The sequence below is a fragment of the Ovis aries genome, chromosome 13 (genome assembly GCF_016772045.2).
Source record: "Ovis aries strain OAR_USU_Benz2616 breed Rambouillet chromosome 13, ARS-UI_Ramb_v3.0, whole genome shotgun sequence".
In the NCBI taxonomy this organism is placed as follows: Eukaryota; Metazoa; Chordata; class Mammalia; order Artiodactyla; family Bovidae; genus Ovis; species Ovis aries.
The window spans coordinates 30,270,742-30,414,920 of record NC_056066.1 but is presented as its reverse complement, the minus strand read 5'-3'; the positions used below and the strand labels follow the sequence as shown (position 1 = coordinate 30,414,920).

The following is a 144,179-nucleotide window of genomic DNA, read 5'->3' as shown; positions in this document are numbered from 1 at the left end:
TTAATAGAAGAAAAATACAGAAATGTTGTAGGAGAGCTTGCCCTCCTCTATTCTGTTGGGTTTGAAAGGAAGGAAGCTGTGATACACACGTAACCTTCACCCACGGTGTATGGTGAGGGAGGTGCTTTTCTAAATCCTTATGTGCCGTCACTATGAAATTAACCAAATATGTACCTGTAAGAAATAACCTACCATCTGGCTCCCAATGGGACTAGCTACTTCTCTAGCTTGTGCATATCCAGGACTTCAGCTGTGGCTCTGTCCAGAGTCGGTGGTTCCTATGCTTTTTTTTTTTAATCCTGCAGGCTCTAAGCAGAAGCCAAAGCCAGAGCACTGTAGCCCTGTCACTGCTAAGAGGAGCTGTATTAATTTGCCACGATTAAAAGATCTTTGAAGGTCTTTGCCAGTTTTTATCAAGGCATAAAAAGCAATTATTACAATTAATGCAATTTACCATGTGTTACTCTTCCAGAAAAGCTATTTCAGGGTAGGTCTGCCATCTGTCCCTTCCAGAGTTATAAATGTTGGAATTAAACTCTGTCCAGAATCTCAGGTTTTGCATGCAAAACTTCAAGGAGCATCCTCAGAGAAATCAGCTCGATGATTTGCCTGTTGAGCTATCCGAGGTCTCAGGTTCACGGACCCTCCTTAGCTCCATTGTAAGAAAGAGTTTCCTGGCAGGGCTGGGACCTGAAAGAATTAATCGAGCCTCTAAATGGATGAGATGTTTATTTCTGCAGAGAGCGGACAGCCAGCAGAGGGCGCTTCTCTTTTTTTTTTCGCCAGTCAACAACCCTGTCCCTTAACACAATACAGAAGCTTAAAGGTGCAGTCCATCAACAAGGCTTCTGACAACCAGGAAATAGAAAGGAAGCCGGGTAGTTGGCATATGCTGTCACCCAAGCCAAGGGAAATAGAAAAATGCTTGCCGGCAGAAAAGGAGACAAAAATGTGACTCCTAGTTTATATCACGTGTTTTAAAAAATTTTTAAGATGGACATCTAAGATCAAAGTTCAGCTATCAAAGATCAAGATTAAAATGTAAAACAACTACTTGTTATCCTTTGGGGAGGAAAAAAAAACCACTTTAGCTCTACCTTGATCTTCCTTTTGGAATGATTTGGGGTTCTTGGGAAATACAAAGTGATATGACCCATTTTAAACTGCATCGTGCCAGCCAAGTGGCTGGAAAACTCGTACAGTGCTTCTCACCAGCCTTCCTCCTTCCTCAGAAAGAAATCTGGCTGCAGAGCTGCTAAGTATATAGTGAAAAGAAAAACGGGGCAGTCTTTTCCCAGTGAAAACAGGATTCCCAAAGACAGTGAGAAATAAACCGACTTTCCTCCCTGTTCACGCATTTTGGGGGAAGCTGCCATTTCTCAGGTTTGGCACCTCTTTCTTTTCCAATAAACGAGAAGATTTTATGTAAGATGTTTGTACATCTAAGAAGCACTATAGTGTATGGGTTTTTTAAATGGCTAAATGTTCTTGTCATTTTTTATTCCTATGCTTTGGCTTGTACATCTTTTTTTTTTTTTTTTTTTCCCACTGAGGTCCACATAGCCCTTGGATTTTTAAGAAGTTGTTAGAAAACAAATTAAGTTCTTTGAGATGACCAGTAGAACCTTCAGAATTTGTTTTTGAGGAGACAGACTCTTTACTCTTTGTCTACCTTCAGATGAAGCCAGGAAGCTGCATGGAGGACGTTTGTCTGAGGTGTAGTAATAAATGTGTCCTTCTTCAGTCAAAAGGGCTGGGAGGGCAGAGAGTTACACATAGTGTTGCTGAAAACTTTTCATTTTCCTCAGATCACGTGGGCCAACTTCATGGTCTCACCCGCGTAGCAAGGGAAAGAGGAAATTCTCATCTAGACCGAAATTCTTTCTGTTTTTTTGCTGGAGTATAACTGCTTTGCAGTGTTGTGTTCGTTTCCGCTGTACAACAAAGTGAATCATCTCTATGTATCCATATATCCCCTCCCTCTTGTGCCTCCTTCCCACCCTGAGACATCAGTTTTCAGTGTCAGCATCTTAAAATCTCATTTACTTGACAATTTTTAACCATCTATTCACTATCATATTTTATATTTGTTATTAGGCTTTCTGTTTACAAGTTAGGATAAATATTGAGAAATTGCTATCAAGATAATTGCACTCAAGGTACATCTGACGGTTTTTTAAACAAGGTTGGGTTTTACATATACTAGCTCATGGGCAAAGAAAATATAATTTGCAAAGAAATACAATTAGTAGATATGAAAATAACCAATAAAGAGATCATCATTGTTATATTAAGCTTTCAGGGCCAAGCTCTACTATACCATTTCAGACGGTGAGCCTTAAAGCAGAACTTAGGTGGCAACTGAGATTCAAGTGAATGTCATGGTCACAGGCCCTCCAGTTACTCCTTCTGGGAGCCTGGGCTCCGACTGGACCAGTGATGTGGCCCACAGGCAGCCCCAGGGTCTCTGTCGCTGTAGAGCCAGCGACCTGTAAGGCCCTGAGAAATGGTCCTGGGCAGCCTGTCCACTGACCTGTGATTTCTTCATATGAAGGACTCTGCCCAAAGTTACTATAGTAATGAACTAAACAAAGATGACTGGGTCCATCCAGAATCTGAGAATACACAGAAGAAAGATTGATTAGGACCTAGAGAACTGAGCCCGCATGCACAGAATCAGGAAAACAAGAAGCGAGACTTCAGAGAGAACATGGACACTAGAAAATTGAAGCCAGGCATAAACAACAGCTTATTTTCTGATGGGCTTTGCTCTAGTGCATGCGTCTTTTGCGTCGGTCACTGGAGTGAACCTCTGTTCCTTCTTTCAGAATAATCCCAATACCAGAGGTGCTACTATAGATAGTACTACCATGTGTGTGCTTAGTTGCTCAGTCGTGTCCGACTCTTTGTGACCTCATGAACTGTTGCCATCAGGCTTCTCTGTCCATGGGGATTCTCTAGGCAAGAATACTGGAGTGTATTGCCATGCCTTCCTCCAGGGGAATCTTCCCAACCCAGGAATCAAACCCAGGTCTCCTGCATTGTAGGCAGATTCTTTTTCATCTGAGCTACCAGGGAAGCCCAAGAATACTGGGATGGGTAGCCTGTCTCTTCTCCAGGGATCTTTCCAACCCAGGGATCAAACTGAGATCTCCTGCGTTGCAGGAAGATTCTTCACCAGCTGAGCTACCAGGGAAGCCCTACTACTATTGTCTGTTCAGTCACTCAGTCGTGTCTGTCTCTTTGCAACCCCATGGACTGCAGCACACCAGGCTTCCCTGTCCATCACCAGCTCCTGGAGCTTACTCAAACTCACGTACATCGAGTTGGTGATGCCGTCCAACCATCTCATCTTCTGCCATCCCCTTTTCCTCCTGGCTTCAGTCTTTCCCAGCATCAGAGTCTTTTCCAATGTGTCAATGAGTCTACTACCATAGACTATTACAAATAGTTTAGTTTAATTCCTAGAACAGATATTGCTGTTATTGTCAAACATCTTATAAAGGTACTCTTAAACGTATGTAGAACAAAGATGACCACTTTTCACTTTCACATGGTACTATGTAGTCTTGATTTCTGTCTTGAATATTTATTTTTCATTTATTTATTTGGCTGTACCAGGTCTTTAACTGCTTCCTGAGAATTCTTAGTTGCAACATGTGGGATCTAGTTCTCTGATCAGGGATCAAACCCGGGCCCCCTGTATTGGGAGCACAGAGTCTTAACCAGTAGACCACCAGGGAAGGAAGTCCCATGTAGACTCAGTGACTATTTGGAGAATCTCACTGCATACCAGCCCTCTGTGGACAAGTAAACAGTTCTCCAGAGAATGTAGGTTCCTGGTGCACTCTACCTAGTGAACCAGCTGCTCCTAGAGACTTCCCTGGTTAGAATGATGAGGGAAAACAGTGAATATCTGTTTCCTTATGGCTGTTCCTTTTGCTTAGGTGCTTTAAAAATAACATCAGAGAAAATACAAATAGGAAAATTGTAAAATTTCGATGAGAAGGAAACATCAGGGAGCGTGTGGCATTTTTCCAAACTGTGGAAGATATGGGCTTGTAGATAGGACTGTTTCTGGATGGTGTTGACCCCCATTCCCTGTGAATTGTTCATAGAAAATAAAGGAAGGCTGTGAGGCAGTTGTTCCCTTTACCTGAGCAAAAGTGGTACTGAGATTTGTAAAGGGACTGGGAACAGACAGACAAATGGACAAGAAGTTGGTGTACATGGAGCAGCATAAAGCCATGTGTGTAGTTCACTTATTCAACAAATATTTAATGAATTCCAAACATTATTTCAGGGGTTGGGGACATAGCAGTGACCAGAACCATGCCCCCTCCCTCACGGAGCTTATATTCTAGTTCAGGGCTTCCCAGGGCATCGTCTACAAACTGCTAGTCTGTGGAGTGTCAATAGTCTATAGTGGAAAGGGGGTCCTCTGATTTTAAATGTTGGAAAATACTTGGTTGAATGAAATCAAGTCGATTTTCTCATAGCAGATCCTCACAGCCGTATTGGTTTTTAGGGAAAGTTGCACAGACTGGGAAGCTTAAATGACAGAAATTTATGGTCTCTCAGGTCAGGAGGCTGGAAGTTCTTCAGTCTTTTTCCTTGGCTTGTAGAGGGCCGTCTTCTCCCCCATCTTCACGTGGCTTTCCCTTTTTGTCAGTGTCATCATCTCCTCTTCTTATAAGGACACTGATTGTCGTTGGTTAGTCACTAAGTCATGTCCAACTTGCAGTTTCATGACTGTAGCGCTACAGGCTTCTCTGTCCGTGGGATTCTCCTGGCAAGAATGTGGGAGTAGGTTGCCATTTCCTTCACCAGGGGATCTCCCCAACACAGGGGCCGGATGTGCATCTCCCGCACTGGCAAGCAGCTCCTTTACCACTGAGCCACCGGAGAGCCCAAGGACACTAGTTATATTGCACTGAAACCCACTCCAGTGACCTCATGTTACCTTTATTATCTCTGAAGGGCCAATTTCCAAGTATAGTCACATTCTAATGGACTGGGGCTTAGAAATTTGGGGGAGAAACAGTACAACCAGTATCAACAATTTTGTGAACCACATTCTTTCAAAATTGTAAGTCAGACCATGCCAATCCCATCCCCCTGCCTATGCTAAGACCCCTTTAATGAAACAGTGAATCCTAATATAAACCTCAGACTTCTGTTAATAATAGTGTATCAGTATTGGTTCACCAATTATAACAAATGCGTCACACAAATGCAAAGATATTAATAAGAGGGAAAACCATGCAAGGAGGGCAGATGTGGGATATAGGAACCCTGTACTTTCTGCTCTGTTTTTCTGCACAACTAAAACTTCTCTTTAAAATACCGATTTTTTAAAAAAGAGAAATCCTCTATAGACCACAACCAAAAACAGACTTTTTAAATTATCAGAGATCTTGGGGTGCTGTCCTCCCCGCCCCACCTCTTCATCCCCTCATTTTACTCTGTTGCAGCCACACTGACCTTTCTTGTGGTTTTCAAGTCGGTCAGTCTTATTCACAAGAGAGGGTGTTTTGCTAGTGGGTTTCTTAACCTGGGTTATATTTTTCCTTCCCATATATTCCAGGGCTCAGTTTACCTATTAATTCCTCAGAGGCATCCTAGGTGACTACTACTAAGGTTGCCCACAGGGCACTGTCCCATCGCCCTGCTTTTATTTTCTTTACACAATTTATCCTTGCTTGGTTCATTATATTCTTGTGTCTATGAACTATCTCTTCCTTTTCTGCCCCACTGGGTTCTTGTTCTCACTGAGCCCTCACTGACTACTTATCACCATCTCCTGGGATATGTGAGACCTCCTGGTCCACGCCTCCCTCTGACCTGCTCTATTATAGCAACCTCCTAACTGGCAATCAATAAGATGCAAATGAAGATGGGTGGGAGTCCTTGGAGGTGATTCCAACAATTGTGTCCTTTCAGTCCAATCTGGATTTAATTTCATACAAGGATTCCCCCCACCCCCTTTCTCACTTGAACAGTATAGCTGTAAACATGAAGAAAAAAACGAACACCCTTTTTCCCATAAAAGATCTTTGTTTAGCATTTCAAATTTAACATCTTGGAACTCTTCAGGTAACCATCTGAGTTGATCTCAGCTGGCAGAGTTGAGAAAGGTGATCCTGAGACCAGCCAGAATTTATGAGGCAATTTAGCAAAAGATAGATTTAAAAACATTGAGTGTTCCTGGTAGACTTCGGAGCACAGGTGTACTTTCTTCTATTTGGAAAGAATTGCAAAGAAATACTGTCCAACACTGTACAATAACTGATGCATGGCAGCGGCTTCTCAATTACCTGAAAGTAAATGGGCTTTAATGGATGATTTGAGAGGTTCAGGAGGGGCTCAGGGATTTTTATTCCTCATTCTCTGAAGGGAATTACACCTATACCTCAAAAAACCATCATGGGGTGAATGCGTTAATGGTTTTGGTTGCTTTTGTTTAATCCTTGTGTGTTTTGCTTTGTTCTGCATACAACAGAAACAAACCACTTTAAGTAAAGATGGGACAAGAGAGGGAGAAATTGGTAACAAAGATACAAGGGTGTCTCCTGGAAAGGATGGGCAGAAGTGGAAGTTGGCTCCAGGTGGCTCCCAGGCTCCCTTCCCCTCTCTGCCTGGCTGCCTGCACCTTCAGTTTCTCTGTGGACTACCTTTCCTCAGTGGCCCTCTTTCTATCACCTAAGTGGGCAGAAATAAATCTGGCAGCTGCGAGAGGCCAGCATGAGTCTCTCTGTCTCAGTCCAAGAAGTTACCCTGGTGGGACAGCATCCATCTCCGGCCCAGTGTCTGTGGCCATGAGAAACTCATGGTACACACTCACCTCTATCCATCTCTACGCCATGTACATTGATTGTGGAGGAGAGCTGAGAGGTGAGAAGAAAGGAAATCTTCTGAGAAGGAGAGTCGTTGGCACAAGACTAATAACTCCCCTGGGGTTCCACACCGCATGTGTGTTAGTTGTTCAGTCATTAGTGGTTTACTGAGCTGCTCCGGTAATAAAAGGACACATGCAGGTACTGAGAACAATCTCTGCCTTCTCAAAGCCGGTAATTCAGCCAGAAATAAAAATATGCATGTGGAAGTTGTCGGGAACCATGTAAAGGGGACATAGGGATAAAAATTCACGAAGTACCTGCCTTTATAAGATGCTACAGAATGTTAGGGAGCAAGGATACTGAAACCTAGCACCTTGTCCTCCCTGCTCAGGTTTAAGACCAATTGAGAAATAGTATAAAGCAAACAGAGACCAAAGTACTACCTTTATTACCAATAAAAGCTATGTTTTGAGGAGGGATAGTTGGTATCTGCTGGCCAATGGAGTTCCCCAGAATTAGGCAGAGATGCCTGGAGCTGGGCATATAGAACGGGCTCCAAATTTCATTTCTTTGAATACCTACTATCCACCAGGGTCTAAGGTCTAGAAAATGAAGATACAGCAGTGAATAAAATTCAGTTTCTGCACTTTTGAACTTGACTTTCTAGTAGAGGATATGCTAAGTCACTTCAGTTGTGTCCGACTCCTTGCAAACCAGCCTGCCAGGCTCCTCTGTCCATGGGATTCTCCAGGCAAGAATACTGGAGTGGGTTGCCTTGCCCTCCTTCAAGGGATCTTCCTGACCCAGGGATCAAACCCGCATCTCTTAACGTTTCCTGCACTGGCAGGTAGGTTCTTTACCTTTACCACTAGCACTAGCTGGAAAGCCCCTAATAGAGGGAAACAGATTAAGAACAATAGGTAGTAATGTCCACACCTGTACTGTGCCACCATTTTGAAGGATTGCAGACTGGATGACTGCAACAACAGAAACAAACTTTCTCGCAGTTGTGGAGGCTGGAAGTCTGAGATGAAGGTGTCTGCAGGGGGAGTTTCTTCTGAGAGCCACGAAGGGAGGATTTGTTCCCAGCTTCTCCCCTTGGCTTATAAATGACCGTCTTCTACTTGTATCTTCATTGGCTCTTCCTTCTGTGTCTGTCCTGATTTCCTCTTATAAGGACATCAGTCACGTTGGATTAGGGCCCACCCTAGTGACCTCATTTTAACGTTATCACTCCTCTAATGTCCATATCCCCAAATACAGCTGCATCTGGAGGTACTGGAGGTTAAGACTTCAACACAGGAATTTTTGAGGGAAACATAATTCAGCCAATAATAACACCATAAAGAAAAACAAAGCAGGGTGATAGGATGTCAGTGGATGGGGTATTGTTGTAGACAAAATGGTCAGGGAAAACATGTCTGAGGAAGTAAAATTTGAATGCAGGTTTTCTTTTTTAAAATTTGTATTGCAGTATACTTGATTTCCAATGTTGTGTTTCAGGTATACAGCAAAGTGAATCAGTTATATGTACCCATGCATGTGTGTGTGCATGCTGGGTCGCTTTAGTCGTGTCCAACTCTTCGTAACCCTATGGACTGTAGACCACCAGGCTCCTCTGTTCATGGAATTCTCCAGGCAAGAATACTGGAGTGGGTTGTCATGCCCTTTTCCAGTTATATATACATATATCCTCTGTTTTTTGGATTCTTTTCCCATATAGCTCATTACAGAGTATTGAATAGAGTTGCCTGCGCTACAGTAGGTTCATATTAGTTGTCTGTTTTATATATAATAATGTGTATATGTTAATCCCAGTCTCCTAATTTATCCCTTCCCCCATTCCCCACTGGTAACCATAAGTTTATTTTCTACATCTGTGACTCTGTTTCTGTTTCATGAAAAAAAGTTCACTTGTACCATCTTTAAAATTTTGCATATAAACAATGTCTTATGATATTTGTCTTTCTCTGCCAAGTTTTCTTTTAAAGAATGGTAAGTCTCCTAAGAGCTGAGACCTTTTGAGATATTCCAGATGGAGTGATATAAGCAAGGACTTGGGCTTGGAAATGTGTACGAAATGTGTGAGAAGAAAGTTGAGGAACTTGATCTAGAGGGATTCAGAAGGGAGGCTTTCGGGGTATTTTTGGTAGTAATAGAAATTAAAGTCCTAAGCATGCACTTAGCATGGCATTAGGAATGTAGGATTAATCTGAGAGAACCTCCTTTGAAGGTTACAAGAAATGGAAAGAACAATGGACAATGTCTCTTGGGAAGAAAAGTCTAAGCTTAGTATGTACAGCAAGCAAGAACTGAGCCAACTGGAGGCCAGGGGTGGAACAGGAAGCTATTATGAGGGTCCTGATGTTGGTCATAAAGGTCTGCTTTTGAAAGCAGTTGGAGGAAGAAAAATTCAAAATTAGAGATGATTTCAAAAGAAGACTCGACTGAGTCACAATTGACATTCGAACCTCATAGTTATATGAAAGAAGTCACACTCATTAAACTCCCAGGAAATGGTAACCTAGCGTCAAGCGATGCCCATGTCTGTAATTCATCTGTTGCCACAATTAAAATGCAGAAAATGCAGCCACACTTGGATTGGAAATGCTTAATAGGTCTCCAGTCTCAAGGGAGACCAGTTTCCCAGCCATGCTAATGATTGGAATTTTCAGTGTTGCTTTGTCTCTCGGGCATATCCACACTAGACATTGGTTATGGACTGAATTGTGTCCCCTCTGCAGAATCCACATGTCCAAGTCCTAACCTCCAATATCTCAGAATATGACTATATTTGGAGATAAAGCCTTTAAAGGGGTCACGAAGATAAAATAAGGCTGCAGTTGGGGCCTGGTCCAATGGGATTGGTGTCCTGTAGAGGAGATCAGGGCACAGACACACACAGAGGAAGACCACATGGAGACACAGGGAGGAGACAGCCGTCTACAAGCCAAGGAGAGAGGCCTCAGAAGAAACCAACCCTGCTGACACCTCAGTCTTGGACTTCCAGCCTCTAGAACTGGGAGACAATAAATGTCTATTGTTTAAGCCACCCAGAAAGGATGGTCGGCTTCTTTGGAAGATATAAAATACCCCACAGGATTAGAAGAACAGACAAAAGAGCCAGGGACAGCTCAAACAACTTGTCATTGTTCTCAATATTTAGGTATTTATTTATTTGGCCGCGACTGGTCTTTGTTATGGCATGTGGGCTCTTAGTTGTGGCATGTGAGATCTAGTTCCCTGACGAGAGATCAAACTTAAGCCCTATGCATCAGTAGTGGGGAGTCTCAGCCACTGGATCACCAGGGAAGTCCCTAACGAGTTTTGCAATTGGCATTTGTGAGCCTTTCTTCCATGGAACTGTCAATGTCCACGTCTTTCTATTCCACATCTCAAAAATCAGGAAGGAGAAGAATCTGAATGGCCCATTCTGAGCTGAAGGTCTACTCAGCCAAACATGGGTGGTCAAGAGATGGCCCCTTAAGGACAAAATGGTCATGTGATGTCCATCCACGTTTCTTCCTCGTTATTTCAGGGATCCAGGAGTCAGTGTAAGTGGAGCCACCACCTCAGTTAGGGTTCAGTGCTCTGGATAAAGGTATCTCTTTAGTGGTTGATCTAGAACCATCCATCACATAGTTAGCATTGTATATGTTTTGCTCTTTTTGTAAGTCACAAGCAGCAAATAGAATGGTTCTTTTTATGGACTTGTGGACACAGCTGGGGCAAGAGAGGGTGGGATGAATTGAGATAGTAGCATTGAAATATATATATAGTACTGTATGTAAAATAGTAGTAGAAACCTGCTGTGAGGGACAGGGAGCTCTGCTCGGTACTCTGTGGTGACACAGAGGGCTAGGATATGGGGTGGGTGGGACGGAGGGTGAAGGGAGAGGGAATATATGAATACACATAGCTGATTCACACTGTCGTATGTTGTTGTTGGCCAAAACCAACACAACATTGTAAAGCAATTATCCTCTGATTAAAAAAAAAATAAGATGGTTCTCTTTACCCATTTTGACAAACAATTATTGAAGACTCACTTGGTGCCCAGGTGCTGGTATGGATGCTCTGGGAGATATAAAAGGGAATAGAATATATTGTGTTAAAAATACATCTAGTTCCTTCATACAACTCATTCTGTACAAAACCGAATCATCTAAGAACTGAAAAGAGGCTGGTTTCTCTGGCTTCTTTGGTCCCTTTCTTTAACAACCTGAAGAAGTACTTTGATGCTTTTGTGGCTTCATCAGTATGAAACATTACACAAAACAAATAGCCTTCAAACCAGAGGCCCTCCTTTCCAAAGCAGCCACCTCGTTTACTTTCACTAGCTTTTATTGCCAAGATCAGCTGTAGTGACATCTTGCCAGAGCCCAACATTTCATGTGAGTGAGAAAAATCCTATAATTTTCCATTTTCATGAATAGTTCACTCAAAAAGAGTTTTTTGACTCGAATCCTGTACGTTTTATTTAAGTCGGCGTATATATAGCCCCCAATCATCCTGCAACACTGAGCTTTATCACGGCAGCTAAATTCCACACAAAGACTTCAAACCCCTTCAAAATATGCTCTCTACCATCAAGAGGCCACTTCGTTTCAGAGAACTCAGTAGAGATTGAACTCTCTCCTACTTTAAATTGAAAAACGTTCCATGAATGAATCATTAAAAATGATTGCATTTGGAGTTGAAAAATTAAATCACTAATGAGTCCAAAATTAATAATCAGCAAACAAAGGGAGGAGTATGTGGAGTGGGTGACAGCAAAAATGAATCTCCAGGCCAGCAAAACAGGGGAGATTTTAATTTGGAATTGCCCACTCCCAGCTATCAAGCCCCTGATGAATATGAGGGATCATAGTTTATCATGAGACCAGAGGGCTAAGCACTTCATCAGATTTGGGGTTGATCAAGGGAAATGGCAGCACTTGTGTGGCAAATCTTCCCTTTCCCTGTGATTCTTTCCTATTCCTTATTTCCAATTTCACTGATAAATACTGTAATTGCATTCCCAAGGGGCTCCATTCTTTAGAAATGCTCGCACTGCTTCAAAGCTCTCCATAACCATGACAAGAGGTAAACGCAGAACTTAATGTGCGGCCATATTTGAAACTTGAGTTATTCTAAGAAAGCTCGGTTTGTAAAGTCCTCCAGGAAGGAAAACCAGCAAGTCATTTTTCTCCCTCATTCAGATTCTCCTTACTAGTTTAAACCACCTGTATTTATTCTCGCATTTTTATCTCCCTGGCTCTGTTCCCTTTTGTGTTCTGAAAGAGTATTTATTTCCCCCCCTTTGTGTTATACGCTGTTTATCGGTTTGTAAGAGCAGTTTGCCTTTTATCTTTTGCTGATGCGGAGAGTGTTACCTTCTGAGTAATTTCTGAACCCCGGGTATTAAAACACTCAGCACAGAGATGGCTTTACCATCCACTGAACCCATTTCAATTTCATTTGCATCAGCCAATACATATTTCTATATTTGTGTGTGGATCTAAGAGGAGCTGAAAAATCATTAACATTCACACAATGCTGCATGCTCAAAAATCTTCAGAAAATTCATTGGCTGTCTCAGGAGTACTGGGATGCTTTTAGTTTGCATACACTTGTCCATATTTTAGAGATTGCGAGTAAATATCCAATAAGTTACTACAGGCTAAAGTAAAGAGTTGTTGGGGTTGAAATCAATATACTTACTTAAAACTGACCAGTTGAATGTGAAGGGAGAAAAGTTGATTTTTTTTTTATTTGCAGTAAGTAGATCAGTGCTTGTAATTCACAGGGGCACATACAGTTATTAATTTTTTATATGGATAGTTCCCAGTGTTTATGAATATCCTTGTCAAATAGTATATGCTTCATTTCCTATTTACAAACTTGGAGATTTAGGTGGGATTCAGTTAACTTCCTATTAGCTCAAAGTTGTTTTTATAATACAAGTAACATTTATATCTCAGTCATAATTCACAGGTCAAAATATGGTAGTCATGACTTGGGAACAAATCTGCCAAATAGTTAAAATTTTTTTTTTTTTCCTGTAGCTAATCACATTTGACTGATCTTTTCAAATTACACACAAGAAGGAAACAGAAATACGGAATTTATTTGCATTTGTTTTCACTGAGTTTTGTCACTCCAGGGATATCATTTACTGCCCTTTTGATTTTTATTTAAAAATAAGTTATCACCTCTTTTGCTTTGAACTCCACTCTTATTTTTACCCCCCATCATTCTGTTCTTGCTAATTATGTATTTTCTGAGGGCTGTATTTGCCTGTTATTCAATATGTCAGCTTTCTTTGAATGAATTTCAAGATATTCTAGGGTTAGTAAGCTGAATTAGACTTGGGCTACTTTAGTTCCTCTGTGGGGAATATATTTTTATTTCCTGCAGACCATCTTTGACTGTTATCCATAATATTGGTTCATAACCCCTCACTTGATAAACTCTTCTTACAATTCTGTGTGAGGAAAAATTCTCTTTCTCCTGAAAGTCGGATATGTTTCTTTCAATGAGTCATGAGCTAGAGTTCACTCATGATGTTTCCTTTTTGCCTTGGCTCCTGGGGAGCTCAGGAGTATTTGATTTTCCATAGAGCAGCTACCATGTTTGCTATAATACTTCTGATGCAATTTTTTCTCCCTTGTCCAGCCTTTCTTTCAATCACATAGCTCAAGTTCTCATATTTTTATTTTAAAGAAACTATTTTTAAGATAATTTTATTAATTTATTTATTTTGGGCTGTGCTGGATCTTTGCTGCTGCGTGTGGGCTTTTTCTAGTTGCGGTGACTGGAGGCTATTCTCTAGTTGTGGTGCACCACCTTCTCATTGCAGTGGTGTCTCTTGTTGCAGAGCATGGGCTTTAGGGCATGAGGGCTCGGTATCTGTGGTTCTTGGGCTCTAGAGCACAGGCTCAGTAGTTGTGGCACACGGGCTTAGTTGCTCCACAACATGTGGGATCTTCCTGGACCAGGAATTTAACCCATGTCCTGGTATTGGCAGGCAGATTCTTAACCGCTGGACCACCAGGGAAGTCCTTGGGCAGTTTAAAGAGTTTTCAGTCCTTGGAAATGGGCTTCCCAGGTGGCTCAGTGGTAAAGAATCCACCTGCCTATGCAGGAGACACAGAAGATTCGGGTTTGATCCCTGGGTTGGAAAGATCCCCTGGAGTAGGAAATGGCAACCCATTCCAGTATTCTTGCCTGGAAAATTCCATGGACAGAGAAGCCTGGCAGGCTGCAGTCCATGGGGTCACAAAGAGTCGGACATGACTGAGTGAATGAGCAGTCCTTGGAAATGTCTCATTTCCAGTCCAGCTTTGTTCAGTACATCTGGATTTCTTCAGTCTTTTTTTTAAGATTCTTTTGAAAATGCTGCTGCTGATTCCCAGTTCAGCGATTCACATCCACAAACACATATTTAGTCCCTAGTAAATGTGTCTCTAGTGCATGTGGGTGGGGGAGGGAGTAAGTGGGGGGCTAAAGATGAAAGACTTGGGATTCTTCTCTGTCACAGGAGAAAGGACATGAGCCTTTAGGAAAGCAGAATGAGGTTAGTGCTATAAAGTGAAAGTGTTATTCGCTCAGCCATGTCCAACTCTTTTGCGACCCCATGGACTGTAACCTGCCAAGCTCCTCTGTCCATGGAATTCTCCAGGCAAGAATACTAGATGCGGGTAGTCATTCTCTTCTCCAGGGGATCTTCCCATACCAGGGATTGAACCCGAGGCTCCTGCATTGCTGGCAAATTCTTTACCATCTGAGCCACCAGGGTTGCCAGTGCTGTAAGACAAAGGGAACTCACCAGAGCTTGGGAGGCCCAGAGAAGACAGAGGCAGTGAGGTGGGAGGTAGGGGAGGGGAGCTGTTGAGAAACAGGATGACAGAGGTGGCTTCCACAGGCGAAGGAAGGTGCCTGCAAATGCTGTGTGAGACAGTTTGCAGAAGGGAGAGACTGGAGGCAGAGGAAAAGACAGCCAAGTCCAGCTCTCTTCTTGCCTGTTTTCAATTAAATTAAATTGAATTAAATTGAACACGTTAATGAGAAGATAATAGAAGTGACTTATCCAGAGAATTCATTCTAACTAGTGCCGTCAAACACCAGATAAAACATTAGATTAGGGCCTTCTGAGCTTGTTCTGAATTTCTGAGGAAAAAGTTAATTATGTAGTTTAGGTCTAATGCATGCTTTTTCCTCTGAAAGCCACACTTCTCTTAAAATTTCTTCTGATTAGCTCCTATTTTTTTTCCTTCTCTTTTCTGTCCAAGGCCTTTATAGGAAAGGGACTGTGTGGAGGCCTCCCTCAAGCCTGAGGGACATGGGCAAAGAGCACCAAGCAGTGGTCTGTGTATGCAAGGACTAATGCTCACATGTCCTGGGGTGTCAAGGTCATGGTCCAGGGCTTTTGAGAAAGAGAAAGCACCATGGGTGGTCCATAGCTGGCTTTCATTATCTGACCATTAAGACTTTCTGCCCACCCACAAAAACAATCCTTACAAGTTTATGTAAAAGAAATTATATATAAATAATCACATATATATATAATCTATGTGTATATATATGTAAAAGAACAACAAATTGTGGGAAATTCTTAAAGAGATGGGAATACCAGACCACCTAACCTGCCTCTTGAGAAATCTGTATGCAGGTCAGGAAGAAACAGTTAGAACTGGACATGGAACAACAGACTGGTTCCAAAAAGGTAAAGGAGTACGTCAAGGCTGTATATTGTTGCCCTGCTTATATGCAGAGTACATCATGAGAAACTCTGGGCTGGATGAAGCACAAGCTGGAATCAAGATTGCCAGGAGAAATATCAATAACCTCAGATATGCAGATGATACCACCCTCATGGCAGAAAGCAAAGAAGAACTAAAGAGCCTGTTGATGAAAGTGAAGAGGAAAGTGAAAAAGTTGGCTTAAAGACTCAACATTCAGAAAACTAAGATCATGGCATCCTATCCCATCACTTCATGGCAAATAGATGGGGAAACAGTGGAAACAATGACAGACTTTATTTTGGGGGGCTCCAAAATCACTGCAGATGGTGACTGCACCCATGAAATTAAAAGATGCTTGCTCCTTAGAAGAAAAGTTATGACGAACCTAGACAGCATATTAAAAAGCAGAGACATTACTTTGCCAACAAAGGTCTGTCTAGTCAAGGCTATGGTTTTTCCAGTGGTCATGTATGGATGTGAGAGTTGAACTATAAAGAAAGCTGAGTACCAAAGAATTGATACTTTTGAACTGTGGTGTTGGAGAAGACTCTTGAGAGTCCCTTAGACTGTAAGGAGATCCAGCCAGTCCATCCTAAAGGAAGTCAGTCCTGAATATTCATTGGAAGGACTGATGCTGAAGCTGAAACTGCAATACTTTGGCCACCTGATGTGAAGAACTCACTCATTTGAAAAAACCCTGATGCTGGGAAAGATTGAAGGCAGGAGGAGAAGGGGATGACAGAGGATGAAATGATTCGATGGCATCACCGACTCAATGGACATGAGTTTGAGTATACTCTGGGAGTTAGTCATGGCTAGAGAAGGAAATGGCAACCCACTCCAGTACTCTTGCCTGGAAAATCCCATGGATGGAGGAGCCTGGTAGGCAGCAGTCCATGAGGTCGCTAGGAGTTGGACATGACTGAGTGACTTCACTTTCACTTTTCATTTCATGCGTTGGAGAAGGAAATGGCAACCCACTCCAGTGTTCTTGCCTGGAGAATTGAAGGGACGGAGGGGCCTGGTGGGCTGCCGTCTATGGGGTCGCACAGAGTCGGACATGACTGAAGTGACTTAGCATCAGCAGCAGCAGCAGCAGTGAGGCCTGGTGTGCTGCAGTCTACAGGGTCGCAAAGAATTGGACATGACTGAGCGACTGAACTGAACTGATGTAAAAGCGATCATATATATGATATATACATATCAATATAGCGATCATATATAATATACATACATGTGTTATGACATACAGTATGGCCATATTTGATATATATAATTGGGATTATATGTATATATACAAGTACAAATACATGATGACAGGTACTGGATAATAGACATGTTCAGTTAATTCTTCTAAGTTAGCCAATAATTTAAAATTTTTATGTCATGAAAATTTACTGCAAATTCACAACAGCAGCCATTGGTAATAAAATGAACAGTCTTGTCTCTGTTCCCGCCTCTGTGAAGTTGCCGGCTTGCTGGAATGGTCCCAGCCAGGCAGCAGCAATAAAAGGCTAAAACACCCAGAATGATTAACATCACACTCAGACTCTTCCTGCCTGCTGATGTGTGTCAGAAGAGCCCCGAGTGAAACCCGAGAACCTTTGTGGATACTGACAAGTGGAAGGATGATGACTTCTGTCTTGAACTATCTAGGAAAAAGAAAATCACAAAACCCTGGTCTATATGGGATCAAGTTTGACCGACCTTTTCTACTTTCCAGAGCCAAAGATAAAGTAATTCACTGAATTATGAATCGTGACAAGTTCTTTCAATGGGAAGTATTGGCATATACTGCCACTCGTATTGAATATACTACTACCCCTGATAGGTTTATTTTGGATTTTCTTCCTTTGAGCTTATTACAAATCTAAACTACCTTCAGAATTTATTTTGGTTTCAAATTAAATCTATTTTTACACTGTTTAAGACTATTCCCAGGAGATTGCCTGCATCAGGGAAAAGCTGATATGTCTGTTGATGTACAAATACCCAAGGGACACAATAGTTCTTCATAGCACATACATATTGTTCCCTTTTGAAGGTCAGTTACTCTGGGAGGAGTGGGAGTGGAGAGTGGGACCATGTTCACCTCACTTGATGCTCATGCCTCCTGCAGCCTAATTACTCTCTGAGTTAGTTTCTAGAATATTGGCTGCTCTTGCCTGGGTCTGGTTCCCTTGGGAGCTCTCTGTAACCTCTCTTCTCAGAATGCCTAATGGTTTAGATTTTTTATAACAAAACATCAAGACCACCCCGGTTCTTATTGCTGCCTGTCAGTTCATCTGTCTGTTGCACAGCTTCTCAGCTGTGTCCCCAGGATACATCTTCTGCTAGAAGTTTCCCGCTTTTAGTTTCTTTCTTTATTTCAAATATTTTAGCATATAGTTGGTTTACAGTGTTTTGTTAGTTTCAGGTGTGTAGAAGAGTGACTCAGTTGTGCATATGTATCTATTCATTCTTTCCTAGATTCTTTCCTCGTATAGGTTATCCCAGAATATTGAGGAGAGTTCTCGGTGCTACACAGTAGGTCCTGGTTAGTTATCTATATATATAGTGGGGTGTGTATGTTCATCCCAAGTTCCTGATTTATGTCCCCCCATGTTTCCCTTTGGGTAACCATAAGTCTGTTTTCAATATCTATAAGTCTGTTTCTGTTTTGTAAATAAGTGCCTTTAGTTTCTTGAATTCATCCATCTACCCTGCATGACTGAGTTATCCTGGGCACAGCTTAGGAGGACTTGCCAGTTTCTTAGATCTCAGTCTTTGTAATATTTCCCTTCATTTCTACCTTAAGTAGAGTCGTAGGGACCAAAAATTTGACCCAAGGCAAGCAAGTAGGAAATATCATATCCATACTAGAGATTTCATCCTTCTCTGGATGGACAGAGCAAGAATTCAAGGCCAACTTGAAACCATGTATTGTAACAGAGTCTTACATAATGTGTTAGTTACGGTCTCCATCTGGCTATTCGATCATTTTCTGACAGTAGATCTGCCAAGCTAGCTGTTCCACTCACTATCTTCTATGGAGGGTGAGTGTTGGAAATCCTCTCCTGCATGTGGTTCTGATTTAGGTCTGCAGCAGAGGGATGGCTCTTTTGGCTGTCTGTTCAAAGCCACCCTCTCTAATTTGTCTGCATTGTTGAGAATCACCATCCAGAGGCTCAGGTCCTAAATAACTACCTCAGTGATTTTTAAATACACTTGCTACTTCAGATTTGGAGAACTTTCAAAAAAAAAAAAAAGGGGACAAAAAGCATATTCTGATGCTTCCTTGCTGTGTTGTGCTGGGCTAAGTCCCTTCAGTCATGCCTGACTCTTTTGCAACTCTATAGACCATAGCCCGCCAGGCTCCTCTGTCCATGGTATTCTCCAGGCAAGAATACTGGAATGGATTGCCATGCCCTCCTCCAGGGAATCTTCCTGACCCAGAGATCTAACCTGCATCTCTTAGGTCTCCTGCAGTGGCAGGCAGGTTCTTTACCACTAGAGCCACCTTGGCAAGTCCTAGGTTTTAAATGTAAAAACTTGGCCTGGCAAACTGCAGTGAATTCAAACTGCTATAAGGTTTTTTCTTCCTTTGAAGAGTAAAGTGATGCTTGTTTTGAGTTTTGTCTTGCTTTGTTTTATATTATAGAAGGCTGCCCTCCTGGACAACTTCTATATTCTTTCTCGTTTTATCTAAGTCTGTATTACTCATTGCTCATTTGATAGTTTTTCTGAAGTCTGGTTCTTTAGCTTTAACTCCCTTGAGAGCCTTGTATTCTACATCCAATTCATAGACATACACACACTCCTCAGTAGGCTTACAATATATTGGGTTGGCCAAAATGTTCATTTGGGTTTTTCCCTAAGATGAAACAGAAAAACCCAGATGAACTTTCTGGCCAATCCAGTACTAAGATAAAAATTGACATTTACTGGCTTCTCACTGGGCATTGAGTATCATTGTAATTAGATACATTAACTCTATCTTCACCACAATCTTGATTTAGGTATTTCATAGAAAAGGAAATTAAGCCTCAGGAAGATTACAAGTAACTTCCCTAGCTACTAAATGAGGAAGCTAGGATTCAAATTGGGCTTCCCAGGTGGCTCAGTGGTAAAGAATCTGCCTGCCAGTGCAGAAGACGTGAGTTCAATCCCTGGGTCGGGAAGATCCCCTGGAGTAAGAAATGGCAGCCTGCTCCAGTATTCTTACCTGGAAAATTCCATGGACAAAGGAGCCTGATGGGCTACAGTCCACAGGGTTGCAGAGTGGGACACAACTGAAGTGACTGAACACAGCACAAGAGTCAAGTTAAGACCCTTCTGTTTCCAGAGCTTCCCTGTATAACTTGAAGCAGACTCTGTCTGGCTGGAAACCTCCAATTCTTCAATCAGAGGAGTGTGTGTCCTAAAATACAATATGAAGACCCAGAAATTAAAGATCAATAGCTGATCCAGCCCCAATTATTATTATTATTATTATTTGCATTTTTAATATCTATTTCTTTAGCCCTTGGGTTCGTGAATTCATTATTTTTTTTCCCCACTGTTATAAGAAATGCTATTTCTGCTGAAGTGCTGCTGGATTTGAAAATTATTCTCATGACTAAATATTTATCTGCCTCAGATGAGCCTGGTGCAGGGCTATGCTGGCAGTGAGCACTCAATAAAGATTAATGGATGGCCACACACATCCGTGTGGGAGTTGTGGGTTGAGGATCTGCTCAGTTCTGCAAAAGAGACAGAAATGATGTGGGGAAGGTGAAAATCACAGGATTATCACAAGTCCAGATCATGGGCATTTGACTTTATTATTTAATGGCTCCAAAGACCCAGGTGCCATAGGAATGGGGAGATGGAACCTAGTGTTTTCTTGAGAAATGACTGGGAAGTCCTGTGAAAATGAGATTCTAGGGCCTGCTTCCAAAACTAGTATCAATTATGAGATACAACTTGATTCTCTGATGAGGACTGAAAAGAAGCAAATATTTTTTTTTCAATTGACACATTTTCTATTATTATAAACATATAAAGATGATGAGTAATATGCCATATCAGATGGTTTATTCAAACTGTCAGAATAAGGGCTGAAGCGTGAGTAACTTTCCAGAGAACCTTCTGAAAAATTGAAGCAGTGGTAAGTGGCAGAAATCAGCCATGAGTTCATCTACCACACAGGTATCCCTGAAAATCTTGAGAAAAGAAGCTTCTCCCTAAGTATTGATATATGATTTATAGAGGAAAGGAAAGAGAAGGAGCATTTAAACTTCCTTCATTAAAAAGCAAATGTCCATGCACTGCCCAGGTGTGTGCACTCAAGGGAAAGACTAGGGTCAGCCGTGTGAACTCAGAGAAGGTGCACTTCTTATGAAGGATGACATGACAATTGAGCACCAGTCCACATCTCAGCAGAACTTTGAGATATTAAAGCCCTCATTTGCAAAAATCAAGCTCTGCCTTGGCATTAGAGAAAGTAGGAGGAAAGCCTGAATTACTAGGAACAGTACCGCAGGTCTTGGGCTGGGCCAGAATGTGTCCATACTACCATGCAGAGGGAAGTGTACCAGCAAACACTGGATGGATTTCTATGGGTCAGTCTCACCATCTGCCAAGTGAGCAAGTAGAAAACAGCTTTCCAGGGTCCCTTTTAACTCTACTGTTTCATCCTTGATGGGTTCCTCTATGGGACAAGTATTCAGCCATGTATTGGATTGGCCAAAAAGTTCGTTCCGGTCCATAAGGTATTACAGAAAAACCCACACAAATTTTTTGACCAAACCCAATATATTCATGTTTTTGATGAGAATTTATTTATACAATTCTCCCTTAAAAAAAAAAAACTTTGCTTTTATTCCCCTACTCAACTCTTCTTCGCAATAAAGAACTCCGATGACATCTGATAATTTGGTGTATTAGGGAAGAACTTATTTCATTAATACATTACCTGCTACTGCTGACACCACATTTTGTCCCTCACTCCTCTCCACCCCACAAAGAAAGGTAACTTTGAGAAGCAACCCAGAAGAGATGTTAGGAAAATATTTACTGTTGCCTGGAGAGAACTATGTGTTTGTTGCTCAAACATATGAAAAAATAAGGCAGCTCGTGTGAACAAAAACAGTGTGAAATGTACGTGTAACTATGTCCAGTGTAAAGACAGATGTTTATAAAATCAACCCCTTCAAATAAAAGTGAAAGGTTTGAGAAATGAGAAGGACTGTGTCCCACTAGCAGGAGGAGGGGCCATGTCAGCAGCCAGAAAGCGTGATCCTGGGGAGTAGGGAGACCTGGGCTAGGATGCCCCCCACTGCCCAATGCCTTAATGTTGATTCTCCCAGGAAAGACCTGACGAGCCGCTGACATTTCTCTTAGAAGAATCAATGAATCTTTGTTTCCTTCTGCCTCCTCATTTGACCTTATTTTGTTCTGAAATAGAGGAGGAGGAGAGAAAGAACTGAACTGGTGGGGTGGGATGAGGGTAGGCAGAAAGCAGAGAGGAGAGGATGTCCATCCATGCTGTGGAACCCACAGACCAGATCACAGGGCCCTGATGGTCACCTGGGAGGCTATTGTTTGCTGGTTGTGCAATCTTACTTGTTTCTGCTTCTCATTTCAATTCTCGCCCCGATGTAATAAGTCACCGTCTTCCCAGCCATCATCCCCGTATTGACAAGCAAATGTCACCCACGTTTGATTGACATCCGTTGCTCCTGAATGCAGAAGTATGATTTACGAATCAATTCTACTTGTTTATTTAAAGTCGTTCTTGTGTGTCTTATGTATTTGTCGGTGGGATAACTTGCTTAATATCTACTGTGGAGGGGCTTTCCATTAATATTATAAATTCAGGTTGGTCCTTCTGCTTGCCATCACAAATGGGAGCTCTTCTTTCTCATATTTTGCCCATTTTTCCCCTCCCCCAAGACACATGCAGGAAATGTGCTTGACTTGCAGGGCTCTTTCTGTGTCTTAGGAAAAGATCTTGTCCAGTACTTTTGTGAACGCTGCCTGCTTTCTCTCAAGACTTCTGAAGGCATCCTGATGAGTGATTATTTCTCATGCATGTACTACCTTTAAGTAAATGCAACTTAGGTCCATGGCTGAATCTCCTGAAAGGTTGCTAGAATTGTAGGCCTATACTCAGAGTGCCTGTCTGTACTCACCATTTGCAGCATTTGTCAAAAGAGCCCCCCTGCCCCCTTTTATGTGGTGGGCATGTTCATTTAAAATCCTTGAGAAAGGTCCTTTGGCTTTTCAACACACCTTACTGTTTTTTGGGTAACGTCTTATTTCACTTTGGAAGGCTGGTGAGGAAAATCATAAGGTTAAAAAAAAATCACATCTGCCATCTGGAAAATTCTAAAGGGCCCTCCTTATGTTAAAAGTGGCATTTTGAGAAAGGAAAAAAAAAACCAAAACACCTGAAGCGCCGATTGTGGGTGAGCCATTAGAGAAATACTGTCAACCCAGCCACCCTCCATTCAACCTTCAACTGCACCTTCCAACTGGGGCTGCAGGCAGTGGGGAAATAGAGGACTTAGGTGTGACCCTTGAGTTCTGAAGGCTCCTCCTGTACATCTGTCTCACCTCCCCCCACCCCATATGTCCAGGGAGAGCGCTGCCATCGCCTGAGTTCAGCAAGGGAGTATTCAGGATCTCACTGTTCATCCATGTGCAGAGAAGGAAAAAAAAAAAGAGAGAGAGAGAGAGAGAGAGAGAGACTGAGGGGGGGAAAAATCCCACATTGTCAGAGTAATGCCAAACTCTCTTTGAGTGGGATGAGCAGAGCAGATGCCGCAATGAGATGCCAAAGCGGCTCCCCTTCCTCTGCGCCTTGGGTGCCTATAAATTGCTCCGGCGCGCGTTTGTCAGCCTCCTCTTCTCCTGGCAGGTGGTACCCAGGCAGAATTCTGCGTTCAGTCTCTCTCTCGCTCCGCTCCCGGCCGTGAGGCGCTCGCCACTGCTCGCCAGCTCCTCCGATCCAGCCTGGAGCCTCTCCGAGCCGCCACTGGTGCCCAGCGCCACCGCTCCACTCATCCGGGGGGCACCGGGCCCTAGCTCGTGCGGCCGGTGCGCGGGGTTTTGGGGATGCGCATCTATTAGAGTTCTGGTGGTTGCCGAGGAGGGGGAAAAAAAAAAAAGAAAGAAAAGGCAGGAGAAGGGCGATCCCAGCGAGCGAAAGAAGAGAAGGAGGCAGAAAAAGGCAACTTCAGACGGAAAGTTGGTGCGAACTGGCGCAGTCGGCAAAAACGGAAAAGTCGATCGCAGGCGGCGGCATAAAAGTGTGAGCGGGCCCGGGCGAGCGCGAGAGGCGGCGGCTGCTCTGCACTCAGGGCGGCCGCGCCGGCGCCCCGGCAGCCACAGGTGCGAGGGGCTCGCGGGAGGCGAGAGGGCGCCCTGCGCACCCCTCCCCCGGCCCCCACCCCCACCCGCACCCCCAGCTCGGGACTTCAGCTCAAGTCACTTGGCGTCCGAGCTCCCTCCCCAGCCGCAGCCTCAGCTGGGGGGAGAGCCAGAGCCCGCGAGGAGCGGCCGGCTCGCGCCCGCCCAGGGGACTTGGGGTTCGCAGGGGGTTGTTTTCGGCTCTGAGGAGGTCCCCGCCCAACCTTCAAAATTTTGTCCAAAAGCAGACAAGAGGATCGCCCCGCGCTGAGCCGGCTGGTGGGCAGCAGGAGGCGCCTGATTGCAGCCGGGGCGCTGGGGGTGGTGATGGTGCTGCTGCTGGTGATCCTCATCCCGGTGCTGGTGAGCTCGGCCGGCACGTCGGCGCACTACGAGATGCTGGGCACCTGCCGCATGGTCTGCGACCCCTATGGGGGCACCAAGGCGCCCAGCACGGCCGCCACGCCCGACCGCGGCCTCATGCAGTCCCTGCCCACCTTCATCCAGGGCCCCAAAGGCGAGGCCGGCAGGCCGGGGAAGGCGGGCCCGCGGGGACCCCCGGGTGAGCCCGGGCCGCCGGGCCCCGTGGGCCCCCCGGGCGAGAAGGGCGAGCCCGGCCGCCAAGGCCTGCCGGGCCCGCCGGGGGCGCCGGGCCTGAACGCAGCCGGGGCCATCAGCGCCGCCACCTACAGCACGGTGCCCAAGATCGCCTTCTACGCCGGCCTCAAGCGGCAGCACGAAGGCTACGAGGTGCTCAAGTTCGACGACGTGGTCACCAACCTCGGGAACCACTACGATCCCACCACGGGCAAGTTCACCTGCTCCATCCCGGGTATCTACTTCTTTACCTACCACGTTCTGATGCGAGGAGGGGATGGCACCAGCATGTGGGCTGATCTCTGCAAAAACAACCAGGTGAGAGCAGGCGTAGGGCGGGGAGGGCGCGCGGGAAGGTGCAGGCAAGAGGGAGGAGACCCCGGAAATGGGGGGTGGGAGCCCTCGGAGGAAGGGCGCGGCAGCTCCCGCTCCCGGGAGCTTCGAGCGAGGGAGAATGCGGTCTCCACCCTGGGGAGGCGGGGGTCGTACGCCGAAGAGCGCCCGGAGGCCGGGCGAGGGTGGCTCCCGAGCCCGGGCACCTGCGCTCGGTGCGCGGGACCCTAAGAAGCGGGAAGCAGGATTCGGTCCGGGACAGTTCGTGCACCTCGGGCAGTCCCGGAGGAGAAAGCGACACGCCCCCCTCCCCCCACCGCGCGCCCCGGCTGTGGGATGCTCAACAGCGTGGGGTCACTGTCAGGTTTTGCCGGGAATTGGGAGGGCTAGGGGAGCCAGAAGTGGGCGTGCCAGCGTGACAAACCCGAGGGAGAAAGACCTGGGCCCAAAGGAAAAAATAGAAGGGGCGCAGAGGACTGAGTCCGAGCCAGGGCGCACCCCGGGCCAAGGCAGGACCACGGGATCCGCGGTCGCCAGGCCCAGATAAACTCACAAGTAGTCAAATTCGAGATGCAAAACTCTGGTTTAGATTTCAGCTGAAGAAAGGGGAGAGGCAATAAGTGCTGCTAACAAAAGGAAAAGTTGAGAATCCTGGGTTTGTGCCATAAAACACGCTCCCAAACACACAGCCCAAACTCCACTGGCTGGAGCCGGAGGAGGCACATGCGGGTGGTCAGGAAGCTGGTGGCCCAACCCAACCCCGGGGCGATGAGCCTCCCTGCCAGCGAGCCCCAGGGCGCCTTCGTGAGGGTCTCTCCAACCCAACCTTTCCCTCACGAGCAGCGGTGGCCTTGGCCTGGACTGTGAAATAGCCTCAGGTTAGCCCTCGGCCGGACAACTTGCTCCCCTGAGCCAAGCCGTTGCCCGCTGCTCCAAGGGCCACCGGTCTGCGGTGTTAGGCTGGGGCCACTTTCCCGATGCCTTGAGAAATTCGCAGTCATTGCAAAACCGAAGTGTGTCTGATCTCTTAGTCAGGGGAAGAAAATCATATTTGTATCTACCTCAGGGTGTAATCAGACCCTCAGCACACGGTAAATCAGCAGCCGCTGAGGGAGGCCTTGTAGCCTGCAGTCTGGGCTGAGTTCTTGGGTTGAACTTTGCTTCTCGGGTGGCACAGAGTCCCCCCTCCACCCGGCTCCCCATGACCCTGCGAGGGCCAACTGGGATATAACAAGGATTCTCAGGCTTCAGGTCGCTTGGCCCTTGAATTGAGACCTTTCTAGCTGTAACCCTGGTTTCTATTAAGCCATATTAAACCAGAATTTATTCCAAACACAATTCACAGTGTCAGAATTCTTCCAAAGTGAACCACAAATGCTCTAAATAAATAAGAGAAAGGGCGGAATATCCTTTCATTCTCATTCCTATCACCCCTCACTTCTAAAGGAATTCAGAAGTAAATGGCTTAAGGGACCCTAAGGTCGGATAGAACAAAAAAGAGGAAAAATGGCCACCAGGAGGCACTGACAGGGTTGTTTATTATAGTTATTATGCATGAAAATAATATTAAGATAAATAAAAATTATTCACAGAGCAGTGGCTTCGTTATAGGTAAATGGCTAAAAATGGCATGACTCATTGTAACCAAAATAGAGCTATTGTGTCACCCTAACAAAATGATTTGTGAACAGCCCCTCAGTAGGCAGTGATGAGGCACCCATTTATTTACATTTTGGCTGCCTTCTGACTCAAAGATTAAGTCTAGCAAATACTGTCAGGCTGAAGAGATTGTTTTTAGAGGTATTAATTCAAATTAAAAAAAAGATTCAAGTTGTTTCAGCCAGAGTATAAAAGCACACATCTTTAAGTCTCTGGAAATTGCAATTGCATGAAAAGCTGGGGAGCAGTACATTTAAATTAGGTTAAATGTTGACGCTGAGGCCAGATTTAGATTCCAGGAAAACCATGCCGTATATGTGTTCCATGTGCAGTTTGTCTTTTAAAATTATTTCATTGTTTGGAGTGTAGAAGGTTTCTTTGTATCATCCTAGGATGTGCATTCTGTGAGGATCAGAAAAAAAAAAAAAGGCAAAACAGCTGACCTGATAATGTATAATGCTTTTCATTGGCATTATTAAGCTGCTGCTTCTATAAAAGGTGAGCAACAAGTTATTCAGAAAAACAAACACCGTAGCAAACAATATATTTTGAGTTCAGCAAGGACTGTTTTGCAAAATGGTTATTACAATATTAGTGTTAAGAAATTCTATCTCCAGAATAGAACTATTTTGTAAAGTCTGGTCTGCAGGCATTACAAATGACAAATCTTTCAAAATCTTTTTAAAATTAATATTAAAGAAAGAGTTGATCCTTGATTTTCAATTTTATTCTTGTCTGATCACTTCTTAGACAGCAGTACCCTCTTCTGAGCTGACCTAATTTGTTTTCATAAAACAGAAACTCAAGAGATCCATGTCAGTGTAATGTTCTATGGATTAAGCAGATTTGAGAAGCACAAAAAATTAAACTAAAAAAGCAGTTCACTCTAGGATAGAGGAATGCCTCTGGACCGTAACCATATGAGAGCCATTTTATTTATGCTTTGTGTTTGAATGCAGAATCACAGATGGAAACATCAAAGGCCAGTAAATTAACCTGATACACCACTTAACCTTTTGTTTATGATTCCACAGAAGTACAATGAAAATGAAATTATGAGAGCATCAGTAGCAATTAATTAAATTAGCAAATGTTACCATAAATATTGTCTCTAATGATAAACCCTCACTAATAAGATAATGCTAAGGCAACATAACCTATTATATCCTCACAAACAGAGAACTAAAAGGACCATGATTCTCATATTCCCCATGAAACCATCAACCTAAATTTAATCTTACATGTGTTAAAAGCCCATGACAGTGCATATTAAAGGCAAAAGTTGGACTCAAATAGCTTTAACAGAGACAGGAATTTTTTTTTTTAAGTTTGTATCCTGAATAAAAAATGTAGCTATTTGAATCCAGTCACTATAATACCACTATAATAAGCTACTCTAATTTTCTGGAAAGAAAAAAAAATAATAAGCTACTGTAATAAAAAATAAAACTGGCTTAAGATAAGAACTATAAAATAATTAAAGATCCATTTTTACTCTAAGAATTTATTAGTCGTGACACCAGTAAATATGAGATATATTGGAAATAATGGACAGTTTGTGGACTGGTATTAATTTATTAGCAAGATTCATGAAGTATCAAATTAATTATCTTTTTAGAGGCTGTGAAACATGCACTGAAGATCAGCAGAATCTAAATAGTTAACTTATAAGATGAAAAGATATTAGAGTACATTTAGGTAGAAATGGGTATATGGGGCAAAGAAAAGAATGGATCAAACTCTCAGAGAAAATGCTGAAATCAGTATACATTTTGGAACCTGAAAATAGTCTCCAGGGTAGATACATCACTTTCCTCAATAGTTTGATGGCTTAAAGGAAGAATTGTTGGAAGTTACTGGGCTGGATACTAGAGCTTGAAATTTCAAGTTCCATTATACCTTCATAGTATGATCAGGTGAGCAGGCATACAAAAATCCAGCAAAGTACACTAGAATATGGCATGTATTTAATTGGGAGAGTATTATGGTACAGTACAGGTTAAAATCTTAGAGAATCACTTTCATTAAAAAGCAATCACACTGGCTTTATCCAACAAAGGAAGTGAAAACTGTAAGGGTAACCTGGGTAACCTTCCAGTCTGTGGGATCACCCTAATGCATTTGCAGATTTTCATGGTAACACCTGCTGAATAAAAATGGTAACATTTACATGGGTTTGTGGTTAGACCCCATAATGCAATAGAACAAAATTGCCTTATTTATGTGTTTAAGACTGTTATCTCTAAATCAACTGATTTTGATCATCCCAATTCTCAAATGCCCTCATGAAGAAAACAGTGTTAAAGCACAATACCCATAGAATTTCATACTAAATACCTAAAGTGCTAAATAAAAATGTGTGGCTGGTTATTAGGAGAGAAACCTATTATAGATTGATAATTCATATATTACTAATATGGCTAGCTATTATTTTGTATTTTAATTTTTCTCATTAAAAATCCACACATTAAAAAAAAAAAAATCAAGTCCTAAGAATGCTCTCCTCCTTGTAGATTATTTTCTCCTGGGAATGTAATGACTAGATGAAATTAGTGAATCAAAGCATCTAACTCCTATAATCTAATGGATTAATTTCTAAGAAATATTATGACATTAAGTTGTATTTTTATTAATGTTCAAAACAGATGACTTCACTAAAGTGGTGTATACATTTGAATCAGTGCTTCTCAGCATAATTATATATTGCTTTCACTATATTAGTGTCAATTAGCACAGTGTTAAATGATTCTAAATCTTTAAGCCCTTTTCTCCTTTTGCCATATGATATCCAGAAAGAAATGCTTAAAATACTACTCGAATTACAAGTTCAGCAGTGTCAAAGAGCCTTCTCCTTTTTTAACATTTCAGCATTACTGTGAGAACATACCACATGAAAATTTAATTTGAAAACCTATCATTTAAATTTTGAAAGAAAGGAATGGAAATGCTTGACTTATGTCTCATTTCTCTCATTTTGCCAAGTGATAAAATCCCACATACTGCACCCCAAGTCATGCATTATTACATAGTACAGGTTTACAAAACCACTAAATCACTCGCTGTGTTATTTGGGGAAATATCATTACAGTGGAATAGAAACAAGCCACAAAGTAGATGTTTTACTGAAATAAATCAAGTACAAGTCTGCCTATTGAAAAATTTTTTTTCCAAGGTAGACTCAAAATACAACTAAATGAATGTGAAGCCTAATTGGAGTTGAGAATGTGACAGAATGTCCATATTACTTGATATGATGGGGAATTGGACTGTTTGCAAGTGTCTGTCAGCTCTCTAATGAGATCACAGGCTCAACCTGAGTGGAATATAAGCAAACCTCCATCCTCAGAGCAAACCACACATTTAGAATCACCTAAATATAAAAGGGTATTCCATGAGATCATTCAAAAATTCTAGAAATTTTAGAGACATCAAATCATGGGAATGTTGTTCCTTCGGTAAGTTTTAGATGTATTGAAAGTAAATAGTTTAAGTGTACACAAGTAAGTGATAAAAAGGCACACATAGAAATAAGAGCTACGAGAACTTTTAAACCAATAATGTTTGATTCAGGTACAGAGGCTTTTCCTTGAATTAGATTTTGAAAGCCCCAAATCAAAAAGATTTCTTCTTTTCTTCTTTCTGGATAGTAGAGTTAGAAGAGTCAGATTTCTCTGAGTCTGTACATACCATGAATCTCAGTTTTCTAATCATCAGAGGGACCAACTGAAGTTTGGTTTGAACTTCTGTACTCAAGACAACTGGTTAGAATACTGCTGCTTGGTTTAAATTAAAATGCAAAAAACAACTGCCATTTCAGGAAGTGATTGGGTATAGAGATACAAGGAATTAGAAAAGTCCTGATTTAGGAAGAGAAGAGATTGGTATGCATTGTTTACCACATATAGTTGAAAAAAAAAAAAAAAGACTGCTACAATGACCATCAGAAAAGCAATATTTTCTGTTTTCTAATAGCGTAGTTGAAATTGTTGCAAAGATATCCTCATAAAGCCCCAAGGCCAAGGTGGACTTGGCTGTGCTAAATTCAGGGCCCTGATGGCCAGTCTATTTATGGTGCTGTGTGAATGGCAAAAAAAAAAAAAAAAAAAGAAAATCTCTTTTGCAGATTCTAATTCTTGTCTGTTTCACACAGGTGCGCGCCAGCGCAATTGCCCAAGATGCGGATCAGAATTACGACTACGCGAGTAACAGTGTGGTCCTTCATCTGGAGCCAGGAGATGAAGTCTACATCAAGTTAGATGGCGGGAAAGCCCACGGAGGCAACAACAACAAATACAGCACATTTTCTGGATTTATTATCTATGCTGACTGATTGTGCAAAAACTAAGCTTTTTGCTCTGAGTTCAGACCTTGGATTCATGTGGCTAACGTCAGTGAACCGAGGACCCCGGGGGATGCTGGATGCGGGGCACCTCAGCTGTGTATATGATGTGGGGGATTCAAATGCTACCTGACTCACATCTGTGTACTCAGAACATGATGTAAAAAAAATATATTAAAATCAAGATAAGCAGATGTGTGATCCACTACCGCCAAAGCAAATACTCCTTATTGTTAGTGTCCATGTGAATGAAGTCCTATATATAGATCACAAATTTTTATAGAAAAATCTAAGACACTGAATTATTTCTTCGATATATATGATACTTTGGTGTACTGTGATCTCACTGCTTTTATCCATATGTCAGCTTTGGTTCCTGTGAGTTTATCTGCTAATTATGAAACTCGGGGTCCATTTACAGTGTGGAGAAGAATGACTTTTACCCTGCAGGAGAGGGTCTCATTGACACAATGCTGCTTTGTCCCCAAAGAAATTGTTTGCCTTGTATTCTTGTTAACTTTAGCTTAGACCTGGGAATGATTCAACTTCAAGCCTTAACCTGGAATTTTCTGGATTTGAGGGAATTCCCAAGCCTATGGTCATTTTCCACATTTCCTTTGACTTAGGAATCTTCTTTTCTTTTTGGGTGATAGTCCTTAAAAATAGAGATTGAACGTGTATCATAGGATTACCCTCTAAGTGTGTAAACGTGTAATTATGTATGGTATTTAGAAAAATCCCCTGTGTCCGGTTTGTCAATAGAATGTGTTTAGGTTTACTTGGACAAGTCAGAGAAATTTATTCTTTGGTGTTAAATCAGACAGAGGCTTTTGCCTTCTTTGAAACAAAAGATTATTCATAACCCGATGCACATAGGTTTAATTTGCACTGCTGCATGCATCACCGAGGGAACACTAAATAAGGCCTTCAAATAGTTACAACAGGTCGTGGCCTGAGGTTATTTCAAAACAAACCATTTCACATATAACTAATATGACAACAAAGTGTATATATTTTATACAAATACCTGCTACATATATATATGTGTATGTGTATATATATATATGTTAGATGAAATATATATATGGCTTCAGACCGTAGGTACAGTGGCTATATAGACCCAAAAATTTAATTTAAAAATATGTACATGTAGGCACAAACACAAACTTGCATAAATTACTTCACTTATTTTGGATTGAAATATATTTTGGAAGACAAAAATATATGCCGTAGCAAAATCAGACTTCTAAGAGTGATCCAGAAAATTAAATTTTATCAGGTTAAAATGCCCCAGAAATCACATGTCTGTAAGTTAAGCCTATGGCTTCTTTATTACCATATGCCAATCAATACTTTCACTACATTCTGTGACTGTTACTGTTAGGACTGCAGAGATGAAGTAGCTGTCCTTTGCAGTGTTTATGAATCATATGCATTTGAGTGATCAATTTTTTTTTTTCTCAAGTGGCCTGAAGCTGACAGTAAGGTAGATTTTGAGAGCAGTGCAAATCCTCTCTGTTTAAAATACACTGCCAAAAGCCATTTCTTTATTCTAAGAAAGATTTGAAATGCATGTTGATATATCCTAAATCTCAGACCACTTCCACTATTACAATGAAAAATCTATTCCACTCTCAGTTGCCTTTGAAGACTCTTTGACAACTAGATTTCAAAAACAGAGACTGAAAAATCTGTCTCTTTTACTGGTGAAGGGCATTTGCATTTGTTCATTTAAAGGAATTAGTTTGCTCTCCTGGCTCCTTCCTCTTGGGTGCTTTCTGTTCTAATACACAGAAAGCTTGATCATCCTTGATCCACAGAAATACCTTTTATTTCACGAACCTCAACTTTCTGAATGAGTTACGCCTGGTGTTCCCATCTGTAAGTGCTGTTTGCTTGGTTTAAATGCCTTGGTCTGAGTAACTCTCGTGGTTTACATGATTAGCAACACTTAGCCCCTTTATCAACACTAATGACTAACTCTATTTGGCCTTTCTAATATGTAAGATAAATTATAAAGGAGTTGCAGTGGATTTTATTTCCATTTAACAATATGTATTTATCGAAGAGGAATTAGCAGTAAGGGTTTGGAGACTTTTCTTTTTTAGGTAGCAAATAGTAGAGTGAAGGATTCAACCAAAAGATTAGTTTATAAACAGCAGTATGTATCAACTAAGAGTTTCAAAAAATGTTTTATTTACACTAAACATCAGGTCTGGGTACCTTTTAAAAATTTGGCTCTAGAATCAGACTGTCATTTCTAATAGATCTGACCTTTACTTCAGATAAATAAGCATTATTTCCTGTTCAGGCTCAAGGAAAGACAAATGAAAGGTAAAGAAAATAAAGGGAATATATATATATAAGGCAAACATTTCTCTTTTTTTTTGCATTCTATATTATTAATTAAATTGTGGCCTTTGTTATTATAAATGTAATGATTCATTAAACTATATTATGTAATATATTTTGACTTTTATGATTGAATTTTTATAACAGAATACTATGCTGTGTGTTCATATCCCCCTATATAAATTTTTCAAATCACAAGAAAATATAGGAAAACTGGATACCAGAAAGGCACAGGCAACAAAACTGATTTATTTTAAGTATATGAAGATAGGTGAACAGATATAATTAACCTTCCACAATATTTTTACTGTTGTGAATTGGTTATTGTATTACAGTATTGTTAAAATAAATGTCTCAAAATTTAGCTTCCTTTTCTGCAGAAGCTATTTTAAAGTGGGATATTATTCATTAAGCATTAATTAAAGAACAGCAGGATAATTAGTGGAATCATCAATTTTACAAGAAACATTAGATTCCTCCAGATGGGGGTAATTTAACTAAAAACAGTTTAAATTTTCTCAAGGAGTGCTGCTGATGGATTAAGAAAACAAAACAAAAGGAAGCAAAACTCTACTCAGGGGATCTAAACTGTAAATCATCATTTGGAAATGGCTACTTTTGTATTTATTTTGTGAAGGAAAAACAATAGGGCTTAATTAGGCTCCGCAACTCCCTAAAGGTACAGATGGAATAACCAGTTTCTGAGAAGGCAAAAGTCTCCTACTTCTCATAAAAAGGAAATATTCTGTCATTAGTCCTTTGTGGATCTGATTAATATCTCACAGTGGGTTTGAAATCACTCTGTTCCCGGGCAAGCTTTACATTCAAGGTGTGAATTCGTAACAACCATCCTATTTGAAAGTTAGCCATTGCTTGGGGTTCTCGATCAGTATCTTATCAAGTGCACCCTCAGTTATCCCCCTCAGCAACATTTTAGGAACAATGTTGGTAAGGATATGGGAATAGCCGTGACCTCCATATTTCGTCAGCCGATTCTTCGTATGTATGTCATGTGCCATCAGAATTCGGTCCTCGTAGCCCTCATCCACCAGAAGTCGCACCCTGTGAAAAAATGGTAATTCATTATATGGCACTGGTTTCACGTTTACAACATTCAGAATGCTTTAAACTTTTTCCTACTCATAAACCTATTGTGTTGTCGTAAAGATACCATCTTCCATTGCGAAAACACCCTTAATAAATATTGCGTGGTGATGCTAAAGATATTATCCTGTCGTACTAGGAAGAGGATTTTTATTCCATGCACACAGAAATTCCTAGCCTGTGATATTTATGATGATGCCTGGCAAGCCTGCATTAAAGATAGCTTCTAATCAGATGTGCCAGTTTGAATAAATGGCCATTTTAGCATTTCATTAAATAACTTTATCCTGAATTTGTATCCAGCTCTCCATTCTAAAATACCTCACTTAGTGAACCCATTCTTCAGATCTCAGTCTCTCTGTCTCTCCTATTTTTGTTTTCTAGCAAGTAAAATCAATGACTATTTGGGATTAAAATAGTAAAACGATAGGAATCTTCGTACAAGTAAAATGTTCTGAAACTAAAATTGGTTGGTTTTAAAATGAAGGGCATGTGATGCAGTAGACATCTTTAAAAAAATATTTATTTATTTTATTGTTTATTTGGCTGCACTGGGTCTTAATTGTAACATGTAGGATCTTTAGTAGTGGCATGGGGGATCTAGTTTCCTGACCAGGGATCAAACGTGGGCCTCCCGCACTGGGAGCATGGAGTCTTAGCCACTGGGCAAGGGAAATCCCTTGGTTGTCATTTTTCTAAATTAATTTTATTGAAGTAGAGTTGCTTTACAATTTGTGTTCATTTCTGCTGTATAGCAAAATGACTCCATTATACATATATATTCTTTTTCACATTCTTTTCCATGATGCTTTATCACAGGATATTGAGTATTGCTCCCTGTGTTACACAGCAGACCTTGTTTACCCATCCTGTTTCTAGGAGTTTGCACATCTGCTAATCCAAAACTCCCGGTCCTCCCCGGCCCCCGCTCCCCTTCCTTGGCCACCATCAGTCTGTTCTCTATGTCTGTGAGCCTGTTTCTGTTTTGTAGCTATAGTTCATACGTGTCATATTTTAGATCAATCATCATTTTTAAAAGGTCAGTTTCAGTCCCTCTGCGTTAGTCCTTTTGAAGCTGATGGGTCTTTTGACTTAGTAGTAGTGTGGGAGCGTTGGATTAAATTGACCAATAAAAATTTGCTCTATCTTCCTTCTATGTCAATAAGATTGCTATAAATAATGAACTGTTCCTTTAAATTTATAGTCAGTGAACTATAGAACCACTTTCTGCCTATTGTCTAAACATCTAATCCTGTTTGCTTTGTTAAGTGCTGTAATCCATAGTGTGAGTCAGTCCCCTCGTGACAGCCACCATCTGTGGATGTCTGGATGCTGGGCAGTGTCTGACGTGACTTCTATGGGTCTCTGAGGGCAGGACATGCAGCTTGGAGACCCTGGCTGTTCTCTGACCTTTTCTATATTACCTTGTTGGCCCCTAAATTCCCCAGTGGATCTAGATAGATGGGCAGCACTTTCCTCCAAGGGCTAATTATTTGAAAGGTATCCTTTTTGCTTCGATAGTGCTTCTTGGCATTCTAGTGCATGTCATATTTAATAAATACTACAGTAAGCAAAGGGCTTCCCTGGTGGCTCAGTGGTAAAGAATCTGCCTGCTAGTACAGGAGATGGGGGTTTGATCCCTGGTCTCAGAAGATCCCCTGGAGAAGGAGATGGCAACCCACTTTAGTTTTCTTGCTTGGAAAATCCCATGGCTTCATGCCAGGAGCCTGGCAGGCTAGAGTCCATTGGGTCTCAAAAGAGTCAGACATGACTTAACAACCAAACAACAACAACAACAGTAAGCAAAATTTGGGTCGCCACAACAACACACTTGAACACAAAGCTTTGCCTTCTGAGAATGTGCATTTTATTTTATTCTTATGAATTTTTATTGGAGTATAGCAGCTTTACAATGCTGTGTTAGTTTCTGCTGTTCAGCAAAGTGAATCAGCCACGTGTATACATATATCCCCTCTTTTCTGGATTTCCTTCCCATTTAGGTCACCACAGAGCTTTCAGTGTGGTTCTCTGAGCCAAACTGTAGGTTCTCATTAGTTACCTTTTCTGTATGAGAATATACATTTTAAAACAAATTACACTTAAAGGGATGCCAGAAAAAAGCCAACCTGGCTGTTTCATCTAGAAATCTTCAGTCCTACCACATGTACCCCAAGTGTGTCCTAAAAATACTTGGAGTGTTATCTGTGCCACCATCATTATTTGCTTCTTTTTTTTTTAATTGAAGGATAGTTGATGTACAATGGTATGTAAGTTACAGGTATATAGTACAGTGATTCAGAAGTTTTAAAGATTATACTCTGTGTATAGTTACTATAAAATATTGACCATATTCCTTGCAGCTTATTTTATAGTTAATATTTGTACCTTTTAATCCCCCACCTCTGTATTCCGTGTACCCTTACCTCCCCCTATATAGGGGTAGGGCATTGGTTTGTTGGTCTTTAAAATTTGTATAATGTACAAAAGTTCTGATCTAAAGTTGCTTTTGGAACAACCTCTCTTTAAGGGAATTATCTAAGACAGCTCTATCATCATTTATGAAGGAAGAGAAATATTTCACAGATGCATGCATAATGCTGAAACTTAGGGTGACAAACCCGGATCCACAATTTAAAGGGAATTTCCCATTACAGGAAATTTTAAGGTATACTTTCCCCCATGTATTTTCTGAGCATTTCAGAACATTTTTGTCTCTTTTCCTTGTCTGTGAAAAAATGATATCTTATTACTACAGAGGCATATCGTATAGATAAACAGATACCTGTAAGAGGCCTGAGTCATATCCTGGAACACAAAGTCACTAAATTTCACAGTAGCAAGGAAAGATACTCATTTGAAAATGGGAACCGTTAGAACTCAGTAAGTCAAGAAACTGAAGACTAGTTATCTTATGAGAAAGAGAATGTTCTGGTTCTAGAAACATAATTTTATCTTGACTATCAAGAAAGCTGCCTGGTTGCTCCTAAAATAAGGGATCATCTCACATGCTGTGCCATTGTGTAGCAGAACAGTAGTTAGAGGCTGCCAGAAGGAAGAAACCACTACAGACGAGAAGACAAAAAATCACAGTAATTATAGAAATACAAATGAGTTAGTGTTTTACAAACAAATATTAGAGAGAGACTACAAAGTGTGAAAAGGAAGAGATATAATAAGATTTGAGAAATGGAGCAGAAGATTGAAAACAGGTGTTAGACACAGAATTTCTGGTGCTGAAAACCAGAGGTAGGCAGAAGCATGCTTCTCTGTTCACGTCAAAGCTTTATGGTTCCTGAAGCTCAGAGAAGGACTGCTGATGACTGATGAAAACCAAGCACCCGAGAGGTGGGGACAAGGAAATAAACTAGGGCGTACACAACCCCAATGGTCATTTAATAATCACCCTGAGCTGTACTGGAGTCCAGTGACTTAATGCATGACTTAAAAAAAATTAATTTCTGGTGGAGTATAATTGCTTTACAATGTATTAATTTCTACTGTACAGCAAAGCAAAGCAGCCATACCTGTGCATTTATCCCCTTTTTTGGACTTCCTTCCCATTTAGGTCACCACAGAACACTGGGTAGAGTTCCACGTGCTATACAGTAGGGTCTCATTAGTTATCTATTTTATGCATAGTAGTGTATGTATGTCAATCCCAATCTCCCACTTCATGCCATCCTCCCTCCCCCCCTTGGTATTCATACATTTGTTCTCTACATCTGTGTCTCTATTTCTGCTTTACAAATAAGATAATCTATACCTCCAGTACTCTTGCTTGGAAAAATCCCATGGACGGAGGAGCCTGGAAGGCTGCAGTCCATGGGGTCGCTGAGGGTCGGACACGACTGAGCGACTTCACTTTCACTTTTCACTTTCATGCATTGGAGAAGGAAATGGCAACCCACTCCAGTGTTCTTGCCTGGAGAATCCCAGGGACGGGGGAGCCTGGTGGGCTGCTGTCTATGGGGTCGCACAGAGTTGGACACGACTGAAGTGACTTAGCAGCAGCAGCAGCATACCATTTTTCTAGATTTCACATGTATGCGTTAATACATGACGTTTGTTTTTCGACTTACTTCACTCTGTATGACTTATAATTTACAAGAGATTAAAGATACGTACTTATACCGACACATAGATATACACAAACGCAGATGTGTATATATACATAAAATTTTTATGTAGTTCCATACATCTAGAATGTTTACAGTTGGCACAATGAAAGCTCATATCTCCATCGATCTCCCTCTGTGGATCCCTTCTTTTATTCCAGAAAGTCTAGGAGCCTTATGCAAAGCATAGGGGTAGAAAAGATACACCTCACTGCCACAAGGGGGCTTAGAGAAAGGAGGCGAACCCTGGGAGCAAGCTTCCTATTTCCAAGATGAGTTGTAAAATAGGTGTTTAGGGCATTCATCAGGAAGTCATGATTTTGAGATCATGAAAGATGAGAAAGATCTACCACACAGGCTCATCTTAAATTCCAGAGAATATTCACCTCTGAGTTCAAGCTAGTATGGTTTGCCAATATTGAATGGTATTACTGGGCAAGTAAATTTAAATTATAAAACAAACAATAAATCTGTTCATCAAAGAATTGGTTTGAGTAGTTGGAAAAAAAAAAGACCTAGTGATACTAGTCAGGGCACTCAAGGCAGTTTAAGGATGTAGAGTGAGGGTCTCATGTTTTGGTAACCACAGTGACATTGCTCAACTATCTTTCTCTAATGATATTAAACTAGAAGGTATTTTAATTAATGAGCTCATCAAGGAGGTATGTCAGTTCACGGGACAGCAGAAGACACACATGTAAAGATCAACTGCCCAGGGGAAAGACCCTAAAGCTGTTGGGCCTTCCCCATACTCCAGTGTACATATGTACATATGGTCACAGTAGTTCATGTGCCGCTCAAGCCTCACGTTTTCTGGACATCACTTCTTTACTCCAATTTGGCTTGCTCCCATTCCAATGAGTTTTCTACACTCAAAACGCTCTTCTGCTTTTGTCATCATGGAGAACTTCTTCTCTGCTCAGCCTTCTGTTTTCCACCCTGACCACGAGTTGCATCTTTCTACTTTTTTGCTCACCCTCTTCCACATTCTGTATTCGCTCACTTCATTAAAGCATCCAGGGATTTACCCCTGCTATGTTACTGCTAGATATCTCTTTCCATCTCTCTCTATACTTTCTTCCCTCCAGCTTGGACCTCATGACCCTCATCTCAACCCTGCCCTTGTCCCCTTTGGATATCAAGCACGTTCTTCAGACAGAATCCCAACCTTCTCTCTGTTTACATTTATTACTTCTACTCACAAAACTGTTTTGGCCCTACTACCAAAACACAAAACATCTTTTTTAGGAAAATAACCACCAAATTATGCAGCTTGGTGCTAATAGACAGTCATGCAGTAATGATCTCTGGCCTCCACTGGGTCTTCCATACAACATGTCCTGAGCCAGTATCTCTCTCATTCACTCCCCATCCACTCCCAACCTTCATCCTCCTATACAAGGTCCTACCCTGAATCTATTCCTTCCTTCACAGGAGATGACCATATCTCTTTCGCAGGAGCTTTCGAGATCAAATGGGACCATCTGTCCTCAGTGTTCTGTCCCTTTCACCAAGACGTTGATCTGCACTCGCTCCATTACCTGCCTCGCCTCCTCTCCTTTCTATGGAAATAGCATACCTCCTTTTCTAAAAATATTGGTTTATTTTTAATTGAAGGATAATTGCTTTACAATGTTGTGTTGGTTTCCGCCATACATCAACATGAATCAGCCTATGGTTGATTTAATGAACCTTCTATTTGCTGCCCAAATTCCATCTCTTTGTCTCCTCAGGAGTCTTGCTCTATATCTCTTATCTGTCCAGATTTTTTTACGTTAACATTGACTGATCACTTCATAGTATACCCCAGACACTCAGCTAAAAACTGCATGCTTTATTTCATATACATTCTATACCAACCCTATAGAATAAGCGCCAAGTCTCTGGATTCATCCTCTCAGTCTCCTAACAAACCCTTTCTTTGGCCCTGTCTGGTCTTTTTTTTTTTTTTTTAATATTTATTTACTTATCTACTTGACTGTGCCGGGTCTTAGTTGTTGCATGCAAATTCTTAGTTGCAACATGTGGGATCTAGTTCTCCGACCAGGAACTGAACTGGGCCCCCTGCATTGACAGCATGCAGTCTTAGACACTGGGCCACTAGGGAAGTCTCCTGTCTGGTCTTCTAGCTCTAGCTGTACAACCTTGCTTCACTTTACTACCAAGTGTTTTGAAAGAGTCGCTTCCATATTCTCTGTCCTCTTACTCACCTTGTAGTCTTTCCTCAGGTCTTTTCTGCCAAGGCTGCACTTACTGACTGTGAAATGAAAACTTCCTGATGGTGAAATCCAATGGATACTTTTCCGTGCTTATCTCTCTTGGTATCTGCCACTTAGTACAAGGGTTCGAGTCCTTCTGCTTCAAGTATCCTTCTCCACCAACTTCCATAACAATGCATTTCCCTGATATTCTTAATGCTTTGAAGATTTCTCAACCTGTCCTTGAGGGACTGGTTTCTGAGTTCATCCCTTAAATGTGGGTGGTCACCAGGGTTCTGTCCTCGTTTGCTTCTTGGAGTGATCTCATTCATTCCCACACTACTGACTGTCACATGCAAACCAACAGTGTCTAGCTGCATGTCCAAGTCTCTGTCCTGAGCTTGTCCCATGGCCCCAAGGGATAGCAACACTGTATTCTCAAACTAAAGTCATCCTGCTGATCCCAAATCTATTTCACCTCCCAAGTTCCCTAACTAGGTGCATTCATTCTTCATATCACCAGGTAACCAAGGCAAACCAGGTAACCATCTAGTCTTGACTCTCAAAAATTTCCACTTGAGTGCAGAAAATGACTTGTACAAGTATTTGTTTTCCCTCACAAATATTGAACAATTTTGAGAGGTTGGACTTTATATAATGTTTGACCTTATAGCCTTTCAGTTGCAATTACCTCTTTAGTGAATATTTTAAATAAACATTTCAAAAATTCATTGCAGGAGGTTAGGACTTTGGTGTGATCAACCTGAGAAACAGCTTACTTCATTAGGAATAAAAACAGGGAAATGTCTTTTGTTCTTTTACTGTCAGAGCAGAGATTGAGTATTATCTGTGTTTCTTATCAGCTGCCCATCTGCACTGAACTTCTAAGGCTCTGCTAAGCTTTTACCTACTTAGCTTGACTCATTTTCTCCTTGAAATAATATATAGAGATTTGCTTCCTGAAACAGCATTGATATATTTTCCCTTGCAAGTCTCTGGTTCCGCCTGCTTATTGTTTCCTGAATCTTTACTAATTCCTACCCAGATATGAAAGTCCGGAAGAAATGATAAAAGGAAGTGCTATGAGAGATTTCATCATATTTACCTTTTAATTCTTTTATTATCATTGGGCATGTCAATATCTGGGTTGAACTGATAATGAAAAAGTTCAGTACCAAAGAGATCATATTCCAAGTAACAGCCAAGCTGAGCAAACTCCAGTAGTTCCTTCTTATCCAGGATAGTCCTAGAGACAAGAAGACAGACATATTGTTACTATCAAGACCATGTTTTCCACACATACACATTAAAAGTGTTAAGCATACTATGTACTGGAATATAGTTGAAATCAAGTAAAAGAATTTTGGAGTTGGCTTTTAGGATCTAACTATAAAATATTAAGTTCAATTGTTACTAGAAATTTAAAAAGTGAAGTAAAAGTGCTAGTTGCTCAGTTGTGTCCAACCTTTTGCGACCTGACGGAATGTGACCACCAGGCTCCTCTGTCGATGAAATTCTCCAGGCAAGAATATTGGAGTGGGTTGCCATTCCCTTCTCCAGGGCATCTTCCCAGCCCAGGGATTGAATCTGGGTCTCCTGCATTGCAGGCAGTTTTCTTTTTTTCTTTTCCCCACTGTCTGAGCCACCAGGAAAGCCCAGAAATTAGGGAACATTCTCATCCAAAAGGGAGTTTTCTCATCTCAAGGACTTCAAAACTATAGACATTTTAATTATACTGCCATCTCAAAAACAATGTTGTAATTCTTTTCCAGAATTGTCTTCAGGGTAGGCTCTATATTCTTTTGAAAATCCTTAGTGGGACTGATATGAACTATGAAAACTATCAAAAAGGAAATTTGGCCAGGACTGGAGAATTAGGTGAGTAATACTGATCTGGATAAAACATGAAGCCAAGGTAAGGCAACAGGGTGATTTTCTTGTGACGATCATAAAGTGGTTCTAAAATTAATCCCAAAGGCTATGTGAATATCAGTGCAATTTTTTTTAAGGGGCAATGCTCCTATAGATATTTATGTTCTGGTGTGTTTATTTTTTAAATAGAATTTATTATTTTATGCTAATTTTATGGGTATCTTCTCACTTCAGTAGAGATCATAGCAAAAATATCACTCTTTGTAAGACTATGTAAATGAACAGAAAAGGAGAAAAATATAGGATAAGTGCAGGCTTCAGACAGAAAAGTTAAGTCTGGAACAAGAGTAGATTATCTCAAGAAATTTAAACTCTAACAGATAAAAAGGATACATAAAGTTAACCCCTGGAATGCAACAGTAGAAAGTCAAGAGATACCTGGAGTAACAGGCAAATTTGGCCTTGGAGTACAAAATTAAGCAGGGCAAAGGCTAACAGAGTTTTGCCAAGAGAATGCACTGATCATAGCAAACAACCTCTTCCAACAACACACATGAAGACTCTACACATGAACATCACCAGATGGTCAATACTGAAATCAGATTGATTATATTCTTTGTGGCCAAAGATGGAGAAGCTCTATACAGTCAGCAAAAACAAGACCAGGAGCTGATTGTGGCTCAGATCATGAACTCTTTATTGACAAATTCAGACTTAAATAGAAGAAAGCAGGGAAAACCACTAGACCATTCAGGTATGACCTAAAAAAATCTCTTATGATTATACAGTGGAAGTGACAAACAGATTCAAGAGATTAGATCTGATAGAGTTCCTGAAGAACTATGGACAGAAAACTTCATGACATTGCATAGGAGGTAGTGATCAAGACTATCCCCAAGAAAAAGAAATGCTAAAAGGTAAAGTGGTTGTCTGAGGAGGCTGAGAAAAGAAGAGAAGCTTAAAGGCGAAGGAGAAAAGGAAAGATATACCCATCTGAATGCAGGATTCCAAAGAATAGCAAGGAGAGAAAAGAATGCCTTCCTCAGTGATCAATGCAAAGAAATAGAGGAAAACAATAGAATGGGAAAAACTAGAGATCTCTTCAAGAAAATTAGAGATACCAAAGGAACATTTCAGGCAAAGATGTGCTCAATAAAGGACAGGAATGGTATGGACCTAACAGAAGCAGAAGATATTAAGAAGAGGTGGCAAGAATTCACAGAAGAACTATACAAAAAAGATCTTTATGACCCAGATAATCACGATGGTGTGATCACTCACCTAGTATCAGACATCCTGGAATGCAAAGTCAAGTGGGCCTTAGGAAGCATCACTACAAACAAAGCTAGTGGAGGTGACAGAATGCCAGTTGAGCTATTTCAAATCTTGAAAGATGATGCTGTGAAAGTGCTGCACTCAATATGCAGCAAATTTGGAAAACTCAGCAGTGGCCACAGGACTGGAAAAAGTTAGTTTTGATTCCAACCCCAAAGAAAGGCAATGCCAAAGAGTGTTCAAACTACTGCACAATTGCACTCATCTCACACGCTAGGAAAAGTAGTGTTCAAAATTCTCTAAGCCAGGCTTCAACAGTATGTGAACTATGAACTTTCAGATGTTCAAGCTGGATTTAGAAAAGGCAGAGGAACCAGAGATCAAATTGCCAACATCCTTTGGATCATCAAAAAAGCAAGAGCGTTTCAGAAAAACATCTACTTCTGCTTTATTGACTATGTCAAAGCCTTTGATTGTGTGATCACAACAGACTGGAAAATTCTTCAGCAGATGAGAATACCAGACCACCTGACCTGCCTCCTGAGAATTCTGTATGCAGGTCAAGAAGCAACAGTTAGAACTGGACATGGAACAACAGACTGGTTTCAAATTGGGAAAGGAGTATGTCAGGCTGTATATTGTCACACTGCTTATTTAACTTATATGCGGAGTACATCATGCAAAATGCCAGGCTGGATGAAGCACAAGCTGGAGTCAAGATTTCCAGGAGAAATATCAACCTCAGATATGCAGATATCACCATCCTTATGGCAGAAAGCAAAGAAGAACTAAAGAGCCTCTTGATGAAAGTGAATGAGGAGAATGGAAAAAGTTGGCTTAAAACTCAACATTCAGAAAACTAAGATCATGGTATCTGGTCCCATCACTTCATGGCAAATTGATGGGGAAACGATGGAAACAGTAACAGACTTTATCTTTTTGGGCTTCAAAATCACTGCAGATGGTGACTGCACCCATGAAATTAAAAGATGCTTGCTCCTTGGAAGAAATGCTATGACCAACCTCAACAGCATATTAAAAAGTAGAGACATTACTTTTCTGACAAAGGTCCGTCTAATGAAAGCTATGATTTTTCCAGTGGTCATGTATGGATGTGAGAGCTGGACTATAAAGAAAACTGAGTGCCGAAGAATTGATGCTTTTGAACTGTGGTATTGGAGAAGACTTGAGAATCCCTTGGACAGCAGGGAGATCCAACCAGTCCATCCTAAAGGAAATCAGTCCTGAATATTCATTGGAAGGACTGATGCTGAAGCTGAAACTGCAAAACTTTGGCCACCTGATGCAAAGAACTGGCTCATTAGAAAAGACCCTGATGCTCGGAAAGATTGAAGGTGGGAGGAGAAGGGGACGACAAAGGTTGAAATGGTTGGATGGCATCACTGACTCAATAGACATGAGTTTGAGTAAGCTCCGGAAATTGGTGATGGACAGGAAAGCTTGGTGTGCTGCAGTTCATAGGGTCGCAAAGAGTTGGACACGAGTGAGCGACTGAACTGAGCTGAAAGTTAATCCCTAAAGTATCACTGCAGAGATTCAAAAACAGAAAGAAGAAAGAAAGAGAAAAAGGAAGAGAGAAAGGAAGGACGGAAAGAAGGGAGGGAGGGAAGGAGGACGAAGAAAGGAAGGATTCTACCAGGAGACCATATGGAAAAAAATAAGAAGGGAAAAAAGCCTCGTTAAACATTGCGTGAAGGGAGTTAAGAGAAAAGAAGAGATTGTTCAGGATCCAAAGCTGGCCTGGAGAAGAAGTGGAACATCAGATAATCATTGTCTTATTAGACTTTTTTCCATTCTGATATTCTATTACTTTGGCAATATCAGGATGCCAGGATTAAAGCACTATTATATGTCTATAAATCTGCTTCTAAGAGGTCAGAAGTATTTTCAGAGCCTCTCTTCCAAACCCTGGGAGGACCAGTTAAGCCTCTGTGTCCATGAGTGAGGGGATTCTGCTGTCCCGGGCTGCTTCCTGGTAGCTGGCTCTTGACTCTGATTCTGAGCAATCATACTGTAGCTGGTTCCTTTTTATTCTCTTCACCAATTTAGCATAACTTCTAGTTCATGATGTTGTTTTAGGCAGGGAGGCTAAAAAAACTCTTTCCTTTATACTATAAAATACACATTAGCTCGGTGCCACCTTCTATTAATACTACTCCTTTTCTTTCTTCTTACCATGGAGACCATTTTTGCTTCCAAAATTACTCGGCTAAAAGAATATGTGTTTTTCTATAGTAAACATATTCTGTTTTCCCCAAAGAATCATGCTTAAAAATGAAATATACACAATTAACATAAGGGGGAAGACATAAGTTTAGTATTTTTTTTTCCTTTTGAGGAAGTTCATTTGGTTTGTTAACTGCCATTTGTTGATTACCAATATGGGCAAAATACCAGGGTGGGTCAGGGTGGGGAGTCAAGAAAGGCAATGGAGTTGCCCATAACAGGTTGGATCAGACTCTTATTTCTGATTGCAATGTCTTTTTGCTTCTTTAGGCCTAAATTCCTTGAGACTCAGTTTTCTAAGAATTTAAGTGATATAGTGAGTCTATATCCATGGTAAATGAAAAGCTATAAGAAAATCTTTCAGTCTTAGTTCCAACTGAAAAATAAATTTGCTTATTATCATCATAGCCAACAAGTATAAGAACTTACTATGCTTCTGGCATTGTGCTATGTGCTTTTTATTTATGATCTCACTTAATAGTCTCTATAATCCCATCTGGTCTCAGGTTTATAGATGAGGAAACTGGGGCATAGAGATTAGATATGCAAGGTGATGTGCTGGACTGTAAATTCATTTTGAGGCTAGAATCTACTTCCTTAATCATCATACTATGTGACATCTCTGATGGCTAAATAGTTTATCCTCAAAGGACATTTTCCAGAATTGCATTGACTTTGTATGTGCATCATGTTTTTTAATTTTTATTTTAAAATGTAATTCCCTCCCCACTCTACCTTCAAACTGCACTTGAAAAATGAGAAATGTACTCCCCAAATAAGAAAGGATTATTTTGTGGAGGTCTTCAATCACTGCATATAATAGACAGGATTTGACCATTATGTCATTCTGGATATTTCCAGTGATATGGTCAGAGAAGGAGAAGCTCTATTAATCATGACTATTGCTTAGAACCTGAGGTTTGTCTAAGCCTCTCACAAATATTAAAGGTCACATATTAAGGGTCTTCCATGGTGAGTTCAGATTTGCATGTCTAATTGCCTGCTTGCCATCTCTACTTGGATGTCTAATAGACAACTCAAGTTTAACATGCCTTGAACTAAATCCCTCATGTCCCACCCCAAACCAGTTGCTGCAGCACACTGCCCTGTCTAAGTTGATAGCAACTGCATCCATCCACTGCTCAGACCAACAACCTTGGGATTTTTTGCTCTTTCTTCCTGTAAAACCCTCTACATCTAGCCCATCAAATAGACTTATGGCTTGACTTTCGAAATATGACCAGAATCCAGATACGTCACAACCTTCCCTGCTGCCCTCTTGATCCAAAACTCCATCATCTTTTGCAGGATCCTTGCAATAGATCCTCAAACACTCTCCTTGTTTCTCTTCCTTCGCTCTGTTACTGTCTATTCAATTACAACCACCAAAGTCTGTCTTCACAACTAAGTCAAATCAGGTCTCTCTTCTGCTCACAACCCACCAACAGCTCCTCATTTTCCTTGAGAAAGAGCCAAGGCCTTACAGTGGCCCATGAGACCCTGCGTGATCCTCCTGTATGTGGTCTTCCAAAAGCTTTATCTCAGGGAGGGATGGGGAATGCAGGCATCCAGACCTCCAGACATCAGTTACATATAAATCCTGCCTGGATTGTAAATGTCATCTGAAAAATGGCATGGTAAGTTTCTAGAGGAAGATGAATACATTCAGTAAGATTCATCTACACATGTAAGTGTCAAATGTAATCCTGGGAATTAGAAAGGAGTACGACTTAAGGGAAACGGTCCTTCTGTAAAACACCGTTAAAAATTTCACAGTAATGTAGAGGGGAGAGAAGACTTCAGAAAAGAAGCAATTAGGCTCATGTTTTAGACATTGGGTAAATGAAGTTAAAAAAGGAGATAGACAAATTTGCTGTCATTAAAAAGCCAGGATATATATATATATATATATATATATATATGTATGTATATATATATATACACACACACACACATACACATATGTCTCTAGTTTAGTCTAGTCGCTAAGTTGTGTCCGACTCTTTCGCAAACCCTGGACTGTAGCCCACCAGACTCTTCTGTCCATGGGATTTCCCAGGCAAGAATACTGGAGTGGCTTGTCATTTCCAGTGGGTTGCCAGATCCAGGGGATCTTCCCAACCCAGGGATCTAACCTGAATTTTCTTTGCCACTGAGCCACTGGAGAAGCCTTGCACACACATATACACGCATATATTGAGTTGGCCAAAAAGTTCGTTCCATAAAATGTTATGGAAAAAATCACAAACGAAGTTTTTGGCCAACCCAATATTATGATTAGTGACATCTGGTGATGTGACCCAGCCTAGATAACTGAACATTAGTGTGAAGGCAACTAAGAAACGAGTTCACTTAATTTCTCCCTATTAAAGAAGGGAACACAGTATAAAATCTATGGGAAAAAATAGTGTCAGTGGTCATACATACTTTTCAGAAGCGAGCCCTACAAAAAAAAGAAAAAAAGAAAAAAAGAGTTTGGGATTAGATATTAATGAGGTGGTAGGATGGAGAAGCAGGTGAAGCAAGAAAATAAAACACTTAATAATCCTCAGGCATTTGGCCCCATATCATTTAATTCTTACAAAAACTACATGAGAAAAGTATGAGCATCCCATTTTATTTTTATTCTTTTTTGGCTTACACAATAGACATATATTGTTTTTTATAGTTTGGAGGCTAGAAATCTGAGATCAGGGTATCAGCATGGTCAGGTCTGGTGAGAGCTATCTTTCTGGCTTGCAGACAGCCACATTCTCACAAGTTTTCTGGTGTCTCTTCTTAGAAGAGCATTAATCCCATCATGAGGGCCCCACCCTCAGTGATTGTCCTCATTTTATAGATGAAGAAACTAAGTCTCAGAAAAGTCTGGGAGTCCTTAACTTCTGAAATGAGCAGCTGGTGAATAAGAACAATTTGTATTCGTCTTCAGATGTCCTGGTCTTACACCACACTGCTCCTTTTGTGATGAGAGCACCCACCCACTTCCACCACCACATTCCCTACCACAGCACTTCCCTATGGAGAAATACACCCCATCATAAAAGCATCTCACCCAGCATACAGAATCTCTAACAAGGTGACTTAACTACACTCAACTGACAATCAGCTGGATGACTTCCAGGGACTGTCAGGATGCTACTGAAGCTGCATTTACGCATGTGACTTTTTTTTTCCGCTTGGAGAAAGGGTTGACCCCAGATGTCAAAATGGCACCAGGGAAAAATATACTCTGCTTGACGTCTTTCAGATGAGGCTTCAACAGAGGTCCTGCCCCTCCCGGTCATCAGTGATCTCATAGCACTTCTTACAAGAGCGAAGGTGTCAACTTTAGCCAGTTTTCCTCATTCCATATTCTATGTGTGTTAGTCACTCCGTCGTGTCCGACTCTTTGTGACCCCATGAACTATGGCCCACCAGGCTCCTCTGTCCATGGGATTTTCCAGGCAAGAATACTGGAGTGGGTTGCCATATAGTCTATTTCCATGAATAATTACATTCTTTCTTATTCCAGTCTTCCCCAGCCTTTGAGGTAAATATCTTTCACCTCTTGCCCTAAATAGTGTGGTGATTGTGAGACGCAGAAGAGCTGCTGCGTTTCACACTGGAGAAAGTCCCTTCTTCAAGGTCAATAAAGTTGATCACAAATGTTATCTGTAAAATATCCTGGAATTTCCCAAGAGGAAGATGAGATATTCGTATCAAGTATTTATTCTTGTTATTTATATTATATCATTTCTTCTGTTTGCTCCTCAACCAGTAAACAGATTCTCTCTTTATAAGGAACAGGCATACATTGATGACAAATATATCGCTATTAGCTAAGAAAACAGTTCTCTGACACCATCTGGCTGTCTTTATTTTCAGAATATGGTTATCACGTATGTACGTTTTTAAGGCCAGTACTGAAACGCAAGACGATTGATTCTGTTTTTCAAACCTCTTTATATTCTAGATCTTTATCCAAGAGCTGAGGGGTTTAGTTTAATGTCAAAATGCATTCTGAGTTGGAGCAAGGAAATCTGTGTGAAGTGATAATTTAGACACGGGCCTGTGAGCTCTCTGGGAAGAAAGGACTAAGAAGCAGAGAAAAGGATATGATACGTGGGTGTGATCCAGATGATAACATTACCTAACATTTGTCTTGGGCTTTTCCGGTTTCAAAGAACTTGCAAATATATGATTTCGTCTCATACATTCAAGCACACCTTCATGAATTAATTCAGCAAACATTTACTGTCTTGTACTGCTATCTACCCTGTGCTAGCTTTTGTGTTGGGAATACTCCTATGAATAAGAAATTTAAGCAGCAGTCTTGAAGAACTGAAAGTCATGGAAGGAAACACAGATTTAAATTAATAACTACTATTATTGTAATTGAAAGCTTTTTATAGTACAGTACATACAAAATATTGTGAAAGGAAAATGAAAGAAGCAACTCATTTGAGTTGAGTCTTGAAGAAAACTATTCAGATGTAGGTTGGTGGGGTTCAAGTTGTCAGATGAAGGATGGAAAATCCAGAAGAATACCTATTGAGAGGTAAAAGAGTTTGCTGTTTCTGGAAGATAAGGCTAAATTTATCAGTGCTAACGTGCATGAGGGGAGATGCATCCATCTATCCATCCATTCATCCATCTAATAAGAAATTGTTGATCATTTATTTACTATGATGTATGAGCTGGGAAAACAAAGACAAATAATATGGAATCCCATCCTTCAAGAAGATCCCTGTCCAATAGGAAAAATAGACATGGAAACAGATCATTGCTTTTCAGACCTTACCAAGTCTAAGAAAATACTCCTAGGATCTGGGATGACACAGAGGAGATACCAAACACTGCTTGGCTCATTCAAGAAAGACTTGATAGAGAAAAACATCTCTGATGAGATGTATATTGAAGAAAGGCTCTGCCTAGTAGATCAGAGAATATTGTATTCACATCAGAGGGATCAGGTCATGTGAGAGGCATGTAGGAACACTCAGCATAGGTTAGTCAGAATCGTGATCAGTGTGGCTTTAGCCCAGCTTCTGCCTGTGCATCTAGAAAGGACGGGAGATGAGTTGGAAAGATTGGTAGGGACCAAATGACCTGGATGTTTGGATTCTGTGCCGCAGGTGACATGCAACCTCTGAAGAGCTATAAATCAGGATGGAGATATATAAAGCAGATTTGTGTTTGGAAAGATCCAAATAGTAGCAACATGGACCTAGATTAGGGAGCAAAACTAAGAGAGATTTCCTGTTTAGAGATAATTACAGTGGTTTAGGGGACAAATGAGGATCTGAATTAAGTTAACAACAGAAGAATGGATAGGAGGGGCTGTATTTGGAGATCTTTGTGGGGTAGACAGTTATTAGTTTGTGTGGGTGCAAAGGGAAGGGGAATTGAGGTTAGCATCTGGGCGAATCATGCTGTCATAGACCAGAACAGGGCAAGAAGGAAGAGTCAAATGATGGGACTTGGTCCCCATCGTGACAGAAGTGGAGAAGGAGAAACCAGTGTCTCCTGTGGGCAGTTCATTAGATGTTAGCATCATTAAATACTACCAAGAGAATGGAAAGGGCAGGTTCTGAAACTCATAATGAACTGGTGAAATACAGATGCTGGGTACTAACACGAATGCAGAAATGAAGAAATCAAAGCTTGGGTTTCTTAACTGATCAGGAATCCAGGAATTCTAGCTTATAGGCTAGTGCACTTCCCATTATATTGTGCAGTGACTTTTTTGGAATTCGTCAGTCATCCAGCCTGTGACTTCCTGGGCCTGGAGGGTAAGCATCATGTGTTGGTCTATTTTGAGACTTGAGTTCAGAGCCTGACCCATCCAGAAACACAGAATATATTCAGTGCTAAAACTTATAAACTTGACCAAGTAATTAAAATTTTCTTAAATTTAAAAATACAATAATAAGGGGATACTTATAGACAACTGATTTATTTAAAACAATGTTGAATTTCAATGACTGGTTATTATAAAAATTGTTTACCATGAAAGAAACACCCCTGAAAATTCTGTCTCCCTCGTCACTGAATTTCTTAATTTAAAACCAATGAATATTTGTGCAGATCATACCGTGTGGGATTCTTTACAATTTAATGAGAGTTCTTCAACAGCTACTTAAAAGAATTATTAAACTCACCTAGAACTATTGATTTAAAACTAAAATAATTTTTAAAATATTTATGTCTAAAAGAAATTAATATATAAATTACTATAATCTAATAAATTCAATGTTACTATAATTCAAAACATTAGTCAGATGTATTCCTATATTACTAGTGGCAGTTACAGCTTAATTACAAAATTTGAAAAATTCTTAATTGATGAATTTCAATTAATTTATTCTTAATGTCAAAAACAGAAACTGAATAGAATGATGTAAGTTTTAAATGTAAGACTATTCCCTCAACAATGCCTAAACATTGTCTATAGCCAGAAAGTATAATTTATTACTTCAAGTAAATATTTACCAGGAACATTGGTTTCATACAAACTCAAAACCATCAATTCACATAGTACATTCACATTTATATACTAGTTTATTCACATACATGTAGGTAGTTTAAAGATTCTTTTGTCTTTCTTTAAAGGATTCTTTTTGTGATAAAGGATTACTTTTATGCGTCTCAACTGTAGAGAGTAACTGGGAATAAAAAGCAATAGAGGAATAATTTAGATTGCCATGTATTTATTTTGCATATTCCCTATTATCCATATATTTGAACAAACATGATTCAATTGTCTGCTTGGGCACAGTATCCTACAGAGATGTTTAATGACGTCATAGGAGAGAATGACGTCACATTCTCAATATTATGACATAAGTCTAAGCTTAAGGAAAAGGAACAGATGGCTGTGAGAGAGAAAAACCCTTGTTTAAATTACACTAAAACCAGAAGTTGGCTCTGAATTGCGAAATGTAATTAAAACTTCATTTTAAAATGCATTTCACAGTTTATCCACCCTAGGAAGAGCTTTTTACCATATGAACTTTGCAGCTGCCACAGAGCACAAAAGAGGTTGCGTTTTTCTGTAAAGCGATACATAGTTCATGGAATGATGGTATTGAAGAGAGTGAAGATAAATCTCATAGACATGGCAATCCTATTTGTCAAAATGTCACAGTTCTTGGGAATGGTGTCAGAGTCATGAAAAATGGCTGTAGAAGAAAAAATTACTTGTGGGAGGTTTTGGTGGTTATAATGTGTTGGAGAGAAGACAGGACCAGTGTCTTCATTTGCTGTTGACATTGGGCTGATTCACCCAAGTGTCTGTGTTAAAGAGTGCAATTTGGGATAATTAACACATACCAGTTACTAGCATAAGTTAATTAATTGCATTTTATTCAGCACTTTTAGGTATACTAAGTAGTTTTGCTCCATTTCAGTTTGTCCAATATTTGTCTGGATTTTCTATTTGTTTTTAAATAGGTCTTTTTACTTTACTTTTATTTTACTTTTCTTAAATAGTAAAAGGAAAACTATGACAAGCAATACTTGGGGAAATTTGTCTAACACTTTAAGGGTTAAAAAATAATTTTTATTAACCCCTTTTGACAGATGCGTAAAAGACTTGGAGGCTTCAGTGACTTGCTCAAGGTCACTCAGAAAGTAGGTGCTGTTGACAGAGGTAGGATCAGACACTGTGTTCCCAGCACCCTCTCGTTCTCCATTGTCCCAGATGCATGGAATATGCGCTGCATTCGTGAAGGGGTAGCTGTGGCCAGCGTCACTACACAACATCACACTGAAATGTGCTCACGTTTTGTGTGTGTTTCTGTCTCACTGAGTACTCTCTACAAACCGATGTAGATCTCAAGAAATTTTATTGGGGTATAGTTGATTTGACAATATTGTGTTAGTTTCTACTGTACAGCAAAGCCAATCAGTCATACATATAAAATATCCACTCTTTTTTAGATTCTTTTCCCATATAGGTCATTATATAGTATTGAGTAGCGTACACTAGGTTCTTTTTAGTTATCTATTTTATATATAGCTGTATAGTAGTGTGTATCTGAGTAAACTCCGGGAGATGGTGATGGACAGGGAGGCCTGGCATGCTGCGATTCATGGGGTCGCAAAGAGTCAGACACGACTGAGCGACTGAACTGAATTGACTGAACTGAGTGTATATATGTCAATCCCAATCTCCCAATTTATCCCTTCCCTCCTTTCACCCCTGATAACCATAATTTGCTTTATATGTCTGTGACTCCACTTCTATTTTTGTAATAAGTTCATTTTTAACATTTTTTTAAGATTCCACATATAAGTGATATCATATGATATTTGTCTTTCTCTGAGACAGATGGTCTCTAGGTCCATCCATGTTGCTGCAAATGGCATTATTTTGTTCATTTTTATGGCTTAGTAATATTCCATTGTAAATATGTACCATATCTTCTTTATCCACTCCTCCGTCAGTGGGTATCTAGGTTCTTTCACATCCTAGCTATTGTAAATAGTGCTGTAATGAACACTGGGATACATGTATCTTTTTGAATTATGATTTTTTTCATATATATGCCCAGGATTGGAATTTCTGGATCATATGGTAGCTTTATTTTTAGCTTTTAAGGAACCTCCATATTTTTCTCCATAATGGTTGTATCCATTTATATTCCGATCAACAGTGTAGGAGGTTTCCCTTTTCTCCACACCCTTTCCAGCATTTGTTGTTTGAAGAGATTTTTTTCCTTTTCTTTTTAATTGTAGGATAATTGCTTTACAATATTGTGTTGGTTTCTGCTGTACAACAATGCAAATCAGCCATATATATATACACATATACATACACTCCCTCTTGAGCCTTGCCCCCACCACCACCCCGCCCACCTAGGTTATCACAGAGCACCATACTGAGCTCCCCGCGTTGTATAGCAGCTTCCTACTATCTATTTTACACACGATAGTGTATATACAGGGCTTCCCAGGGAGCTCAGCTGGTAAAGAATCTGCCTGCAATGCTGGAGACCGGGGTTCAATCCCTGGGTTGGGAAGATCCCCTGGAGGAGGGCATGGCAACCCACTCCAGTATTCTTGCCTGGAGAATTCCTATGGATGAGGAGCCTGGTGGGCTGCAGTCCATGGGTTGAAAAGAGTCCGACATGACTGAGCGACTAAGCACAGCATAGTGTATATATGTAATGCTACTTTCTCAATTTGTCCTACCCTCTACTTTCTTAGTTTGTCCTACCCCACCTGATGATAGCCTTTCTGATTGGTGTGAGGTGATACCTCATTGTAGTTTTGATTTGAGTTTCTCTAATAAGTAGTGATGCTGAACATCTTTTCATGTGCCTCTTAGCCATCCATGAGTCTTTTTGGAGAAGTGTCTATTTAGATCTTCTGTCCATTTTTGATTGTTTCTTTTTTTTAATTGATCTGCATTAGCTGTTTGTATATTTTGGAAATTAATCCTTTGTTGTTTGATTCATTTGCAAATATTTTCTCCCATTCAGTGGGTTGCAATGTAGATTCTTATGTAAAATTTAACTGCAGAATAACTAAGTTTATACAGTAGCTATGATGACATGTTTAAAAGCATCTAGTTTTTCTTATATTTTCCTGTCGTCTGCAATAGTGGTAACAGAAGAAATGTCAGTGGGCATTAGGAAATGGGAAAGAAGCAGTGTCATTAGTAAATATTTGCTTTTAAAAATTATCATGTGCTTACCAGGCCCTTACTTTGTTCCTGATTAATTTCTTTTGTTGCTTGTTTGATTTTGGTTTTTTAAAAATATTTATTTAATTGACTGCATCGGGTCTTAGTTTTGGCACATGGGATCTTTGTTGCATCTTTGTGATCTTTCATTGTGGTGCTCGGATTCTCTAGTTGTGGCACACGGGCTTAGTTGTCCTGCAGCATGTGGGATCTCGGTTCCCTGATGAGGGATTGAATCTATGTCCCCTGCATTGCAAGGTGGATTCTTAACCACTGGAGTACCAGGAAAGTGCCTGCATTTCTCACTCAGTAGTTAGATCTGAGCCTATTTGACTAAATAAGTTGTCCTTACTATATATAATGTGTATAAAGTATATACTCTACAATGCACACTCATTTCTGTCCCCACATACATTTCATACATAATGCATGCGTAAGCATAGTCCTAACAATAAACTATTACGAAATATAGCACTGTATGCAGGGAATTCTAAATGTTATAAATCATTTCACATGCAAAACATTCCAATTGTTTTTTTAAGTATTTCCATTCTATTTACATATATTAAAATATTTTGGTCAAGTTTAAGTTTGCTAAATTTCTGCCTGGAATTGTTTTTGAATGGTTTCACATTAAGTCACTAGCATTCCTAGGAATTAGGAATCTACATCCTAGTGGGGGTACTTAGAGATATTTTCAGAGAGTATGCCATGTGTCCATGTGCACTCAGGTAATAATCATGTGTGTTCTTGCCATTGTGCCTAATCAAACTCTAGGCCCTGGGTTTCCATCAAAGCCCTCTGTTTTGTTAAATACATAATTAAGTAGAAAAAGACTGAGGCACAGCACCTGTCTGTTGCCCTCCCAGGGGCTTGGAGTTTGATCAGCAAATAGCTAGTGCCCAAATACCTTCCAACCATGTCTTTCTACCCCACCTTCCTTGGTAATGAAAGAATTTTGTTGTCATAAAAATACCTACAGCTACTCTATAGTCCATGGCAGATAAAACTTCCTCGGAGGCAGGTGGCAACAAGACTCTCCCTGGGTTGTCTTCTTCCATCACATACATCCTATATCAGACCAGGCCTAGAGGCAGGGCTATGATGACATGCCACCTAAAAATGTGGCTGGAGTTTTAACAGACAGACAAGTTTTAGTAGGTGATTAAAAGGCACAAAGCCTTTGTGGATTAAAAACCCAGACAGCAACATGGAAATGCTGGTGTTATTTTCTGACAAATGTTGACTTTGGGTGGCTGTAACTGTCAAGGGCACCCCCCTGTGATGTTCCCTAGGGTTATACCCGCTGCATTCCTGGGCACTTCCACCAGCCTGCATTTCCTAAAGAGAACAGATGGTTAGGGGAGGGGACTAGACACAGAAGCAGATTTATCTTGTCAGGCTGTTGTCTCCAGGCAAATGACCTGAAGCAGGTCACAAATGGTCACGTGACAACAATGTGGTTTAGAGTGTCCTAAGGTGATGGCCATTCATTAACCCTTCCCTCTCAGGGTCCCAACTGCTTCTTTTGGCTAGGCCTATCACAGTTTTGTTATTTTATGTGTATGTGCATGTATTTTAAGATAAAATGCCTTATGTCTGAATGTGAGTGAAGAGTTACATATCTTCAAAAATATTTATTGCTTTAATAAATTAAAGGTGTCCAGGACACCCTGAAGTATTTTATTTTTTATCATATATCATTTATTTACTTATATTTCCCTATCATTAAGTACTCTGACTCTGAAGTAATTGTATTTTGTATTCTCAAATGATAGAAATCCTACCTTTAAAGAGAGGAATGAACAGTTTTACAGGGATTGAAAGCCTGTAAAGAGCTAGAAAGCCCAGTGTCCTAAAACAGGGTCACAGGACAGAGCTAGCATCTTAACTTGCTACCGGCAACCACAACAGCCTGCAGGTTCAGAACCTTTTCCTTTATGCCCCCAAATTTCTGTTGTTGTTTTCCTGGAAGGCTTGTTTTCAGGATTCTCTTCTTTTTGTGTGTGTTGTCTGTGCATTTTGTTACACGAAATACATGTTCTTTGTGATGTGTCCCCATTATAGAAGCTGAAGTCCTTGCCCTTTCAACACAGATCAGACTGTGTGTGCAGCCCAGTGGACTTCGGAGAGTCTGTGAAAAGATGACCTAGTCAAACGTTAGCCTGGCAACTGTCTTGCTGTGAACACTCACATCAACACTCACCCCCCTGAATTTTTTCTTCTGTTTCTTTATTTAGTTTGTTTTTCCCAGTGCACTCCTTTTTGTGAGGCCATTTCCCCTAATTTGCCTGTGCTCTGAAATACTCATACTTATAGGTACAGTACTGTTTTTTTAGACACTGGAACCCTGAATCATCCCTGTATGGGTACAGAATGGGTGACTGTTCTAGGACTGGTCTCAGGATTTTCTAGGATGCTCTGAGTTTGGCTGATGTCAGGTCAAGGTCTACTTTCCATCCCAGGCCATTTTTAGAAGAGGCAATGAAATGGCAGTCAATGAAACTGAGATAGTGTAGCTTTATCGTTCAAAAGAAAATACATATACAAGTGTGTGTACGCATATTTGTGCACCTATACATGTTGATTTTGTGAGCTAAAAATAAACATATATATATAGACATATATATGTATGCATATATATTATATATCTTTTATTTATTGAAATATTTTTAAAGACTCAATTTTATTTTATTTAATTATTTTTTAAACCTTTTGGCTGCATGGCATGTAGGATCTTAGTTCCCTGATCAGGGGTATAGTTTGATTTTCTGAACAGAGAAGTCCTACTGTTTTAAAAGTTAAGGTTTATCTCACAATTTCCAGTGAAAGGTTATGTTCTATTAAGGCCGAGCATCATTTTCTAGGGCTTCCCTGATGGCTCAGTGGTAAAGAATCCATATGCCAATCCATAAGTTGAACTTCTGGCTTGGAGAAAGAAATGGCAACCCACTCTTCTTACCTGGGCAATCCCATGGACAGAAGAACCTGGTGGGCCATAGTCCATGGCATTGCAAAGAGTCGGGCATGACTAAGCAACTGAGCAAGCATCATTTTCTAACTTGCTTACATGTATAGCTATAAACAGATAGATTCTTTAAGAATTAGCTGGAGCCAGTTTAAGCAGTAAGGCAGGCTGAACATTCACAAGAAAACTTCCAAGCAGAGTACATGTAAAATAATGAATAAAATGAAAGGGGACAACAGATCATATTTTAAAATGCCTGTCTAAGCTGGTAGGAAAGCAAAGGACTTGCTTGGGGGGGGTGGGGTGGGGGGGCAGAAACAAAAGAGAGAGCAGAGCAATGAGGTGTAGGCGTGACCCAGAGCTGCCGTTTTCCCACGTTTTTTTATTGCAGTGTAATTGATGTATAACATTATGTAACTTTCTAGTGTACAACATAGTGATTCACAACTTTCAAAGCTTGTATTCCATTTATTAGTTATAAAATATTGACTATATTCCCTGTGTTGTATAGAATATCATTGTGGCTTATTTATTTTATACATAGTAGTTTATACCTCTTAATCCCCTTCTGCTACCTTGTCCCTCCCCCTACCCTCTCCCCACTGGTAACCACTAGTTTGTTTTCTTTATCTGTGAGCTTATTTCTTTTTTGTTATATTCATTGGTTTGTTGTATTTTTTAGATTCCACACATAAGTGATACCATATAGTGTCTGTCATTCTCTAGTAGCACCCTATCTATCCATGTAGTTGCAAATGGCAAAATTTCATTCCTTTTTATGGCTGAGTAGTATTCCATTATATATAATGGAGTACTGTATATCACTTCTTTATCCAGTCATCTGTTGATGGGCACTGAAGTTGCTTCCACATCTTGGCAATTGCAGATGATGCTACTGTGAGCATTCAGGGTGCACATATCTTTTCGAATCATTGTTTTTGGCTTTGCGGGCTTTATATCCAGGAGTGAAGTTTCTGGGTTATGTATGCCTTCTATCTTTAGTTTTCTGAGAAACCTCCATGCTGTTTTCCATGCGGCTGTACCAACTTACACTCCCACCAACACTATACAAAGGTTTCCTTATCTCCACATCCTTGCCAACATTTGTTATTTGTGTTCTTTTTGATGATGACCATTCTGACAGGTGTGAGATGATATCTCACTGTGGTTTAATTTGCCTGATGATTAATGATATTGAGCATCTTTTCATGTGGCCTGTTCATCATCTCTGTGTCTTCTTTGGAGAAATATATATTCAGATCTTCTGCCCATTTTTAGTCAGATTGCTGTTTTTCTGTTCAGCTCAGTTCAGTCGCTCAGTCGTGTCTGACTCTTTGCGACCCCATGAATTGCAGCACGCCAGGCCTCCCTGTCTATCACCATCTCCCGGAGTTCACTCAGATTCACGTCCATTGAGTACGTGATGCCATCCAGCCATCTCATCTTCTGTCGTCCCCTTCTCCTCCCGCCCCCAATCCCTCCCAGCATCAGAGTCTTTTCCAATGAGTCAACTCTTCGCATGAGGTGGCCAAAGTACTGGAGCTTCAGCTTTAGCATCATTCCTTCCAAAGAAATCCCAGGGCTGATCTCCTTCAGAATGGACTGGTTGGATCTCCTTGCAGTCCAAGGGACTCTCAAGTGTCTTCTCCAGCACCACAGTTCAAAAGCATCAATTCTTCGGCACTCAGCTTTCTTCACAGTCCAACTCTCACATCCATACATGACCACTGGAAAAACCATAGCCTTGGCTAGATGGACCTTTGTTGACAAAGTAATGTCACTGCTTTTTAATATGCTGTCTAGGTTGGTCATAACTTTTCTTCCAAGGAGTAAGCATCTTTTAATTTCATGGCTACAGTCACCATCTGCAGTGATTCTGGAGCCCAAAAATATAAAGTCTGCCACTGCTTCCACTGTTTCCCCATCTATTTCCCATGAAGTGATGGGACCAGATGCCATGATCTTCGTTTTCTGAATGTTGAGCTTTAAGTCAACTTTTCACTCTCCACTTTCACTTTCATCAAGAGGCGTTTTAGTTCCTCTTCACTTTCTGCCATAAGGGTGGTGTCATCTGCATATCTGAGGTTATTGATATTTCTCCCAGCAATCTTGATTCCAGCTTGTGCTTCTTCTAGCCCAGCATTTCTCTGAATAGAAGTTAAATAAGAAGGGTGACAATATACATCCTTGATGTACTCCTTTTCCTATTTGGAACCAGTCTGTTGTTCCATGTCCAGTTCTAACTGTTGCTTCCTGACCTGCATACAGATTTCTCAAGAGGCAGGTCAGGTGGTCTGGTATTCCCATCTCTTTCAGAATTTTCCACAGTTTATTGTGATCCATACCTGGAGGGTTTCAAAGGGTGAAGTGAGAAAGTGTTGGGGCTGAACAGAGATAAACCAGAGATATAGCCTCCACCAGCACATAAAGGGAGTACTAATTTCACTCCCCCAAAAAACACCCATGTGGATTGACTCAGTAAAAACCTGGCCCACAGAAGGAGTCTTTAGAAATTTTATTTCTTCTTCAGTCTTGTCTTCTGGTAGAATGGAGGTAGTCAGGAAAAGAGTCTTCCATGAGAATCAATAACCACAAACCTGTACTTACTGAATTTAGGGGCCAAAATTCATAGCATCTGTGTGGTTCTAAAACCCTGAAACATTTAAGCTGTTACAAATAGACAAATACGGTACAATTGTACGTATATGAGATACCTGTAGTAGTCACATTCGTAGAGACAGCCAGTAGAATGGTGTTTGCCACGGACTGGGGGTGAGGAGCGGGGAGGGGAGAGGGGGTATTGTTGTTTCATGGCCATAGAGTTTCAGTTGTGCAAGATGAAGAGAGTTCTAGAGATCAGTTGCCAGACAATGTGAATGTACCAAAAACAACCGAACTTGACACTTCAAAATGGTTGAGGTGGTAAATTTTATGTTCTATGTATTTTCAGTTCAGTTCAGTTGCTCAGTCATGCAACCGACTCTTTGCAACCCCATGGACTGCAGCATGCCAGGCCTCCCTGTCCATTGCCAACTTCGAGTTTACTAAAATTCATGTCCATTGAGTTGGTGATGCCATCCAACCATCTCATCCTCTGACATCCCCTTCTCCTCCTGCCTTCAATCTTTACCAGCTTCAGGGTCTTTTCTAATGAGTCAGTTTTTCACATCAGGTGGCCAAAGTAGTGCAGTTTCAGCTTCAGCATCAGTCCTCCCAATGAATATTCAGGACTGATTTCTTTTAGGATGGACTGGTTGGATCTCCTTGCAGTCCAAGGGACTCTCAAGAGTCTTCTCCAAGAAGCATCAATTCTTCAGCAGTATGTATTTTACCACAGTAAAAATTGGTTTATAATTTTTAAAAATTTAGTTCAAAGTAGTCTCAAGTTAGTAATGACCCCTAACTACCTATAAGAAACAAACAAAAGAAAACAAAAAAACAGGAAAATACCCTCCAACCCAGAACTGATAATAATTTCCAAGCAATCTAAGATCACAGTAACATTTTACAAGGAAAAAATGAATGAGGGCCAGAAAAACCAACAAACTATAAGGTCAGAGTAAAAAGACAGTGGAATTTAGGTTTATTAACTACAGAGTTAAGATTGTATTTTTGATAATTTTTAAAAGATGAAGCTGAAAATATGATGAAGGAAAAAATAAATGATCAAAATTAACCAAGGAGAATTGAAAAGTAACCAAATGGAACTTATAGAAGAAAAAAATCTATAGTTCTTAATGTTATAAACCAAACTGATGGATTAAGCTGTAGATTGATTCCACTGGAGAGAGAAGTAGTAAATAGGAAGATGAGACTGAAGAAATTACAGCTCAAAGACACAAATGGATAATGAAGTTCAGGTATTAAGATCCTACATGTATCAACGTACAGTCTACAATGCATATAATAAGGAAATAGGAAGCAATATTTGAAGAGACAATGGCTGAAGTTTTTCAGAAACAATGGAAAAATACCTTCCTACCCAGGAATTCCAAGCAACAAAATAAAAAAGAAATTCACACTGAGATAGCTCATAGGGGAAGACACAGAACAGGTGACAAAGATGCGACAAGTAATCTGAAAAAAGGACAGATAACTTAAAAGGAAACACAATTACTAAAAGCTGATATAACAGCAATAATACATGTCAGTTGAAAATGGAATATCTTTAAAGGACTTAGGGAGAATAACTTTTAAGTAGAATTATCCATTCTAATTCATTATTATAAATTATCTATTATATTAAATTATTCCTTATGCATGAAGGAGTAAAGTCATGTTTAGACACATGAAACCTAAGTATTTATTACCAAAACAGACCCTCAGTAAAGAAACTTCAAATGATGTACCTCAGGAAATTAGTAATATTTCAAGGGTAAAGATCTGACATGTGAGGAAAAAATGGTAAGCAAAGGAAAAAAGCAAAAACATTAATCTAAATATATACTGACCATGTTTTTAATAGCAAAATAATATCTAATCACTGGGTTTAAAAAATCAAGTAATCCCCACATCCTGAAAAATTTAGCATATAACTTAGATTATAATTGAGGCTGAAGGATTTTAAAGTCCTTGTATTACTAGGAAGGAAGGTAAAAATATTTACTGTATTTGAAACTATTAAAATTCTATGCGTTAAATATACATGTTGAGTTTTCTACTGTAACCACTAATAGAATATAAATAGTATACATACCTTCCAAAGAAGGGGAAAAATAGAATATGGAGATGAAAATGAAACAATAAAAATAAATCAAGAAATTTTAACAGTAACTATGATGAAAAATCAGTAAACATCGTGAATGTAAAACATTGGGTTTACCATATAAAAAGAATACGGCTGGGTAAAACTCCAAACCCAGCTATATGCTTTTTATATAAGACACACATAAACTATAAAGACAAACATGTAAAGACTGGTATAGGCACGTTAACCTCAGGTAAAACAGCTTTTAAAATCAACCCCCCCACCCCAGTATTCACATTACAATGTAGAGCAGCTCAATACATGTTGATATATTGCACTTCACCAGGAAAAATAATAATTTGTATGTACGTGATAATATAGCTTCAAAATATATGATGCAAAAATTGAAATATGTACAATCAGAAACTAAAAATCCACCATGATGGATTTTAACATACTTCTCATGGTAACCAATAAACTGAGAAATCAAAAGATCAGTAGAAATATAGACTTTGAACACCACCATTAACAACTGTAGTCTAATGGATATATAGAGAGCATTTACATGATAACAGCAGAAAACAATGTTTTCAAGAACCTAACAAAAAAAATATGTATTATGTATATACTTTTGCATGTCTGATATATTTCACACTGTTTAAAAAGAATTAAAAATCATCTTATTGATTAAAGGTGGTATATACATTCCATATCATACAAAATATGATAAAAAATACATTATTTTAAATTCAAATGAAGCTACCCAAGACCTCAGAGCAAATGGTAGAGGCAAGATTTAAAAGAAGGTGTCTCTGAGTCCAAAGATTCTGTTCTCCACACTGTGATGTACTACCTCAGTGACCATTATTGAGAAGCATCCTTGTATTTTATCAGTACAACCAGAAGATTCCTGAAGATTGCCAAGTATTGATCTGGATACCAGCTGCCAGAACAACTGCCTTTACCTTGATGTCCCTCAGTTTTCCCATTAACATTGGCTTTTCTGTTCTGCCACAACTGTAACATGTTTAGTATTTTTTCTGCACAGGATTTTACAGTGTTTTTATCAAGATGAAGCATTTTGCCAATACATTCCATAGGAACATTAATTTATTAAATAGTAGACTGTCAGGTCTCATGATCAGGATTTATCAGTCTGCTAACATGGCTTTATTTCACTTTGCAAGAGAGAAGCAATTGTAATGTATTATTATCCTCATTGGTACTATGTTAATATCTTCATCAATTCAGTGTAAGGACCAGTGTCTAGCCTTTGCAACACTGTTGGACTTTTTCATTCTGATAACTGTAGCTAATGTCTTTTTATATAGTCAGTTATTTTACTGACCCTACACATCCAATATAATACGAGGAGGCTGAGTGGTGGACCTCAAAAAGACATGTCCATGTTTCAACTCTCTGAATCTTTGAAAGTGACCCTATTTGGAAAGAGGGTCTTTTCAGATGTAATTAAGTTGACGATTTTGAGATGAGGTCATTCTGGATGATCTGGGTGGGCACTAAATCTAATGACAGGTGTCCTCATAAGAAATAAAAGGGGAGACACAGATCGGCTTGAGGAGGCCATCTGAAGACAGAGCAGAAATTGAATTTAGGTGGCTACAAACCAAAGAAATCCTGGAACCACCAGATGGTGAAAACAGCAAAGAAGTCTCCTCCTTGTAGGTCCTTGGAGGAAGCACAGCCTTGCCAACACCTTAATTTCAGACTGCTGGCCTCCAGAGCTGTCAGAGAATACATTTCTACTGCTTGAAGCCTCCTAGTTTCTTACAATTTGTTACAGAACCATAGGAAACTAAGATATAATACCACCAAACAAATAATATACGTATTACTATTACTTTTTTAGCATTGCATTTTCCAAAATTCAGATGATTCAAACCATCAGTCACAATAGCAAACCTCAACATTTATATGTGTGTTTTTATTCTCAGAATGAAACCAATTTGCCTTCCCTTTATATTTGCAGATAAATTAATCCCTCCAACTACTGGTAAATACTAAGCAGTTGGAATTGACACCAACTGTGACATCATACCTTGAGGCAAAGCAGTGATACCTACCTTGAAGGGTTATGAAGGATTAACTAAATTAAAAGAAATGGTGTATGCAAATTACCTCGGGTACTGACACAGAGTAGGGACACAAAAACGGCATCAGTGGCTTTTATTAATGTTTATGGTAAAACTTTCTAAATACTATCTAACGTGTAGTTGGTAGTTTTCTCTAGTGTTTCATTGATCTGATGATTCTATTTATTTGATTATCCATGAATCACGTGATGGTTGACATTAATTGGTAGATGTTCTGCTTACCTATCGAGGTGTGACATAACTGTTTTGGAGATGTCTGCTCCAGCTTCTTGCAACACTCGGATAATCTGAAATGGTGCACTTTGATTCCTTCCGGGATGAATAATAACAGGACAGCCAAGCTGAGTCTGGGCGTGAGCTGTTGCCTGCAGAACCTTTCTTTCACTGTCAGTCAGAGGCCAGGAGCAACCAATTTCCCCAATAACGCCACACTTGATACTGGTTCCATCGGCTCCACAGAGAATTTCATTAACAAGGACATCAGTAAGCTAAGGAAGAGAGAATGAAAAGTTATAGACTAGATTTTATCAACAGAGAGCCAATACAGTATGTGAGTGAATTTATTCATTGAGTCACTCATTCTTTTAAAAATGTATAAATGTATTCAACATCCATTCAGTTAATATTGGCAAATGAGAAAGGCATTTTACTGGCAAAATCTCAAATTCAAAAAGTTACTCTAAGAGAATTTAAGTGGTTAAGACTCTGTGCTCCCAATGCAAGGGGCCCAGGTTCAGTCCCTCGTTGGGGAATTAAGATGACCCATGCTGCACAGTGTGGCAAAAAGAAAGAATTTGAAAAGTTATACATGTATATGTATCACTGAATCACTTTGCTGGACACCTGAAACTAACACAACATTGGTCATTGGTAATCGAATATACTCCAAAGAAAAAAAATTTTAAATTTTAATTAAAAAAAAAAAACACAAAAAACACAAGTTACTCTAAACCAAAGATTTGATAGTATCTTACTGTGATTATTTTACAAGATATTCATGGATTTAGGAAGCTACATGGGGAAAAGTGACTTAAGAAGAGTACATAATTGTACATTCATTCATTCATTGAGATAAAAATCCATAATTTAATCTTAGGGGCATGTAGAATGTAAAAAGACTGTCTTTGAGTCTGTGTCAACCGTAGCAAGTAATTCTTTAATCCTCTATTATTTATTCTGTCCTTTGCCCTACTGTTCTTGTTGTTTAGTTGCTAAGTTGTATCTGACTCATTGTGACTCCATGGACTGTAGCCTGTCAGGCTTCTCTATCCATGGGATTTCCCAGGTGAAAATACTGGAGTGGATTGCCATTTCCTTCTCCAGGAGATCTTCCTGACCCAGGGATTTGAACTAGTGTCTCCTGCATTGGCAAGTGGATTCTTTTACCACTGAGCCTCCTGGGAAGTTCCCTTTACACTATGAAAAAGAAAGCGTAGTCACTCAGTCATGCCCTTACTCTTTGCAACCCCGTGGGCTATAGTCCTCCAGGTTTCTCTGTTCATGGCGTTCTCCAGGCAAGAATACTGGAGTGGATTGCCATTCCCTTCTTCAGGAAATCTTCCCGACCCAGTGAGCGAAACTGGGTCAGGCAGATTCTTTACCGTCTGAGCCACCAGGGAAGCTACACTATGCAGCAAAGCCAATTCCCAGCACACAATTCTAAGATGACATTTTGGGACAGTTCCTATTTATACTTACTGCTAAGTGTGGTTAGAGGAATGTGTAATCCCTGATATCAGGATAGTCTTCAAATAATATCAGTGTATATAAAGGGACCAATTAAAAAAATATATATATATATATTTGAGTATGTCCCTGGGCTTCCCTGGTGGTTCAGTGGGAAAGAATCCATCTGCCAATGCAGGATACACAAGAGACTTGGGTTCGATTCCTGGGAAAATCCCCTGGAATAGAAAATGGCAACCTACTCCAGTATCCTTGCCTGGAGAATCCCATGGACAGAGGAGCCTGGCAGGCTGGCAAAGAGTTGGACACGACTGAGCACACACAGATTGGCAGTCCATGTTCCCAATGCAGGGGGCCTGGATTCACTCCCTGGTCAAGGAACTAGGATCCTGCATGCTGCACGGTGTGGCCAAAAATAAATAAATAAATAAATAAATATGACACCAATTAAAAAGAGAAAGGCCTGACTGGGAAAAATGCAGATAAAAATCTGAAATCTAAAGTATTTTAAAGATTAACTGATTCTTTGCAAAGGCTGCAGCTGACATTCTATGCCTATGAAACAGATAATGGAAGATACACATGAATATATACATATACATGTAAATACATATACATTTGTATTATGTGCATATGTAGAGGGAACATACATAGACATGCAAAAAAGCTTCGTGGCTTATTCTTTCTCTTTAATCCCTGAAAGATTTACTTTTCCTTCTGCCCATTCTTGCTTAAGATCCTATTTAAACAAAAACAGGAAAGTGGATTTTCTTCTACACGTCTTGTTTTGTAAAAGGAGAAGGAAACATGTTTGCAAAAGTGCCAAGTCCCTGCCTGCCAAGTTTCACCCTACAGTGAATTTTTATTGCCGGTTACATTATAAAATCCAGAAGGAAAACTGAGGTTGCATAACTGAAGCTTACAATGGAAAGTTGAGATTTACACAAAGCCTATGCCACTACTTCTGAGCCGATATCATATAGGGGAATCGAAGTATGAACATATCAGGTTTTTTGGTGACCCATGCATTAAGATCTTCTTCCAGGACACTGTTTCTTTGTAAAATGAAAATTTCCTAATTTAGGTCCCAGTGACAGATGTCTTTGCTAGCTGGCAAATTTCCATAGCATGCCTCTGAGCCAATGACATTTCCAAATGTAGATGACGTGTAGGGATAATCCAAGGTTTGAAGGGCTGACTGTTCTGAATTTATACACAAATACTGTCCAAGAAGGGCTTCCCTGGTGGCTCAGTGGTAAAGAATCCACCTGCCAAGCAGGAGACAAGGGTTCGATCCCTGCATCGGGAAGAAGCCCTGGAGAAGGAAATGGCAACCCACTCCAGTATCCTTGCCTGGGAAATCCCATGGACAGAGGAGCCTGGTGGTTTATATAGTTCATGGGGTTGCAAAAGAGTTGGACATGAATTAGAGACTAAAGAACAACAACAATTGTCCAAGAAATAAAGGCTTTTATTGATACCTGCTCCACCGACATGGCTCTGGTCTCTGAAGAGTGAGTCGCATCCACATAAAAGCCAGCCCCAGCTATGATGTGGACACCAGTCTCTTCCGCAAGCCACTTCAAGGTCCGCACGTCTCGGCTGATCCCAGTGGTTGTGTTTTCCACCAAAGCTCCTCCACCTTTGGCTTTAAAATCCAATAGTTCTTCCTTGATGGCTTCCGTCTCCTGATTCAGCTGCAGATTCTCTTTATGGGAATAAGGGTTTTTATGGATCCAAAATAAATTTTTCATTATAATAGGCTCCTTGGAGATAACTTCGTGGCTTGGAGGAGGTGGGTAGTAACAGCAGTCGAAGGTCATTGTCAAATGTTCATGGGTCAGGGTGCGACCCAGTGTGCCAGGCTCCACAAGGCCCAGGACCGTTTGAACTTTCCCACTTAAGGAAGACATTTCTGATGGGACCAGGCGATGCTCTAAAAAGAGTGTTTCCTGGAAAAAAGAAAACGATAATCAGAAAATTTAACACACATATAAATTCTGTCCACAGGGGATGTGACGCTGTGAATGTATACCAGGGTAAGAGAATCAATGAAACTAGAGATATGATCTCACTCATCATCCTGCCAAAGTCAGAGTCTGTCGCTTGTAAATTGTTTAAGTTCACTGCAGCTCGAAGTAGCGTTCATGGTGTCAAATGTCCCCCAACCACTTCCACTGGGACTTCTCTGTCTGATTTAATCCCAAGTTCATCTACTGGAAGTATTTCTTGATATTCAGTTCACATTTTTCTTTTGCTTAATTTTATCTCATTAGAGCTATGCTTCTTTGGCTAATTCAACAATAATGTCCATTAAAAAACCTTCATAATCAATAACTTATATCCGAAGTAGCCATAGATCAGTAGCCATATGTCATTTTTCAGCTAAATTAAATATACTGTGATGACTGATCATTCCATGACTCATTTACTAGCCACATGATGCCAGGTCCACTGTGTCAAAACTGGAGATATAAAAAGGAATACAACAAAATTGATCATTTCACAGATTATTCCCCTAAAAACAGCTAGGAGGAGCATGTCTAGGCCTAATAATGAAAAAACAAAAACAAACAAACCTCTCCATTCTAGGTGTTTTATTTTGTCTAGAGCACACAGTCAGAAATACATTTCAAAAATTTTAAAAGCAAAAATTCTTAGGCTTAATGGAAGCAACTGTGCATTCTAAAACGGAAATCTATTGTCTCTAAAAAGAACAAATGCTACTCTGTTTATCCTCTGTTTACTTTCATTTGTAACACAAATAAGTCTGCACCAAGTTTGTATCGGTGACAGCAAAGATCCCAATTCCACAGCTTTTCATTTCACAAATGAAGGGGGTTCACTTGGAAAAGAGAAAGGATATCCTGAAAGTGATGAAGGTACACGGTCAAGGACAAAACCACGGCCAGAGACAGACACTGGAGCACCAACCAGACACATCCAAGGGATGGCAGAAGAAATCTACTGGGAACTGAGTAAAACGGAGTGTCCTTTGAAGCTCTCACATTGTTGCTTTTTTTTCCCTCCTCTCCCATCTTTTTTTATTATAGTAAAATATATATGTTTAGTTGCTAAGTCATGTCTGACTCTTTTGCGATCATATGGACTGCAGCCCACCAGGCTCCTCCATCCATGGGATTTCCTAGGCAAGAATACTGGAGTGGGTTGCCATTTCCTTCTCCAGGGGATATTCCCGACCCAGGGATTGAATTCCAGTCTCCTACATTGGCAGGCGATTCTTCAACACTGAGCCACCTTTACTGTGCTCAGTCATGTCGGACTCTTTGCAACCCCATGGACTGTAGCTCGCCTGGTTCCTCTGTCCATAGGGATTCTCCAGGCAAGAATACTGGAGTGGGTTGCCAAGCCCTCCTTCAGGGGATCTTCCCAACCCAGGGATCAAACCCAGGTCTCCCACATTGCAGGCAGATTCTTTACCATTTGAGTCACCTGGGAAGCACAAAATATATATAGCATACAGTTTGCCTTTTAACAGTTTTGTGGGTTTTAAAAAATTTGTCTCTGTGGAGTCTTCATTACTGCGTGTAGGCTTTTTCTCTAGTTGAGGGGCACTCAAGCTTCTCTAGTTACAGCTCTTCAGTTGCAATCTTAGCTCCCCAAACACGGATTGAACCCACATCTCCAGCATTGGAAGGTGAATTCTTAATCATTGGACCATAATTTTAAAATGTACAGTACAGTGGCATTAATTACATTCACCATGTTTTGCAAACATCATCAGCATCTATTTCCAAAACTTTTTCATCACTCCAGACAAAACCTCTGCAAACATTAAGCAATAATTCCCCATTTTCTCTTTCCCCAAGACCCTGAGAACTACTAACTGACTGTGTCCCAATGAGTTTAACTCTTTTAAATATTTCATTAAATATTTGTTCTTTCACTTTGTTCCTTTAAATGAAATTCTGAAACTGTTTCCCCCTTTGCCAGGGAACCACATCCCTTTGAGGATGGTCCTTTGTGACTTTCTGAGCATCAGTTTTCCCATCTGTAAATTAGAGCAACAGTGCACATTTCATAGGCTGTCATAAGAATGAAATTAAATTATATAGCACAGGTAAAACAACCCATCCAAGTGTCTGGGACTCAGCACACACCTTTGTTATGCTGACTTTGGAGACTCATATATGTCCTGCATTATTCCTTTTTAGAGGAAGTGATTGATTAAAAAAGTCATCATTTGGGGCACAGTGGGTACAGGACAAATTTGTAACAGGTACAGTGCATATGTAAGACAAGGTGAAAATAAAGATAGAGACAGCGGAATACTGAGTTATGGGGTCACTTTATATCAAGCCACTGCAATCATCTGGAATCCAAGTGTCTGACATATATTGGTGTGCAATGCATGGAGGATTGATTTAGCCTGTTTGACAGAGAACTTTAGGACTTGTGGCTAGCATGGCCATTAATTTTTGCTTGAGAGTGCTCTTCTGCAAGTCAGGCTTCCAACAGCTAAATATTCCACATGGCGGTCATAACAGAAGATGTTTGTCTATTTATAGAATTACTCTGTAGCTGCCAGTCACTACAGAGGGCAATATTTTCCATTGATGATGTCCAAGAACCCACTGTTCAATGCTTCATTTCTTGTGACTGTAGCTAGTTCCTTCAGTTGATGGAATCAAAGTATCATTTAATAATAGACTCAATGTTCCATATGGGTTCACTGGCTCTTTCCCTCCTTCTGGCTGGTGATCTTACAGATGTGTTCCTGGAGTATCTCCAGGGGCCAGAAACTTGGATAAATTGACAAAACGCTATGGCTTTTACTAGAAAAGTGCCAAACCACATATTTAATTGATATAGATTTGAAAGAGCAATGTTGGAAGTTTCAAGCTCACAAACTGTGAGTCTTCGTGAAAAAATATCATTTAAGAACTGCCATCTCCTCCAGGAAATTCCTCTAACACTCTCAGGCAGAACTAGTTGGTGCTTCCTATGATCACATACAATGTAGCCCATACTTAAAAGATAAGAAAAGATGAAAGAACAAAGTAGACCCAACACCACTCTAAGCTAGAATGTCTTTCAGTGCAGTGATCTCCATCCTTGTTGGCACCAGAGGCTGGTTTTTCGGAAGAAAATTTGTCCATGGACGAAGGGGTGGGGTGGTGATGTGGAAGGAATAGTTTGGGGATGATTCAAGTGCATTACATTTATTGGGCACTTTATTTCTGTTACTATTACATTGTGATACATAATGAATTAATTATACAACTCACCATAACACAGAATCAGATCATCAGGCCTTAGATTCTCAGAAGAAGCCCTCGGCCTAGATGCTTTGCATGTACAGTTCACAGCAGGGTTTGATCTCCTACCATAGTATAATGCTGACAGGCTAATCTGACGGGAGGTGGAGCTCAACTGGTAATGAGAGCAATGGGGAGTGGCTGTAAATGCAGAGAAACTTCACTTACTGACCCACTGCTCACCTCCTGATACGTGGCTGGTTCCTAACCCAGCCGGTACAGGTCCATGGCCCAGGGGTTGAGGAACCCTGTTTTAGTGAGATTAAAGTATGCAGGTAGATTTCATAGTTTCTGTGCAGAAACTATGGGGTTTCTATGAGGCAGCCTTTGGGGTCTATTTTCAGCCTGGAACTTGTTCTCTTCTTAATCTGCAGGCAAGGGGCTATTAATGGCCTTCTGCCATAGAGAGAGCACAGAACACAGAGGGCAATAAGTGCAGAATAAAAGCTGCAGTGCACAGCTGTGCAAATAGGAGTGACCTCCCTGCCCCCCAATCCCCCCACACCCCTCCGGCCCCAACCCCAGCCCCAACACAAAAAGGAGGCTTCTGGCATTTTACAGAAGACTTGCAAACTCAGCACTGCATACACCTGCCCAGAAGGTACTGGGGAAAGTGTTGGTGGTGGTGGTGGTTTAGTCGATAAGTCATGTCCGACTCTTGCAACCCATGGACTGTAGCCTGCCAGGCTCCTCTGTCCATGGATTCTCCAGGCAAGAATACTGAAGTGGGTTGCCATTTCCTTCTCTGGGAGGGGAAGGGGTTAGGCAGAGCTATAAACACAATTGCCACAAGATTTTTGTACTTCACATATGAAATCTGAACAGTCAGAGAGACTGAGGAAAGTCTGCAGTTCCTATTAGAGCCCAGTCAGAGAAAACAGCACTACCAATTCCAATGGGTATGGAGTTGAGAGAGAGAGATAAAAAGAGCATAGAACATTAAAGAGAAAAAAAAAAGAAGAAGAAGAAGAACAGACTCAGAGAAAGGCACTATACCATTGAGCTGGAAACAAGAGATGATATGTAGGCTCAGTCTTTTTTGAAAATATATGCGTCAATGATTTATAAAATAAAGAGTAAATCGGCCTAATTATTAGAGTTGGGAGGTAAGTGGGTAGTTTGGGAGCAATTTAGTTTTGTTTCATTGAAATTGTGCCACATGCTTCCCCCTCGTCATTATGCTTAAGACTTTTCTGTCTACCTAGAGTGAGATTCATTTCAGTTATATTTCATATTTCAGAGTAGGACTTCTAGAACTCTGAATATTTTACATATGCCTGAATGGAATTTCTTTAATGGCAATGCACTGTCCTATTCCACAGACATAAGCCCTCTTTCTGCCCTTATGTCTTCTGTGCCAGGTACTAGACTAGATTGGAGATACACAATTATAATTCTAGAAGCAATGGTGAAATTGGCAAGTTGATGTTTGGTGAATTGATTTTCAGTTCACTTCTTCAACAACTTTTTAAGTTCTAAGCTCTGCCTTTCTCAGTGATCAATGCAAAGAAATAAAGGAAAACAACAGAATGGGAAAGACTAGAGATCTCTTCAAGAAAATTAGAGGTACCAAGGGAACATTTCATGCAAAGATGGGCACAATAAAGACAGAAATGGTCTGGACCTAACAGAAGCAGAAGATATTAAGAAGAAGTGGCAAGAATACACAGAAGAACTACGGAAAAAAGATCTTCACGACCCAGAAAATCACTATGGTGTGATCACTCACCTAGAGCCAGACATCTTGGAATGCGAAGTCAAGTGGGCCTTAGGAAGCATCACTATGATCAAAACTAGTGGAAGTGAAATTTCTCCAAAGAAGACATACAGATGGCTAACAAACACATGAAAAGATGCTCAACATCACTCATTATTAGAGAAATGCAAATCAAAACCACAATGAGGTACCACTTCACACCAGTCAGAATGGCTGCGATCCAAAAATCTGCAAGCAATAAATGCTGGAGAGGGTGTGGAGAAAAGGGAACCCTCCTACACTGTTGGTGGGAATGCAAACTAGTACAGCCACTATGGAGAACAGTGTGGAGATTCCTTAAAAAATTGCAAATAGAACTACCTTATGACCCAGCAATCCCACTGCTGGGCATACACACCGAGGAAACCAGAATTGAAAGAGACACATGTACCCCAATGTTCATCGCAGCACTGTTTATAATAGCCAGGACATGGAAACAACCTAGATGTCCATCAGCAGATGAATGGATAAGAAAGCTGTGGTACATATACACAATGGAGTATTACTCAGCTGTTAAAAAGAATTCATTTGAATCAGTTCTGATGAGATGGATGAAACTGGAGCCGATTATACAGAGTGAAGTAAGCCAGAAAGAAAAACACCAATACAGTATACTAACACATATATATGGAATTTAGGAAGATGGCAATGACAACCCTGTACGCAAGACAGGAAAAAAGACACAGATGTGTATAACGGACTTTTGGACTCAGAGGGAGAGGGAGAGGGTGGGATGATGTGGGAGGATGGCATTCTAACATGTATACTATCATGTAAGAATTGAATCACTAGTCTATGTCTGACGCAGGATACAGCATGCTTGGGGCTGGTGCATGGGGATGACCCAGAGAGATGTTATGGGGAGGGAGGTGGGAGGGGGGTTCATGTTTGGGAACGCATGTGAGAATTAAAGATTTTAAAATTAAAAAAATAAATAAATAAATTTAAAAAAAAAAAGAAAAAAAACTAGTGGAAGTGATTGAATGCCAGCTGAGCTAATTCAAATCCTAAAAGATGATGCTGTGAAAGTGCTGCACTCAGTAATGCCAGCAAATTTGGAAAACTCAGCAGTGGCCACAGGACTGGAAAAGGTCAGTTTTCATTCCAATCCCAAAGAAAAGCAATGCCAAAGAATGTTCAGCTACCACACAATTGCACTCATCTCACAAGCTAGGAAAGTAATGCTTAAAATTCTCCAAGCCAGGCTTCAGTTGTATGTGAACCATGAACTTCCAGATGTTCAAGCTGGATTTATAAAAGGCAGAGGAACCAGAGATCAAATTGCCAACACCCTTTGGATCACTGAAAAAGCAGAGAGTTCCAGAAAAATATCCACTTCTGCTTTATTGACTATGTCAAAGCCTTTGACTGTGTGGACCACAACCAACTGTGGAAAATTCTGAAAGAGATGGGAATACCAGACCACCTGACCTGCCTCTTGAGAAATCTGTATGCAGGTCAAGAAGCAATAGTCAGAACTGGATATGGAACAATAGACTTGTTCCAAATCAGGAAAGGACTATGTCAAGGCTGTATATTGTCACCCTGCTTATTTAACTTATATGCAGAGTACATCATGTGAAATTCTGGGCGGGATGAGGCACAAACTGGAATCAAGATTGCTGGGAGAAATATCAATAACCTCATATATGCAGGGAGAAGGCAATGGCACCCCACTCTAGTACTCTTGCCTGGAAAATCCCATGGATGGAGGAGCCTGGTGGGCTGCAATCCATGGGGTCGCTAAGAGTTGGACACGACTGAGTGACTTCACTTTTACTTTTCACTTTCATGCATTGGAGAAGGAAATGGAAACCCACTCCAGTGTTCTTGCCTGGAGAATCCCAGGGATGGGGGAGCCTGGTGGGCTGCCATCTATGGGGTCGCACAGAGGTGGACATGACTGAAGTGACTTAGCAGCAGCAGCAGCAGCAGATATGCAGAAGATACCACCCTTATGGCAGAAAGTGAAGAATTAAAGAGCCTCTTGATGAAAGTGAAAGAGGAGAGTGAAAAAGTTGGCTTAAAACTCAACATTCAGAAACTGAAGATCATGGCATCTGGTCTTATCACTTCATGGGAAATAGATGGGGAAACAATGGAAACAGCGGTAGATTTTATATTTGGGGGCTCCAAAATCACTGCAGATGGTGTCTTCAGCCATGAAATTAAAAGATGCATGCTCCTTGAAAGAAAAGCTATGACCAACTTAGACAGCATATTAAAAAGCAAAGACATTACTTTGCCAACAAAGGTCTGTCTAGTCAAAGCTATGGTTTTTCCAGTAGTCATGTATGGATGTGAGAGCTGGACTATAAAGAAAGCTGAGCATCAAAGAATTGATGCTTTTGAACTGTGGTGTTAGAGAAGATTCTTGAGGGTCCCTTGGACTGCAAGGAGGTCCTGTCAGTCCATCCTAAAGACATCAGTCCTGAATAGTCATTGGAAAGACTGATGCTGAAGCTGAAACTGCAATATTTGGCCACCTGATGCAAAGAACTGACTCACTGGAAAAGATCCTGATGCTGGGGAAGATTGAAGGCAGGAGGAGAAGGGGACGACAAAGGTTGAAGTGGTTGGATGGCATGAGTTTGAGCAAGCTCCAGGAATTGGTGATGGACAGGGAAGCATGGAGTGCTGCAGTCCATGGGGTCACAAAGAGTCAGACACGACTTGGCGACTGAACTGAACTGACTGAATCAATCTCTTGGTCCATCTCACTTAGAGTTGTTTCCTTTCCCTAGTCAAACCCTAACACATTTTTTTTTAAAAAAAGGGAAAGCATTTCAGAGTTTTGTGCAGGAGAAGATATGATCTGAATAACCTGGCAACTGTGTGGAGAATGGACAGAAGGGCGGCCAGTGTGCCTGCGGACACCAGCGGGGTGTGGGTAGAATCTGGACAAAAGGAGGTGGTGGCTTTGTCTGAGCTGGACGCCAGTGGAGATGGTGAGCCAGCAGAAGCAGAAAGAAGTACAGCAGATGGAAGTTTCTCACTGGCCTTGCTGATGCTATAAAAGAATCCTCCAAATAAATGGGTTCCTTAGAGAAAAGTGCTGTCTGATGGAAATGTGTGGGCACTTCTATTTTTTATGGGTGACATCATACAGAGCGGCAGTGCTCCATAAAAGCTGTACTCATAGCTGACATTTGATTTGTGACTAAAATATTTTAAACACCACCTAATACTTTGTTTGAATACTTCCATCATGCGCAGGTTCAAGACTTTGACACGCCTCCTCTCAGGCAGCATCGGTCGGGTGGCTGAACAATAGTGACGCAAGGAATCTCTCTTCACACACGTTACCGCATGTCCACTTACCCAAATATTTATGGTTAAGTGGCTCTACTGTGTGGAGATTTATAAGTTTTCCTATTAAACACTGTCCAAAGATCAATAGCCATGCCTGAATAAAGAAAAAGAAATCCGACAACCTCAGTACACAGAGCAGTAATGGGACTCAGCAAGCTCTTCAAACTGTGACATAAATAAAACAAAGTCATGGACTTCCTTTGGTGGTCCAGAGTTTGGCACTCGGCTTCCACTGCAGGGGGCACAGGTTCAATGCCACATGCTGCGCAGTGAGGCCAAAAAATAGAAATGAAAAAACAACAACAAAAACCACTCAGGGATACAAATGAGCAACTTGTATCTACAACTCAAAGGAAGATGGTGGGTTTCATCCCCCAGTTTCTTTCTTCTATTTGACTAAGAAAGTAAATAAGAGAAGGTAAGAGAAACCCAAGTAACATGGTAGGTGTTGCAAGAGGGCATCAGAGGGCAGACACACTGAAACCATACTCACAGAAAACTAGTCAATCTAATCACACTAGGACCACAGCCTTGTCTAACTCAATGAAACCAAGCCATGCCCAGGAGGCCACCCAAGACAGGCAGGTCATGGTGGAGAGGTCTGACAGAATGTGGTCTGCTGGAGAAGGGAATGGCAAACCACTTCAGTTTTCTTGCCTTGAGAACCCCATGAACAGTATGAAAAAGCAAAATGATAGGATACTGAAAGAGGAACCCCCCAGGTCATTAGGTGCCCAATATGCTACTGGAGATCAGTGGAGAAATAACTCCAGAAAGAATGAAGGGATGGAGCCAAAGCAAAAACAATACCCAGTTGTGCATGTGACTGGTGATAGAAGCAAGATCCGATGCTGTAAAGAGCAGTATTGCATAGGAACCTGGAATGTCAGGTCCATGAATCAAGGCAAATTAGAAGTGGTCAAACAAGAGATGGCAAGAGTGAACATCGACATTCTAGGAATCAGTGAACTAAAATGGACTGGAATGGGTGAATTTAACTCAGATGACCATTATATCTACTACTGTGGGCAGGAATCCCTCAGAAGAAATGAAGTAGCCATCATGGTCAACAAAAGAGTCCGAAATGCAGTACTTGGATGCAATCTCAAAAATGACAGAATGATCCCTGTTCATTTCCAAGGCAAACCATTCAGTATCACAGTAATCCAAATCTATGCCCCAACCAGTAATGTTGAAAAAGCTGAAGTTGGACGGTTCTATGAAGACCTACAAGACCTTTTAGAACTAACACCCCAAAAAGATGTCGTTTTCATTATAGGGGACTGGAATGCAAAAGTAGGAAGTCAAGGAACACCTGGAGTAACAGGCAAATTTGGCCTTGGAATATGGAATGAAGCAGGGCAAAGACTAATAGAGTTTTGCCAAGAAAATGCACTGGTCATAGCAAACACCCTCTTCCAACAACACAAGAGAAGACTCTACACATGGACATCACCAGATGGTCAACACTGAAATCAGATTGATTCTATTCTTTGCAGCCAAAGATGGACAAGCTGTATACAGTCAACAAAAACAAGACCAGGAGCTGACTGTGGCTCAGATCATGAACTCCTTATTGCCAAATTCAGACTTAAATTGAAGAAAGTAGGGAAAACCACTAGACCATTCAGATGTGACCTAAATCAAATCCTTTATGATTATACAGTGGATGTGAGAAATAGATTTAAGGGCCTAGATCTGATAGACAGAGTGCCTGATGAACCATGGACTGAAGTTCATGACATTGTACAGGAGACAGGGATCAAGACCATCCTCATGGAAAAGAAATGCAAAAAAGCAAAATGGCTTGTCTGGGGAGGCCTTACAAATAGCTGTGAAAAGAAGAGAAGCGAAAAGCAAAGGAGAAAAGGAAAGATATAAGCATCTGAATGCAGAGTTCCAAAGAACAGCAAGAAGAGATAAGAAAGCCTTCTTCAGTGATCAATGCAAAGCAATAGAGGAAAAGAACAGAATGGGAAAGACTAGAGATCTCTTCAAGAAAATTAGAGATACCAAGGGAACATTTCATGCAAAGATGGGCTCGATAAAGGACAGAAATGGTATGGACCTAACAGAAGCAGAAGATATTAAGAGGAGGTGGCAAGAATAAACAGATCAAAAAGATCAAAAAAGATCTTCATGACCCAGATAATCACGATGGTGTGATCACTCACCGAGAGCCAGACATCCTGGAATGTGAAGTCAAGTGGGCCTTAGAAAGCATCACTACGACCAAAGCTGGTGGAGGTGATGGAATTCCAGTTGAGCTATTTCAAATCCTGAAAGATGATGCTGTGAAAGTGCTGCACTCAATATGCCAGCAAATTTGGAAAACTCAGCAGTGGCCACAGGACTGGAAAAGGTCAGTTTTCATTCCAATCCCAAAGAAAGGCAATGCCAAAGAATGCTCAAACTACTGCACAATTGTATTCATCTCACATGCTAGTAAAGTAATGCTCAAAATTCTCCAAGCCAGGCTTCAGCAATACATGAACCGTGAACTTCCTGATGTTCAAGCTGGTTTTAGAAAAGGCAGAGGAACCAGAGATCAAATTGCCAGCATCCGCTGGATCATTGACAAAGCAAGAGAGTTCCAGAAAGAGAGTTCTATTTCTGCTTTATTTACTATGCCAAAGCCTTTGACTGCGTGGACCACAATAGACTGTGGAAAGTTCTGAAAGAGATGGGAATACAGACCACCTGACCTGCCTCTTGAGAAATCTGTATGCAGGTCAGGAAGCAACAGTTAGAACTGGACATGGAACAACAGACTGGTTCCAAATAGGAAAAGGCTGTATATTGTCACCCTGCTTATTTAACTTCTATGCAGAGTACATCATGAGAAACGTTCGGCTGGAAGAAACACAAGCTGGAATCAAAATTGCCAGGAGAAATATCAATAACTTCAGATATGCAGATGATACCACCCTTATGGCAGAAAGCGGAGAAGAACTAAAAAGCCTCTTGATGAAAGTGAAAGAGGAGAGCAAAAAAGTTGGCTTAAAGCTCAACATTCAGAAAACAAAGATCATGGCATCTGGTCCCATCACTTCATGGGAAATAGATGGGGAAACAGTGGAAACAGTGTCAGACTTTATATTTTTGGGCTCCAAAATCACTGCAGATGGTGACTGCAGTCATGAAATTTAAAGGCACTTACTCCTTGGAAGAAAAGTTATGACCAACCTAGATAGCACATTAAAAAGCAGAGACACTATTTTGCCAACAACGATCCGTCTAGTCAAGGCTATGGTTTTTCCAGTGGTCATGTATGGATGTGAGAGTTGGACTGTGAAGAAAGCTAGTGCCAAAGAGTTGATGCTTTTGAACTGTGGTGTTGAAGAAGACTCTTGAGAGTCCCTTGGACTGCAAGGAGATCAGCCCTGGGATTTCTTTGGAAGGAATGATGCTAAAGCTGAAGTTCCGATACTTTGGCCACCTCATGCGAAGAGTTGACTCATTGGAAAAGACTCTGATACTGGGAGGGATTGGGGGCAGGAGGAGAAGGGGACGACAGAGGATGAGATGGCTGGATGGCATCACTGACTTGATGGACGTGAGTCTGAGTGAACTCCGGGAGTTGGTGATGGACAGGGAGGCCTGGCGTGCTGCGATTCATGGGGTCACAAAGAGTTGGACTTGACTGAGTGACTGAACTAAATGATTGAACTGAACTGAAGAAAGTAAAAGAGCCAAACTGGGGATATTTCCAAATCTCAAACAACAAATATGAAGATGGCAGCAGAGATGTACCGCAGGTGTGACATTCCTAGAAAAATTTGGTCACAGATGAGCGTGCTTGGCAAAGGTACCCTCCTCTAGGTCAGCTCCGCCCTTCCTGATCCTGTGCTCCTTAATGCGAACAGTTCCTCTAAACTGACAAATCATTCATGTGATTATTAAACCCAGAAATTACATGGCGCTCTCGACTAAAGGGATGGAGCCTATAGCTTCATTGATTCTAATTTAGTCAGACATGTGCTAACTGGTCAACTCTTCAAGTCACATACATTATAGCTATGATAAATGATACCACTGGCTTCTTGAATCTATTACCTGTTTAGGCAACAAACAGAAAATATATTCCCCTCAACTGGAAGAGACCCTGATGCTGGGAAGGATTGAAGGCAACAGGAGAAGAGGGCAACAGAGGAGGAGATAGTTGGATGCTATCACCAACTCAAGGGACATGAGTTTGAGCAAACTCCAAGAGATAGTGAAGGACAGGGAAGCCTGGTGTCCTGCATTCCATGGGGTTGCAAAGAGTTGGACACGACTTAGCAACTGAACAACAACAACAACAACAATAAAAGAAAGGGAGAGAGGAGGGGTGTATGGAAGAGGGTGGAAGAGAGGAAAAAAATATTTCTTTCTACTGAGGCCAAAATACAATATTGTTTACTGCTTATTGTTGTAATATAAGTAATAGTTTTGCAATGTTGGCAAAATAATGTCTGCAGAACTGAATGGATCTTTGTGTTTTTCTTCATTTGAAAAACTAAGATGTTAACTCTTCTTAGCCCTTCTCATTCTCAGAAGTTTCCACATTCAGTGCTGAGAATGTTTGATGCAAACTTTTTGATTTTGCTAACATATACTCTTGGAAATGAAACATAGGACAAGCTCTTGGATGCAATAGTTAGAACTTCTTTTTCTTTGTAATGAACTCTCTGAGGTGAAGTTAGTGCTCAGCTTATTATAGAGGATTTTGTTTTTCTTCTGTGGATTCCCAGCACTAGGTTGTCTCTTGGAAACAGCAATATTTTGAGCAAATTGCACAGCTGGTCCTTAACTGTATTTAGTCATTAAGAGTCTTACAATTTGTGTTACTTTTAATTCCTGGCAAATTAAATTAATATCTTAACCACAAAACATCTCTATTCCTCACACAGTTTCATCTGGGAGGCTGTTTTTGAGGTGGCTTGGTTTAATTGGAAGAATAGTTGGGTTAGTGTCAAAACTCTTGGCTCTGCCACTAAACAGCTGTATGACTTTGGGCAGATAACTTCACACTCTTGAGTCTGTTTCCCGGTCTGTGAAATGAAGGGGTTGACCAGATGACTTCTAGATGACATCCATGTTTTGGTGATAGCCTTGAACTTGAAGTGGATATTACTGACTTTCTAGAGATCATTATCCATGAAGATAGTACTTTTTAAAACATTTTGTAACATTTTAAAAAAATGTATGTTTTATATAGATATGCATGTGCTAAGCCACTCAGCCATGTCCAGCTCTTTACTACCCCATGGACTGTAGCCTGCAGGCTCCTCTATCCATGGGACTCTCCAGGCAAGAATACCGGAATGGATAGATATGCATACATGTATACATATAATAAGAAAGTGAAAGAATGAACTTCATTAAATATTAGTGCTATTCATTCACTATGAATAAAGGCTGTACTTTAAGAATGATTTTTAAAATGTACATTTTAGGGAGTTCCCTGGAAGTCCAGAGGTTAGGACTTGTCACTGACATGGGCCTGGGTTCACTCCCTGGTTGGGGAAGTAAGAGCCCACAAAGCTTGTTGCCAAAACCAAAAAATGTACATTTTATATACATGTGAATACTTACATACATGAGAGAGAGTCAGAGACAGAGAGTTAATTAATTAATTTCAGTTTCAGCTACTGTTCGGCTTAAAAGAGGACTCTCCAGGAGGCTAGGAGGGATGGATGATTTGAAAGGACCCCGAACTTCAAGTTCTGGCTCCAGTGTGCCCACCTGTGTAACTGAAAAATTTTAAAGCTTACAATGAGCTAATATGTTGGTCTCCTCACTTGAAAACTGTGGTGGACCTGCCTGATCTACTGCTTAATATTTGAAACGAAAAGCAAATAAGATGGTACCCAAAAGCATTATGTAAATTATAAAGCACCAGAAAAATGTCCTGAATTATTATTATTATTTGCCCAACTGTATCTTTTCCAAATAGTTGCTGAGTATCCTTAGGCAAATGAACCTAAATTTGTTCTCTAAAAAAAACCCCTAACAATAAGAGATTGGAGTTGATGAATCAAACTGAGACTAATTTTCTTAGAAAGGAATTCCTTCACTTGAGGCCCATGACTGTTAAAAGCAGATTGACTGTTGGAATTGACATCACAACTCACTGGGCTTTTGGAAATGACTGACTGAAGTGATTACAGCTACAGGAGGTCCTCATTATCCACGGATAACTGGTCCTAGAAATGCCTCTTTAAATGCAGGCACTTCACACTGTGTGTTAACTGGTCTCCATAGCTGGTTTTCAGTAAACTGTGTTTTCCAATATTCGTACACTTGTGCAGCCTGTTTCTAGGCTCAACCTGAGCTGGTCTGAGATTGGCTTTAACCAACAGAATGCGGCGGTAATGATGCTATGTCAGTTGGGGACTCACATTTTTGGAAATAGCTTGTTTTTGTGATTTGGGAAATCTTGAGCTACAATGTAAGAAGTCTGACTACCCTCTCATGTGGAGAAGGAGAGACCCTAAGACTACCTGTGTAGTGCAAGAGGCTTATCCCCACCCCATCATCCCACTGAGCTCAGCCTTGTGGCTGTCTCTTGAAGGTATCACATGAATGAGTTGTCTTGAACCTTCTAACCCAACTAAGATCCCACCTGACTGCTGGCCCAGCAACAGCCAACCCAGCACAGTCTGGCTAACCCACACAGTTATGATTATGGGAGATAATCAAGTAGCTGTTATTTAAAACCTGTGTTTTGGGGGAATGGTTTGTTACACAGCAGTGGGTAATCAAAATACACAGAAACCAACATTGAATAATAGGTCATATTTAAAGGACTTGATTAAAATTTCAAATTAGAAACATAAAATATAAAAACAAGTCAATATAGATAGGTCCTAATTCTTAGGATGGAAAAATTAATCGAATGTTGGATTTGGGGAAAGAAGGCATGTAATTTTTTTGATGAAATTCAGTTCAGTTCAGTCGCTCAGACATGTCCGACTCTCCGCGACCCCATAGACTGCAGCATGCCAGGCTTCCCTGTCCATCACCAACTCCTGGAGAAACTCAAACTCATTTTGCTTGAGTCAGTGATGCCATCCAACCATCTCATCCTCTGTCGTCCCCTTCTCCTCCCACCTTCAATCTTTCCCAGCATCAGGGTTTTTTCAAATCAATCAGTTCTTTGCAACAGGTGGCCAAAGTATTGCAGTTTCAGCTTCAGCATCAGTTCTTCCAATGAATATTTAGGATTGACTTCCTTTAGGATGGACTGGTTGGACCTCCTTGCAGTCCAAGGGACTCTCAAGAGTCTTCTCCAACACCACAGTTCAAAAGCATCAACTCTTTGGTGCTCAGCTTTCTTTATAGTCAACAAATCTCACATCCATACATGACCACTGGAAAAACCATAGCTTTGACTAGACAGACCTTCGTTGGCAAAGTAATGTCTTTGCTCTTTAATATGCTGTCTAGGTTGGTCATAACTTTCCTTCCAAGGAGGAAGCATCTTTTAATTTCTGGTGACAGGTACAGTCACCATCTGAAGTGATTTTGGAGCCCCCCAAAATAAAGTCTGTCACGGTTTCCATTGTTTCCCCACCTATTTGCCATGAAGTGATGGGACCAGGTGCTGTGATCTTCGTTTTCTGAATGTTGAGCTTTAAGTCAACTTTTTCACTCTCCTCTTTCACTTTCTTCAAGAGGCTTTTTAGTTCTTCTCCGCTTTCTGCCATAAGGGTGGTATCATCTGCATATCTGAGGTTACTGAGGTTCCTCCCAGAAATCTTGATTCCAGCCTGTGCTTCATCCAGCCCAGCTTTTCTCATGATGTACTCTGTGTAGAGGTTAAATAAGCAGGGTGACAATATATAGGCTTGACGTACTCCTTTCCCGATTTGGAACCAGTCTGTTGTTCCATGTCCAGTTCTGACTGTTGCTTCTTGACCTGCATACAGATTTCTCAAGAGGCAGGTCAGGTGGTCTGGTATTCCCATCTCTTTCAGAATTTTCCACAGTTTGTTGTGGTCCACAGAGTCAAAGGCTTTGACATAGTCAATAAAGCAGAAGTAGATGTTTTTCTGGAACTCTCTTGCTTTTTCAGTGATCCAAGGGTGTTGGCAATTTGATCTCTGGTTCCTCTGCCTTTTCTAAATCCAGCTTGAACATCTGGAAGTTCATGGTTCATGTACAGTTGAAGCCTGGCTTGGAGAATTTTGAGCATTACTTTCCTAGCTTGAGATAAGTGCAATTGTGTGGTAGTTTGAACATTTTTTGGCATTGCGTTTCTTTGGGATTGGAATGAAAACTGACATTTTCCAGTCTTGTGGCTACTGCTGAGTTTTCCAAATTTGCTGGCATTATTGAGTGCAGCACTTTCACAGCATCATCTTTTAGGATTTGAAATAGCTCAACTGGCATTCAATCACTTCCACTAGTTTTGGTCATAGTGATGCTTCCTAAGGCCCACCTGACTTTGCATTCTAGGATGTCTGGCTCTAGGTGAGTGATCACACCATCGTGGTTTTCTGAGGCATGAAGATCTTTTTCATATAATTCTGTTAATTCTTGCCACCTCTTCTTAATATCTTCTATTTCTGTTATACCATTCTGTTACACCATTCTCCATACCATTTCTGTCCTTTATTTTGCCTATCTTTGCATGAAATGTTCCTGTGTTATATCTCTAATTTTCTTGAAGAGATCTCTAGATTTTCCCATTCTGTTGTTTTTGGAAGGCTTTCTTTTCTTTCCTTGCCATTCTTTGGAATTTTACATTCAAATGGGTATATCTTTCCTATTCTCCTTTGCCTTTTGCTTCTCTTCTTTTCACAGCTATCTGTAAGGCCTCCTCAGACAAGCATTTTGCCTTTTTGCATTTCTTTTTCTTGGGGATGGTCTTGATCACTGCCTCCTGTTCAGTGTCATGAACCTCTGTCCATAGTCCTTTAGGCACTCTATCAGATCTAATCCCTTGAATCTATTTGTCACTTCCACTGTATAATCTTAAGGGGATATGATGATATTCTTTACTTTTGCACCCCAGTGATGAAAAAGGTTATTTTTGAAAAAAATATTTCTGAAGATGTTTCATTTTCTTTTTTTACCACAGTCCTCCATTAACCAGTTTTATGCTTCATATTCTCTTTTGAAGCAGTGATCCGTATACTGTTAAAGGTCTAATTCTGTCACATCCTCATTTGTGTGGGTTTGTATATATCATAGGATTTGTGTGGGTATATATCGTAGGATTTCTCCAGTATCACTTTCCTCAACTTCATGATACAACGGCATCTCTCTTTTTTTAACTTTCAATTTCAGTTTGCAATCTATTTGCATCTTATCCCTTGATATTTTTGACTATTTATGCCAAGCCACAGAGATGAAGAAAAAGATACTCAGATGCAAGGCAGGAACAGAAACTGGGATGAAGGAAACTAAATGGGAACTAGTTTTTGCATGGTCAGTTCATTAGTGTATAGATTTGGTTTATCTAAACCTGATAATGTTGGAGGGGGAGGGGTACTCATAGTGAATATATCACTGTATGAAATTCAAAAGTAGATCCCAGCAAATGTCACATTGCACTGAATTGACCTATGAAGGTATGTGTCTCTATTTGACTATGTGCTTTGTGTGTGTGTTTGTGTGTGTGTGTGTATGTGTGTAGTAGTAGTAGTAGCTGAAGTAGTAGTAGCACTAGTAGTAGGGGAAAGGAGGAAATCTCTTTTCCTTAATAGTGTCAGTTCAGTTCAGTTGCTCAGTGGTGTCCGACTCTTTGCAACCCCATGGACTGCAGCACGCCAGGCCTTACTGTCCATCACCAACTCCCGGAGTTTATTCAAATTCATGTCCATTGAGTCGGTGATGCCATCCAACCGTCTCATCTCTGTCATCCCCTTCTCCTGCCACCTTCAGGGTCTTTTCCAGTGAGTCAGCTCTTCGCATTAGGAGGCCAAAGTATTGGAGTTTCAGCTTCAACATCAGTCCTTCCAATGAACACCTGGCACTGATCTCCTTTAGGATGCACTGGTTAGATCTCCTTGCAGTCCAAGGGACTCTCAAGAGTCTTCTCCAACACCACAGTTCAAAAGCATCAATTCTTCAGCACTCAGCTTTCTTTATAGTCCAACTCTCACATCCATACATGACTACTGGAAAAACCATAGCCTTGACTAGATAGACCTTTGTTGGCAAAGTAATGTCTCTGCTTTTTAATATGCTATCTAGGTTGGTCATAACTTTCCTTCCAAGGAGCATGCATCTTTTAATTTCATGGCTGCAGTTACCATCTGCAGTGATTTTGGAGCCCCCAAAATACAGTCTGACACTGTTTCTACTGTTTCCCCATCTATTTGCCATGAAGTGAAGGGACCAGATGCCATGATCTTAGTTTTCTGACTGTTGAGCTTTAAGTGAACTTTTTCACTCTCCTCTTTCACTTTCGTCAAGAGGCTCTTTAGTTCTGCTTCACTTTCTGCCATAAGGGTGGTGTCATCTGCATATCTGAGGTTATTGATATTTCTCCTGGCAATCTTGATTCCAGCTTGTGCTTCATCATAGTGTAAACTTTCCTAAAAATCTGTTTCTGTCTTCCTTTTTTTGGAGTATAATTGCCTGGCAGTGTGGTGTTAGTTTCTGTTGTACAACAAACTGAATCAGATGTATGTATACATATATCCCCTCCCTGTTAGCCTCTCTCCCGCCCCTCTAGGTCATCACAGAGCATGGAGCTGAGCTCCCTGTGCTACATAAATGAGTCAGAAAAACAAATATCACATAGTAACACACACACACACACACACACATATGGAATCTAGACAAATGGTACATGTGAACCTATCTGTAGGGCAGGAATAGAGACGCAGACATAGAGATTGGACTTGTGGACACAGAGGGGGAAGAAGAGGGTGCGATGAACTGAGAGAGTACAGCTGACATACATACACACTACCGTGTGTGAAATAGATGGTTAGTGGGAAGCTGATGTATAGCACAGGGAATCTCTCTTTTATCCCCTAGGCTTATATAGTATCTAGGATGTAATTTGCACCTGTGAAAGTAGACTGAACTGAATAGAGAAAGTCATTTGTTTGTGCATTAAAGAATGAGTGAAAGAGGAAAAAGTTTCATGAATAAAGGAAAATTTACTGTAACTCTATGATTCCAATAAGATTCCCCCCTCCTCCACTTTTTTCATTTTAGTTTGCAAGAGGAAAGGGCACATAATATGTAGAACTATACCCCAAATCCCAATGGATTATCCCACAAATAATTACTTTTCTTTTATATACAAACAAATGTGACAGTCTAGTTTCAATTACGCCTTCTTAGTGAGAAATGAAGAGAGCAGTGGCTACATACATAAAATTTTCAAGCCTGCAAACTAAACCTCAAGCATGATATATTTTTTAAAAATAATTTCCAGCAAATACAGCATAATAGAAAACTGTCCAAATTTCAAATAGCTGTCAAATATCAAATAGCTAAGATATTTATTTGACATTACTGCTGCCAGATAATCCCCAAAATGTGGTGGCAGAGAGGGGAGCTTGATTTCAATGTTTTGCAAACAGTGCTTAATAATAAAAGTATTTAGGGACTTTTCTGGTGGTTCAGTGGTTAAGAATCCACCTTGCAATGCATGGGACGCAGGTTCGATCCCTAGTCAGTGACCTAAGGTCTCACATGCCACGGGTCAACCAAGTCCGCATGCCCCAACTAGAGAGTCCTCACACTGCAGTGAAAGATCTCACATGATACAACTAAGACCTGGTGCAACAAATAACTAAATAAAAATATTTTTAAAAAAAGTATTTAAAATATATACCATATTTAAGGAACATAACTTCCATCTGCAACACAGGAAACACAGATAACCGTTTGAAAATTTTCATAGAAATCTAGCATCACATTAAAGAAGAAAAAGCTTTCCACTGTAAGTGACAACTGGGTCCTAAAAGTTAGCAGAAGTGGCCACATTTTGGGGGACCCAGCAGAAAGCATCAGTTGGGAGATGGTTAAAATAAAGATGGTTAAAACAAACCAAATGGTTTGTGAAAAATAAGTAATATAGTGAACATGGTGACACATGGGCCTCCTTTCTGTAACCCTGGCAGAGTGCAAATGTGTCCAACTTTTCTGAAAAGCAGTTTAGCAGTATGCAGCTACGTTCATTAAATGTTACAGTGTTCCTGGAGATCTGTCTTCAGGAAATATTTTGATACCTGTACAAAATATTACTCCCAAAGGTTTCTTTATGGCATTATTTTAAAGAGTGGCCAAAATATCTAATAATATAGGAATATCTCCCTATAATCTAGCAATATTTAATGATAGAATAATATGCTCTTTTGACATGTGAAAAAATTGCAAAACTGTAAATTTTTGCATATAGCTACATATATGTAGAGTTTAACTAGAAATACTAAAGTGTATTGTGTATCTTTGGGCAATAGATAGTGAAGATAAATTTTTTCTTTGTTGCAATTTAATGTGTTTTCCAAGCTATGAAAATAAAAAGCTTATCTGTTTTGTTAAGTTCATCTTACCCCCCCCCCCGCTTTTTTTAGATTTCACATGTAAGCAATATCATATGATACTTGTTCTTCTCTGACTTACTTCACTCAGTATGACAATCTCTAGGTCTGTCCATGTCGCTGCAGATGGAAAACAGATTTGATCATGTCTCTTGCTCCTTTAAAACCCCCCTAAAAGTTTCCCATTGCCCTTAGGATAAAACCCAAAATACTTGGCATGACCTATAAAACATGGTATGATCTAGTTCCTGTCTACCTCTCCAGGCATTTCACTCTACTCCACCCATTCACTCTAACCATTCTCCCCATGGCCTTTCAGTTACTCAAAAAGGCCAAACCCTTCAACTCAAGATCTTCCTACAGATTCTAAGATTTGTGTAGTTTTCTCCCTCACTGATTTTGTGACATAATTCTCAACCCAATGTCATTTTCTTAGATGCCTTCTCTATTTTCAAGTTCGTGTGGTCCTGAGGGCACCTGAGAATGGTCCTAAGTGTATTCCCCTCACCCCTTCCTTGCCACAGTGCACTTCAGGTACTTTCTCCCATCATCCACACCTCTCCAGAAACCTCCGCAAGTTAACCCTTTCACACCCGGTTTCTCCATTCTTTAAAAAAGCCGGTTATCAGATTCCTTTAATATTTATTGTGTATCCCGTAAGTGCAAGACCTGGTGCTTGGCAGGGAAAGCCTATGAGAAATACTCAACATGCTTGCACCTATCTCAAAGTCTTTGTGTGTCTGCCTCTTTTTTTTCTGAGATAACAAACCCAGCCTACTCCCCCTCCACTTCCTCAATCCGTTTCCTCTCCTGACTAGCTTGTACAAGGCCTTCAGGGGGCAGTTTTTGCATCATTTCTAACTGGAAGCTTTTCCTGATGTTCCTCCTTTTTGCTCAAGCAGTCTGGGTAAGACACCCACTTCAGGTGCTCTCATGTCTGAGGTTACCCTTGAAACTCACTTCTTGTCTCAATGTCTCTCCATCGGACTTTGAGCTTCTTGAGGACACAGTCCCTGTCTTATCTCTCAGTTTTCATCCCCTGGCAGTGTCTGGCACATAGAGGTACTTAATTAATAACTATATGCTTGCTGGTTTTAATCCAGCCATTTTCCATGAAGGATTTGGGGTAACTTACACAAAAGACACATAACATAAAGAAAAAGCCAAAGTGAGGAAATAATAAGCAGAAGTAGAATTAGGACCAGAAGAGAACAACACGTTTGTGGTTGTTAGAAAATGGCTAAAAATTTTCTCCCTGGAATATTTATAAATATATACGTGATATAGGTAATCCCGAGATCATAGCATGCCCCTTTTATAACATATCACATTATTTTCCTAAATTAAAACCACTGAAATTTATTTAAAAGTATGGGAAATGTTTTCCCCAAAGTTTGGGAGCTATGACTTTTGATGCCTTGTTTGTTTTTCTCACTTTCCTATATCTTTGCCTTCTCAGAACACAGCAAATATGCCATTGCAGCTTAATCCTTCTGTACCCCATGCAGCACTACATAGGAATACATGTACTTAAATAAATTTTTTTCCCTTATGAAATAAAACTTGAACATACAAAAAAAAAATCAAGTGGCTTTATCTTCAAGGATGTTCCTGCCTGAATTTGTAGACACCAAATATAAATCAGGCAACTAAAAATACTTAGTAAAATTGCTACAAGTGATTCACAGTAGTAACCACTCCTTTATAAGGAGTAAAATGGTAACATCTCTTACAACTAAATTTTTTTTTAATACATAGGCCAACCACACTAATTTCTCTTTAGGACAGCTGAACTTCAACATAATTTTCCTGGAATTCCAGAAAGTCTTTCTGTTGCACAAATACCTATCTATCTAAAAGGTATGGCCCACAAAATCATCTCAGGCCAGGTAGACCACACAGTAGGCTGTCTTAGTTTCTGTGTCTTAGACACAGAAGAGTCTTGAGTTTCACTATCCTGCTTGGCTAGTTCAGACTTAAAGACTCAGTACCAGCTATGTGCTTTTAGATTGTCAAGCTTAGCCTGTTTGGTGTAAAAAAATAGTCTTGCAGAAAAAGGTCAAGGAGAGCCAGAGGACTCTTCAACTGAATATAGCCCTTGTCTTATTCTAGAGACTTCCAAAACACTATCTGTTGTCTACCTGGATACCTGTATGAGACATGCCACCCACGCTTGAGGAAGAGGTGCTGACGTGCTCAGTCATGGCTGCCTCTTTGCAACCCCATGGACCGTAGCCCATCAGGTTCCTCTGTCCATGGAATTTTCCAGGCAAGAATACTGGAATGTGTTGTACACATAACTACCTTGGCTTTGATAACCACTTTAATTCCATTCCCACACATGGAGAAGTAGGTACCACCTCTGAGCAGTATTAGTTATAGGCAAGAAGCAGATGCCCCAAAAGTGTCTATACAGGGACTTCTCTGATAGCCCAGTGGTTAGGAATCCATGCTTCCAATGCAAAGGGCATGGGTTCGATCCCTGATCAGGAAACTAAGATCCCATATGACCCATAGTGTAGCCAAAATATATTTTTTTAAGTGTCTGTTCAACCAATGAACAGTTTGAGCTCTACCCACTCTTCAGTTCCACACTGATGGACCATCATTTCAGCCAAAAACAATCTGATGCTCTCATCAGCACTGTGGCCTCTTTATCAGCTTGTGATCAGCTATTGTTTATGTCTTGAAATAGTAAGAGAAGCAACTTTGATTTGTAGGTTTGAGGGGATAATTTGAGCCTTCAGTTCTCAGAGCATTGAAAGGTGGCATAAAAGAGCCTGCTTTCCAGGGATCCACAAGTTTCACCTGCATACATTTCAATTTAATGTCTGCTGAAGATGTTTGCTGAGGATCTACCATGTCCAAAGGAGGAGGATACTATGGCACACAAAGATGAAAATGGAACACTTGTGCCTTAGGAAGCTGAAGCATTCCAACATAAGTGTGTGATACAGGGTGAGCTTCCAATGCAAGATTGCTATTTTCTGTGTATTAGTGGCACAGCTATGGTATAAAGCAGAGTGCAGTAAATGTTAGAAAAGAGGTACAGAGCAAGTGCCCTGGAGAGTACTGTCTGGACAATGTTCACCAGTGCTAGAGGGACTGGGAGGGTCACCAGTGCTAGAGGGACTGGGAGGGCTTCCTGGAGGAGGTGGCATTTAGGCAAGCCTGCAGAACATTAAGATTTTAGCAAAAAGGCATTCGGGTAGCATGAACAATGAAAGGCATGTTTAGGGGTTTGTAAGCAATCTTTAGAGGCTCATGCAAGGATTGACTAGCAGGTCTGTAGCAAAAAACATTACAGCATGGGCTAGCCCTAGAGAATGAAACTTGTATTAGGACGGTAATTAAATGGGCAGCGCAAGGATAGGCTGAATGCTGGAGACTGAAGGCTAGGATGAGTTAGGAAACAAAAGTGAATTTTCATTCTTCTTCAGAGACTTTAAGAGCAGGAGTACATTTCAGAGGAAAGGATTTCTGGATAAACATGGGCTTTTTTTCTCCTCTAACTTGCAAAAGTGTTACAATGCTAGCTGTGTAAAATACCTTTCCCAATCATAGTTTGAAAACACGATTGGAAAGTCTTAAACACTGACTGAACACAAGTGACTTGAATACTCACTGACCTCTCAAACTTATTGATGGGAAAAATGAAATCAAAATACTTTGAACAATTAGAACATTCCCTGTAACTGAACTCTGACCTCTCAAATGACGATGACCACTACAAATATCACGTGGTATGAATGTGTTTCCCTAAAACTGTGACTGTCGTGCAATCCCAACTTTCTATATTGCTGGTCTCATTACCTTCAAGAGATTATGAAATATCAAAAGTATGATCTACAATGATAATGTCATATATTTCTCTGAAAAGCTCAGGACTCTCTCTGAACTTTGATTAAATCTCCTAATGTCCTTGTGACATTAACAAGGGATGACCAGAAGGTGAGCCACCGAGAAGACAAGAAGACTGGACCATTGGACATACTTTTAGCTGAAATCCACTTTTATTATTATTCCCATTTCACCAAGGAGGAAATGGGGTTTATTCAGATAAGAATGATGGGCTATCTTCCATTTTCACTGAAGGCAGAATGTACTGCTCTAGTCCCTGGAAGCATCCCCTAGGAGGCCTTTAAAAATAGTATAAGAGAAATCTCTCAGGTTTCTCCTTTGCAATTCAACTGGCACTTTTTTTTTCTTTTTTTACTTATTTATTTTTAAATTGTAGTATAGTTTATTTACAATGTTGTGTTAGTTTCTGCTGTATAGCAGAGTCAGTTATCAATATACATACAGCTACTGTTAGATTTGATTCCCACATAGTCAACCTGCACTTATTAATGAACACTTAAAATGGTCACCAAAAAAATAGACATCTCCCTTTTCTTGCAAAAGAACACAGGACAAGAATCCAAATGTATCATGATATCCAATCTCTTAGCTTTGATTGGTGGGCTTGTCAGAAGCTTGGCTGCCTTCCCTATATCCTCATCCTTCCCTTAGCAACACAGAGATTGGGTACCAGTCTTAAGGAGGTTGGTTATGTTAAAGACACAGTTGCAAATAGCAAAAGCTAGGAAAAATGAAGACTAGGAAACTGAGTAAGTCTTGACTCTTGGTTCTACTCTTAGGATAGTGGTATGGATTCTAAAGTTAGACTCTAAATAATAGACATGCAGTTATCATATATTATCTAGTTTATAAACTAAATCCACTTCTTATGAAGGAAATTAAAGGGCCAAAACCACTTCACCAGACTATATCAACACTGTTTCGATCTTACCACCTCCTAACAAACTACTGGTTTTTCCAGTAGTCATGTATGAATGTGAAAGTTGGGCTATAAAGAAAGCTGAGTGCCGAAGAATTGATGCTTTTGAACTGTGGTGTTGGAGAAGACTTTTGAAAAGTCCCTTGGACTGCAAGGAGATCCTGTCCATCCTAAAGGAGATCAGTCCTGGGTGTTCATTGGAAGGAGTGATGTTGAAGCTGAAACTCCAATACTTTGGCTACCTGATGTGAAGAACTGATTGATTTGAAAAGACCCTGATGCTGGGAAAGATTGAAGGCAGGAGAAGGGGACAACAGAGGGTGAGATGGCTGGATGGCATCACCGACCTAATGGACATGGGTTTGGGTAAACTCCAGGATTTGTTGATGGACAGGGAAGCCTGGCATGCTGCAGTCCATGGGGTCGCAAAGAGTAGGACACGACTGAGAGACTGACCTGAACATCCTACAAACCCAAGGAAACAAAGACAGTTTGGGAGAGGGAATCAGAAAAAAAGATAGATGCTGCCTGTGGTTTTAGGTAATAATTTCTTATCACTGAAGTCTAAAAAACAAATGGAGATACAAATAATGAAATCTTACAGCAATGATCAGATGTAAGATGCTATAATGATCCAGACTATGCTTACAGTTATTTAGATTATCATAAAAATGGAAAGAAAAAAATAAAAAATTTTGTTGAGAATCTGTAGATCCTCAAGTTTGAGAAAAATAGTGTTAGAGATAATCTTCACTGATGGATCTAGGAACTGATGGATCTAGGAAAGAAGGCGATAAAACGAATTTTGCCTGGTCCTAAGAGAAGGTGGCATCTGACACAGAAACCTCTTTTGGGGAAAGACTGGTATTTGATGTACTAAAAATAAAGTAACAAACAGCTTATTTCTACTCCTGAAAACTGATTTACTACAATGGGACCAGGGCAAGTCTATAATAACTACGTGTGTCTTAGAGCAACAATCACTCTTTCTCAATCTTTGATATGGCAGAAAAAGTGCTCTAATGGAATTCTAAATTTTCTAGATAATGTCTCATGAAATTAGGAAAATTGCCTACAACCAAAACAAACTTAACTGATCCCTAGTCATGTATATGCATTTAAATATAAAGGAAATATATTATTTCCTCCTGAAAGTAAAATACCCTAAAAGATTTAGAAAGTTTTTCTAATATTATAATTTAATGTCATACCTCAAATCATTGCTGTTCCTTGCTTTCTAAGAATTCACAGAAAATAATATATTTTAAGTATTATTCAACACACTATTTCCTTTCATTGAGCTCTAACTGTACTTTAACAAGTATGTGTATGCCAAAGCACTATAATTTTAATCTCTTCTTTGCATCAGATTTACATCTGCAACTTTAATCATTTCCATCAATTTCCTAAATATAAAAGACTTTTGAACTCAAATTACAAGTCTGCTAAAACATGACAAATTATTAGCTGCATCTAAATAAGGCAGGGTTTTGCATTTAGATGAATGGCTTTGAAGCAGGTAAAATAAACATTAAGATTAAATATTAAAATGCATAATATTTATAATTAAAATGTGAAAGCTTCAATTAATGTTACATACTATTTGATCTTGAAATTTTTGAGCTCAAAGGGACTATAGAAATTACTTAATTCAACTTCATTTTTATTTTTACTGTATTTTAAATATTTATTAATTTATTTGGCTGTGCTGGGCCTTAATTGTGGCATGCAGGATCTTTAGTTGTGATATGTAAACTCTCAGTTGAGGCATGTGGGGTATAGTTCCCTGATCAGGGATTGAACCCAAGCCCCTCCGCACTGGGAGCATTGAGTCTTAGCCCTTGGACCACCAGGGAGGTCCCAGCAAAGGCTTCATTTTCAATCTTTTTTTTTTTTTTTTTTCCTGGTAACTTTGACCAGAACTCAGTCTCCTAACTCGTTAGTCCAGTGCTGCCTTTTTTCAACCATGTAGATATTTACTGTAATCACCACATTAAGTTATCCTGGTGTCCATTAATGTGGAAATACCATTCAGAGGGAACATCACTTACTGGCCTCAGGAAGAAGAAAATCTAATCCCAACTCAGCTGTGGCCTAGATGGCACGAATCAAGCCATTAAGTGTGAGTATAAAAATAAGGACTGGAGTAATTTGCATGTATCTACCTAAATTGGTTGTTGCAAGTAGTGGTAATAAAAAATGATGATAAAGCGTCCAGCATCTCTAAGTGCAAATGAAATACTTAATAACAAAAAACTCAACTATATTTAAACCAAGGAGTAATAACCCCTTTGAGTCATCACTAGGAGGGAGTATATAATAGCTGTTGTGTGTCCTTATGCCATCGGAACAAGCTAATGCAGGGGTTTATCTAACAAGTTCAGCAGCTCCTGAATTTTCCTAGTTTTTCGTAATCTGTCTTTATGTTGACCTAAGCCATATAGAAATTATCAATTAAGAACAAATTAGAACTCTGTGACTTATCAAATGCACCACTCATTCCTAAACAGATATAAATGTTAATGAAGCATTTGTAGTGTTGCCAAGAATCTGAAAATTTTACTATAGAACTATCCTGTAACTGATATATGCAGAGCATAAACCCTGACAAATACTATTCTCTAATAGCAAAATATAATTTCCTGGGTGACATGTACAATCGTCCAGTGTGAGCTGACCTTTAGAAAACAAAAACTTATCAACTAGATTCTCTTGGATAAGAAATAAATCTTGCCACTTCGAGGGATGGGAAGAATGAATAAGTAGGTTTTTACAGAATTGTAAAAAAAAACCAAACATATTTTGAGGGATAAATTGCATATACTATGCATAGGAAATAGTCTGAAAGAAAGAAAATACCCAGAGGTGCTAATAGAGGTTATCTCTAGAGGCAGAATTTTTTTAGTTAAATTTCTATTAGAGTATAGTTGATTTACAATGTTGTATTAGTTTCAGGTGTACAGCCAGGTGAGTCAGTTATACTTATACATATAATCACTTGTTTTTAGATTCTATCCCCGTACAGGTCATTACAGAATATTGAGTAGAGGTCCCTGAGCTATACAGTAGGTTTTTTTTTTTTTTTTTAATTCGTATTGGCATATAGTGGCTATAAGGGTAGAATTTTTTCTTGTTTTCTTTTTCTCCTTTGTGCTTATCTGTTTTGTCGGATTTTGAATGTGGATTAAGTGTATCATATTTTTAAAAAGATTACTTTTAATGGCAAAAAAAAATTGCTTTAGTTTCTTGCTTTGAGGGAGGTAAGGTACTCTCATGCCCACTTCAAAATAAAACCAGAAGGCTTCAAATGTTAATTGATGGCAGTGATAGAAATGGGAGTTGCCTCCAGGGTTCTTGGGTCCTGATGTGGCTCTTGGTTACTTTAGGGGGCCAGCAGAGGGGGAGAAAGTCTCGGGAGGCCACTTCAAGGTGAGCTTTCACCCTGAGTAAGTACTAAAGGGCAGAATTGTAAATGGCTCTAACCATTCCTAAACCTCTACTTGGCATGCATTCCTTCCCACCATTTTCACTTCTGGCTTGTATGTCTCCGTCTTAAATTTAAACAAGCATTGCTTTCAGTGTTTAATTACAACTTAATGGAAACACTACTTGCATTCAAATTAGCTTTTCGCTTTCAAAACACGAATGTGCATCCAAGTTATTGTGTCATTATAATCTCATGTTATAATGGCTTCATAATGCAAGTCCCTGCAGAGTTGAATTACTAGTTTCCTATGGTAATCACCCATCACTAGAATATCATAATCACATAAGCACAGTCCCCACATGCTTCCACTGCAATCATTTTGGCATTGTAAGAGCATTTTAATAGTATTAGCATAGGTTCTCCAGAGAAATCATCTCATTGTCACTACATTGCCATATAAGATTAATCGTGATGGAGCCCTGTCGTTGCGATATGAAAGCTTAAAAAATGTTTTTTTAAAAAGTGATGCTTAGCAGTAAAGCATTTCACTTCTCAAAAGGTCAGCGCATTTTACAGTAAGGTTGGCCTTGAGACCTTTAATTGAAGAAATTTCCTTTCATAGGAGGTGAGGTTTTTGTTTTCCTTGTTTCTTTGTGTTTGTTCAGGATTCACACAACAGTAAGAAAGGAGGTCCGTTCCCTCTCTGTGGTACAGAAAGGAAAGCAGACGTTGTCCGCTCTTTGAGGACTTTGTAATTTAGTCAGGTTTAGGACCAATTACATGCAGCATTAATACTCTTATGCTAATTTTTAAAAGAATTTTTTTTAATGTGGCCCATTTTAAAGTCTTTATTGAATTCGTTACAATACTCTTTACCAGCTGAGCCACCAGTGAAACCCAATGTTACAATATTGCTTCTGTTTTATGCTTTGGGTTTTTTTGGCCATGAGGCGTGTGGGATCTTAACACACACCCCGTACACTGGAAGGTGAAGTCTTAACTACTGGACCGTCAGGGAAGGCCCCGTATGCTAAATTTTGAAGTAACTGGTGTTACATACCTATGAGAACAATCACACAAGGTGCTCCTGAAAAGAAAAGGTTTTCCAATTAATAAAGGGTCAGACAAAAACTGTATGGCAGGAATGGAGTCCAGGTTATCAGCCTTCCTTACAGTCCAGCTGGCATCTCTGTAGCCGTTAACCCCGGGAAGAAGGAAAGATTTCATAGCCACAGCCCTGCCCAAGGGTGAAGCAAAAAGAGAGAGCAAAAAAACCTGCTCCTCTGCTGGGGTCTGAGCAGAACATTGAAGCTGGACCTTGATCTTTCTCACTAATAGAGGAATGAGCCGAGATGGTCTCCCTAAGCACCACATCAAGGCTCAGAAAAGCACCACCCAGGCCCTGACACTCTCCTTGGTTTGAAGCCACAGAGTAAACTGCCTATGTGTATCAGTGACAAATGGCATGTGATGCAGAGCCTGGCAGGGCACTGTGTTCACTGGAGGAGCCTCTGATCTTCTCTGGAGACACTGTGGGGGAATTGCAAATGGATTATCTTAACTCTCAAGGAATCCTCCTCTCTGCTCAACGTTCAGTGAGAGTCAGGTCATAGCCAACACTGAGCATGGTGACAGGCCTGGGGCAGGCGTTCTAGAGATGCTGATGGATGGAGGAGTTCATTATCGTGGCTGCAGAGAACACACAGGCTTCAGAGCTGCCGTGGGTCTGAAAACGCAGGGGGCAGATGTGGAATACGGACTGTCCGGTCGCATTAACGGCAGAGGAATTACCAACTGGCCGTTGTCTCTTACTTTATTAAAGATTGCCCGTTTTCTTAGTGATGGCAAATATCAGCATTCAGAGGGCTCATGGTTGCTAATTTGGCCCTCTCCTAGTTATACGTGCCTGGGAAATCTCAGAACTACGCCATGGCTCAGTTTCCCAAAAAAACTAATGACACTTTTAAAATTGGAGCGCAGTGAGATACAGATGTGCTTTCTAAGTGCTCAGAGCTGCTTTTACTGACAGGCTGTGGAGCAATATTATTACATAAATGAAATTAGTTGTCCTTCCTTTAGAAGTGAGTTTTAATTTCATAGGTAAAGTCTATGGCCCTCGATACCTAGTCTTCCTTGATTTCTTGCATGGGCATCACATGACATTCAACTCACTTCTCAGGCTAATGCTCAGAGTAACTCATGTCATATGCTTTTCATTATGAATTCATATCGAAAATTACTTGATTACCTTTGGTTATCAGTTTTCTACTATTTTATTATCAGACATACTGAGATGAAAAAATCAGGAACTCAGGGAGATTTGAATCCAAGAGCACTAACCATAAGAACAGAAATTTTATTTATCATGGGAAATATACTGAAATCTTGATGCTGCTTAAAAAATACCAGTTTCCCTCTCTTGTTCAAATGTATTGAAGGCAACAGACATCATTTATGATAACATGCAAAAGGTTAATCTTTTGATACAAATAAAAGTTAGAAGCTACATGATATCACTTATATGTGGAATCTAAAATATGAACATATCTGTGAAGCAGAAACAGACTCACAGACATAGAGAACAGACTTGTGGTAGCCAAGGGGGAGGGGGTGTGGCAGGTGGGCGGACTAGGGCTTCTGGATTAACAGATGCAAACTATTACATATAGAATGGGTAGATAATAAGATCCTACTGTATAGCACAGAAAACTATATTCAATGTCCTAGGATAAACCATAGTAGGAGAGAATATGAGAAAGAATTTATATACATGTATGACTGATTCACTTGGCTGTACAGCAGAAAGTAACACAATGTTGTAAATCAACTATACATTGATTTTTTAAAAAGCTAGAAGCTATATAATATATTAAGTGCGATCAAACATTAATGCTAATGTGCTGTATTCCAAAAATGGAAGAATACACACAGATGGGACAGCATACTACTTTATGAAAACATCACTATTTCCCAAAGAGAAAGACAAGCTAGAAATTTACCAACTACATCTATATTACCGAAAAAAAAAAAAAAAGTTGACTTGCTCAGAGTGTGTCTTTGGGTAAATAGACCATTCAGGTATGACCTAAATCAAATCCTGTATGATGATTATACAGCGGAAGTGAGAAATAGATTTAAGGGTCTAGATCTGATAGATAGAGTGCCTGATGAACTATGGAATGAGGTTCGTGACACTGTAGAGGAGACAGGGATCAAGACCATCCCCATGGAAAAGAAATGCAAAAAAGCAAAATGGCTGTCTGGGGAGGTCTTACAAATAGCCGTGAAAAGAAGAGAGGCAAAAAGCAAAGGAGAAAAGGAAAGATATAAGCATCTGAATGCAGAGTTCCAAAGATAGCAAGAAGAGATAAGAAAGCCTCTTCAGTGATCAATGCAAAGAAATAGAGGAAAAGAACAGAATGGCAAAGACTAGCGATCTCTTCAAGAAAATTAGAGATACCAAGGGAACATTTCATGCAAAGATGGGCTCGATAAAGGACAGAAATGGTCTGGACCTAACAGAAGCAGAAGATATTAAGAAGAGGTGGCAAGAATACACAGAAGAACTGTACAAAAAAGATCTTCACGACCCAGATAATCATGATGATGTGATCACTAATCTAGAGCCAGACATCTTGGAATGTGAAGTCAAGTGGGCCTTAGAAAGCATCACTACAAACAAAACTAGTGGAGGTGATAGAATTCTGGTTGAGCTGTTTCAAATCCTGAAAGAGGATGCTGTGAAAGTGCTGCACTCAATATGCCAGCAAGTTTGGAAAACTCAGCAGTGGCCACAGGACTGGAAAAGGTGTTTTCATTCCAATCCCAAAGAAAGACAATGCCAAAGAATGCTCAAGCTACCGCACAATTGCACTCATCTCACATGCTAGTAAAGTAATGCTCAAAATTCTCCAAGCTAGACTTCAGCAATACGTGAACCGTGAACTCCCTGATGTTCAAGCTTGTTTTAGAAAAGGCAGAGGAACTAGAGATCAAATTGCCAACATCCGCTGGATCATGGAAAAAGCAAGAGAGTTCCAGAAAAACATCTATTTCTGCTTTATTGACTATGCCAAACCCTTTGACTGTGTGGATCACAATAAACTGTGGAAAATTCTGAGAGAGATGGGAATACAGACCACCTGACCTGCCTCTTGAGAAATCTGTATGCAGGTCAGGAAGCAACAGTTAGAACTGGACGTGGAACAACAGACTGGTTCCAAATAGGAAAAGGAGTACGTCAAGGCTGTATATTGTCACTCTGCTTAGTTAACTTCTGTGCAGAGTACATCCTGAGAAACGCTGGACTGGAAGAAACACAAGCTGGAATCAAGATTGCCGGGAGAAATATCAATCACCTCAGATATGCAGATGACACCACCCTTATGGCAGAAAGTGAAGAGGAGCTAAAAAGCCTCTTGATGGAAGTGAAAGAGGAGAGCGAAAAAGTTGGCTTAAAGCTCAACATTCAGAAAACGAAGATCATGGCATCCGGTCTCATCACTTCATGGGAAATAGATGGGGAAACAGTGGAAACAGTGTCAGACTTTATTTTTGGGGGCTCCAAAATCACTGCAGATGGTGACTGCAGCCATGAAATTAAAAGACGCTTACTCCTTGGAAGAAAAGTTATGACCAACCTAGGTAGTATATTCAAAAGCAGAGACATTCCTTTATAAGGTCTGTCTAGTCAAGGCTATGGTTTTTCCTGTGGTCATGTATGGATGTGAGAGTTGGACTATGAAGAAAGCTGAGCACTGAAGAATTGATGCGTTTGAACTGTGGTGTTGGAGAAGACTCTTGAGAGTCCCTTGGACTGCAAGGAGATCCAACCAGTCCATTCTGAAGGAGATCAGCCCTGGGATTTCTTTGGAAGGAATGATGCTAAAGCTGGAGCTCCAGTACTTTGGCCACCTCATGCGAAGAGTTGACTCATTGGAAAAGACTCTGATGCTGGGAGGGATTGGGGGCAGGAGGAGAAGGGGGCAACCAAGGATGAGATGGCTGGATGGCATCACAGACTCGATGGATGTGAGTCTGAGTGAACTCCGGGAGATGGTGATGGACAGGGAGGCCTGGCGTGCTGCGATTCATGGGGTCGCAAAGAGTCGGACACGGCTGAGCAACTGAACTGAACTGAACTGAACTGTAGGGGCCTATTTTCTCATTAATAAGACAAAGGAATAAGCAAGGTGATTTCTAACATTCCTTTCAGATACAACTTCTCTGATTCTATGTGAAGTAACATTCAAAGGCCTGTAAACTGATTTTGTGGCCACCCCTCCACAAGCTCACTGTGTTTAGATGTTAAACAAATGGGGATTTACATGTAGTAGAAAATTAGGTGAAACACTGCTATGCAAGGAATGTAAAAATATTGATCTTTCTAGTTCTTTTTCTGATTTCCCACCAAGGCAAACTATCCTATAACAAACTGTACTATAGTATTTACTGGTAAATTCAGATTATTACTAGTAAATGAAAGAAAAATATTTTGCTACCTGGATGATTCTTTTCTATGGTCACCCTTTATAGTGCTTATGACTAAGAGTAAATAGAGGCACTAGTATAAAATAATGGTGGTGATTAGCCCTCAGATAAATGATGCTGACTGTCTAAACTGGGACCCCCAGGTAAGAACTGGGCTGCAGAGCAGGTGAGAGGCAGGTGAGCAAGCAAAGCTTCATCTGTATTTATAGCCATTTCCCATCACTCATATTACCTCCTGAGCTCTGCCTCCTGCTAGATCAGGGGCAGCGTTAGACTCTCATAGGAGCCTGCGCCCTACTGTATGTGAATCCTCCTGAAACCATCCCCCATCTCACCCCACCTCACCTCCACCCTGGGTCTATGGAAAAATTGTCTTCCATGAAACCAGTCCCTGGTGCCAAAAAGGTTGGGGCCTACTGGTCTAAGCAACTGGAAACTTTTGCCTCTTTCCCAAGTACCAGCTAAAATGATCCATTATCTAAGTATATGTGTACACTGATACATATGGATACATAGGTAACTACATTTTCTATTGTTTTCAGAGTTTCTAATCATCACAGTACAGGTGAAGAAACTATTCTGAAAGTGACTGTGTGCCAACTTTTCAACTAAGAATTACTTTACTTTTTAGTGGGCAGTGAGATAAGTATAAAAAGTCAATTTGCTTGTTTTTTGTCACTGTTTTCAGAAAGTGATATATACTCCACTGGTGTTCAAATTGATTTTAGGTGATATATGGACATTTAAAAATGTTTTTAAAAAGTATTTACTTATTTAATATATGTTAGGGGAGAAAGTAATAAACACTGCAAGCCTATGATTTCAGACATTTTTGCTTAGGATGAGGCCAAAGAAAAACAATGGGTTGGTTTAAAGAAAAATATTGTCATTAGTAGTGAAGGTAGGACATAGGCATAGCAAACACTCTTATTTTTTTAAACTTTTTTTAATGAAACCTTTTATTTTATATTGGAGTATAGCCAATTAACAATGTTGTGATAGTTTCAGGTGAACAGTGAAGGGATTCAGCCACACAGATACATGGATCCATCTCCCCCAAAGCCCCTCCCATCCAGGCTGCCACATAACATTAAGCAGAGTTCCCTGTGCTGTACATTAGGTCCTTGTTGGGCAAACACTCTTAAAGATGATATGAGAGTGAATCAAATTTGATGAATACCAATGAATGATGAATTTACTCATTCACTCTGATGACATTATACACAGAGAGTTCAAATCAGGTACTCTGTGATAACCTAGACGTGTGGGATGTGGTGGAAGAGAGGTTCTAGAGGGAGGGGACATATGTATACCTTTGGCTGATTCCGGTTGATGTATGGTAGAGACTAGCACAATACTGTAAAGCAATTATCCTCCAATCAAAAATGAATGAATTTTTAAAATGACATTTAACATCTCTGCAATGTCTTGTAACACATTTAATTTTCCTGGCCTATTAAGGAACTAATTCCTGTTCTGGAGGTAACATCCCCACAACATATCAGAAATATAATCTTGACTTCTAATTAGTCAGAGAAAGTTATTATCCAGTTTTAATTCTCAGACCTTTTCATTGATCCTACAGTTGACATCATTTTAAATGATGTGGATATAAAAATATAAATGTGATAGTATATGGTATAAAAAAATATAGATCGAGACACTGTGGTCAGACAGTAAAACTACTTATAGTAAGTTTTCCAATTTTTATAGAGTAAAACTCTAAAGTTTTAATACATCACTCTTTTTAGAGAAACAAGATATAAATAAACTCTCCTTTAGTGACAGTGTTGTAAAATCATCACATTATATAAGAATAATTCCTGAAAACTTGGGCTTCCCTGGTGGCTCAGACAGTAAAGAATCTGCCTGCAATGTGGGAGACCTGGGTTTGATCCCTGGGTTGGGAATATCCCTTGGAGAAGGGAATGGATATCCACTCCAGTGTTCTTGCCTGGAGAATCCCATGAACAGAGGAGCCTGACAAGCTACAGTCCATGGGGTAGTGAAGAGTCAGACATGACTGAGTGACTAATACTTTCACTTTTCTTAATGAAAACTTATTTTAGCCAAATTATTACTAAAAACAAAAATAAAAATAAGTAAGTGGAAACAGCTTCATCAGATAACACAGTATCCTTACATAATGCCTTATGAAAACTCCACATTAAAAAAAATTGCAATTCTGATTTTTAAAAGCAAAATAATTTGGAAACTAATCATTTTGAGCTCACTGTGGCAAGAATACGTAATAGCAAAGGCCCACAAAATATCCCTAATGCTAGAAACTGTATATGTTCTTGTATATATTTTAAATCTTAACAATTCAGTGACATTCAGTAGGCAAGAATATGTAGAACTATGTAGAATCTGCGTGGAGACTGTTTAAACTTGAATCTCTTAGCTTGACATATTTTAATTTTTCCACTGAAATACTCTGATAGACAAAAAGTTAAAAAGGCAATACCTGGGAGGAATGAAGAAGGTCAGAAAGGAACACTGCAGCTGGATCTGCCGGAATCTTCTATCTCCCTGGACACGTAGCAGGGCAGATACGGCTGTAAGGTCAAAGTCTCTGTCATGTCTGTACTTAAAACAGCAGAATCTTCACTACTTATGCACTCAGCTGCTCCCAGATATTTAGTTCCACAGGAGAAAGAAGAATACTTGGAAACTATTCTTTCTTGGTTGATACTGGGGCAAGTTCAAAAGAACACAGAAGCCAAAGGGAATCAGTGTTTAGGCCTTAGATCTGCACTGGAGGCCAGTGGCCCCTTCTGAAATTCCTGTGTTATGTGAATTCGTGCAGTGGCAAATGGAGGCGCTGAAGTTAAAAACTGAACTTGGAAAAACTGCAGCCTGGGAAACTCTATAACTTGTAGAAAAGCACTGACTCATCATATGATAGACGTGCCATAGACCAGGGAGTGATAAATAAGAACATGTGTCAAATAATCTAGGCTAAAACTAGCAAAGACGTCCTTGTAGCCTTTCCTGGGTAAAGGTTTCAACAATACTTTTCTATGGAAAACCACATTCTACCTATGTGTGTATTCTCTTATGTAAACCTGCATACCTTACTGTTCAAATTTAATCTGTCCCTCTAAATGTGATGGTATCAACTTTTGCATTATAGGATATATATATATATATATATATATATATATATATATATAAAGAAGAAATGAATTATATATTCATATGATTGTATTATGTGATTACATAATTATAGATATAATTTCATCTTTGAAGAAAGAATTCTCTTATTTGAACTTATTAATGTGGACATTTTAAAAGTTTACAAATGTAGACAGATCAGTGTAATGAACCCTTATGTATCATCACACAGCTTCAACAGTAATTCCAACTACAAAGTTTTTGAAGGGAAAAATAATGTTTCACAGCTCATGCAAAACCATTCAACCAATTATCCCAAATATTACTAACATACTCTTATAAACCCACATAACAATCCTCTAAGGATTTCTGGCTATCCATTTACTGCAAAAGGCATTTTAAAAAGAGCTTTAAAAGAAAACTATAATTCTGTTCTGAAGCTGAACATGGTGAAGTTTTCCAGTATCAACTCTAGGATGAGTGGTTGATGCAGACAGGGGACATCGACGCCTTTGAGGTTTTCACGTTCCCAATATTTCTTCAAATATAAGAGCTTATCTAACTTCCTCTTGGTTCATCATCTTTCTTCAGAGACTCTTCTGCTTTCATGGACATTTTCAGCTGATAATAAGGAGGCAGAGATTCCGAACACATCTTACAGCAGGAGCACAAGATGTCACCCTCCAGGGAAAAGATGTGCGATAGGACCAAAGTGTATTTTATATCCTGTTACCCTTTTTGATGCCAGACTAGTCAAGGCATGTTTTTGATTCAGAGAGGATATTTTAGGTTAAAAATATGTGCTAGTTGTCATCACAAATATCTGAATGGTGATAGTTCAGACAGCAAGATATACTTGCTTACATGCATTTTATGGTTAACAGCTTAATACACTATGTAGAATTCATCTAATCATGTTGCTTTGATTTTCATCAGTTCAGTCTTTTAAGTCACAAACATAAAGCTCTCCTCCAAGTAATGTTAAGAGGTTCCTGAACTGAGTAGACTCTACAAAAATTTGTAGTTATCACTTGATTGCTCAAATTTGATAATTTTTTTAAACCCTCCAAAAATGGTAGTTTCTAGAGACCATTGCGTTTCCCTGGAGGCTTAGACTGTAAAGAATCCATCTGCAACGCAGGAGACCCAAGTTTTATCCTTGGGTCAAGAAGATCCCCTGGAGAAGGGAATGGCTACCCACTCCAGTATTCTTGCCTGGAAAATTCCATGGACAGAGGAGCCTCGCAGGCTACAGTCCATGCGGTCACAAAGAGCTGGACACAAATGAACAACTAAGCACACACTCACACACACAGACCATTATTACTGTAGGCTAGTCTGATGGGCTGAATTGTACCCCCTCTAAACATTCTTAGGTTCAAGTCCTAACCCCCACTATCTCAGGATGTGACAGTATTTGGACACAGGGTCTTTAAAAAAGGAAACTATATTAAAAAGAGTTTGTTACAGTAGGTTCTCTAATCTAACATACTATTTCGTGTAGTTGGAAGAAAAGATTAGGACATAGAGGGAAGACCATGTGATGATATAGGGAGGAGTGGGTAATGAACAAGCAAAAAAGAGAAACTTCAGAAGAAACCAAATCTACCTACAACCTTGATCTCAGACTTCTAGCCTCCAGAAAAATGAAAAAATCAATTTCTTTTGTTTAAGTCACCCAGCCTGTGATATTTTGTTATGCAGCCCTAGCAAACCAATACAGTCAGTAATAGAGGTCGTGTAGTCCAAGCCATGGAAGTGGCCTTTAATTACACCAGGGGGCTCTGGGTCTATCAAGTGAGTAGAAAATTTGTCAAGAGTCTGGCCAGGCATATGCAATATAATCTAATCCTTTTTGACAAATGTTGATGCCAATGAGGTGACAGCTCAGTGTATAGACTGAGAGGAAATAAATCATTATTGCAGTTATTTGTCAGGGCTTAATAGAAAAGCTTGCTGAAAAGTTAAGCAGATACCACACACAACAGATGTGGCAGCTGTATAATGTGAAATACCCCTGAACCAGGGAATCCACTTCATATTTCCTACAAACTTTCACAGACCAAGAATATGATGTCTAACTTTTCAGAGACATAAGGAATGTAGTAGATGAGATCTAGAAATGTGACCGAATAAACATGATAACTTTGAGATTGTATGAAAGAAAATATTTTAAATATTTCAAAAATCAATAATATACAAGTTTGAAAATAGTAAGCAATATTAAGAAAGACATCTTTTTTGGTACAAAAATACTAAGGATTTTGTGGTTGCAGTGGGCTTTCAATTGCACACAGAACATTAAATTCATAATAATATTTACCAATAGAGTCTTCAAAGTGTTTTTCAAACACTAAATAATTACCCAATTAAGCCATTGTGAGATGAGCTATCATCACTCTGAATTTAATGGAAAGGACTAATAATTATTATTTTAACAGTTTCTGTGAAGACTCAGTGTTTACTGAACACAACTGTGAGACACAGACGAGCCTTTTAGTGAATATGGAACAGAGAAAGCAAAAGGTTGATTAGCTAAGTGAATTCAGAGGAAGACAGAGATGATTTAGAACTAAAACCATGACCAGTGAGAACAGAGAATTTAATATGCAAAACAGATACCAAAATTGGCAGAAAGCTACTTATGAAAACTGCCAATATTCAGTGTGGCCGACTGACAGTGGAGGATCTTTGGTCATGCCCTGAACAACATAATTCATCACACCAGTGCTCAGGGCAGTCATGTCCAAGCAATTTATCATCATCATATCATTCGTCTGAGTAAGAGAGGGGGAGAACTTTGATTGTTAACCTCTAGGGAGACTGGATTTATAGCCAACATCCCTAAGAAGGCAGCATGGCTCTGCCCTAAGCAAAATGCTCCCTGCTTCACTTCTGTTTAAGTCAGAGGAAAAGAGGGAACACATTGCTTCCTGCATGGGGAGAGCAAAATCTAGGTCTTAGATCTGAAATAAGGAAGCAAGGAAATGATATTTAAAGTATTGTTTGAGGCTGCTTTAAAAAAAAATTAGAAAGTAGTCAATGGTAAGTATGGATGATTCATTTCAAGGGTCCCTTGGTGACAAAATAATTTCTGCAACGCATCTATTGATATAACTACATTTGGAAAGAACTGTCTCTTAACAATGAATCTGTGAACCTTCCTCTATATCGGAAAATTTGGGAAGAATGCTAAAATTTTAAATAATGTATTTATATAGAAAAATACATTTAGATTTTATAAGTATACAAGATATGTTTATATATATAAATATACATTTTATACTATATATTTTAAGTATGTAAAATATTTACATTTTATGTATTTATAAATATATCTGTATCTATAGATATAACTATATTTATATATAAATTGCATTTTTCAAAATGAAAATGACGGCCTTAATTCCTATCCCTTATGGACATTGAACTTTTCTGTACTTTACACTTTAACACCTGCTGCCCTTAGAGAATGTGATTAAACATCTAAATGCCATCTTCCTCACCTTTGATTAAAATCACAAAGTTGACTTGAGTGTTCTGGAAACAAGTCTACCTGCTATCTCATCTGATAGTTAAAAAGGAACACTGGTCACAGAAGCACACTCTTACAGAACCTTCCCTCTTTTAGGCTCCCAGGATATCTGATAAGCTGGAAACCAGTAATCCCTGCAGGCATGTGACTCAGACCTTACCTGACTGTATTAGTCAGGATAGGCTAGGTTATTACTGATTTAACAAACAAATCCCCAAACCCTGGGGCCTAAACCCAACAGAAGCTGGTTTCTGGCTCACACTCTGTCTAACACAGAGTGATGGGGACTCTGCTGGTTGTCTTCATTCTGTGTTCCAGGCTGACAGAACAGCCATTGTCTAGAAAACCAGTGGTCACTCTGGCAGAGGGAGAGTGGGGTATGCCTCTCATTGGCTTTTAAAGCTTCCACCTGGGAGTGACACAGGTCACTCCACTTATATTTAATTATCCAAGGCAGCTCCATGGCCATGCCTCGTTGGAAGGGGACAGGGACATGGGTAACACTTAGGACTCCCATGCTGAGCAGGCAGAGACAGTTGTACTCAGAGAGATAATGGTTTCATGAAACAGGTCGTCAGAACCACAGAGCCAGTTTACGCCAGATGACTAAGTGGGAGCAGATATTTTATTTTTTGTCTTCTTTTTTTTTTTTTTTTAACTGAGGGAGGAAAGTCTATGAATGAGAAGGCTTTTTTTAAATGAAACATTTTTAGAAAAACACGAACCACTGAGAAACAGAAAGATGCCGTGTTCAGTATATGAAAAACGTATTCAACAACCATCTCAGGTTTTCCTATTAACAGTGAAGTTCATAGGCAGTGCACAGCTTAAGGACTTCTTAGCAGTGTTACTGTTTGGTTGACTCAGGTATTTAAGATATGTAGAAGAAAGATTCCTCATATAGTAACCCTTTAAAGCATATGGTAACAAGAATGGATATTTTCCAAGGTCAGAAAGCTCCTCCCATTCTCTGTAGTTCATTATTTTGTCTTCAGGCTTATTTCTGAGAACAACTTCTACAAGCCTTACACAGGGGTCCACTACCTACTACAATATCAGGGATCTTAAGGCCAAGCGCAAGACTAAGAAGGCATTAAACACATAGGGATAGACTTTTCAAGACGGTAAATGATCTGTTGTTCTTTGCTCCTATCTGGATCAAATTTTAACTATACGCACTGCAAAGTTTATAAGGAGATCAAACCAGTCAATCTTAAAGGAAATCAACCCTGAATATTCATTGAAAAGACTTGCTGAAGCGGACGCTCTAGTACTTTGGCCATCTGAGGCAAAGAGCCAACTCATTGGAAAAGACCCTGATGGTGGGAAAGACTGAAGGCAAAAGAAGAGGGTAGCAGATGATGAGATGGTTGGATAGCATCACCAGCTCAATGGACATGAATCTGAGCAAACTCCAGGAGATAATGGAGGACAGGGAAGCCTGGCATGCTGCGATCCACGGGGTCGCAGAGTTGGACATGACTTAGCGACTGAACAACAACAGAATATTTATTTTAAAAAATCTACATATAGTTTAGTCACTTTTATAATAATAAAGCAGCATCTAGCCTCCACAAATGAACACAGCATTTCATAAAGTAGAACTCTTATCCTTTAAAAAATTAAGTTGCTATCTTGCTATCAGCAGTCAGTCAGCTGTCTGATCTCTTTTTCTTTGCCTCTTGCACTGAGATTTCTTTTCGAAGGGGCTAGGTTATTTCTGGAATTACATCAGGCCTTCAGGATAAAAGCTGTACACCCCTCCTGCCAATGTAAAATAAAATGTAACTGGCCAAGGAGGAGTTCTACTTTTTAGGGCTTTTTTCTTATTGATATTCATTCTATATGACAGTGAATGTGACAGACCCTTTAGGATAGGAGTCAACGCTTGTCTGTTTTCTCCACTGGAGAGGTGATTTAAGGATGAATAGACTCATGTGTCTACACATGGAGGAAGTTCTCTAAACGTCTCCCCACCCCAGGTGTCTCTGCACCTGAGGCGTCTTCAAAATATCACATCGCGGCTGTAAATACCATGATCATATCCGCACCTAAGTGTGTCTGGAGTATCTTTACAATGGAAAGACCACGACAGTAAAATAAAGCGGCAAGCTGAGGCCCAAGGCTTAGAGGTATGATTTCAAAGCTTATAAAGGAGAACAAGCGTGGAAAAGATGACCCTGAGGCCAGCACAGCTGCCCAACTACGACCCCAGAAGTGAAAACCAGCACTGCTGCCAAACTACAACCCCAGAGCACTTCTGCCCACCGACCCTGAGCTGGAGCCACAGGGGCCCTCGGCCTCGCTCTGCGCGGGACTCTGAATCTCGGGTTTCAAGCTTGACTGTGCAGGACTTGAAACTTCGGGACTGAAGAAGGAAATGGAAACTCCAGTATTCTTGCCTGGAGAGTTCGATGGACAGAGAAGCCTGGCAGGCTATATACAGTCCATGGGATCCAAAGAGTCGGACACGACTTAGCGACTAAACCACCACCACCAGACTTCGGGGCAACAAGCCACCGGCAAGCCTAGACCAGTCTCCCAGGCCTCCCGCAGCCTCAAGATCCCCGTCTTTGCAGCTTCCCCGAGAGCGACAGGAGAGAGGCAGCAAGAAGCCAAAGCCTTAGGGACTCCTTCCCCAGGCGGGACCTTCGCCACGGTCCCTGCAGGAGTTCACGCGCCCAGCTCTGCAGCGACCGCACCCTTCCTACCGGGCCCACAGCTCCCGCGCCCGCTCCGGTTCCAGGGCGCCTTCCCTCCACTCGCTGCGTGCCGCCTTCTCCCTGGAGACCCTCTGCAGGGCCAACTTTCCGGGTCTTTGACTTGTCCCCAATCCCCGCCCACTTCACCCTCGGGTCTAGTCTTTTCCCAGCCCTCCGGCCCTGACCGCGCCCACCTGCCCTCGGCCACGCCCACTGGGCGCCCGTCGGCCCCGCCCCCGACCTTAGACTACTCGCAATGGGCTCCTGTTGGGCCGCGCTCCAGACTCGGCCACGCCCAGCAGGTTTCTGCCAGGCCCCGCCTTCGGTCCCGCCCCGCCCCCGCCCCGCCCGCCTCCAGGCTATTTGAGCTCAAGTTCTGGGCGCCGGGCCTTCCCCTGAGCAGTCAGACTTGCAGCCTGAGAATCCGCTCAACTGCTGAGCTCAGAACCCACTTCCTCTGCGCGAGTCTCTTGTACCCGCCAGATACTCTGGAAGGAGAGGTTTCTCTTTCTAGTTTGGCTGAGTCTGAAGGATTAGGAACTACAGCCCCAGGGAGAAAGGAACCAGTTGCATTTACCCCAGATCCCAGTTCTCCGTGGCAAAGTCTGGAACGTGGAGGCCTTAGAAGCTATTTTGAGTTTCCTGCAAGGACAGCAAGCCAGGGGGCGTGCACTGGTAGTTTAATGGCAAGAACAGAATTTGGATCAGCATCCTGAATACGGACAATGTTGAGTTTCTTTTTTTCTTTTTCCCTCCCAAATGATTTTTTAAATTGTGGTAAAATATACATAACATTTACTACTTTAAAGCTTACAGTTAGGTGGCATTTAGTAAATTCATGATGTTTAACATTAGTTTATTCCTTCATTGTTTCATGTTCTTGGGCCTGAGGCTTCTGATCTTTAAAATGAGAGTGATGCTGTGAGCACTGGCCCAGGCACTTGATGTGATGGGATAGGCTTCCCTCGTGGCTCAGATGGAAAAGAATCTTCCCGCAGTGCCGGAGACCGGGGTTCGATCCATGGGTGGGGAAGATTCTCTGGAAAAGGAAGTGAGAACCCACTCCAGTATTCTCGCCTGGAGAACAGTATTCTTGCCTGGGCAAGAATTATTATTGGCCATGGAGTGGCAAAGAGCCGGACACAACTGAACGACTCACATGAGCTCTGGCCAGGCACTTGATATGACAAACAGGCTTCCCGAATACTTGTGAGCCAGTCTAGGAAACAGTGCGGAGAGCAGTTACCACTGCATAGAATTGAAGTATTACTCTGTGGTTACTGCTCTTTGCACTGCTTTAACTTTATCCTGAATTCTGAGAAAAAAAAAAAAAAAAAGGATGAGTACTCAGATGGGAAGAACCTCCAGGTGTCGTTTGAAATGAAGGCAAACATTAATAATGATAATAATATTAATAGTAATAGATGTTTCCTGAGGCCACTTCTGCTACTCTAAGGACCGTCTGTTATCTTAACTTTTGGAACAGTCTACATGATAGGATCAATTTCTCCTCCGATTACAGATAAGAAAGCAGACAGAAAAGTGCCTTGTGCAAGGTCAGGGCTAGAACCCAGTTTGATGATGTCTTAGCACTTGCCCTCTTAGTAGAGGACAGAGAACGTCAATATGATGCTAGGAAATACATTAATATATTTAAGTGAAAAAGAACTTCTTTGGTGGTCCAGTGACTAAGACTCCATGCTCCCAATGCAGGAGGCCCAAGTTCAGTCCCTGATCAGGGAACTGGATCTGACACATGCTGCCTGCATGATCAATGAAGATCCTGCCTTCTTCAACTAAAACCTGGTACATCCTAAATAAATAACCAAAAAAAATTTTGAAAATATATATGATGAGAAAAAGAGAAAAAAAATAAGGGTTTTAGCAAGGGTTTTTTTTCGTTTTATCAAGAGGTTAAAAGTATAAGACGTTGGTTGGTGAGGGACAGGCAGAGAGAAAATACTGGGAGAGCAGGCTTTTTACATCCTAGGAACCAAGAAGGGGGTAAAAATAGCACCCAGGGGTGGCAGAAGAAAGAATAAAAATGTTGGGGTTAAAAACTCCAGGGGTGTGAGTTTTGGAGAGGTGACTATTACCAGGAATGACTGGGGCTCATATGAAGATAACATGATGAATAGATGGATCAGTGGAAGCTTCTGGAGTGATTTCAGTGCTGCCGGCCGCTCTGATTGTACCATAGCCATGAAGCCCTACAGATGTGTACCTGACTGTGGTTGTTAAGGAGAGGCCTAAAAGTCCATTATTTATAATGTTATGTATTTCACTAGTCCATGCTGCCAGACATGAAATTATACACAAGATTCATGTTAAAAAAAATGACTCCAGTTTTCCTTTATGGAAGTTACTAAATTCTCCACTGCCCACATTACACCCATGGTGGAAGATTTGTGATGGATTTCACATGCAGGCTCTTCCTTCTAGGACTTAACACCTTAAAAAGATAGTGTTAAAGAGAAACTGCTCTAGATTTTATTTCTCTTTGTTTTGAAAGAAGCAGCTTCAAAGAAACTTCAAATTAATAGGTAGGAGTTTTATTTCAGGAAATTTCTCAAACTATTGTGAACGCGTGTGTTTGAACATGGGGAGCTAAATTATGCAAATTCAGTGTACAGCAGTGAAAAAACTTGATAGTGTGTAGCATTTGAGTTCATAGACTCTAATTCCATTTCATGTCACATGTGATGTAAGCACTATTGTTACTGAAACACCCAATGTGGTCCTATTTAAAAATAATGAAAATAAACGTGCTCCAGAACTGGACCCCAGATCTATTAGCCCTGATGACTGGTAGGCGAGAATGGATGAAAGAGGTCTTTTATGATGTCCTGCCATGACAAATCGTAATCTGCCATCAAGCCTTGTACCCAGTGTCATTTTTTCCAGCCTTTCTTCCTGGAAAAGCTTAACTTGGAGATATTTTTTGAAATCTAGAATATCACTGTACTATCATCTTTCTGTGATGAAATAGTTGAGTTAAAAATCATATTATTAAGGAACCAAAGCTTCCCAAATCAATCTCTCTGTTAAGGGTTTAGTTCAAATACACTCTCATTTCCACAGTACCTGCTTTTTATTTTCATAGTATCTTTGAATTTTGACAGTACCTGTACTCAGAAACACTAAATTGGCAAAGAGAATAAAATCCAACCCAAACATCCAGTACCCCTTGCTGTTTGGGTTCAACTTCCAGAAGACAGTCAGGTTTTCATCACCCTATTTAACTGTATTAAATATTTATGCAGAAATAGACTATAGGAAAAGACTCTGGAGAAGACAAAATATAAAGTAATCCAGATAATTATCACATGAGTGGCAGGGGAAAACCACAGTTAATGATATCAATTCTTGAAGAGTGTTGCTGTCAGGTTTTAATTGGTAATTAGAAGTTAAAACTTTCACTGCTACAGAAATTTTTCTCAGTTTAATTTTTGGTCATGGTGTGATAAACTAGTACCATCATTTCTAGGAAATCTGTTAGATGCCAGTGTCACAAGAGAGATAGGACGGAGCTTTCCACACAATTTTCCCATCAAACTCCTATTCTTTTTACCTCTCAGAGAATACAACTAACTATTCAATGTGTTTTATTATTTAGAGGCAAAGAAAAAGTGAAATTAGAACTATTCTAGTTCCTAAAGAACTAGAGTAACATAACCCCACCGTCTTCCCCATCCAGGGAATTATTTTTACATTTTTTAAAAATATTCTTTTCCATTATGGTTTACCACAGGACACTGAATATAGTTCCCTGTGCTAAACAGTAGGACCTTGGGTCTATCCATCCTATATATGATACTTTATATCTGCTAATACCAAAGCCCCAGTCCTTCCCTCCCCCTTGGCAACCACAAGTTTGTTCTCTATGTCTGGGAGTCTGTTTCTGTTTTGTAGTTAGGTTCATTTGTGCCATATTTTAGATTACGCATTTAAGTGGTAATGTACCACTTAATACCAAAGTGTATTTGTCTTTGTCTTTCTGACTTCATGTAGTGTGATAATCTCTAGTTGAATCCATATTGCTGCAAATGACATTGTTTTGTTCTTTTTTATGGCTGGGTAGTATTCCATTGTATATATGTACCACATCTTTATCCATTCATCTATGGATGAACATTTTGGTTGTTTCCATGTCTTGGCTATTGTGACTAGTGCTACTCTGAACATAGGAGTACGTGTATCTATTTGAATCATAGTATTATCTCAGTGAGGCTTCCCAGGTGGTGCTACTGGTAAAGAACCCACCTGCCAATGCAGGAGACTTAAGAGATGCAGATTTGATCCCTGGGTCAGGAAGATCCCCTAGAGAAGGAAATGACAACCCACTCCAGTATTCTTGCCTGAAGAATCCCTTGGACAGAGGAGCCTGGTGTGCTACAGTCCATGGGGGTCACACAGAGTCAGACACAACTAAAGCGACTTAGCATGGTGTGACATTATCTCACTATATGCTCAAGAGTGGTATTAGGATTGCTGGATCATATGGTAATTCTATTTTTAGTTTTCTGAGGAACCTCCACACTGTTTTCCATAGGCTACACCAACTTACATCAGAAAACTTTTTAATAGGGACTATACTTTTACACAGGAGTCATTACAACCATTTGTAGAAGCCAGTCACAAATTTGTCTTCAAAAACTATTGTGATTTACAATTACTTTGGAGAAGTAGAGCATTTCCTCAAAAACTAGTGTTAACAAATCATCCAGCAACTCCACTACTGGGTGTAAATCCAAGAAGTGAAATCAAAGAACCAAACGGATATTTGTATGCCTGTGTTGGTAACAGTGTTATTCACAATAGCCAAAAGGTGGAAACAACCCACATGTTCATTGATGGATGGGTGGATAAACAAAATATAGTCTGTATATACAAGGGAATATTATTTAGCATTAAAAAGGAATGCTATCTGATAATGCTACAGCTTGGATGAACCTTGAAGGCATTATGCTAAGTGAAATAAGCCAGACACACAGAATGACAAATATTGTATAATTTCACTTACATAAGGTGCCTGGGAATAGTCTAATTCATAAAGACAGGAAGTAGAATAGAGGCTGGGGTTAGGAGGATAGGGAGTTAGTGTTTAGTGAGTGCTGGGTTTCAACTTGGAGAAGATGAAAAGATTGTAAAGATGGATAGTGAGCATACTTTATGCCACTGAACCAGACACTTAAAAAGAGTTAAAATGATAAATTGTATGTTTTGAATATTTTAACACAATAAAAAATATTTGACTTCAGGTAACTGTGTGTAAATACCTTATGAAAGTTGACTTGAATTTTGAACACCTATTACTCACACTAGATTTGCTAGTATAAGTAAAAGGTCATAATTTTTAATTACATCATCATTAACTTGAAACAACTTTTAAAGTGAATTGTCTGGGTTTTTTTGTTTGATTGGTTGGGTTTTGTTTGTTTGTTTCTGTTTTTTTCTGGCCTAGCAATTTCTTTTGGTATTTGCAACAGAGACTCAATGGTATTTGTGGTTTGTTGTTGTTGTTATTTAATTGCTAAGTCATGTCCGACACTTTCAGGATTCCATGGACTGTAGCCTGCCAGGCTCCGTTGTCCATGGATTTCCCAGGCAAGAATACTAAGTGGGTTGCCATTTCCTTCTCTATGGAATCTTCCCAACCTGACCTAAGTATCGAACCCGTGTCTCTTGTCTCTTGCATTGGCAAGTGAATTCTTTACCACTTAGCCACATGGGAAGCCTGCTGCTGCTGCTGCTGCTGCTGCTAAGTCGCTTCAGTGCTCACTAAACCTATGTTCTTCTCTTCCTCCTCCTGGGCACATAAAGACACTGCATTTCCCAAGCTCCTTTGCAGTTAGATATGGTTCTGCCCCTGAGTGCCAGCCAATAGGATGTGGAAGAAGTGCCTTTGTGAACTGACCTATCAAAAAGCCTCCCCACCCCCCAAACGTCCTCCAGTTCTTCTCCACTCTTTGACAGGAGGGAGACAATTCCTCAAACGTGGGTCATGGAGCCACAGGAGAGAAATAGGCTGTATCTGAATGGCCATGTGAAGGAAAGCCCTCCTGCCAACCTTAACTACCAGAAAATATGAGTGGAAAATGTACTTTTAATGTCTTAAACCACTGAGATAGGATTATATGTTACCACAGAGAGCCTACCCTGATTAATACAGTATCTGTCCTGGTCGAAGAATGAGGTGGTTCCAGTTGCAAATTGAAGATGACCCTCTTTAGCCAGTTGTTAATAACTAATACAAAATGCCTTTTGTGATGGCTTCTGAATTCTTGAGAGAATTACTTAAGTGTTAGAGGCATCTGTTAGCACATGATAACATAATTATTGGTCTCTAATATAAACTACAGTGTTGAAAGATACAGAATGAGAAACAGAATGATGTTAAACAACCCCTCCCCCCAAAAAAACTCTGCAAGGAAGTTATTCGTTAACTGTAAGTACAAGCATGTGTGTCTGTTAAGACTGCCAAATGGTAGTTTTCTCAGTGTTGAAAAACAAAACAATGTGGATTTGAAGCAAACATTAAAAGGATGACTTGAATGTATAATTCAAATAACTTGACTAGTTTTTTCCTTTTAAGTAATATGGATAATTTCTTTGTTTTCATTTCAGGAGCTTGAAAATGTGTGTGTGTGTGTGTTTTACCATGGATTTAGTTTAAATTGGTTTTCTGAAACCTTGTTTAAGTACTGGTTTTAAATATTTTGTGCTATGTAAGGAACACAGCCTGTGCAACCTTACGCTAAAGAACTCTTTCCTGTGAGTAGTTGGCAAAATTGTGTCTGACTTAGTAAATATTGTTAAGAGAAGTAACGGTATACTGGGGTATGTAAAAATCATGTTGTAGCTAAAATAACTGAAGAGAGGAGTTTGCTTCCATTTCTAGATAAAATCAGAGGGGTGGGGGGATGTCAGGCCTTCTGTTTGAATGAATCTCAAGACAGAGTGTGCTGGAGGCAGCTCTATCCTCTGTGAACACAGAAAACCAGGTAGAACCAACCAGTATCTTCAGAAGCAGCTCTGGAGTCTGACAAACCTGACTTCAGTTCCTGGGACCTCTTCATATCCCTGAGCCACGCTGTCCTCATATGAAATGGAAACATGATCACCTCCTTCTGGCAGCCTGGTGGTTGTCCTTAGATCCTTTCTCCTTTGCTTTCACACTAATATTTTAGCAGGGTTCATCGACACTGTTTTAAGTAACTTATGAAAGTTAAAATCTTTAAAGATTTTAACTGCCTCTTTTGCAGCTAAGCTTGGCCATGTAACTTAGCAGATTTGATTTGTGATCCCTCCCATTGGGAGAAAATGGAAATTGAAAAAGCTTTCTTGAGACTAGAGATAGAATTTCTGTGTTGAGGATGGCAGAGACCTCATGTCTTTATAGGTTGCTGTGTGAATTAAGTGCTGCCTTATATGAAGTTGTCTTTTCTGGAGGCTTCACAGCAAGACTGGGAGGTTTGCTAGACAGGAGAGGTAATTATGGTTTAAGAATAGAGAAGTAGTCTTGTAGGTCAATGATACTTCAAGAACAAACAAGGTCATAGAAAAAGAGGTCAGAATTGTAGTTACCACGGGCAAGGGGTTGGGGAGAGGAGGAATCAGATGAAGGCAGCCAACGGTACAAACTTTCAGTTATAAAATAGATAAGTACTAGGGACAGAATATATGACATAATTACATAATGGACATTGCTGTGTGTTATATATGAATGGGTGAATGATAGTCACTCAGTTGAGTCCAGCTCTTTGCAACCCCATAGACTGTAGCCCACCAGGCTCCTCTGTCCATGGAATTCTCCAGGCAAGAATACTGGAGTGGCTTGCCATTTCCTTCTTCATGTTATATGAAATGTTGTTAAAAGAGTAAATCTTGAGTTCTCTTCACAAGGAAAAATATGTTTTCCTGTTTCTTTAATTTTGTATCTATATGAGATGATAGATATTCACTAAACTTGTGATCATCATGATATATGTAAGTCAAATCATTATGCTGTACACCTTGGATGTATTCCATGCTGTATGTCAATTATACCTCAATAAAAGTAGAGAAAGCAGGGGGAAATAAGCAGTAAATAGAATGAAGTTAATAGTATGTTTTCAGGTAAGAGGGAAGGTGGGGCCTCAGGGTACAGTCCTCTATGACACAACCATGTGAAGAGCATCAGACAGAGGCTCAGGAACCAGAGTCAGGAGAGGAGATTTGAAACCCAGGATAAAGGCAGGAAAATCAAGCATCAGATCCTTGGGTGAGAAGCTGAGGAGCAAGAACACAGAAACAGTGGCCCTGGCAATAAAGCTAATAATCGTTACAGAAATAGCTATCATTTATTGACAGTTGGTGTGCCAGTCTCTATTCTGGTAGCCCTTGGTAACCATTTATAAGATTTTATACTTGCATAATCCCCATTTTACAGATGTGGAAACTAAGGCTCATAAATGTGATGTCTTTTTGCTCAAGGTCTCATAACTATTGAAGGGCTATGCAGAGATTCAAATCTAGGACTCGCTGGCTCCAAAATCCAAAGGCTAAGAATTAACTACCCAGTCATTCAAGTCAGATCCTTAGCACAGGGCTTAGCAAAGGGATCGATAAATGTTAGTTGTTATCATTCAGACAAGGAAATGAGTATAGCCTGGCACAGATCAGCAGAAGCAGGATTAGATGTGAGCTGGAGAGTCTGTGAGCCTAGGTGCCCTGTATACAGGGTGTTTGCATATGTGTGTGTGTGTGTGTGTGTGTGTGTGTGTGCACGTGCGTGTGTAGGAGAGAGCACTGGGGAGGTGGGAGAACCTATAGGGTATTCTGTAGGTAAATCACATGGAAGGTAACGAAGTGAGAAGTCAGGGAGCAAAGTAATTCCCAATTCCAAGCACTCTTCTTTTTCTTCAGTCATATGGGAAAAGGAACCTGATTCTTCAAGAACAGAGAAGCTGGAAAAGAAAAGCTAATGCTTCCCCTGATTGTCCCAGAATCAGATGTTTAGAGCTAGAGAAGAAAGGGAAGGGATATATGTATACAGATGGCTGATTCTTGTTGAACTTTGACAGAAAACAGCAAAATTCTGTAAAGTAATTATCCTTCAATAAAAAATAAATTAAAAACAATTTTTTAAAGCCTAGTATCTACCCCTCTCTTTTGGAAGGAGGCAAGGGACATTCAGTGGGATTTTTTTTTAATCATGCACTGCTTAGAAAGATGCAAACTCAAAAGGGCCTTTAACTCCAAGAATCTGAAGTCCCAGAGGAAGGTTTTAACTGGAGAGAAGCAGAGCAATGCAGAAAGCACTCTGTAATCACAGCATATGTGTGAGATTAATGTTAGAATATGGGTTAATAGTAACAGATGTCATCAGAAAACTTCTATTTTCGGTGCTGGCATTCTTATTCTTGCTGTGCTGGGCTTAATGGCTCCTTTGTGTCCAACTCTTTGTGATCCTTTGGACTGTAGTCCTCCAGTCTCCTCTCTCCAAGGGATTTTTCAGGCAAGAATACTGGGGTGGGTTGCCATTTCCTTCTCTAGGGCATCCTCCTAACCCAACACTTGAACCCGCATCTCCTCTGTCTCCTGTATTCCAGGTGAATTCTTTACCTGCTGAGCCATCAGACAAGCATTTCATTATTCTGATGTTTAGGTGGCAATAGAGTATGAGGCAGGTCAGGTGGTCTGGTATTCCCATCTCTTGAAGAATTTTCCACAGTTTATTGTGATCCACACAGTCAAAGGCTTCGGCATAGTCAATAAAGCAGAAATAGATGTTTTTCTGGAACTCTGACCTGCCTCTTGAGAAACCTATATGCAGGTCAGGAAGCAACAGTTAGGACTGGGCATGGAACAACAGACTGGTTCCAAATAGGAAAAGGAGTACGTCAAGCCTGTATATTGTCACTCTGCTTGTTTAAATTCTATGCAGAGTACATCATGAGAAACGCTGGGCTGGAAGAAGCACAAGCTGGAATCAAGATTGCCGGGAGAAATATCAATCACCTCAGATATGCAGATGACACCACCCTTATGGCAGAAAGTGAAGAGGAACTAAAAAGCCTCTTGATGAAAGTGAAAGTGGAGAGTGAAAAGTTGGCTTAAAGCTCAACATTCAGAAAATGAAGATCATGGCATCTGGTCCCATCACTTCATGGGAAATAGATGGGGAAACAGTGGAAACAGTGTCAGACTTTATTTTGGGGGGCTCCAAAATCACTTCAGATGGTGACTGCAGCCATGAAATTAAAAGACGCTTACTCTTTGGAAGAAAAGTTATGACCAACCTAGATAGCATATTCAAAAGCAGAGACATTGCTTTGCTGACTAAGGTCCGTCTAGTCAAGGCTATGGTTTTTCTAGTGGTCATGTATGGATGTGAGATTTGGACTGTGAAGAAGGCTGAGCACAGAAGAATTAATGCTTTTGAACTGTGGTGTTGGAGAAGACTCTTGAGAGTCCCTTAGACTGCAAGGAGATCCAACCAGTCCATTCTGAAGGAGATCAACCCTGGGATTTCTTTGGAAGGAATGATGCTACAGCTTAAACTCCAGTACTTTGGCCACCTCATGAGAATAGTTGACTCATTGGAAAAGACTCTGATGCTAGGAAGGATTGGGGGCAGGAGGAGAAGGGGACAACCAAGGATGAGATGGCTGGATGGCATCACGGACTCGATGGAAGTGAGTCTGAGTGAACTCCGGGAGATGGTGATGGACAGGGAGGCCTGGCGTGCTGCAATTCATGGGGTCATAAAGAGTGGAACTTGACTGAGCGACTGAACTGAACTGAACTGAGGGTATGAGGATAGTGTGGTCATTTTAATTAAAAAAAAACTATTTTTAAACAAAAGTTACATAGAGTATTCAGGAGATCAATCCTGACTATTCACTGGAAGGACTGATGCTGAAGCTGAAGCTCCAATATTCTGGTCATCTGATGCAAACAGACGACTTATTGGAAAAGTCCCTGATGCTGGGAAAGATTGAGGGGAGAAGGGGTAGAGGACATCAGAGGATGAGATGGCTGGATGGCATCACCAATGTGATGAACATGAACTTGGCAAACTCCGGGAGATGGTGAGGGACAGGGAGGCTTGGCGTGCTACAGTCCATGCGATCCCAAAGAGTCGGACATGACTGGGCTACTGGACAACAACAATAATATAGTTGTGTGGAAGCTTTAACATACTAGTCTTATTTGAATATCAGGCACACAGTATTTTTAGTTGACACAGAATATAATAAGGACTTCCCTGCTAGCTCAGCTGGTAAAGTATCTGCCTGCAATGCAGGAGACCTAGGTTTGATCCCTGCGAGACCTGGGTTTGATCCCGTTCCAGTATTCTGGCTGGAGAATTCCATGGACTGTAAGGGTTCACAAAGAGTCAGACACGACTAAGCAACTTTCGCTTCACATATTCAGTAGAAATTACGGAAAGTAAAAAGTGTAGTAATAAAATATACATCTGTGAACCTGCCACCCAGCATTACTGATACCATAGATGTCCCCTGTAATCTCTTCTTCGGTATTATTACCCACCACCCCTAACCAGGGACAACCACTTTCCAGAATTTAAGGTTAATTACTTCCTTGCTATGCGCAGAGATGCCCAGCATTTCTGGCACCTCCACCATCACCATTTCCTGGATATAGGATTCCGAAGAGTAGAAAAAGTATTACTGTTAAAAATCAGAGTTGTGAAGTGACAACAAATGCCACATTTCTTAACAGTTTTGCCCAAATTTAGCTTTTTAAAATTAGTTAATAATGGTACTAGCTTCTCCCAGACGTAAAAAATCAGGCAGATATGACTTTAAAAATTCTCTCCTACAGCAGAATTAAACACACAGTCAGTCTGCAAGTCAAATTCTGTTACCCATTAATGAGCTTGACTTGGTCTCAGTCTTAGGGGCATTAGAATTCCCCAAGAAATAGTGTCCACAGTAGTTACATATTGAGAAGACTGTTTTAACATAGTTGTTGTTGTTCAGTCAATAAGTCTTGTCTGACTCTGCGACCCCATGGACTGTAGCCCGCCAGGCTCCTCTATCCTTAGGATTTCCCAGGCAAGAATACTGGAGTGGGTTGCCATTTCCTTCTCCAGGAGATCTCCCAACCCAGAGACTGAGCCTGGGTCTCCTGCGTTGCAGGCAGATTCTTTACTGTCTGAGCCACCAGGGAAGCCTGAACTCACGTCCATTGGGTCGGAGATGCCATCCAACTATCTCATCCTCTGTTTCCCTCTTCTCCTTAACACTCAAAATTCTCTAACGTCCAGAGCACATGTGTACAGAGGCTTAACAGAGTCACAAAATAGGTATTTGCAAGAAGGACTGTTTTGTATTCTGCTGTTTAAATCAGAGGTCCCAAGCTTTTCCTGGTGAATGTGTACATGGTTGTTCTCACAGACTCCCTTTTTGTAGGTGCCGTGTAGGGCAGGGAAGTTGGACAGAGAGGATGAGAAGTTGATAAGAGTGGTTCTGCTGATATTAGGGCAGGGATAGCTCTGGAGAGGCTGAAGGGGAAACCAGGAAGGACTTCGGATCCACCACAGGTCACGCTGGACTCCAGTTAATTCTGTGGTACCCAAGGAATAGCACAGATGGTAGGTGCTCCATCTCCATGCTGCCTGGACTGTCCCGATTAAAGGTCCTAAACTCTGTCATCCAACAGAAAGGAACTTGTAACCAGAGATTTGGACTCAATGATGAGACGAGATGAGAAGGCTGTGTCTTTGTCAGGAATGGAGTGGGAATAGAGGTGAGAAGACATGTAAGACAGTGCTCCTCCTTTTGAATTTTGTACAAAAAAACAGGCAATGAGGGGGAAAAAAAGGATTGGGAAACGGGCAGTATCTAGGAACTTTCTAAAATAAAGTCACCACACATACACAAAAGGCACCAATGTTGATGAGCTTGTTTCATTGTTTTGATTGGAGCAGTATTTTGGTATCAGTGCTCTAAAAGGTAACGTTGTTGTTGTTTAGTCGCTGTGTCTGACTCTTTGCAACCCCATGGACTGTAGCCCACCAGGCTCCTCTGTCTGTAGGATTTGCCAGGCAAGAATACTGGAGTGGGCTGCCATTTCCTTCTCCAGGGGATCTTCCCAACCTAGGGATCAAACCTGTGTCTCCTGCATTGGCAAGCGGGTTCTTTACTATTGAGCCACCAGGGAAGCCTGAAAAGGTAATGTTGGTTGTATCTTATTTTGTAGTGCACATTTGTACATTTCTATGTGATTTCAACTGTGTGCTCTGGAAATCATATTCCAGTGATGACACTGGCAATGCTTTCAGAATGGAGATGCAGGGCTTTCTAGGTACTGGCCCTAAGACAGTTGTTTAAGTCGTGCTTTGCATAAAAGTAGCCTAGCGCTACTGAGAATGTGCTGTTCCTCTGCCTGGTCGGCAAGTTGCATAGAACTCCTTTGCTTTGTTCTGGAGTTGTTTCTTGCCTGTGGATTGCTTGAGAACCTAGTCTGGCTCTTCACTGATCACACGTGACCTAGCAGACGCACCAGCCCTGCGGTTCTGCTGAGATTCATGATCCTAAACCAGCCTTATTTGATTATTCTAATCAGTGAGGGATAGAGAGACAGGCAAAGAGGGGAAAAGTGGAAAAGATGGAATTGGAGACTTACTTAAAAGGACAAGCTACTCTCTCTCTCTCTTTTTTTAACTGTGCTAGGTCTTTGTTGCTGCTTGGGCTTTCTCTAGTTGTGTTAGCGAGGGCTGCTCCTCTTGCTGCTTTCTCATTGTGGAGGCTTCTTTTGTTGTGGAGCACAGGCTCTAGGGTGTGTGGGCTTCAGTAGTTGTGGCTCCTGGACTCTAGGGCTTAGGCTCAGTAGTTGTGGCGCACGGGCTTAGTTGCCCTGTGGCATGTAGGATCTTCCTGGGTTAGGGATCGAGCCCATATCTCCTGCATTTGCAGGCAGATGCTTAACCACTAGACCATCAGGGAAACCCAGGCGAGCTACTCTTCATCACATCATTTATTGTAGTAATAGAAAACACAGGGAGCTCAGCTTGGTGCTCTGTGACACCCTAGAGGGGTGGGATGGGGGTGGGGAGGGAGGGAGGCTCATGAGGAAGGTGATATATGTATACTTATGACTGATTCATGTTGTTGTATGGCAGAAACCAACACAACAATGTAAAGCAATTATCCTCCAATTAAAAATAAATTTAAAAAGAAAACAACATACTGTTTTAAAAAACATTGGGCAAATTTAATATTTTAAAATAAATTTAAAAAATAAATCATATGGGAATGAGATTTCACTTAGACCTCTAGAGGTGAGATTATTACTTTCCTTCTGGCCTGAGTGAAATCATGGAAATGTTCATTTCCCTAACTTTTTTTGCTTGCCTTCTTTCCTCTTTCAGATAACAGGACAGCCTGACTTATCAGTATAAAAAGTATTTCTGTCAGTTTCCAGAGAACCCAGAGTGTGTGTGAAAGGAGAGCAGTTATGTCAGCCTGCTCTTTTAACCTAAGCCTAGACACCCCAGAACTGCACTGAATTTAAAAAAAAGGTGCAGGCTGTCACACTAATTAACAGTTGATAAGATACAAATATCTTAGTGCATCATGTAACAGGCAGATTGTACCTTTTGATAGGCAGTAGAAACCTCACATAAAAATATTTCATTGAATGTATTAAGATGGAAAACATGACATTAGGTGGGTGGAAGAAAAATACTTGCTATGGCATGACACAGTTTTCCTTCAGAAGGAAAAGTCTGCAGTTCAAAGTAGCAGTCCCAACAGATATCATGTCTTCGTTGAATGTGGTGCTAACATGATATACTCATTTCCCCAAATAAAACCTCCATCACCACTGGCTTTTGAACTATTTTCAGTTATAAGAAGGGGCAACATAGAAGCGCTTTTAGGCACAAGCAAAATCTTCATCATTTCAAATATTTGAGAAATTTAATTTTTAAAATTAGAATGGTGTTCACATGTTAATTCAGAGTCTTAAACAGAACTTTACAGCAGAAATTAACATCCCACTGGGAGACACGATAGATGCTTCTGTTATGAAGTGAATCTTCAACTCTTGTTTTAGGAGAAAATTCTAAATACGGAATTTAAAATTATGTGGTTTTGAGGAATGATTTTAAAATAGTAAGTTAACCCATTTTCCTTAGAAGTGGGGCATTCAGATGTAGGTGATGTTAAACTTCAGAGCCTTGGAGAGTCTCAGCATATTGACTGTTAGGCATTAACTTTGTATTCCTGAAGGTCTCCACTCCTTTGCTCACTGTAATTATAATTATTGATAGATGACGGCAGGAAGAATTACATTCAGAGGGCTTATAGGCAGGGGGACCTCACATAGCTGCCTGCCTCTGGAAATCAGAAATAGTGACGTGTGTTTCCTAAAAAGGGTAGTTAGGCAAAAGATTTCCCTGAACAAAAATCACTTTAATGTCACCGCCTGTTTCCCCTGTTCACTTCTGTTTTAGTCTGTCTGGTGATTCTTGCTCATGCTCTCTGGACTCCTCATTATGCTTTCTTTGCTCACTCTGGGATTTGGAATAATTCTTACTGTACCTGCGGAGAAGGCAATGGCACCCCACTCCAGTACTCTTGCCTGGAAAATCCCATGGATGGAGAAGCCTGGTAGACTGCAGTCCATGGGGTCGCTAAGAGTCGGACTCGACTGAGTGACTTCACTTTCACTTTTCACTTTCATGCCTTGGAGAAGGAAATGGCAACTCACTCCAGTGTTCTTGCCTGGAGAATCCCAGGGACGGGGAGCCTAGTGGGCTGCCGTCTATGGGGTCACACAGAGTCGGACACGACTGAAGCGACTTAGCAGCAGCAGCAGCAGCAGCAGCTTACTGTACCTGAGATTTCCTGCCTGGCAAAACCCCCCCTGTCGCCAGCACCTCTAGGTGCTACCTGTTCTTTTTCAATCACTTCAAAATGTAAATTCCTTGTTACTGCAAATTACTATTCTCTGTATCCAATTATTAATATTGCTTTACATTATCCTCACTTTTTTTTTAAATTTATTGGGATATAGTTGCTTTACAATGTTGTGTTAGTTTCTGCTCTGCAACAGTGTGAATCAGCTATATGTGTGCATACGTCCCCTTCCTCTTGAGCCTTCCCCCTACCTCTCTATGTCATCACAGAGAACTGAGCTGATCTCCCAGTGCTATACAACAGGGTCCCAGGATCTATTTTACACATGGTAGTGTATATACACCAGTCCCAATATCTGAATCCATCCCACCCTCTTCATCCCTGCCTCTCTGTGTCAAGTCCATTCTCTATGTCTGCATCTCTATTCCTGCCCTGCAAATAGATTCATCTGTCCCATTTTTCTAGATTCTACATATATCTGTTAACAAATGTCCTAACTAGATGGACAGCTTATGAACCCATAACATTCATGAATATTTGAGCCTGGATTAGCAGAGCAGCTAATTATTTTAATGGAAAAAAAAATACAGGCTCAGATACTCATGAATAGTGTGGGTTCCTACGTTGTCCATCTAGTTAGGGTATTTGCATGCTATTAGCAGTCAGCTAGGGAAGATGCATTTTCTAATCTAAGGGGGGGGAAAAAGCAATCTAATAAAGATATATTGTAAAAAAAAAAAAAAGTGTCCCATGGTCAGTAGAGTTGGGAAATACTATTTATTTATGTCCCATTATTGGAGACTCAGAAGTTTGTAGTTTCTCCCAGCATGGGTAAGATCTATAGTAAAGAGCTATGTATTTAAACCTGAGTTTTTTCCTGCGCTTATGAATATTAATGAACATATAAGTCTGTGTGCATTTTTTCCCTCACTATAACACCTCTTAATGCTCCATGGAAAACACACTTAGACTCAGGGATCAAACCTGGGTCTCCTGCATTGCAGGCAGATTCTTTGCCGTCTGAGCCACCAGGGAAGCCCACTTAGAGATACACTTCCTTAAACCAAAATAGTGATTCATTTGATGGTGTAAATTTCAGATACCACAGCAGCACCCTGTATGAATGTTTTGGAATTAGAGTCTTTCAGTATTTCTAAAGTCACACTGTGAATTTCTGTCTTCTCCACCCATAGGTAGTAGCTGGTTTTCTTATCCAGTTGAGTTTAATAACTGGCCAATTCTGGTTTAAGTCTATTCAAATGAATCATTCACATGTCCTTTATATCATCACAGATCTTCAAAACCCTCTGCAGCAGCTCATCCAAGACATGGAATGGATCAAGTGTGTAGCCAGAAAGACAGGCTTCATCTAGTCTCCCCCTGCTGAATACTGACCGTTTTTGTTCATTTGGTTAAAGGAATCTGTGATAGCAAGAATCTTTGCTTTGAGCACAAAACTCCCACCCAATCAAACTCTGTAGAACCAGCAATCATTGCTGTAAATGGAAAACTGAGGTATGTAATATATTTTTCTTGCAATTCATTGTGTCTGTTGGAGAAGCTGTGTAAGTGGTGGGCTGATAGCTTCTCAAGGAATCGAGTTGCATTTCAAAGCTAAACTGTCCAAGTCTGTGTGGGTATGAAATGGCTTACTTTTGGTTGGAGCAGTTTCTTTAATTGTCTAGGGTTAGAATAGAGGCTTTCTGCCTGGAGAATCCCAGGGATGGGGGAGCCTGGTGGGCTGCCATCTATGGGGTCGCACAGAGTCGGACACGACTGAAGTGACTTAGCAGCAGGATGGAGGCTGTGCACAGGAAATCACATCTCTCTTCCATGCTTTTTGGAAGATTAGGGACAGAGCCATTTGTCACTCAGAGGTTAAAGCATCTGCCTCCAATGCAAGAGACCTGGGTTCGATTCCTGGGTCAGGAAGATCCCCTGGAGAAGGAAATGGCAATCCACTCCAGTATTCTTGCCTGGAGAATCCCATGGATGGAGAAGCCTAGTAGGTTACAGTCCATGGGGTCGCAAAGAGTCGAACACGACTGAGCGACTTCACCTTCACTTCACCTTCTATCTGGAATGCACTGGAACTCTTTACCTAAGGGATTGGTGTCACCTGGTGAATCTGAACTTCGCTTGAGGTAGTGTCAGTAATTTTATTCTTCTGTAAGTTAAGTTGGAAAGAAGTTGAACAGAGAAACATTAACAGAAGCATAAATGCTTTAAGTTACTATAGGATGTATCATTTCTACTGAAAAGTGAATATACATTGTCTTATAAATGGAATAATCCTATAATAATTTACTGAAGAAAAGCATTCACCATCCAACAGTACTTGTTTTGAACATTATTTGAGAATCTGGGGGGAAGCAAACCAGAACCAAAACAAGTGAAAAACAAACAAGAATTAGAGAAAGAGATACACATTAGAATCTTAGTAGCTGTCCTAAATCAATGGCAAAAGTATGTTTATTTGTATTTCCTTAGCCTTTAGCATGATTTAAAAAATATTGTTCAGAAATTTCAAATATTACTAATAAAAGTAGATTGGAGAAATAGCTTAACTTTCAAAACATAGTTTTTATAAATTAAAATTATATTTTAATATGTATAGAACCCAGTTAAGTTTTAATGAACTCCACTGAATCTCACTTTACCCTTCCAAGTGACTCAGTGGCAAAAAATCTGCCTTCCAATGCAGGAGACGAGGGTAAAATTCCTGGGTCAGGAAGGTCCTCTGAAGGAGGAAATGGCAACCCACTCCAGTATTCTTGCCTGGAGAATCCCATGGACAGAGGAGCCTTTTGGGCTACAGTCCATGGGGTTGTAAAGAATCAGACACAACTGAGCATGCGTGCAGATGGGACTATATTCTGGACATATAGTAAGTTTTATGGATTATAAGAGTATGAAAAAAGAAAGAAAGTGAAAGTGAAGTCTCTCAGTCATGTCCGACTCTTTGTGACCCCATGGTCTGTAGCCTACCAGGCACCTCCGGCCATGGGATTTTCCAAGGAAGAATACTGGAGCAGATTGCCATTTCCTTCTCCAGGAGATCTTCCTGACTCAGGGACTGAACCTGGGCCTCCTGCATTGTAGGCAGATACTTTACCATCTGAGCCACCAGGGAATGGAATGCGAAATTATTTTAAATAGGAAAACTACAAGGTGGGTCAAGTTCAGTTCAGTTCAGTCACTCAGTCATGTCCGACTCTTTGCGACCCCATGAATCGCAGCACGCCAGGCCTCCCTGTCCATCACCAACTCCCGGAGTTCACTCAAACTCATGTCCATCAAGTTGGTGATGCCATCCAGCCATCTCATCCTCTGTCGTCCCCTTCTCCTCCTGCCCCCAATCCCTCCCAGCATCAGAGTCTTTTCCAATGAGTCAACTCTTCGCACGAGGTGGCCAAAGTACTGGAGTTTCAGCTTTAGCATCAGTCCTTCCAATGAACATCCAGGACTGATTTCCTGTAGAGTGGACTGGTTGGATCTCCTTGCAGTCCAAGGGACTCTCAAGAGTCTTCTCTAACACCGCAGTTCAAAAACATCAATTCTTCGGCGCTCAGCTTTCTTCACAGTCCAACTCTCACATCCATACATGACCACTACTATTATTCTAATTCCAGTTGTTTTTAGGGGAAAATTATAAGAGAGAAAGCTATTCTGTTTAGAAAAACTTAGCAGAATAAAACCACAGCTTCATACCAGTATACCACTAACCCATCTTTGTCTTCTACAGTAATGTTCCAGCTTAAGAATTGGTGTTCTTGGATTTCCCTGTGGTGCAATAGTTAGGACTCCTGTCTCTCACTGCCAGGGCATAGCTTCAGCCCCTGATCAGGGAACTAAGATCCCACAAGCCACATGCTAGAGCCAAAAAAAAAGAGGAATCTGAGTTCTAAACACCTGTCCTGAAATACTGGCAGAACGTGGATTAATAAGAACTAAAGGATATTTTGTTTACCTTCTAAGAAAAGAAATTGCTACATTTTGGAAAGATGGCCAATAATAAGGATTGAAATATAAAAGTTTTCTGCTTAACCTGGTGTTGCACACACAGAAGTTATCAGTGGGTTATTGTTAAAAATTACCAACCACGTTAAAACTGACCACAGTGACTTTTAGTGAACATTCACTCCAATCCAGGCAAATAGTGACCTCTCAGAAAAGGAGTATAGAAGTTTTTAATCCTTTTGTTTGACAATAAAAAGTGAAGAGGTGACAGAGTACAGGCAGACCTCGAAAATATTCTGGGTTTGGTTCCAAAATGTCATAATAAAGTCAATATTGCAATCAAGCAAGTCACAGGAATTTCTTGGTTTCCTAGTATATAAAAGAGTTATGATGTTTACACTGTACTGTGGTCTATTAAGTATACAATAGCATTATGTCCTAAAAAAACCAATGTATTTACCTTAATTAAAATGTAATACTGTTAGAAAAATGACAGTGATAGACTTGCAAGGTTCTCACAACCCATGCATTTATAAAAAATGTAATATGTATGAAGCGAAATAAAATGAGGTCTGCCTGTTCCCCACTGGCATTAAACAGTTCTAATTTGCAAAGTGTTTCCCCAGTATATTTATGAATTAAAAGCTCACTGTGTTCAGCTAATCTGAGTGCAAACGCCTTCAGGCTAGGATGAACCTCTAGGTCTGACACAGCTTAGAAGTGTGGTTCTTAAACGTTTATTTGTCTTGGACTTGTTTATATTCTTAAACTTTATTGAGGGCTCCAACGTGCCTTTATTAATGTTGCTATTTGTCTCATGCTTAAGAGATTAAAACTGGGGATTTTTTAGGACACAGGAATGCCTAACACATTTTCTGTGAGCTGTCAGAGCAGTGAAGCCATCACACAGCAGGCGGTCCCTGAAAAGCTCCACTGTAGTCTTGTAAGAGAGAAAGGCAAATAGCATTGAAATATTTTTATCAGAAGAATTTTGACCTCATGAACTTGCAGAAAGGGACCCAGGGAACACCAAGTGTCCTAGATCACAGGTTGAGAACCACTGTCTTCATATAAACTTTTTCTTAAAAGTCTTGTCCCTTTAGCATTTTGCAGGGGTTGAGGGGGGGGGGGGTGTGGGGGGCAAAGGAATTGCTGGGAAAGCAGGTGAGTATTGGTTGAAATGCATATTTCAGGGTCCCCTACCAAGAAATTCCGATTGATTTGAGATAAGGTTCAAAATGCTCCTAATTAAATGTCACGACTCCTGCTCCTCTTATCCTTCACCATCACCCCTACTCCTTGTGATTTTGATGTAGGGGGTCTGAAAAGGCATGTGACAGACCCTGCCTGGATCTCATAGTTTGGTTGTTAATATTCATCCTTATCTAATTTATCCTGCATAAACATATTGGGTGTTCTGAATCAGAGAGAAATTTCATATTAAATACCTCATAGTAAATAGTAAGTTCATCCATCCTTCTTGTTGCAGTCTCATCTGTGAGGGGATGTGATGAGTGATGAGAGATCCCTGGTCCCACTCCACCCCCATCCCCCCTCCACCTACTCCATCCTTTTGTATGTTAGTAAATTTCTCCAGAAACCTGAGAGACTAGGTGTCCTGGCTTTTGTGACCTTGATAATTCTCTATGTTCTGGGGGCCATTCCTCTGTTTTCTTTAATTGAAGTATAGTTGATTTACAGTGATGTGTTAATTACTGCTGTACAACAAAATAACTCAGTGTGTATTCGTTCTTTTTTGGTGTATTCTTTTTCATTATGGCCTATCACAAAATATTGACTATAGTTCTCTGCGTTGTACGGTAGGAGCTTGTTTATCTGTTTTATATTGTAAACGCTTTCATCTGCTGATCCCAGCCTCCCACTCCAGCCCTCACCCAACCCTTGGTAACCACAAATCTGTTCTCTTTGTCTGGTGATTTCTGTTTCTGTTTCATAGATAGGTTCATTTGTATCATATTTGAAATTCCACATGTAAGTGATATCATTGTCATTCTCTTTCTGATTCCACTTGTATGATAATCTCCGGTTGCATCCATATTGCTGAAGATGGCATCATTTTATTCTTTTTTATGGCAGTTCTTTTTGTGATATATATGTACCACATCTATATATCCATTCATCTGTTCGGATGGTAAAGAATCTGCCTGCAATGCAGGAGAGCTAGGTTTGATCCCTGGGATCAAAAAGATCCCCTGGAGAAGGGAACAACTACTCACTCCAGTATTCTTGCCTGGAGAAGTCCGTGGACAGAGGAGCCTGGCAGGCTACAACATGGGTTCACAAAGAGTCAGACAAGACTGAGTGACTTTCACTTTCACTTTCTGTTGATGGACATTTAGGTTCCTTCCATGTCTTGGCTATCGTGAATAGTGCTGCTCTGAATGTAGAGGTGCCTGCATGTTTTTTGAATTACAGTTTCATCCAGATATATGAAACTGTGGCTTAGACAGTAAAGCGTCTGTCTACAAGGCGGGAGACCTGGGTTTGATCCCTGGGTCGGGAAGATCCCCTGGAGAAGGAAATGACAATCCACTCCAGTACTATTGCTTGGAAAATCCCATGGACAGAGGAGCCTGATAGGCTACAGTCCATGGGGTTGCAAAGAGTTGGACACGACTGAGCGACTTCACTCACACATGTATATATCTAGGAGTGGGATTGCTGGATCATATGGTAGCTCTATTTTTAGTTTTCTGAGGAACCTTCATACTGTTCTCCATAGTGGCTGCACCCACTTACATTCCCACCAATAGGACAGGAGGGTTCCCTTTTCTCCACACCCTCTCCAGCATTTGTTATTTGTAGACTTTTTAATGACAACCATTCTAACTGGTATGAAGTGGTATCTCATTATAGTTTTGTTTTCAATTCCTCTAATAATTGGCGATATTGAGCATCTTTCCAAATGCCTTCTGGGGGCCATTTCTCTTTGAAATGCAAAAATATAGAGACCTGTCTTCAAGACACCTTGGGTTTAGCCTGGGGACCTGCTAGAGTTGTAACTATTTGTTCCACCTGGGATGGTAAGAGAAGTTAGTACTCTTTCAGATCAGGGAAATTAACTAGACAAATGGCTATGTTTCAAAATCCCCTGAAGAGCCTTGAAAGACTATGGAAACAAAGAAAAATTCCAGGGAAATTTTCTTTCTTCACACCTATTTAGCAGGAGGAAAAAGAAACTTTTTAGCTAATCTAATCTGCAATACAAGTAATCCTGTTGCTTGGACCTTGTGATTTAGAAATTCAAAAGTACATCTAGCATCTGAAAAATGTTGGAATTTTATCAAACCTGTGCAAAATCCTGGTGGATTTCAGTATTGGGTTGGCCAGAAAATTCATTTGGGTTTTCTATAAGCTGTGCCGAAAAACTTGAAGAAACTTATGGCCAACTGCATAGAAAAGTTTCCATGTCTATGAAATGGATATCCAACCACAAAAAAGGTGAGTTTAAGGCTATAAATAAAGGGTGAAGGGAGACTAAGCAGTGAGCAGGACCACAGAGCCAGTCTGGGAGGGGCATCACAGTCACGGCTGCTTCTTAGGCCATAGTTGCAGGGCATGATGGGTACTCTCTAGTTGCAGTGTGTGGGCCTCTCCTTGCAGCGGCTTCTGTTGTTGAGGAGCACGGGCTCTAGAGCACAGGCTTAATAGTTGTGGTGCACAGGCTTTGTTGCTCCATGGCGTGTGGGATCTTCCTGCACCAGGGATTGGACCCTTGTCCCCTGCATTGGCAGGAGGGTTCTTTATCAGTGGGCCACCAGGAAAGCCCCAGGCAAGTGGCCTTTCGTATGACTGCTGCCATACTCTCAACCGTGTCAGGAATAGGGCTGCCTTCACATCCATCCAGAGCCAGAGCAGGGCTGCCCCGGGTCCTGCCCTTTAGAGGGCTCCACCTCTTCCCCCCCACCCCCACCACACACACACACACGTTAAAGAATGTCCAGGCATCCCTGATATGTGGGATCTGGTGCTCAGGGCTGGCAGTGTAGGAGTCATTCTTGAATCTGACACTCTTTAGGCCCTGGGAAAGTACTTGTTCACATCTCTTGCTCTCCATCTTTGAAATGAAAGGTGCCTGTTCCCAAGGCTGTGAATGTTTGTGTGTTGCGTCCCTGCCAACATGAGAGACATTGCTTCAGAGCCCAGGGACAGTTGGGGAACCCAAAGAACTTAGGTGTAAGAATAGAGAAACTAAAATGTCCAAGAGTTGTCAGATACTATCAGGGAAATATAGCATTACAACAGGAAATAACATTTCTCAGTAATGCTGAACATCCTTTTCCTTGCTGATCTTCATGTTCTAATTTGTGACCCTACTTTGGCCACCTCATGAGAAGAGTTGACTCATTGGAAAAGACTCTGATGCTGGGAGGGATTGGGGGCAGGAGGAGAAGGGCTGACCGAGGATGAGATGGCTGGATGGCATCACGGACTTGATGAACATGAGTCTGAGTGAACTCCGGGAGTTGGTGATGGACAGGGAGGCCTGGTGTGCTGTGATTCATGGGGTCGCAAAGAGTCGGACACGACTGAGCGACTGAACTGAACTGAACTGAAAGATACTCATGAATTCATGTGGAACTTGTGATAGTTGTACATGACAGCTGACAGCTAATATGGAAATTTTTGCCATATTAACTCATGTTTCTCTTTTATTTGTGTGTATGTAGGGCTAATCTGCCATTGGGCTTCCCAGGTGGCTCAGTAGTAAAGAACCTGCCTGCCAATGTAGGAGATGTGGGTTCAAATGGGTGGGGAAGATCCCCGAAGAAGGAAATGGCAACCCACTCCAGTATTCTTGCCTGGGAAATCCCATGGACAGTGGAGCCTGGTGGGCTGCAGTCCATGGGGTTACAAAGAGTCAGACAAAACAACAAATTCTCACCAACCAAAAATCTGCCCTTACCGCTTCTGAAAATTAGATGTTGTTGCCACCAACAATAAAAGATTTAAGGCATTTTCTCCCAATTCAAAGTTAAGAGTTTAGGTATCGACAGATTAAAGATCCCTGTGTACCAAGGCTTGGCTGCAAGGGAAGTGGTGAAAGTGAATATTTGATATTTGGGCTCCTATAGTATCAAGTGGGCTTTGTGTCCCACCAATTTCCATACAGTGAAGATTAGCAAAGTGTAGAAAAATTATTGCATTTTTCCTGAAAATCAGGATTTGTGGTCACTTAGATGCAACCTCGCTTTTAGTATCTTGAAGAATTATTCCTGAAGAAAAGAGAAAGTAAAAGAGAATGGCAGAGGGTAAGTCCTTTTTTCTTTTGAGGAGATATGGAATGGAGGTTGAGGTTAGATGCCCAAACCCCCAAGTGTTCTGTAATCTTGCATGGGTCCCTTCATCTACCTAGAGTTCAGGTACCTCATACAAAAAGTGAGATAATCGAGCAAAATAATTTCTAATTCTCTGTGAGCACTAATAAATAATATATCCTTCCTTTTTCTCCAGGGGAAGTATAAAGTTGAGTCAATGGCCAAATGGAAATAAAGCTAGCAGTTCTCTCAAACATCAGATACTGAAGATGTATTTTTTTAACAGCCAATTTTCTATCTTGTATATTTTTAAAAAATATTAGTAATGTAACAGTACTATACATCAGTGAAAAGAATAAAACATCACTGCACACATCAAGTTGGATGCATCTCAGAAGGATATTATTGAGTGAAAAAATCAAGTTACAGAAGAATTCAGACAGTGATTCCATTTATATCAATTCAGAACATTTGAGGCTAAATCACCCACTGTGTGAGAATATCAACATGTGTGTCAAAGCACGGTAAGGATAATTCAAACTTCAGGGTGGTGGTTCCCTCTAAGAGCAGTATGACATCATGGGGTGACGCATAGAGGCCCTAAAAGTGCCCCAAACACTCCGTATTCCTTATTTTGAGTGGTGGGCACATGGTGATCAGTTTTATTGTAATTCACTCTACCTTATGCACATATTATAATTAAATTTTTGTATCCATTCAGTGTTTAATAAAAACAGCTAAAACTAAGTTGAGAACATGCATATCTGTGTAGAGTGAAATGTTCTCCCCTATTGTATGGTGTTTCCATGTTCTTACTCTCTTTCCTAACAGACTTTCATGTTTAAGTAAACAGATATTTCAGGAGAAACACGAAACAGAACCTTGTACTTTGGGAGTCCTTCATAAAAAAAACAAAACAGCGTCAACAACACGAGGTCAGAAAGCATCAACAAATATGTAATGGGTGCCTTGGCCAAACCAGAACTGTGGAAATGTGGATTGTGGAAGGTATGCATTTCTGCAAACACAGAAATTTGGTGCCAGATTTCTAAAGCATCACTCTCTAGAAATATTATTAGCTTCTTACCTTGGAGTAACACACATTCCTTTGATTCACAAATACTAAAAATTAGGGCCTATTCTTTCCCATCTCCTTGATAATAAGTACAATTACTCATTTTTAAAATATCGTTTTCCAGGCCCTGCCTTTCAAGAATTAGTCTTCCAAAGAACACCAGGTTGTATGAGTGTTGAATCTGGATTTCTTGGACCCACTGTTGAACCCAGGAGTCTACAGCTAGTTGATAGGTGACTTTTCAGGCTTTGGTTGTTGTTTAGTAGCTAAACTGTGTCTGACTCTTTTGCTACCCTATGGACTACAGCCTGCAGGCTCCTCTGTCCATGGGATTTCCCAGGCCAAAGTACTGGAGTGAGCTGCCATTTTCTTCTCCAGGGGGTCTTTTCAACCCATGGATTGAACCCACGTCTCCTGCATTCACAGGTGGATTCTTTACCACGGAGCCACCAGAGAAGCCCTTTCAGGCTTTAGAAAATGTTTAATTAGTCATTATCCCCTTCCTATAGTTGGTGAGGCTTCTCAGCTCATAAGATATCAAATGTCTAATGAGGGAGGGAAAATAACCCAACAGCAGTGAAGTCTGAGATTTTAGAACTTGTGACCTTTATCCCGGAGTGGGAAATCAACTTGGCTCATCAACAGTGGCCTCTATTTTCCCTAACATACACACACTCTACCTCACTGCTTGCTTTACTCACCAAATTACAGAATGATTCAAATTCTGGGGGTCATATAGGTGTATGTATGAGAGAGACAGAGAAACTGAGACAGAGAGAGAGAGAGAGATTAGCTTCCTTAATCACATTGCATTTCTCTAAGTACTGGAGCTTCAGCTTCAGCATCAGTCCTTCCAGTGAATATTCAGGGTTGATTTCCTTTAGGATTGACTGGTTAGATCTCCTTGCAGTCTAACACTGGTCATAATTAAAATATGGTTTGAAAATAAAAATAATTGACTCAGTTGGTTTAGAGGTAGACACAATAAATTTGGGGTGTTGTCTCATCTGTGAATGTTGCAGGGGTGCATTTAAAAGGCCAGAATCCAAGCAGCTCATATGCATTTAGCCTAGAAAATGCAAAAGAAAGCTATACCCTTTCTTATATCTTGTTGTTATGGAAAGCTTCCCAGATGGGATATGTATCCTAATCTGTTTTCAACAGCTGAAGAGACAGTGCAGTAAAAGTGAAATTCATCTTTGTTCTAAACATTTAAAACAGAGGTAGCGTATGATAGGAAAAGTCATAGGATTTCTCTTCTATTCAGATGGAAAATATGTTGTCCCCATTTGTAATTTTTATAGAGGAAAGATTTCTTTCAGGGCCTTTGAAAAGATGCATCTAGTCAAAGCTATCGTTTTCCAGTAGTCATGTATGGATGTGAGAGTTGGACCATAAAGAAGGCTGAGCGCTGAAGAATTGATGCTTTTGAACTTTGGAGTTGGAGAAGACTCTTGAGAGTCCCTTGGACTGCAAGGAGATTCAACCAGCTAATCCTAAAGGAAATCAGTCCTGAGTATTTGCTGGAAGGACTGATGCTGAAGCTGAAACTCCAATACTTTGGCCACCTGATGCAAAGAACCAAGTCATTAGAAAAGACCCTGAGGCTATGAAAGGTTGAAGCAGGAGAAGGAGGCAACAGAGGATGAAATTGACTCCACTGACTCAATGGACCTGAGTCTGAGCAAGCTCCAGGAGATGGTGAAGGATGGGGAAGCCTGATGCTGCAGTCCATGGGGTTGCAAAGAGTTGGACGGGACTGAGTGACTGAATAAGAACAACAGCAATAACATACATGACACCTAAAAATGGATACAGAGAGACATGAATAGTAACTGAAAAGACATGCCTGAAAAGAGGTACACAGAATACCAACTTGAGGAACCCTGTTATTTCATTGGTTTCTTGCCAGATGTGCATTTGTTTAGACTGAAATAAAAGCGTAGAATCATTGAAGTATGTAGAGAACCAAGATAATACCTGGTAGGAACCCAACCTCTGTGCAAGTCAAATTAAAGGACCTCATGATCAACATGGTCAACAGCAACTGATGATTCTAACACGAATAAGATCTGAACAGTTTGGTGGAACTGTTTATGTTTCTATTCAGACTCCCTGAAACAGACCCTATTAAGTCACACTAAATTGTACCAAGTGCCTTAAAGAGGTGCCTGTCTGATTTAATTTTCCTGACACTGCTAGCTAGAGCTTGGTCTAATAGTGGTTGTATACAGAGCTATTAGGACTGTATCTGATAGAAAAATGCAATTGTCAGCTACTGCTGTATTTTTTTGATCCTGTAATCTCTCTCATGACTATTGTTACCTAAAAGGAAATATTGGCCTACCAGCTCAGCCTCTAATTGAGCAACAGTGACATTTTCTATTTATATTGGATTTAAAGGGAAGATTGTGGATGCATTTATCTTCAAACCTTCCTAATTATTGCTAGTGTAATATTTGGTACATAAAGAAACTACAAATGAGGTTTACAGTGCAATTCATTTTATGTTATTTTTCTGAAATTCTTTTAACTAGTTGGGTTTTTGAAACTTACTTTCCTTTTAAAATTAAGACTCCCAATGCTGGAGACCTGGGTTCAATCCCTGTTGGGGAACTAGACCCCCACAAGGCACAACTGAAAGATCCCACATGCCACAACTAAGATCTGGTGCAGCCAAATAAATAGTTTTTGAATAAAAAATATAGATTAGAATTACTTTATTTGCAAGTAAGGCATTTTCAGGCACTTTTTGGGGCATGTATTAGAAAAGTAGGTTCTATAGAAATGTCATATTTCATGAATAACATGTTTTGATTTTGATGTGATGAATCAATCAGAGAAACACTGAGTAGGTAAAAATTAATCTCAGGGAAATAGGGATTTCTTTTACAAACAGGTAACAACTTCCAAATTATCTGGAAAATCAGTGAGATGAAAATAGTTGGCTAGTGAAACACAAGGAAACAAACAAACAAAAAGGACCAATCACCAATGTACGCCTTGATTTGTTTGTATCAATTTTAGGCATGTGTAGTATTTTCTCTCTGCAACAGCTATTTTCATTTCCATGTTTGTACACCATAATTTTATGTTTCTTGGCCCTGACCTTCATAATCATTAAGTTGCTTGCGAATGCCCAGGTGATCTGTACCCATTTGTGTTCCTGCCTATTATTCTGACCACTCCTTCATTCCCAAGACACTGATGTTCATTCTAATGCTGTGCGTGTGTGCTCAGCTGTGTCCAACTCTTTGTTATCCCATGGATTGTAGCCCCCATGGACCGTAGCCCACCAGGCTCCTCTGTTATGGGATTTCTTAGGCAAGAATAGTGGAGTGGGCTGCCATTTCCTTCCCCAGGGCATCTTCCCGGCCCAGGGATCAAATCCAAATCTCCTGCATTTGTAGGCAGATTCTTTACCACTGTGCTACCTGGGAAGTTCAAATACTGTTGTCAGCTCCAGCTGGCCTCCTATTGTTATCTTCAAATTGTTTCTTTATGTCTGAGCAATGTATTTCCAGTTTTGTAAGCTATCATAAGATAAGTACATCCAGATGCTGATGGAGGCTTCACATGCAATATCATTTAATCAGCAGCATTGCTATCAGGTAGATATAATTTTGTTCTGAGTATATATATGTGTGTGTGTGCGTGTGTGTGGAGAGAGAGAGAGAGCGCCAAGATTCAGAAGACAAAATGACTTGTCGAAGGTCTCACAGCTTCTAATTGGCAGAGGCAGACTTTGAACCCAGTGCTCACCAGCATTGCAACCAGTGCCTTTAAAGGCCTTAAAACAATTTAGCCCAGTGCCTAAGAAGGCAATGGGGTCTGCACAAGGGCCCTCTAAAGAGGAAATAAAGGGTAGAGAGCTAAGGATAGAGTGGGCTAGCACATTTTGAAATGAGGCCTGTGTCTACTTGAAAAATATTCACAGTCTAAAAGTTGAGAGCTTATTCTGCAAGAATTTTTAGGACTTCAAGCCAGGGAGACAACATCTCAAGTAACCGTGAGAGAACTGCTCCAAGGAGGTGAGAAGTTGGGGTGGGGAGCCAGGTTATATAGAAGTTTTGCAACAAAGAGCAGGTAGTCTGAACATCAAAAGATTATTGTTGAAAGGAAACCCAGATATCTCAAGTTAGGAATTTAGCACTTTTCTATGTATGGGAAGATGCAAGAGTCTGAGCTCACTGAAATCATTCCTTCCATGTGCACCTCAGCTGCCTGAGGCCAGGATCCTGTGTTTTCACATCCAGAGTCTCCTCAGGGCTCACTCTAGGGAGTGGCTGCGGTCTGTTGGCTGCTAGATGGCAGGTATTCCTTTCTTCCTGGATTCCCTCAGGCTTACCAGCTTGCCAGCCGTTCGTGGTGACTCAATCACTGATGACTGTGACCTCCTTTTTTTTTTTAACTGATAAGGCAGGGAATATTCCACTTCCCACCTGTGATGATTGGGAAATTGGTGATGATGTCAGATGAGTCTTATGTGGATATCTGAGTGGAGAGCAAACTCAGATCAATTAAAAAACACACTGAGTTTAGGGCAGTGGTTTCCTACTGGGATGATTTGCCTTGCTCTATTCCCCCTGCCCCGGGACCATTTGGCAAATGTCTGGAGACGTGGAGTGGGGCGGCTTCCTACTTGTACTTATTGGTTAGAGGCCAGGCATGCAGATGAGCATCCCATGGTGCACAGGGCAGCCCCCCAAAACAAAGAATTTTCTGGTCCCAAGTCTCAATAGTGAGAACCTTGGGCTGGGGCACTTTGAAGGTAACAGAGTGTGAGATACAGCTCATTTCACTAGCTCATTTCACTTACACTGGTTTTTCTTTGTGAAGCCAACAGTTTTCACTGAATTACTTCCAGTGAGTTTGATTTCAGTTATTTCTGAATGAAATGATTTTCAGCTTGTTCATCTCTGCCGGGCTGATAGCTGATTCACTATT

General features: G+C 40.5%; 2 protein-coding genes across 4 annotated transcripts; one reads left to right on the top strand and one right to left on the bottom strand.

The window, feature by feature from the left end:
- The first annotated feature begins 23,429 nt into the window (after nt 1-23,429).
- Nucleotides 23,430-33,333, top strand: C1QL3 (complement C1q like 3). The gene is made up of 2 exons (XM_027976662.2): nt 23,430-24,853; nt 30,678-33,333. Exons 1-2 carry the CDS (start codon nt 24,266-24,268, stop codon nt 30,855-30,857), a joined length of 768 nt encoding a protein of 255 aa, XP_027832463.1. The 5' UTR covers nt 23,430-24,265; the 3' UTR covers nt 30,858-33,333.
- Nucleotides 26,388-113,179, bottom strand: PTER (phosphotriesterase related). 3 transcript variants are annotated; one of them, XM_012188435.5, is made up of 6 exons: nt 113,053-113,179; nt 106,157-106,247; nt 68,633-69,103; nt 65,688-65,953; nt 41,741-41,881; nt 26,388-34,280 (listed from the first exon to the last, which is right to left on the bottom strand). In XM_012188435.5, exons 3-6 carry the CDS (start codon nt 69,062-69,064, stop codon nt 34,070-34,072), a joined length of 1,050 nt encoding a protein of 349 aa, XP_012043825.3. In that variant the 5' UTR covers nt 69,065-69,103; nt 106,157-106,247; nt 113,053-113,179; the 3' UTR covers nt 26,388-34,069. The 3 variants fall into 3 exon arrangements, with proteins under 3 accessions (XP_012043825.3, XP_004014292.3, XP_042086523.1); XM_004014243.6 differs by lacking the exon at nt 106,157-106,247; XM_042230589.2 differs by lacking the exons at nt 106,157-106,247; nt 113,053-113,179 and adding an exon at nt 72,401-80,339.
- Between the last annotated feature and the right edge of the window lie 31,000 nt (nt 113,180-144,179).

Excerpts from the sequence above, each read along its gene's own strand:
- PTER (XM_042230589.2), bottom strand. Across the intron at positions 41,882-65,687 it reads GTTATGTCACACCTCGATAG|GACTATCCTGGATAAGAAGG; the intron begins GTAAGCAGAACA and ends TCTTGTCTCTAG. Across the intron at positions 34,281-41,740 it reads GATAATAAAAGAATTAAAAG|GGTGCGACTTCTGGTGGATG; the intron begins GTAAATATGATG and ends ATTTTTTCACAG.
- C1QL3 (XM_027976662.2), top strand. The coding sequence starts at position 24,266 with ATGGTGCTGCTGCTGGTGATCCTCATCCCGGTGCTGGTGAGCTCGGCC. Across the intron at positions 24,854-30,677 it reads ATCTCTGCAAAAACAACCAG|GTGCGCGCCAGCGCAATTGC; the intron begins GTGAGAGCAGGC and ends TGTTTCACACAG.